Source organism: Mauremys mutica, chromosome 9 (genome assembly GCF_020497125.1).
Source record: "Mauremys mutica isolate MM-2020 ecotype Southern chromosome 9, ASM2049712v1, whole genome shotgun sequence".
NCBI lineage: Eukaryota > Metazoa > Chordata > Testudines > Geoemydidae > Mauremys > Mauremys mutica.
Genome location: NC_059080.1, coordinates 71,402,085 through 71,546,263, shown reverse-complemented (window position 1 = coordinate 71,546,263; position 144,179 = coordinate 71,402,085). Strand labels below are relative to the sequence as shown.

Here is a 144,179-nt window from a genome sequence, read left to right as displayed (position 1 = left end):
TCTCGCACGTGCTGTAGCCTTAGCTGCAATGTTGAGCCCAGGTCCTCAGGCTCCACCACACAGCCCAGCTATAGAGATTACAGCTCTGCTGGTGTAGGGTAAGAGTGCCTTGCTGTGGCCACTATGTTGCCTCATCCCAAGATACTAGATCTAGATCAGGCACCTACCCAGCTCTCATGATCACAGCTCTAGTAGCTCTGGGTTGGTGCCAAACCCAGGTCTCTATCAGAGTGCACTCAACTCTATCGTTATGTTGTAGGGTAGGTTCAATGGCATATGAGAACCGTCAAACAGAGTCTTTGATACCAGGGATTCACCCACCCCTTTCAGCTAGGGTTCCTTTCCTTCTCCTTCTGTGACTTATTTCCCTGTGGTGTCACACAGAGGTGTTGTGGTAAGGGGAACTCCTCACTCGGAGCATATTAAGTACAGCTCTGCTGCCATTTGTTTATACTATAAGGATACTAACATTTCATTACCCCTCCACCTAAAATTTAATTGAGTTTTAATCAAAACACTGGGAAGGCAGGTAAATATGCAGATAAGGTCTGCTCATTCAATCTTTTCCTCTGGTTCACCAGTTCATGGCAGTAGAGAACTCCTCCCTGTAGCTGTCATAGGCACTCATATTCATAAATCACAAAGACTTGACTGTACCTACAACCAAAATCATTTATCCATTATGAAATTTCCACTCACTTTGTCCTTACAAACTAGTATACCTGGTTTTCTTTTAATGTGATCTAAACCTTCCCTTATAATTTACTGGCTCATATGGTTACTAAATATTAAACCACATGGTCTGACCAATACATTGACTTTGTTGTGACAGATAAATATATTCATAGGCCAAACTGAAGGGAGCACAAAGCATCATATGAAAAAACAAAACCAAACCCTGATTCTTCACATTTTACTAACACTGTATAGTTTGGAATATTTCTTGCATGCTGTACAATAAAATATAATCATTAAGGATCTTGCATTTCTGTTCCAGCTCACACACTAAAGGATTGAAAACCCTTGACAAATTGATACACACTAGACACCAGGATCATGCCATCCAGCCCTGAAATGAAATGCAACAACTCTTTACAGTGCACAGAATCCACAGCACCTGAAAACAGGAAGTGAGGAATATCATACTACATTAAATTACTGGGGAAATCATGGATAAGATATTATGATCCAGACTGTAAGTATCCAGAAAATAACAGTACTATGAGATTTTAATGATCATGCGTGGCAAGGACTAAAGTTTTAATCACCACCAGTTACACTGAGTCTAGACAATGTCATTGCATTCTCTGAAGAGGCACAAAGGGAAGAGTGCGACCTACTGATTAGGGCCCTACCAAATTCATGGCCATGAAAAACACATCACGGACTGTGAAATCTGGTCTCCTCTCATGAGATCTGGTCTTTTGTATGCTTTTACTCTATACTATACAGATTTCACAGGGGAGACCAGCGTTTCTCAAATTTGGGAGAGTCGCAGGGGGGGTCGCAAGGTTATTTTAGGAGGGTCGTGGTATTGCCACCCTTACTCCTATGCTGCTTTCAGAGCTGGGTGGCCAGAGAGTGGCAGCTGTTGTCCAGGTGCCCAACTCTGAAGGCAGCGCCCTGCCAGCAGCAGCGCAGAAGTCAGGGTGGCTAAACCATACCATGCCACACCAAGCCTGACTTCTGCACTGTTGTCTTCAGAGCTGGGCATCCAGAGAGTGGTGGCTGCTGCATGGGGGCCCAGTTCTGCAGGCAGCACTGCAGAAGTAAGGGTGGCAATACCGTACTATACCATCCTTACTTCTGCGCTGCTGCTGGCAGTGGCTCTGCCTTCAGAGCTGGGCTCCCAGCCACCAGCCACCACTTGCCAGCTGCCCAGCTCTGAATCCAGTGCCGCTGTCAACTGCAGTGCAGAAGTCAGGGTAGCAATATTGCGACCCTCCACACACACAACTCCTTTTTGGGTCAGGACCCCTACAATTATAACACCATGAAATTTCAGATTTAAATAGCTGAAATAATGAAATTTACTATTTTTAAAATCCTATGACTGTGAAATTGACCAGAATGAACAGTGAATTTGGTAGGGCCCTACTAAAACAACAAAATTCCTGTAGCTGCCAGGGTACTTCTTAAAGGTCTGCCATCCAAGCACTAAATGAGCCCAACACTTTGTTCTTTGAGACCCAAAATGATCACATGACTCTGTATGGCGACAGGAGCAGCAATATGAGATATAAAACAACTCCAGACTGAGTTGAGTCCAACCTAAACAAATAGTAGAGTAAGAACCAGAAATCAGAACTAGCCAGGTGTTTAACAGAAAAGAATATTATGGGAGAAGGGAACAGGGGAAGGACTGTAGCTACTAATAAGGTAACTATCAGGTTTGACAGACTCTTTAAATTTTTGTCCCAGGGATTTTTCAGACTCCTCAGCTTTGGAGGGACTTTACAATATTATTTGCATTACTACACTGATTCAAACTAATACTGAGTGAAGCATTTAAGACGTTTTGCTGGTAGGCAAACATCTTGTTAGAACATGAAGCATCTTTTGGGAGTACATTTTTTATGTCCTGGTATAATATGATCAAAACACTGTTAGAGATGTGTCAGCTGAAAAATGTTAAAAAATGTCTACGCTTAAGACATATTCTTGCTATTATATCTACTACACATCTAAAACTGTCAGGTTACAGGGAAATCCAAAACCTATATTTTACACTAGAATTAAATGCGAAAGTGAAAATTGACCACTGGTAACATTAAGTTTGACAATCCTGGTACATATAAATCATAGCAGAGTGGTTTCATTCACCTATGCCATGAAGCACATCCTGATATAATCTATTGAGAAATGGAGTGTCATACTGTATCTTAAAAGCCATTTCAACTTACTAAAATTGGTTTATTTGTTTTGTGTAACAGATGAGCTAGCTGATTGTGAATCTGGGTTTTTTCTACTTCAAGTTACATATACAAAAAATCTGGTTATAATTGGTATCCATATGTTCTTTGGAATAAAATATATGACCAAAGACACAAAACCAAATACTTTACAAATGTAAGCTACCAGGCCTCCTGGACTGTGGTGAAATTTAGCTACTAACCTCAAAAGACAGCCATATGGGACTAAAAGCTGTGTATAAAACATTGAAATCCAGTCTCATCCATTTCCTTTGCTTTCTTTTATTAGTTGATTACTGTGACAGAGTAGTTTGTCACCTTACTCAGTGGGGTTTAGGGGTCAGTCCATCCCCCCAGAAATGGGAATGTTACAAACTCCTAAGGAAAAACAAACAAATCTAGAAGAAATTTTCTACTTTATGTAGATGTTATCTGACACCTACTGAAACCGATGGAGAGACTCCCGTTGATGTCACTGAGCATTTAATTGAACCTGTAACATTTATTTTATGCAACAATAAGATTTGCAAGATCAGATGCAAAAGTATTGTACTTCCACGCTGCTTTCTCCGGTCTTTTGACCTTCTTTTTGTACTGCATGTTGAAAAAACCTTTGCACTGTATACATGTATATTGCCCAAGAAACCCGAGATGACTGGAACTTGAAACTAGCTCCAGGCCTCATGGAATTCCTGATAGTTCACTGGGTTAAAAAACTTAAAAAATCAGTTGTTGGCACTGCATGAAAGTAGTTTAAATCTGCTTGGGTTTCACCAGTCATTCATTTGGAGACTGTTAGGTAGGATCCTTTTTTTGTTGGTTGTATATAATTCAACATTTCAGTGAATTAATTGAGGGTTACATGCCAAAAAAATGTAAGCCACACACTGCACTTTTGCTATCTTTATTCTGAAGGAAAATGATTGCAGCAATTATCTATTTCTCTTAGATTCTCTATTCTGTGACATGTGGACAGTTTTAAACCCATCTCCTTAAGTAGGCAAAACTCCCATTGGCTTCAGTGAAAACACTGCCTCCATCAGGAATACTATGATAGAACCCTTAGAGGATTTCTTCAATTGTTTGTTAATGATATTATCTGATTCAGGACAATGGATAACTTCACCTCCCTTCCTTAACTGATTCTTCCTAAAATATTCTGTATCCTCCCCATGTGTATCATTCTGTACCAGTCAAACTCTGGTGAAATTTTTATCTGTAATGAATGTTGATATCAGTATGCTCCTTGGAGCAATCCTTAATTGATATGAGCTCATTATGAGTGGTTTTCTTTTCTTCTTCCTCAAGTTCCTCTCAATACTGACATTAACTTTTCTGAGATCTGCTGCGGTCCCCTTTCCTTTAGGGTCTTAAACATCCCTTTGTGGTTAATCATCTCTTTTGCACTGAAATCTCTCTTTATCCAGTTCTTCTAATGGTTCCACCATCTCTTTTAATTTATTCACTTTCTAAAAGCCTTACCTGCTAACATGCTGACAGCTGCCACCATTATATGCATCACAGCTATGTACCTGTTATTTCATTCACAGTCCAGTGAGGGATTTTTCTGTAAGAGTTCAGAATTGAATTCTGCCTGATTCTCTATGAGTTGACCATTTGCTGTGACCCATCTGTTTTATTTTCTCCTTGTTAATGCTTATTATAACATTTTTTCTATGACCATACTTTCTGTTTTGAAATCATTAGACACTGCATTTAGTTAGAAAACATGAAGTGTACCAGCTGGAATGAAATGAAAACTTTTGTTCTATTTCAATGCCATTCAGGGAGGTGCATTGCCATAACTTACATTAATGAGAGATGCATGCATAAATAGGTTGGTGCAAGGCGGCTTACATCAACCTAACTTTGTAGACCAGTCCTGAGTTTGCTCTCCTATTGTTTTTGGGAGCTACTGTCAGGGTGCCACACCCTTCTCAACCCCCTCACATTCAGAAACATAAAGCCAGATTCTGCTTCCCTTCCTCCCACTGAATTTTACATTACTCCCATCAAAATCAATGGGACTGCCTGAGGAGTAAGTTACTACTCAGAGTACTTGAGTACAAAATATACTGTAAGGATCTGCTCTGTACAATGCATCTTTTCTTCAAGTATTGAATATTCCTTTTGGAGCAGATGACATAGGTAATATGCCCTATTCAGAACATTTAGCTACAAACACAGTTATTCCTGAAATTTGCCTCAAGCAATGGCACCTTGCCAGTCAAGTTAAAGCTCTAAGGTCATCTCTCTTCCTTCTGTCTGAGAACCCACTCAAAAGTGCCTCTAAAACAAAGATATGGCAGATTCTGAGTGAAATCATGGTGAGCTCCAAGGGGATTTGTAACTTCTAGAATGCTTATGACTTCATTCTTTACAAAAAGAGCTAATGAAAAATCTTTCAGTGTAAGGTTAGTAGGTAAACTGAACCGAATCTTGGGCTCTTAGTCACTTACTTAATTTGGAAAGGTCTCTCATTTCATATTTGTTTGGGATGCAATTCTGGACATTGCGGCAAATTAATTACTTTACCAGGATGTGAGAAAATTCATTGTTATCTTAAAATTGCATTAGCATTACATTTGTGACTCATGGCCCATGATGAGTATGGCACTGAATTCTGAATGATGCCTCCAGGAATAGCAAGTTTAGCTGCGGTCGTAAGGTCAGGGATGAAATAGACTTGGCTAAAAGTGATGTATTCTTGCAATAAATCTCTGTCTACATGAACAAAAAAAGCCATGTTTTCAAAACAGTTTACAGAAATGGCTCCCTCTGACCTCCCCACCAATCCAGAAATTAATGCCAGTGATGTGCTGCCAAAATATCAACACGAAGCTACCTCGGAAAATTTCCATGGCAGACAGGGATCAACACAACATCTAGTGAGTGAAATACTCTTCATTCCACTTCCTTCCTATTCCCTGCTCCTACTCTTCTCCCCACTCCACCTGGGATCAGGCAGGGACCAGCTGAGAGAAAGGTGGTGCATTGGTTACAGGTCCCCCCAATGCAATACAGCAGCATCTTGGACCATCTTCTCTCCTCCTGAGCTGCATGGCTGAGGAGGCTGCCAAAAGGTAGTTTCATATCCACTTTGCATAAGTAGTAATGGCTACAGAAAGAGGAAGGCAATGGAGACCAAGACCTGGTTTACACCTAAAACTTAGGTGGATCTGCCTACATCACTCAGGGCTGTGCACATTTTCACACCCCATGTGACATAATTAGGTTGACCTAAACCCTACTGTAGACACAGCTAGGGCACTGAAAGAATTCTTCCATTGAGCTAGCTACTGCCTGTTGAAGGGGTGGATTTACAACAGTGATGGAAAAACCCCTCCTGTCTACACTCACTCTGCATCAACCATAGTACATCCACCCTGACTCAACGCCGTTCAGGGAGGTGGTGTTATTTCATCGCCATATCTGGGCACTTATATTAGTAGGAGACAAATTTTGAGTGTAGATACATTCATAAATAGGTCGGTGCAAGGTAGCTTACATCAACCTAACTTTGTAGTGCAGACCAATCCTGAGTTTGCTCTCCTATTGCTTCTGGGAGCTACTACCAGTGTGCCACTGCCTTCTAAACCCCCCTCATATTCAGACAAGCTTAAAACCCACCATCTAGTCTTTTGTTTCTTCTCATGCCGCTGTTACAGTCTGTATATCTCTATACCTTCTCTCTGCTCATTAAAATGTCATAATAAAAAACTCTCAAAAGAGCAAAGAATAGCAGCAGCATGAGTCTTATTCCCACAGCTTTGTTAACTATCTTCCCAAGCTGCCTCCACTGAGCTCCCAGGAACATGATGCATCTTTTGCTGTTGCTCTATTGACCTCTGACACTGAGCTGCTGCCCAGTAAACTTTCTCCTAAAGAACAGCATGGTGCCACAGCTGGTTTAGAACCTAAGGAAGCCAGTTCTTTGAGTAAACAGGTTCCATCTTTCCCTTGTCCTTTATAGAAATAATAAATCCAATAGTTTTTCTACTTTATTGTCCACTAGCCAGTGTACTCAAAGATTTATATTTAGTGCAAAATGCAATATGGATAGGCATTAACACCTACAGAAGCATTCAGTGCAGTGGAATATATTCTGTTAATGCACCTACCATACATACTGTTGCTCCCAGCTGAGCAGGTTAGGAGAAGTACAATAATTTCAGAAGAAGAAAACCTTTTCTTTTTTGCTGCTTTTCCCACGTCCTCTCCCTATTATCCAAGTACTCCCTCCTACAGCAGTGGGAAAGATACTGTAATACTAACATTTTCAAAGGAGATTAAGGGAATCCGGTGTCCAGCTCCCACTGAAATTCAATGAGAGCTCAGGCTCTCAGGGCTGGCTTTAGGAACTACGGGGCCCGATTCGGCAGTGGTCCGGGTCTTCGGTGGCACTTTGGCAGCTGGTCCTTCACTCGCTCTGGGTCTTCCGCAGCACTGAAGGACCCGCCGCCAAAATGCCACGAGACTTTATGGAGTTCATGAATATAGTCTTTTTAGTTTCCCTTTTGCTCATCAGTCATTAAACCCCTAAGCTACGAACACAGCAGCCATTTCATCTAAAAATTCTCACTCTTTGCCTTGAAGCGTTAATTTATTCACAGTCTCTTGACTTTTACTTATGGCCACTTTTCAGGTTTTTGACACATGTTGATTAGCCCAGGTAGTTCTAACATCCAGCATGTCAGAGTTTCCTTTTGAAGTTCACTAAGCTATCCATAGGCTACGAAGAAATCAATTTTTAATTTTTTTTTATAATTTAGATAGATAATATCAATGTTTATTTTTAGCACTTTCCCTACTTTTATTTATTTAAATTTTCACAGTTGTAGGAAATAATGGATGGGTGTGTCAGACAATGGGGAGGTCAGACAATAATTATGGAATGGCAGTAGATGTTAAAGCTAAAACACTAAAACACACATTGCCAACCTCAAATGTCAAAATATATAGAGCAAATATCCTTAAATCAAACTCTAATACGTTCTCAAGTGGCATTTTTCTTACTTTGCCTATACAGATACCTTTTGATTATTATTGATGGAAACATTTTTTTCATTCGTTTGTGTATGGCAAAATGGTGTATAGTTATGGACATTTACCAGTAAAAATCTCATCTTTCCAGGCCTATAAAGTTTGTACTTGTGGTCAATCACATTTTTATTTTAGAGAGAGGTGGATGAGGTAATATCTTTTATTGGACCAACCTCTGTTGGTGAGAGAGACAAGTTATTGAACTCCATAGAGCTGTTCTTCAAGTACATTACAAACAAAATTTTTATTTTAGTCATTTATATCAATTTACTTCTTCCCCTTTCCATGGCATGAGAAGCTTTTATTGATTAAATAATTCAGGTGACCTGACCTGAATTTTTGCAGGCAATTAGCAATTCTTATGACTAACCAGAAGGGAGTTTTTAATTATATTACTTCAGTAATGAGAATTCTACAGCCGCAAGCCTCTGCTTTACTAGTGATTATCTTCTATACTACACTGGCATCTAGTGGCAGGTTCATCATAATGCATATTTTTAAAGGAAAGAAACTACTGAATCCAGACTATCCTATGAAACAACTGTCTGTAGCCTATGGGGAAAATGTTTGCATTTTCTGTACCTGCTCTAGAAAGAAAACTAGATCTGCAGCTTGAAGAGATGAACGTGAGCTGCACAGAAGACTTGATCCTGATCCAGAACCACACTGCGAATGCTATTTTGAAGTTTGTGGGTCTAACCTATTTCAGATTCGAGCTGAGACCCTGCTAAAAGATGCAATACTCTAGTCTTGCTATCAGAAGAAGCAGAGAAGAGTCAGGGTTTGTTGTTGCAGTGAGTGGAGGGAGGAACAAATTCCAAAACATTTTGTGTGGAATAAAACTAAAGAAGGTCAAATGCAATGAGGAAGCTAAATGCAATGCAGTCAGCATTACTGCCTACCTAATGAGGCGGAAACTGCATGAAGCAGGCAGCCTGTTTATAACAGGCAGATGGATTGTGACATAAATCCAAGACAGCTCATCTGCTCACAATGTAATCATTTTGTCTGAAGCCATTCTTAAAGAAACATCCTGAACACGAATGAACATAAACAACATGAACTGGCAAAGAAGAGAACAGCTGTAACGCCAGTGTCATGGATTCATAGATTCTAAGGCCAGAAGGGACCATTGTGTCCATGTAGTCTGACCTGGATAACACAGAACATAGAATTTCCCCCAAATAATTCAGTTTTCCCCCCTTTTATAAAATGGTCAGATAAACAGTCAATCCAAAGTAACAAGTATTGAATTACTGGGCAAGATGTAACACATTTCCCATGGAGGTTATCTTTCCTGCCATCTTCAGCCCTTGCACGCAGAAGCTCCGTTAATGGTAGTCAATCTAGCGATCCTTACCCAAAGCTCATTGAAATCAATGATAGTCTTTTCATTGACTTTGTTGGGCTTTGGATCAGGCCCTTGCAGAGATGGGGAGCCACTGAATCAACAAATGACATCACAGGAAGCTATATAGTTGCAGAATTACAGTTCACGATGGTATCTGAGTTATGGCACTGTGTTCTCCTGAGATGAGGTCAGTATGAGTTGGGGCAATACTGTGGTGCAAACATTCCAATGAAACATCAACACATTGCTTGACAAGTATATTGTAGGTCTTTTCAGTTTGGGGGGAGGGATAGCTCAGTGGTTTGAGCATTGGCCTGCTAAACCCAGGGTTAAGAGTTCAATCCTTGAGGAGGCCACTTAGGGATCTGGGGCAAAAATTGGTCCTGCTAGTGAAGGCAGGGGGCTGGACTCGATGACCTTTCAAGGTCCCTTCCAGTTCTAGGAGATTGGTATATCTCCAATTATTACCTATTATCAGACACTATCTCCTCTCTCCTGGCTGCTGAGAGGGAGGGAGTCAGGTCTCCTTTCCCCCCCACTTGGAATAATGGCAAGAGATGCTGGAGGCTCTGATCCATTTGCTCAGCATTCCCTGTGTTGCTTTGTGTGTCAGGTCTTGAGATCTGATCCACATCTGAGGCATGGGGCAACATTGTCCTAATAGTTGCCTACATAGTGGGGACTCATTCTACATGTTCAGAAGGAGGAGGACGTGTTGTGCCTCCACAGCACCATCCTTGGTCTTGGACAGACTCTCCACAGACCCAGAGACCCCTGAGTGGGAAGGGCCAGGCTGAGAATAAAGAATGGGGAGGACTGGGAGTGGGTTTGGGTGGATTGTAGCCATAGCCATTCCCAGCACCACCCCAAGCCTCATGGAAAATACTTTGAAAAATTAATACAGCTCAAGGTGTATTCACTTTTCTGTGGCAATGCCTCCACCCTATGGAATGTCCCCTGAAGGGGGGTGCAAGGGAGGCTCACAGTGTGGGAGTCCTTGGCGGTACACCTCCGGTGGAACTGGGGTGGGGATGGGTAACAAGGTGGCGGTACAGGGCCCTCATGTTAGTTACTCTGTGCGTGGCACTTCTAAGATTGGCTCAATGGTGAGGGAATGTGCCTAATTGGAAGAATTCCAGGCAGTTAACCTCAAGGTAAATGACAGCACTAAAATTAACAATTTTTGCTAGTTCAAAATTTTGAGGAAATATACTAAGATCCTTTGAAATGGCAAAGAACTCTAAAATAGAATAACCCCTGATAGTCTCTTTATTGCCATGTAAAGAGAGTATAATTAAAGAACTTCCTCTCAGAAGTAACTCATCATGTACTTTTGGGCTTAAAGTGATTTTTAAGATACGACTTCTAAACCAGTAGCTGCTACTTCAAATATGCTGTTGTAATCATCTCTTTACACACACTCATAATATTGCAATATTGAGCATGCCTTTTTATTGCAATGAGTTACAGTCCTGTGGTCAATAAATTACTTCTCACTCACAGAATAAATCTGAATTAGCTCTCACAGTTGACAAATTAATAACGTCAAATTTTTTACTCTATATCACACATACAACTATAAATTTCATTCCACACTATATTTTATTGTTTAGAAAATATAAAGCCCTCATAATCTATACTGTATATGGAACAGTCTATTTCATCCTGACAGCATAAACAAAAGAGTGACTATGTTAGTAGAACTTTTTTGAGGAGAACTCTAAGCTTTGTACCAGCTCACTATTACATTTCTAAGAGATGTTTCAGATCTTGTAAGGCTTCAAATTAGCTCTGAACTTTGCTATAGCAAAGGTTTAAATAATATCTAATGTGTATGTTTCCAGACCCTTTTAAATGCATTTTAGCTCATGCTCAGAGCCAATTAACAGAAACGGCCTGTTAAAAATAAAGATGTGAAGAACTACAAATAATTATCTTTATCTTTATGTAACCATAGAATTGACACAGGTGAGACATTTTAGGATAATTAGCCAGAGGTTGCTGAAAGAGAAATATGTAGCCATGAATCCACAAAGCTTTTTCATTTAGCCAAGATCAGTGACACCAATTCTGTAAATGTTGTTGTCTAGTGCCTGATCTAATTATCCTGATGTCCACAGTGCTGGGGGGAAATGAACTCACTTATCCAGGCTCTTAGTAAGTCAGCCTGTCAGGTACCTTTGCTTTCCATATGGCATTTTAACTCCTTGTAGGAAACAACACCTTCCAGCATGTATGACAGCAGACAGACAGACATAAACACATGTTTTTACTGACTTCCATGAAGTTACCTAGAACCATACTTTGTGTTGGTGTAAAAGGGGCAAAATCCGGCCCATCATTTATGTTATTTTTTAGCTTTCTGGGGGTCTCCGACTGAATTTCCCATGTTATTTTTGTAGGTAAAATCCCCTGCCCCAATTAACACAGGTTCTTACTAGAGTTGGTTTTGAATTTTTTTGACAAAATATTTAATTGAAACCATACATTTTTATGGCAAAATATCAGATTTGATGACATCTCCCCCATCCCATGTGAGTGCTTGAACCACCAGCCCTAAAGCCTGCCTGACTGTCTCTGTCTTTCTCTCTGTCTTAAGGAATATTTAATTATTTATACAAAATAGTATAGCTCCAACAGGAGATTCTGAGAAAGCTGCATCCTAGAGTAGTCAAATAGCCTGGTGGTTCAAGCACTCACATGTGATGGGGGAGAAGTTCATCAAAACTGAAGTTCATCAAAACCTAAGCTATTCTGAGGTGTGTCTGTTTTTTTCACAATTCTTTTGGAAGGGCCTCAGTTTCATCCCAATGTGAAATGGAACCAAATGGTGAAATCTTGATGTTTTTCATTAAATGAAATTTTCTTTCTCTAGCCAGCCCTAGTTATCACGTCATCACCAGAGGTTGGGGCCTGCCATAGAAGAAGAATCTACTTGAAGAGGCTGGTCCTTCAGGAAAGGACCAGAATGAGGTAAATTGGGTGTGGAGAACCCCACACTCCTTAATCCAAATATGGACAAAGTAGTTGGGAAGAGAGGAAGTGACAAGTGCTTTCTGCTAAGAGATGGGTGAGGAGTGGGGTCTGGATGGAAGAGGAGAGATGCGGGGGGATGGGGTGATCATGAAGAGTTCATCTGTTGAGTATAGTGATGGTAGCTTTAAACTCCTTTCCTCCCACTCCAGATTGGACCTGGGGGAGCTGGGAAGGGATGATAGCTTGTCCAGGCAACATAATTCCTTTTGGATTTTCCACTGCAGTGGGGTGGATCTATACAGTCTGTATCAAACTGTCATGGAACAGTCCATATGTATGAAATATTTATGGATTATAGCCCATTTTGCAATAAAGGGAAACCTCCTCTCCAATATCTATCTTCAGTATTTATATGGCCCTCTTTGCCGTAGTATGCAAGTGCTCAGACTCTTTAATGCCTTTATCCTCACAACACCCCAATGAAATAGGTAAGTGTTGTTATCCCTATTTAGACATGGAGGACTGAGGCACAGAGAGACTAAGTCACCTGCCCAAGGTCACACAGGCAGTCTGTGAGAGAGCAGGAAATTTAACCCAGGTCTCCCAAGTCCAGTGGTGCTGGAACAATTCTTATACTGGGGGCGCTGAAGGCAGAAACCATGTGCAGTAAAAGCTGTTTTTATCTGGCACTTCACCAGCCGGAAAGCTCTATAACCAGCATTTCTGATCTTCATTGAAATTCCGGTTCATAGTCCGGTTGACGTGGGGCAGACAGGGAGTTGGGGCATGGGAGGGGGTGTGGAGTGCAGGCTCTGGGAGGGATTGTGAGTGAGGGAGGGGACTCGGGGCAGCGGGTTGGGTGCAGGGTGTCAGATCCGGGGGTTGCTCACCTCGGGTGGCTACCCGCAAGTGGCGCCCTGTTCCGGCTGCTCCTATTCACTGCACCATCCTTCTTTTCAACAGCATCACATTAGCCACTCCCTGATACTCTCCAGTAGGACCCTCTGATCTCTCCTCTGTCTCCCCACATAATCCCCTAGTGATTCCCTCCCACGTCCTTGTCCCCCGAGTCCTCCCTTACCTAGGGTATGGCTACACTTACGGTTTGCAGCGCTGGTAGTTTGCAGCGCTGGTCATCCAGCTGTGCAGGAGCAGCGCTGGTGTGTGGCCACACTCACAGCTACCAGCGCTGGTGTGTGGCCACATTTGCAGCATTAGCAGCGCTGTTGGGAGTGATGCATTATTGGCAGCTATCCCAGCGTTCAAGTGGCCGCAACGTGCTTTTCAAAAGAGGTGGGTGGAGTGGGGCGTAGTGTGACAGGGAGTGGGGGGAGAGAGAGAGAGTGGATTTTTGGAGCCAACACTGTGTGTTTAGCTTCCTGCCTTGAAAAATCAGACCATGTTTCCAACCCCTTAGTCTTAACTCTTAATTGCAAACAGCCTGCAGCCAACACGACTCCCCGCTGTTTCATTCACTCCCTGCCTGCCTCTCATTTGATTGTTTACAGCCAGGTACAGATGATCACAGCAAACAGGAGCTCTGTTTGTTTTTTAGATAAGCAGCAGCAGCAACGGCAATGGAGCTCTGCACGGAGCTCGTTCACAACAAAACAAAGAGAGGCTGCATAACAAAACAAAGAGAGTAATTTATAAAAGCATTCTGGGATACATCCTTATATCCTGGAGGCCAATCACAGCGCTGGTGTGTGGCCACACTTGATGACCAGTGCTGCAGCACCAGCGCTGGAATCCTTATTCCCCATGCTGAGTGAGGTGTACGGCCAGCGCTGCAGCCAGGGAGTTGCAGCGCTGGAAGTGCTCTGCAGGTGTGGCCACTTACTAATTGCAGCGCTGGTGCAGGCTTTCCAGCGCTGCAACTCGCCAGTGTAGCCATACCCCTAGTCTACACAGAATTACAGGATTCACACATCTAACAACGTCTCTTCTGGGCCCAACTGCCATCAAACTGAATCTCTCCTGATCTGAGACTTGCACAGTGCTGCACGAACAGCCCTTCTGACTCATGACATAACTGACTTAAAAAAAATAAAGCTTCACCACCTGTTACTATAGTAGTGGATTTAATTACTGGCAGACAGCTCGAATTATACTGATGCCTGCTATAAAGGGAAGGGTTTTGTTCCTCACTGGGAGATTCTGCTGAGAGATCACTGAGATCCCAAACTGAAAATAACTACAAGAGCCAACCTTTTGTAAAGACAATTATCTCGGTTCTTATAGAATCCCCCTGTTGGGACTTCCACTTGCACCAGTCTCTGATGTAGTAAGTTTGTAGCTAGAGCTGGTTGAATTATTCATAGTGAATAATCTGTCCAATGAATTTAGCTCTATTTTATATTTCTGCAGTTGCCTTCGCTCTGGAGTCCAATACCCTTAGTCATACAGAACAGTACCAGTCACTGAAGTCAAAGAACCTACTCGTGGAGCAAGGTGCTTCCCAAAATGGGTAAGAGTATCAGAATCTGCTCCATAGCTCTTGGAAGCTGTTCGCCAAGTAAATTCCAGCTTGTGGAGGGTGACATAATTTGTGGAATGTGTCTATGTACATATTATGAATTATGTTTGAGACTATGAACTCTCTGTATGTTTGAGCTCTTACAATTATCTATACGGTATTATTGCCTCATACTGTTTGTGCTAAGGAGACAGGGATGGTCACCTGTCTGTCTCTGAATAGGATGGCTGCGAGAGACCATCAACACCTGAAAAGAGCTTGCTTAAACACAATAATAGGATGGCTGCAGCCTAGCTGAAACCAGTTTTCTCCAGCTTGTCTGCAGAGAGCTACGGTGTTGAGTAGAAAAATCTCTAGAAGGGGACAAAGAGGTGTCAGAGCAGGGGTTTAAAAACACAAACAGAGGAAATAAAAATGGGTAAATAGGGGACCTGTTGAGTGCAGGACCAGCCCAAGCTAAGGGAAAATGGCTACAGGGGCAGAAAAGAAACTCCAGAATTTAGAAGAGGAGCCTGACCTGGAGGAGTGAAATCCTGAAGAGAGGACCTGGAACCTTGAAAAAAGCTAACCTAAAACAAAAGAACACTCCAGAGTGGTGAGGTGAATGAGGTGGGGAATGGCATGTTGTACGTGCTTATTGTTTTACCTAGCTCTGTATATGCCTTATACTGGCTAAAGTACAGAGCAATTGTTTTAGAAATCCTTTTGCAAAGTTTGTGCCTATTTGTTTCAACTATCATGTGTCCCTGAAGGGGTAAACTAGAAACCAGGGTGCCCACAAGAGTGGAACTCTGGAAAAGAGTGTGCTTAAACTACTGGTAGTCTAACCTTCTCATTGTTAAGGTAAATAGATTGAACTCCTTGAGTCAATCACTACAAGGTAGGTTTTCTAATCTGTTAATCATTCTCGTGGCTCTTCTCTAAACCCTCGCCAATTTATCAACATCCTTCTTGAAACGGACACAGTAGTCCAGCAGCAGTTGCACCAGTGCAAAATACATAGGTGAAATAACCTCTCCACTCCTACTTGAGATTCTCCTGCTTATTCATTGAAGGATCACATTACCCCTTTTTGCCACAGAATCACCCTGGGGCTCATGGTCAGCTCATTATTTACCAGGACCCCCAACTCTTTTTCAGAATCACTCCTTTCCAGGGTAGAGCCTCCAATCCTATAGTACAGCCTACATTGTTTGTTCCTAGATCTATACATTTACATTTTGCAATACTAAAACACTTATTGTTTGCTTGAGCCCAGTTTACCAAATAATCCAGATAATTCTGAATCAGCGACCCGTCCTCCTGATTATTTACCACTCCCCCAATTTTTGTGTCATCTGCAAACTTTATCAGTGACAATTTTATGTTTTTTTCCTGTTGTATTATCATTAATTCAAATGTTAAATGGTGTAGGGCCAAGAGCCAATCCCTGGGGGCCCCACTAGAAACTCACCTGTTCAGTGATGCTTCCCCATTTACAGCTACATTTTGAGACCTATCAGTTAGTCAGCTTTTAATCCATGTAATGTGTACCATGTTAATTTTATACCGTTCTAATTTTTTAATCAAAATGTCATGCAGTAACCCAGTCCAATAGATCACAGAAGTCTACGTATGCTACATCAACACTATTACCTTTATCAATCAAACTTGTAATCTCATCAAAGAAGATATCACTACAATCCTTTGCACATTCATATCACTCCTAGAAATCTCTTTTGTAGCTTATTAGTAATTTTTCAAAAACTTGCATTTACAATTAAGAAATAAAACTGACACGGCTGGAGGGCAGATGGGGACACTTTTACATGAGACAAAACCTCCTCTAATTGGGACTAACAAGATGGGTGCCAGTCATCATCCTGACACCATTCCCTATATCAGAGGGGTAGCCATGTTAGTCTGGATCTGTAAAAGCAGCAAAGAGTCCTGTGGCACCTTATAGACTAACCGACGTATTGGAGCATGAGCTTTCGTGGGTGAATATCCACTTCATCGGATGCATGGGATGAAGTGGGTATTCACCCACGAAAGCTCATGCTCCAATACGTCTGTTAGTCTATAAGTGCCACAGGACTCTTTGCTGCCTTCCCTATATGTAAGTCTCCTGCCATCCACACTTAGTCTGCTTTTTCCTTTGGTCACTTGACTCTGAACCTGCAACTGAAAGCATGTGGCTGGACTAATGCATTGGTGCAAAGCCCCTTAAAATCAGGGGGGGGCACCACATGGGTGCAGCAATCTGCTCATGCAATATCAATTTCAGGATTGGTGCCTGGAAATGCAAACACCCTTTGGTTTGGACTAGATCTTCCTATACGCCTGCCTGTTTTTCATTTGGGGGCAGAGAAGCTATAACGAGAAAATTATAGTAATGCCAGAGAAATTCTCACAGTCTTTCATTATGTATGCAAGCTGAGAAAAACATATTAATGTATATTATAACCGATCTTGGGTTATTTGTGATTAATTTACAGTTAGTCACAAAAGTGAGTTTTTGAAATAAATTGCTGAGTTTAAAGTATCTGGGGGAGTGTTTCAGATTGCCTAAATGGACTAAATTTAGTGGGCCAAATGTATTCCCTGGATAACTCTACTAAGGTCAATGAAGTTACACTGTGGCTGCATTTGCCCCACAATAGCTACTTGGTCGCACTTAAAAAATAATCATGAGGACAAACATCAAAAATCCATCATCTTTCACAGCCCAGGAAAGGCACCCAAGTGTGAAACCCTCTCAGTCAGGAAATCAAATTCCTGCAAGGAGGTAGAACTCCAGAGTCTGAAATGTCTCCTTTTTGTCAATACACTGCAGAGTACTAGCTTTGTTAGCTCTCAGCATCACATCTAGTAGCTAATGTGCTTATTCAAACAAAGATCTTCAATACTCTAGCATCAAATGGAGAAATTTCTGTTAAAGAACTAGCTTTACTTAGCTCTGCTCGTGTGTCACACATAAAAGCTAAGAAGATCAATTAAAATGTCCGTGGCTCCTCTTGAACAGATAATTACACCATGCTAATGAAATATATGCCCTGGTCTGGATGGAGTTGATATGTTTGGTGTGACATTAGTAACTGAACTATGGGTCTAGCTGGAATGGAACTGTGAGCAGAACGCTTTATGCTATGCTACTACCCTACTCTAAGACTAAGACATGTATTTATACATCAGCCCACATAGTGGCACAGTAGATTAAGAAATCGCTCTGCAGTTAAATGGCAACGGCTTCTTTCATGGATTTGAGATGGGTGGGTGTGATGTTCCCCTTTGGTGTTGTCTGGACTGGTGATCTGCTAGGTCACTCCAATCCTTGACTCTGGGAGCCAGCCTTACCCTGCTCTGCTGTGAGAACCCCCACTCCTGGGCTGTTCACACACAGTGTCTGGCATGCAAGCCACTCCCAGTTACTTGCAAGTGAATGACACTAGCCAATATCTCCAGTCCCAGACACAACCCTAGGAACCTTTGTCTTGTAGTGTCCAGTTATGCCCACTGGATACTGCAAGCTTATATGAGTTTGTCAATTTAACAAAGAAATTGATATGTACCAGGCTTGTTATCCCAAAGGGAGTCTCTGACATGCTTCAAACCAAATGCACTGCTTCAGGTAGAATAAACAAACACATTTATTAACTACAAAGATAGATTTTAAGTGATATTAAGTGACAAGCAAAAAGTCAGGGTGGTTACCAAAATAAAATAAAAGATAACCCCCCGCAGTCTAAACTCTCACCCTATTAGACTGGACAACATCTAGATTAAGCAGTTTTTCTCACCCCAGTGGATATTGCAGTCCTTAATATACAGGCTTGTTCCTTAAACCTGGGCCAATCTCCTCTGTTGGAGTCTTGTCTTCTTCTCAGTGTCTTAGTTGCTTGCAGCAAAGGTGGGTGTGGGCGAAGGGCCCCGTATGTGTCCACTTTGTCTGTTTTATACCCTCAGTCCATGTGCTTGAGGAGCACAAGTCCAGGCATATCTGAGGGGCATTGCTAAGTCTCTCCAAGCAAGGTTGAGCAATTCCCCTGTGTGGCCTCATGCAGGTGAGTCATTGCATTGTAGCTCCCTTGCTGGACAATGATTGTTGATGGGTTGTTTGACACTCCGCCTGGGTGCTGATTACTTTCCTTGCTGTTGCCTCTGGGGAACTAATATCTGACTGATTCCCCAATTTACCACCATACAACATAATTCTCACAACTTCATATGCATTAATAATACACATATAAGGACAGAGAAATGACTTTCAGAAAATCATAACGTTTCCCCTGATAGCCTACAAGGCATACTTTATATTTAAGATCACAATGATATGAAAATGAGGAATATGGGGGTTACAGTACGCTCCCCCAGGGTATAGAATGTCACAGTGGGAGCCTAATCAAAGCCCATTGTATGTCGCAGAGTGCGTTGTTGTGGTTTTATAGGCAGACGGCTTCTCTTGCACCCCCTCTACTAAACATGCCACAAAACACCCAGTACTTACCTTAGATGTCTTCAAGTCATGCTCCTTATTGGGTGACCCCTACTGAGACTGGGTGATCCTCTTTGTTCCCCTCCAGGTCCACAGAGGGCACCAGTGAAGAGATCTGTTCCCTAGATGTACTTTAGAGGGAGGGCCACAGCCCTGCCCAGACTTTTAAAGATCCTGGAATTCAGGATATACTCAGCTCAGGGACAGTGAAGCTCCATTCGCCTTAGAATGGTAGGAATAGAGCCAACAGCGTATTCCTCTCAATTGCATACTAGGAAGGAGACTCCATAATCCACACTGTATGTTGGATCTGTTGGGATGGTTTTCCATTTCTTTCCATAGCTGCTGTACTAAGTTTTATCTCACTTCCACAGCTGGTTCACTGAAGCCTAAATTTGATGACCTTCTGCTGTGAAACCCACCAGTTTTCATAGGCTTGCCCTGGATGGAGAGGGATGATTGGGAGATGACCAGGAGACTGGCTGAGCTGCTGGGGTACTCTGAGGTAGGAGGAGGAATATGAAGCATAAGATCTCTTTTCTGTACTTACAGCAGGTTGTGGGAGTAGTTTGTCTGTGTGGGGTCGGGTGTGCCAGTGTTGTTCATTTAGAGACTTCTGACCTATTGATTATAATTAGGGCCCTTCATTTTCGGTCTTTATTTAATTTTTCCTGGGAATTTATCAGTGTTTATTACTACAACAAAAAACAGATGAAAATCGGTAGAAAAAACTATTAATAATTTTACTGGGTAAATATTGGGCCTTATTTTTGTGGACGGAAGGACGGGGAAAAAAGTATTCAGTAGATTAATGCTTTCATGGATGGAATTCAATGTGGTTTGCTGCAGAACTAAAAGAGAACTGAAAAAACGTCACCTCTGAGTTTAAGAAAACAATCTCTCTCTAATTCCCAAACTAAACTTTTCATTTGAATAAACAGTTTACTGTTGTAGACTAAGAACTATTAGCTTATAAATATTTACATTTAATACTTGGGCCACACCCTTTGCAGCACATACACTCAACTTCTCTACTAACATCTTGAAATGTGTACGTGGTGGGCATGAGATTGATAAGTACATTCAGATGCGCACGCACTTCAGAGCTTGAACGTATGCCTGTTTATTTATTGTGTATATCTTCTAAATTAACACATAGCCTTACTTCAACAGACAGCTTTGCATATATACACAGACTAATGTATTATCGTAATGCATATCACATGCAATATATTGTATTTTCTTAATAAAACAAGCTATTTTTATATATTTTAATGATACAAAAGTAGAGTGAAAATCAGAAAAAAACAAATACTTTTTGTAAAACCCAGGATTTTTTTTTGTAAAAATTTATAATGTATTTATCCAGCTCAAACTAGATAAACATAATGGTTCAGCTGGGTTTTATCTGGAGTCATTTTCTGAAGCCCTCACTCATATTGAGTGGAGCTGGTCCAATTTTCTATGCAATTTTTATTTTGGAAAAAACAAACAAAACAAAACCCACAAAAAAACCGACCAGAAAAATGTTGAAAAAAATGAATCCCCTCTCCCAACGCTAATGTAGCATCCTGCTCAGTTCCACTAAAGATAGAGACATCACAGGTGGTGTAAAGCATTACTCAACAGACTCCAGTCCTTTGAATTTTGTTGTTTATTCTGACCCAAAAGCCAAAGCAAGATTCCGGGTGTACAAAACCCACTCACATTGTAATCTGTTCAAAGGTTCTGTAAAGATGAACCAAAATTATCCCATTTCTGATGCATCCAGCATCAAAACACCCTTTTTGCCTGCAAGCCATTCTCACAGATCTCTATTTTCTGCACCTGAAATAATTTTTAAATAATAAACATTACAAGTGACTCCTCTAGGTGGAGCTAAATCCATATTATCCACTACTCTATCTTTGAAGAAGCACAATGAAAAAGGATACTTTTAGCTTTCAATTAGTGTATTTGTGAATTAAAGCTCCAAATCTAGAGGCTGTGTGTCCTTTCAGCATTTATATATTCATAGGTACACCTATAGTCCTCCTCACTGTATTAATGAAAAGTAAAGGGCTAAGTTCTGCTCTTAGTTGCATAGACATAATTCCCATTGAAACTTAATGCAGAATTTGTTCCACTATGTGAAATGAGTGTGGTTGTTTCAGTCGAGTTTCTAAGGGACTGATTCATTCATGGGAATGAAATGTTATGTTGAATGGTGCTCATAGCTGCAATCAGGTGAGTCTTTAATCCAGAAACAATGACAGATCTTGTTAAAGTCAGTGCATGTGCCAATCATTCTTTCAGATTCAAGTGCAAAGAGCAATTAAACCCCTTGTATAGCAGAGACAGTATAAACAATGGAGGGACTGCCCAAGGCTCATGTCAGGTCAGAGCTATGTTGAGTGGATTGACGGGGATCCCTGATTGCAAGCATGGGTGCTAGGATATTGGTTTTGCAGCCTGTGTGTGTTTAAAGGCAGAAAGCTTTGCAGGAGTTATGAGCTGTGGATCCCCGAGAAGAAGCAGAGAGATTGAGCTTTTGGGCGCAGAGCTTGCTGGAGTGGCAGATGTTCAGATTTTTGAGCAAGGAAACTAATTGCCTGCTGTTATTTGTTTCTACTGTGCTCAGGGAAACATTTTTTGTATTACTTTTGTAAATAAAAAAGATTACATCAAAGAACATACCTTACTTGTAAGATTAATTTCTCATCCTAACAGAAACAACTCTGCAAGTCCCTGAATACTGGTGAAGCATTTGGGCCAAGAGGCAACAGAAAGATGTAGGCAGTAAAATTATGTGGACTTCTAGTCTAGATGTATCTAGTATTCAGAGCAAGGAATTGGGTTCTGTGTTCTAGTCCCAACTATGCTAACAACTCCACCAATTTAGGTAAATCACTTTGTTCCTTGGTTATCCATTTGTAGCATAAGTATATGGATACTTCTCATCAGGTACTGTTAGTCTGACCTATTTCATGTTTGTAAAAGTTCTCTGAGATCCTTGAGTGAAAAAAGTGTGACATAAATTAACATTATTTGAGACAATCACCTAAAAGGCTTCACTTCTGGGTTTACATTGCATACAGTTGTGTGGTTTCTTCAGATCCCCACATCAGCAGACCTCATTGGACAGGAGGTGAAGTGGGGCATGAGAGACCAGGGCCTTAGCAATAATATGACTTGTATAATAAACCCCTTCTGTTTTCACTGGTTCGATTTTTTTCTCTCTCGAGTGGCTTGGCATATACAGTATATAGTGTCAAGCTTAACTCCAGCCATGATGGTGTCATACAGTGAAATGTATGTGTGAGGGAGCATCCTGTATTCTTTGGTTTCTAACTGAACACAGTCAAAGACTCAGTATGGGAGATTTCCAACACTCTGAAGTTTAATAGTACAAGAACGCGTGCTTTACTGAAAAGACCAGGAGCTTTGATTTTCTGCCTGACTTGCAGGCATTTTCTTATTAACAATACATCTGCCTCAGTCACATAAAAGCCTGGTGGGGAAGTGAATGCTGCTCACATTTTATAAAAAGGAATGATCTCCATTTTATTAAGGCGCTGCTTTTAAGTGTTAAGATGGTACTGTAGATATGATGCCTGGATTTTTTTGCCAAAATTAATCGGATAAAACACATTTCCAGCAAGGGATCAATATCTTAGGTAAGTATGGAAAAGGACAACTAAGGCATTATTTTATTCAATAAAGGCCAGATTCTGATACACTTGTGTTGACAAGTAACTCACTCCTGGCATAGTTCCACTGAAACCATCTGCTTTGAAAGGAATATGTAGTACTTAAAGACACATTTTACAGAGATATTACTGGCAAAATTCTGCTGCTCTTAGTCACTCCGAGTAAGACTATTCAAGCAGTTCTATTCATTTCAATGGGAGTAAGATACTACTCAATGTGAATATGGCTGGCAGAATCTAACCCAAAAGCTATTTACTTTTAAAGTTCTTTACTACTTGCTTCATTATTCAGAACAAATAATATAGAGGTGTGGGTGTTACTTTACACGTCAGTCACCTCAGTGAAGTCAATGGGATCACTCACACGAATGCAATTATTTGTGTGCTTAAATCTTTGCAGGACTGGGGCCTTAGTAGTTGGCACTCCTCTCTCTGAATGAGGAAGTAGTCTGGTAAGTAAGAGGTGACGTTGTGGTTGGGTAGCTAAAATAAAACTCCATTATCTGATGTGAGAGAAGGGGATTTGTGGGGATTCTAAGTGACAAGGCCTTCCAAGTAAAATCAAAAAATACATAGCATATTTAGCTGACCACTGAACGCCAAGAGAATGAGTGTATGGGGGATACACAACAGCGCCACCTTGAGTGACAGGTGGATACCCTACAGCTTTTCACTCTTTGAACTTGACCATCGGTCTTAAAAAAAAAATACACATCATTGGCATGTAAATTATGGGGCCAGATTTTTAAAAATCTGTGCACATAAACCCGGATTTATAGGTCCATAAAGATGTGTGGCTTGGAAGTCAGATGTGCACAAAAGTGCATGTTCTTTTGAAAACATGGCCCTATTCTTTGATAGAGACGATCAGGAAAATGAAGAAAGGCAGAAAAGTGGGGAGGAGGAGGAGGAAGACTAGACCTAATAAGGGCTGGAAATGCACTTAGATTAAAAATTATTTGAACACAATACCTAAACTATCAGTACAATAGATTAGGTGGTATATAGCCCTTATTCCAAGTAAATCTAGTTATTTTGCTATATACGTGTGCACAGACAAACAAAGCAGTGGACAAGTGGGAGATATATGGAGAAAAGAAGGAGCTCAAGAATAGGGGGAAAGGACTCAAGAGAACTGGGAAAAGAAGGAAATCCAAGGAGGAGGCATGGACAAAATTCCACAGTATTCCATATATCTCACAGTTTGAAGCTGTATGCAAAATAACCTTCAAATTAAATCACATAAATAAATTGCTGCTCTTCTTATCACCTGCACAGATGTTGGTAAAAAAAATGAATATATAGTACCAACAACTCACAAATGAATAGCTGAGAAGAGGGCTAAAAGGAACCTTCCCTCTGGTTTAATTTGTAACCCGAACCTTTGTATTAAGTAAAATGAAAATATGAAAATTTAGAACAAAGTTCTCATACATCTGAGGTTTTCAGTAACATAAATCACTTCATTTCCATGATTTATTATATCACATAACCCACTAATAACCTCATAATTCACCATTGCCCATTAATTTTTGTGTATAAATCCAATGACAAAAACAATGGACGAAAAAAATTACCAATCATCAGAGTATGTGGGTTTGATTTAGAGCCACTCATAATATTAAACCTAGAAATGTCATTCTTGGTCATAATGTGTGAATTATACATTAACTCATTTCTTTTCCTCTCTGTGATACACTTGAGATTGAAAAAGCACTGATTTATTTTACATATGCAAGCTGAAATCATGCCGTTCAATATCCACAGATATTAGGTCAACTGTATAATTTATGAATATCAATGTAAAAACCACACACCACCAAAAGTGTCCAGTAATGTATTGTCGCTGGTTGATTAGAAGTGTTCCTGAGCAATACCCAGAGACCTGCATACATTCAATATTCAAAAATACAAGTGCAAAACCTAATGCACTATCAGTGACAATCAGCTTGAGGGCACATGAAAGTGAATGTTATTAGCTATGCCACTTCAGCACATGCCAATTTTACCCCAAAACTAATATTTTTTATCAATCTTTCATTTTTGTAAGCTGAATCACATGAAATGTATATTGCATGGTTATCAGATACAGATTACCGGTAATTTCAATAATATCTATTCCCCTTTAGTTTGAGCAGCATCCATTATGCTGTCACATTAAAAAGAGTGAACAACATTCATTATGGATTAATAACTATACTTAAAATTACATTAATTTGAGCAGCAGCAACCACAAGTTATCACGTGATGGCTGTTTGGTGATCAATGTGAAATGTATTTGGTGCTCTCAGTGAAGTGGCCACATCACAAGAACCACCATCACCACAACCGGCACTAATTGCTAACCTAGTTGGCCATCTCATGAATGGGTGTATATATACTAGGGAAGCACAGGGGACCTTTGCACTGCTATGGACTGTGCTGGGCATTTTCCAGAGGCATGGAGGTGAATGTGTAGGAGTCTGCCTTGAAACTGTAGTGAGCCTCTCTGGGCTGGTGTTGTGGAGTTTGCTGGAGTCCAGCAGAGCAGGATGAGCCAGGAAACCATGAATAATTCCATCACAACCACAGTTTGGTGCACACGGCTGGCCTGAAGATTTTGAAGAGGGTTAAGAAAGATTATTCTTTTTTACAACTCCCCCCCCCAAATATTTTGGTCCCACCAGCCTTCTGCTGCAGAGGTAGAGCCCAAATATTTGCTTCTTTTTGCACCATCAATCAGTTTGCATTTCAAGGTTACCTTCACCACCAGAAAAATGGTTAGGGGTTTACTGTTTTGTCTAGAGAAAGCTAAGATTCTCCTTTATGGGGTCCACTACCAGCTCTGTTAACAAGGCATTGAGGATCCACAAACCCCTTCAGTTCATAAAAGCAGTGCTGAATTTTCACAACCTGTTTTCATGAGATGTTGGCTCCCACTAGTGGAAATCTTGCAAACATCAGCCTGTGACATTTCAACCATCTTTGACTGCCTCTGAATCAGATACTAAAGGCAGCCCCTTCCAGATTTACAGATGGCTTAGAAGTGGGTTTGGATGTTAGGCTTTGTGCCATCTCTAGTTTTTACTGGTTATTGCTGGTGATGAATTGCTAGTTTGTAAATGAAGCTTCAGCATTTTCTTCTAACTTAACTTGGGGTGCAAATTAATTTACATTTGGAAGGAACACTACTTTTTGTGTGACTGTACCATCTCCTCAGGAATACGAAGGAAAAAACAAAACAGGAGCTCATCAACTGGAAGAGAGAGATTGTGCAATCAATGGTAAAATGGCCACTTTAGGCTGCAGCTTCTGGTCTCTGACAATCTTAAAGGGCCAATTCCCTGAAAGGCATGCTGGCAACTAATGTTCCTGTAAGAGGATAAGCTGCACTTGGATAGGGTTGCCAACTTTCTAATTGCACAAAACCGAACACCCCTGCCCTGCCCCTTCCTCTCAGAGGCCCCACTCACTCCATCCCTCCTCCCATCTTTGTTCATTCTCCCCCAACCCTCACACACTTTCACTGGCCTGGGGCAGGGAGTTGGGGTTGGGGAGAGGGTGATGGTGAGGGTTCTAACTGGGGCTGCGGGCTCTGGGGTTGGGCTGGGAATGAGGGGTTTGGGGTGCAGGAGGGGGCTCCAGGCAGGGGCATGGGGCCGAGGGATTAGGAGTACGGGAGGGGGCTGCAGGTTGAGACAAGGGATTGGGGTGCAGAAGGAGGTGAGGGCGCTGGGGTGGGACCAGGGATGAGGGGTGCAGGGTGTGGGGAAGGGCTTTGGGGTGGGGCCAAAGATGAGGGGTTTGGGGTTCAAGAGGGTGCTCCGGATTTTGTGGGAGAGTTCATGGCTGGGGCAGGGGGTTGGGGCATGGGCTTACCTCGGGGGGACTTCCAGTCAGCAACGCAACAGGGAGCTAAGGCAGGCTGTCTGCCTGTCCTGGCACCATGCTGCGTGCACCCCAGAAGTAGCCACCAGGTCTGGGTTCTAGGTGTGGGGGGAGGGTCAGGAGGCTCTACGTGCTGCTCTCGCCTGCAGGCACCACCACCCCCAGCTCCCATTGTCTGGGAGCCAGTGTTTGGGGTAGGGGCAGCGCTCGGAGCCCCGTGGCCCCACCACCTAGGAGCCGGACATGCTGGCTGCTTCTGGGGCACAGCACAGTGCCAGCCAGGACATGTAGGGACTAGCCTGCCTTAGCACTGCAGCACCGCCGACTGGCCTTTTAACGGCCCGGTCGGCAGTGCTGACCGGAGCTGCCAGGGTCCCTTTTCGTCCGGGTATTCCGGTCAAAAACTGGACACCTGGCAGGGGTGGCTCCAGGCCCCAGCACACCAAGCGCATGCTTGGGCGGCATGCCGTGGGGGGCGCTCTGCTGGTCGCTGGGAGGGTGGCAGGCAGGCAGCCTTCGGCAGCACGCCTGCGGAGGGTCCGCTGGTCCCGCAGCTCCGGTGGACCTCCTGCAGGAGTGCCTGCGGAGGGTCCGCTGGTCCTGTGGCTTCGGTGGAGCCGCGGGACCTGCCGGAGGTCCACCGGAGCCGCGGGACCGGCGAACGGCAGAGCGCCCCCTGCGGCATGCCGCCGTGCTTGGGGCAGCAAAATGTCTAGAACCGCCCCTGACACCTGGTCACCATAAATCACCAAAGAAAAGGTCCTGAGAAAAAGGCTTCTCCTGTGTGTTGAATACTGCCACTGCACACCCTTCCAATGTCAGATATGGAGAGTGAATGAACATGATATGCCACAGTAATATTTTACACTTATTTTTCAGAATTTTCCACACTTTAAATGTCCTGTCTAGCTTTAAATTGCTTATGTGACGGATCAGCCACCAAGTCTTTTGAGAAGCTATTGCAAACCCTCTTGTGATTAGAAAGTGTTTCCTGATGTCACAGAGTGAAATGGGCACTAGCGGACTAATGTACGATCATAAGCACTAATCCAAAGGCCACTGAAGTCAATGTGAGTCTTTCCATTGACTTCAATAAGCTCAGGATGAGGCTCATGAACAAGAAAAGTGGAGATGTTCAGATAACATTTGAATAAACATCTGAATTTTTTTATTCTTGTCTATACCTCTGGCCCCAATGGGTATGTGTACATGGCAATTAAACACCTGCGGCTGGCCCATGGCAGCTGACTCAGGCTCACGGGGCTTGGGCTGCAGGGCTGTAAAATTGTGGTGTAAACATTCGGGCTCAGGCTGGAGCCAAAGCTCTGAAACCTTGCAAGGGTGGGAGGGTCCCAGAACCCAGGCTCCAACCTGAGCCCAGATAACTACATCATAATTTTACAGCCCCCATATCCCAAGCCCTGTGAGCCTAAATCAGCTGACACGGGCCAGCCGCAGGTGTTTAATTGCTGTGTAGACATACCCAGTGAGGTTCATCTATCTCTAGTCACACCTCAGACTAACTGATTACTTTCTATCGCTGTAACTGTCACTTTTATCCAACAGGTAGAGATACTTTATGTTACCTTCATAAATGTTAATCAGTGCAGTTGCTGTTAGTGACAAAGGCTGAGGCCCCATTGCACAAGGTCCTGTACAAATATAAGAGACAGTTCCCAACTTGAAGAGCGCACAATCTAAATAATCAGTTGAAAGGAATAAGGATGGGAATGTTATGGCCATTTTACAGAAGAGAGAACTGAAGCACAGTAGATGAAATAACTCTCCCTAGATCAGTGGTTCTCAAAGCCGGTCCACTGCTTGTTCAGGGAAATCCCCTGGCGGGCTGGGCCAGGCCAGGCCAGGCCGGTTTGTTTACCTGCTGCGTCCGCATGTTCGGCCAATCACGGCTGCCACTGGCCAAGGTTCGCTGCTCCAGGCCAATGGGGGCTGTGGGAAGCGGCATGAGCAGAGGGATGTGCTGGCCACCCTTCCCACAGCCCCCATTGGCCTGGAGTGGCAAACTGCGGCCAGTGGGAGCCACGATTGGCTGAATCTGCAGACACGGCAGATAAACAAACCGGCCCGGCCCGCCAGGGGCTTTCCCTGAACAAGCGGCAGACCAGCTTTGAGAACCACTGCCCTAGATCACACTGGAACTCTGTGGCAAAGTTAACAACTGAGCCCAGGTCTTCTAATCCCAATCCATTGCCTCTACCACAAGACCAACATTCCTCTCTTAGAAGGGTTTAACTTAGTTTTGGATATTGTTTTAACGAGGCCTAATCTGAACCATGGTGGTTTATCTACCATTTGAAATATCAAGAACTCAAGATTTTGTTCTTTTACTACAATAAATATTGAGTGGGTCAACACTGTACACTCATTTATACTGCTGTATCTCCCCTGAGTTTGAGAGTATGGCAGGCAGAATTTGGTTCATGGTATTTAGCACTTAACTATCTTTGCATATTTTAAAAACCATTTAAATGTACAGTACATTGTGCCTATTACAATGAGTTTAGTAGTTCAAAAATTAAATGTGGTGCTATGAGGCATGCTAGAACATTAGCAGATTATCATATTAAGAATAACAATAATCCTACTCTTCTGATGGATGTGTGTTCAGCAGGATATTGCTGAGAAAACACCACTGTACGCAGTCCTAAAGCACCCAGTGGTCTTCCAGTAATCTTCTGTTACTCCCATTGAGCTCAAAATTTGTTGGCTGAATAATGCAGGACAGACATCTGATCTTTCCAATGCCACTCTCTGAAACTCTTAGGAGATGGTCTGTCTCCATTTGCACCCAACTGCCATATGCACCATGTGTTGAAACTTGCACTGGACACAAGAAGAATTTAGATCAAAACACAGCACACATTTTTCACAACATAGCACACTTCATAGAAGCACTAACTGTATAAAGGCAATTAAAAGAGATTTTGAAGGAATTTGACAGATTACAGGCTGGTGACACTACTGTGGCAATCTGAGTGGAAATCTGGCTTGATTTTACAAACAAAGAACTGGAGATCCAAATGGACAAAATAATAAAAAAAAATAATTCAGAGAAGCTGCAGAACCTTTCCATTACTTAGTCAACATGACGGATCTCAAATACAAGGTGAAAGTCTGAGCCCAGAAAAGGAACAAGAGGCTAAAATGTGGCTGGTTGAATATAATCCTTCTTTCTCTTCTAGCATTTAACACCGAAGTTTGAGAGAATCTTTGTACAGAAAATTGTGTCACAGTTCTTTGCACGAGAATGGTGGAAAATTATGGAAGTAAAATAATGAAAAGTAGGACAAGAGAAATCAGAATGTTGTCATCTTTTAAAAGCCACACACACCTGTCAGTTAGGTTCACAAACTGAATCAGGGAAAAATGTTGAAACCCTTACTCATTATCGAGTTAGGGTATCAGAATCTGGCTGATAGCATCATCTTATATTTAATTTCACCAGGGCTTTTTCAGGTTCAACAATTCTGCTTGGAAATACCTACAGGCTTCTATAAGCTTCTTCTCCTATATTTAACCTAGATGAGAGTGAACAAATTTCAAACCAGGATGAAAGGTTCACTTTGCACTACCTCATTTTAAGTATCTTCTTTGTTTTTGTTTTAATAATGTCATATTTATTAATGATGAAGAATGTTTTCAATATAATATGTAATAGCAGCATCTAATAAATGCAACTAATTATATGTACAACAGCCATGGCATTGCCAGCCTCTCCCTGGAATCTCATCATGGTATTATGTGGTGTCTGCTGTATATGAACAAAATAGGAAAGAACCTTTGATGTAACATAAGCTTCTTCTGGATATAAAGAAAATGGAACATTGAAAATAAAGTCTGAAGTCTTTCACCACTTTAATTGGTTTAATTATAGGAGATAACAAAAGGTCACTGACTCCCTTTCTACCTGTTACCTGTTTGAGATATACGTGGCTTTGCTTTTTGGCCAGGATATGGCCCAATATGGCCTGTACACAAATTACGGCATTGATTCACATGTGGAAGAATGGCTTGAAATCTAAGCTCAGAAAACTAGTGCCCAAAGAACAGAGCAGTTCCACTGCCTTGGGAACAGAGTGTCATAGGTTTCACCCCTACTCTGAACCTTAGCGTATAGAAGTGGGGACCTGCATGTGAACCTCCTAAGCTTAATTACCAGCTTAGATCAATGGGCTGCCACCATCCAAATGTTTGAGTCATTTGGAAAACTCTGTCTTCCCCCCCAAAACCTTCCCCTCCCTCGGTAGCCTTGAGAGACTCCTCCACCAATTCCCTGGTGAACACTGATCCAAACCCCTTGGATCTTAAAACAAGGAAGAATTACTCATTCCCCCTCCCTTTTTCCCCCCACCAATCCCTGGTGAATCCAGGTCCAATCCCCTTGGATCTAAAAAAACAGGGAAAAAATCAATTAGGTTCTTAAAAAGGCTTTTAATTAAAGAAAAGAACAGTTAAAAAAAAACCTCTGGGAGATAGCATACAAGCTGATCTCACAGACAACAGATTCAAAACACAGAGGATGTTCCCCTGGGCAAAATTTAGTACACAAAAAAATTCCCAATTTGATTATTCCTCTAATTGCACAAAGACAAAGTCACAAAAAGAAAATAAACGTAAACCTATTTATTCTTTTCTAAAACTTACTACTCTGATAAGAAGCTTGAATCTTTTCCTTGATCTTTTCCTTGAAACTGAAACTGACTCTAAACAAAGGAAACTTCCCTCCTTCCTTTTGAAATATCTTGTTCCCCCATTGGTTCCTCTGGTCAGGTGTCAGCTAGGCTAGGTGAACTTCTTAACCCTTTACAGGTAAAAGAGGCATTAACCCTTAACTATCTGTTTATGACAGTAGGCATAATGAACAGAGGGTCAAAGTCCCACTTTTGCTGCTCAGCTGATGCACTTCCATATACTACTTGAAAATGATGATATCAGATTCCATGCTGAATGCCTAAGTGCACTGATGAATTAATGAAGCCCTAGAAATTATTCTGCATTATGGATATATTACCTGCTAAACACAGATGAGGGCTAATGAATGGAAAGCCAACAATTCCACCACAACTTGCCCATAAGCACGTTACAACTGCTGGGTCAAAACCATCCAAAAATGTCAATATCCTCCTGCACTGTTCTACTTTTCACTAGCTGTAAGTGTCTAAAGTGATTTGCTCTTAAGGCAAGGGTGGACAAACTACAGGCCACGAGCCAAATCCGGCCCCCCAGCCATTTTAATCCAGCCCTTGAGCTCCCTGTAGGGAGCAGAGTCTGGGGCTTGCCCCACTCCGGCACTCCAGCCGGGGAGCAGGGTTGGGGGCTGCTCCATGTGGCTCCTGGAAGCAGCAGCATGGCCCCCTCCGGCTCCTACGTGTAGGGGCAGCCAGGGAGCTCCGCTCTGCACACTGCCCCCACCTGAAGTGCCACCCCCGCAGCTCCCATAGGCCGGAAACTGCAGCCAATGGGAGCTGCAGGGGTGATGCCTGCGAACGGGGCAGTGTGCAGAGCCACCTGGCCGTGCCTCCATATAGGAGCTGGAGAAAGGACATGCAGCTGCTTCCGGGAGCCGCTTGTGGTAAGCGCTGTCCAGAGCCTGCACCCCAGAGCCTCTCCCTGCACTCCAAGCCCCTGCCCCCATCCTGAATCTCCTCCCACCCTCCGAACCCCTTGATCCCAGCCCGAAGCACCCTCATACACCCCAAACTCCTCATCCCCAGCACCCGCACCCCAGCCAGAGCCCTCACCCACCCTGCACCCCAGTCCCCCACCGCAACCCAGAGCCCTCTCCCACATCCTGAACTCATTTCTGGCCCCACCCTATAGCCCACAGCCCAACCAGAGCTCTCACCCCCTCCCACACCCCAACCCCAATTTTGTGAGCATTCATGACCCACCATACAATTTCTTTTCCCAAATGTGGCCCTCAGGCCAGAACATTTGCCCAGAACATTTGTCTTAAGGGATACTGTAAAGCACAACTGTTTTTTAAAAACCATTGGTTTTTGGTTTCTTTTGTCCCCTTTCTTTTTTAACTAAACTTTTATTATTTCAGAAAGTATATACACATACACACATCAACTCTCTCTCTCTCTCTCCCCCCCCCCCCCGCCCACTTTGGCTGCATCTCCTTTGGGCTATATTTATGAAAACTGAGATAACTTTGTCAGTATCCTAGTATTGTTTATTTTGGTCCATGCATATTACAAGGAGAGTTTCCAACAGCAGCATGCTTATGCACTACTCTGCAAAATTATGGTATGTGCAATCCTTTTCTCTCCCCTTCTCCTATCTTAAAGCCAAATCCAAGTCTTGGACAAGCAGGGAGAGAGTATTACAAAACATTTCTTAGTGTCATTGCTTAGTGATTCACTGGAAGTCTGGGAAACCCTAAGATAAGGCCCAGCTCTACTGGGGACTGAAATCCTCTATTTGTGCAAAGAACAAATGTGAAGTGATAGCAACGCAAGCCTCCCCCGATACCATCCGACTCATGAGGCAGGAATTTGGCCCTATCAGTTCTACATCCCAAAAGTGCAAATGACATTCATAATACACCTCTACCCTGATATAACGCTGTCCTTGGGAGCAAAAAAATCTTACTGCGTTATAGGTGAAACCGTGTTATATTGAACTTGCTTTGATCCACCAGGATGCGCAGCCCCACCTTTACCGCGTTATATCCAAATTCGTGTTATATCAGGTGGCGTTATATCGAGGTAGTGGTGTATAATACAAAGATGTGATGCTACATATAGAAGAATCACTCAGCACTACTTTGCTTTCCTTAACAAAACACCTACCATGCTGTGACTGTTGCTTATTACATGAATGAGAATTGTGTCACACTTACTTTGTGCTACCCCTGTCTGTTTGTTGTAGCCTGTCTCTCATCATATACTGCAGCTGTAAGCTCTTTGGGCCAGGAACCATCTTTTCATTAATATATGTGCACAGCACCCAGTGGAATGAGGTCCATTTAGGCACAATACAAACAAACAACATAAACGACAACCCAAAGCGTTAGAGCAAAATACAGCAGCCTGGACAGCTTCTTTATGGGCTCAAACTCTGCTGTCGTTTGCACTCGTTTCACTTCATGGACTTCCTTTGTATTGCCTGGGTGTGACTGAGAGCTGAATTGGGGCCACTCTTTAGCAAAATCTCAGCATGCTACTGCTTTCACCTGTAATTATCCATAGATGCAAGCTAGAAAAATTGTTGCAACAATGCATAGCCTTTTCTCTGCTACGAAAAGGAGCACAGCAGCAGGTGACTGGTATTTAATTAACCACATGCAGATAATTATCTTTTTAGTTCCTGGATTAAAATAGTGCACAATGAGCACACAGGAGGTGTAGAAATTAGGTAAAAACTAATGGATTTAAATAACTGTGAGTGCAGCAGAAAAACAATTGGCTGGTTATTTGGAATGAAGGGTCTATGTCCCCAGTGAGTCCTGCAACATGATCCATGTGAATAGATTTCTGGGCACGGAGTCTTACTGACGTCACTGGGATTCCAACTGGGCATAAGAATTTGCCTGAATGGATTCCATTACAGGATTAGAGCCTCAGCTGGTAACTTGAAATAGGGTATTCAGAAATGCAGCAAGAAGGTGACAGGTAGGAAAGCAGTACAGAGCATGTAGTATTTTCAATACGCTTGTCCACAGTATCAGTAAGGGAGCCAACTGGGCTCTCTTGGCATTATTTACAAGAGGAAAGGTGTGGGAGAAGTAAACTGTTCCCAGATGACAAGAGAACAAAGCATGACTCTCTTTCTCCATGACTAGCAGAAAGGAATAAGAACACTGAGATGATAATTAAAAAGTGCCCCGAACCAATATGTAAGAGAAGGTTAAAAAGTCTTTGCTCGGGTGCAGACATCAATCCCTGGGGCTCTAAGTTATTGCAATTTTTTGGTTATTTCTAGCAATATGTTACTAGAAACATAAAACATCCAAAATGACAATGGTAAAATATGGGATAGATTGTAGATCCAGAGGCCATTGCAGTCTCCAGGATGTATGTTGCATATTTGAAAACACCAGAACTGTTAAAAATCTGATATTTTTGCTCACAATTCTACACTTCTCTCTTCATCTATTTTAAAATATACTGGATTTCCTCTGCTTAATTCTCCTTCTTTTCCTGTCCTCAGGTCTTATTTATTGAGGGCCTCTGTGCCAATCAGATTTGATACTCAGCTGCCTAGCTGTTCTTCACCCATTCATGCCCTTGAAGTGCCCTCCACTTGGAAAGAAAGCATCTTCACACTCACAGGTCACAATTCCATTGCTCTTCTTTCTTTGCTCATCACAGCTGGGAGTCTCTTCCCTAGGTTTAAAATGTCAAATCTCCATGAGCAGATGTTAATGGATTTGGTGACAGGCTGCTCATCACCAGGAGATTGAGAGCTCTCAAAACACAGCTTGATGCCGTTTTGTGGCTTTTCTCTACAGTGCCTGGGAAGGCTAAAAGCATATAGATAGGAAGGATTATGTACAGTATTTGCTGTATGCATGGAACAATGCCATTCTGAATAGAGAAAGTAAAAACCTTTTAATTATCTTACTCTTGCCATAAATGCAAGCACCTTTAACCTGACTTCAGTAGTCCTGGTATCTTACATAGAGAAAAATTGTAAATGATAGGAAATGATCTGAATATCGGTCACTGTAACAACTTTTTGAAAACCAAAAGAGGCAAATAATGCTATAAACTGCTGTGCTGAGGAAAATTTCTCCTGCTGATAAGGAACCTGATCCTGCAAGCCTTATTCATATGTACATTTCTGACTCATGAGTAATCCTATTGAGTAAGTGAATAGGGTTGCAAGGTTAGGGCCAGAACAGTACCTTTGTATCAGTGAAGGCTTCTCTGAGGATATTCAAAGTACCATAAGAATTAATCTTACAAAGTGACAATCATCCAAGTGAGGTTTTATCAATTACCTTCTTTTTGATTAAGGATGTCCTGACCCCCCGTCTGAGAAAGCTGTCCGAGTACTATTTAAGGACTAAATTGAAGATTACTGGGACTATTTGTCAGGGACTATAGGCACACAGCCATATTAAACAAAATTAAAAAGCACAAAATCAGCAAAGACACGGTTGCAGGGTCGGCTCCAGACCCCAGCGCGCCAAGCGCGCGTGTGGGGCAGCATTTTAACTGGAGGGCGGCAGGCGGGTCTGGCGGACCTTCCGCAGTCATGCCTGCGGGAGGTCCAATGGAGCCGCGGGATGACCGGACCTCCCGCAGGCATGACTGCAGCTGGTGTGCTGGTCCCGTGGCTCATGTGGACCTCCCGCAGGCATGCCTGCGGAAGCTCCACCGTAGGTGTGGGACCAGCGGCACATCTGCGGGAGGTCCCGCGGAGGCGCGGGACCAGCGCCCGGCAACGCGAGCAGCGCGGCACGCCGCCCTGCTTGGGGCGGCAGAATTCGTAGAGCTGCCCCTGCATGGTTGACTAATGTATCAGAGGGGTAGCCATGTTAGTCTGGATCTGTAAAAAGCGACAAAGAGTCCAGTGGCACCTTAGCATCTTGAACTTCTAGATCTTGAAGCAAGTATATTATATCCCACTGGAAAGCTAAGGATTTCCCACTGTTTGGAGGTAAAAAGCCCTCATGGAAACCTCTATTTTTTATTCCTGATGGGATGTGAGATATCAGACATAAAAGCAATCACTGCCCTAGGACTTAATATTGCCTGTCCTGCATCTGACACCAGTGCAATATTTGGGGAAAAGAGGGAAAGATTTCAGTAACTGTTTGTTTTTTGAACTGGTGTCTGCCTGAAATTGCTCAGAAGTTTGGAATAGGATCCCCTCCGGCTGCAATTTTCAGCACCAGGTGAGCTGGAGTAACACACGTTAGCTCGTCTCCTCTTTGCACAATGAAGAAGATCTTAGGTGGCTTAGGTTGCATTGTCTTTGGAATGGCTAACATATATAAGTATTTGAGAATGTAAACTGTTTTCTGGCTATTAAGCATTTTATGTAGATTAATATTTTATTTAATATCATTTGCCATGTAGACCCCTGACAGACAGTCTGTAATATGCAGCTTTATTGTAATCCTCTGATTCAACCCTCAGGAGTTCTTGAGGTTAGCATAAATGCATTTTGCATTAAAGTCTTACAGAAATATTGTACCTATCACCTGTTGTTTTTGTGCACATTATATTTATGGATTATTGTTGGAGTTCATGGGACATATGCAGCAAAATTAGAACTCAAGCTGTCAGTGCTGAGACATCAGAAAGAAACAACCCACAAATCAGCTTAAATTAAAAAAATTACGGAATTCACTGGAAAGAGAAGTATGCTGTTGTTAAAATTTATTACATTAAAAAGTCTCAATTATCTGATGGCAGTGGAGTTAAAATAGGGATGAATTTGGCCTGTTAGCCTGAGAATATTATAAGAAAAGAATAACATAATATTGCTATAGCGAACATAATGTACCACATAAAGAAATACATGGATTCATCAGACACTCTGACTAAACTAAATGCACACAATTACTTGGACTGGAAGGTGCATTGTGTATGAGCAAATCAATAGTCTGAGAAAAACAAACATACACGGAACCAGATTGCTCCCTCTAGTGTTAAAAATAAAATGGAAGGGGGATCATGGTAGGGAAACCCTCTCAAGGATCTCCTTGCAGACAAATTCTCCCACGTTTCCAGCAGTGAGGCTGGGTCTGACCACTCCATAGAACACTGACCTACCCCTAACACTCCAAAGAGACTCAACAAGCTCATCTGCACAGTGGCCCCATGCCTCCACAACACCTTTGTGCACCAGTGGCCCATCCTGTTCTCTGATAGCGCCATATCTCCAGGGTGCCCTGTGTCCAGGGACCACTCTCAAAGGGGAATTCCTACCACAGGATGGCTGGGGGCGGGAATGCACACAAAAAGATAACACAGAGTAAGGTTGTATTCAGGGCCGGCACAACCCATTAGGCGACCTCGGCGGTCGCCTAGGACACTAACATTTGGGGGGAGGCGACCAAGGCGGCCAGACCTTCCGCCACCTCTGTCGGGGGCGGGACCTTCTGCCGCCTAGGGTGGCAAAAAAGCTGGTGGCGCTTCTGGTTGTATTATCTTCTATTAGTAAGCTCTGTGGGGATGGTGGTGGGGAATAATGCTGCCCGTCTAGCCTTGCCTGCCCACTCTGCAACCAAAAAGTCACTGTGTTGTTCACGTCACTTGACATACGTCTCATGCCACAAAGTGCAGCCACCCTCTTACATTTCACATTCGCAATTTCTATTCAGTTGTGTTCTCCTACAAGTCATGTTTGGAAATACTTAAAAGAAAAATATATTCAATTTTTGCAGTCAGAAATATAAGCATCACTTCTCAGCATGAATGAAATGTGAACCCTACCATGTCCAAAAGCAAGTTTGGTAATGCAAACGGTCTTCAGAAATTCTGGACCAAATTCATACCTGGTGTTAGCCGCCCTGGACTTCCACAGAGTTACACCAGGGATAAATGTAACCCATCATTTTCATGCTTGCAGGGCCTGATCCTCATCTGGTAAATGGGCATAGATACACTGAAACTCAATGGAGCTATACTGAGTTACACTAGCTGAGGATCTGACCCTGCAATATCAGGTATCAAGCTGCAAAGTTCTAAGCAACAGGCAGTGGAGTAAAGATGGATGTTGCATTTTACTTTCCATTCCTTTTTGTTTTCATAAACTCCCATGGTGATTGTCATGAATCAAAAAATCTCAGATTCACATGCTACATTCTGAAACGCTGAGGGTGTTTAAATTCTAAACACAGACCTCGATCTAAAAGTTGTGGCTAAAGCCCACCTCTGCTTATGTGTGATTTGCAGATCACAATTTTATGCCTCATTTAGTCAATCACACAATCCCAAAAAAAGGCAGGATTTGACCCATTGTATTTAATTCTTACCCCATGGTAACAAAAACTCCACAGATAAAATAAAAGCTTTGAGCCCAGTTGGGTAAGCCATTGTGTTCTGTTAGTTGCACAGCACCTGCCAAATTGTGATGTGGAGGAAACCAGGACATTCTTCAACTGTTCCTAGTATCTACCATACCCCTCATTGGCACACTGAGGCCGGATCCTCAGCTGGTGTAAATCTGCACATCTCCCCTGACTTCAGTAAATATATGCTGACTTCCACCAATAATCTGGCCCTTTAACAACTTTATTTTTAAAATAAATGTCTCATCTTATTCACATGATGGATTCAGAAAGGAAAAATATAATCTGTAGAAAGTTATAAATAAGCATTATTCTTGGGAAATTGTCACTTCATTGTAATAGATACTGTATTTTTTTCCCATAAGTCTTTATAATAAGTACAAAGTTCCAATGTGATGACTGAGGCATATATATTTTTTTAAGTTAGCTGCTCCCTATCTGGAATATACTGAGGTGTAAGCATCTTACAAAATGGCTGTTGCTATGGTGACTTCAACTATTTTGTTGAAAAAGAAGTAGTTGAATAAAGCCTTCATTTTCAAGCACATAAAAGCTGCTTTGACAGCTCTAGCTTAGGAAATGCATTCTCCTTGTTTGCCTCCATTTTAAATTATTGTTATATATGACAATGCATTCTTTTTCCTTCTGTTTTTTTTGCTTGATTACACCTGAACTTGAAAAGGAAAGGGAAATCCAAAAGGAAGATTTTTACTTGGCATAAAATGGTGGCCATTACACATCAACATTTGCCATAACATACCATGCAGCTGCTAGAGTTATTGTGTCCTATTATCAGTGATGAAAACTATCATGTCCAAAAGCAGTCTTAGCATCTTTGAATGGGCCTCTAAAACATTTTTTTGCCTTCCGCCGATAGAATCAGCTCTATCCACTTTGATTAAACCATAACGAACAGGACTGCAGCTGTTGGGGAGGGTTAATGAGATGATCCTTTGAGGTATGTCCAATTTTAACTAACTCATTACATATAGATATGCACTGGGAGAGAGTGAATATATGGCGACAAGGGTGGATCTCTAGCCATTCCCCACTCCCCACCGCAGCCTCTTCCTGGACAAGTAGAGCATAACTGCTTGTGCAGGGGTCCATGCACAGTTCTGTTTGCCAAGGGGCAATTGTTGAAATAAGCTGGAAATCTGGGTTGTATGCACATTTTTTTGAATTTGAACTTGTTACTTTTAAGTAGAAAAGCCAGAACATTTCTGAGAAAAGTTTGAGAAAACAATTTTTTCTTTCAAAAATGTCACAGAAAATGCTTACCATTTTTTGACCAGCTCAACCCTGTGCAGAAGCCTGGTGATGGTAGCCAACTGCAGAAATTAGTAGAGATTATGATCTTCCTGAACAAAAATTATAAAAAATTAAACCTGAACTCTTGTTAGTATTCAAAAACTGAGGAAGTCACTGGCCCATCTGCTTGAATCTGGAATCCAGTGTTCTTTTTATTTTGAGTTTGGTATATGCAAAAAAGACTCTCTCAAGGATTGTGGCTAACCATACAGAATAAAATGTACACAGACAGAGACCACTGAATTACACTGTACTTGTGGACACTCAGAGATAACTGAAAGGAATTCACAAATGTCACTGAACAACACAGTATTTCCAGAATTATGGATGGGTACCTCCAATCCTTTTAATGTTTACTCCATATCTCTGAGGTCTTTTTATTTCTGTTTGACCTACACATTTAATCAAACAGTATTTAATTCAGAAAATGTATTTCTCTAAGTACCAATACTGTGTATTGCATGGTATTTAATGTATTGGAGGCTGCATCTTAATTGTCTTTAAGATGTGATTTTATGGCCGAGAAACAAATAACCATCTTGACAGAATAAGTAACAATTTTGAAATCAGTGCCTTAAGTTATATCAAGCTACAGCAGGTAGTGAGATGTATAGATAGAGGAGTAACTATAGTAGTAACTGCAAAGATGGAGAAGTTCTTTAAAAAATTGCATGTTGATGCATGAGTTCCATGGGTTTATACTGGTGGAAACATGGGTTAGAGCCATCAGAAGCTAAACTTTATCCCTGAAGGGGTGAAAATATTCCATTAAATCCTTTTCAGTTTAATCACTTATATTATTGCCTTTTATTTCATTTACCCTCAATCTCACAAGTGCCTGTGGGTGCATGTGTGAACACACACACAAAAAGCGCCTAGCAGAGTAGGCCGTAATCCTTGACTGGGGCCTTTAGGCATTACTGCAGTACAAATTAGAATAACAGGGTGAACAGACTAGACACCTGAGGATGAATGGATGCAACTCCCTTTGGAGTTCATCATTACCACTTGTAAATTCTGGGGAAGGGTTAAAGAGAACAAGTGATATACTACATTTGCTAACCAATGTTCCCTGTCCCTTTTAGTACAGGAACGATTATGCTTGTGTATCAAGCTTGGAACACCTGCAAAGCACTGGGATTCAGTAATGTTAGGATGCTGACATGGCCATTTTTAGAATTGTTAGTACCGAATTTCACCAGACTCACTTTTTGAAAGTCAGACAAGTAGATCTAAGTTAAGATTTCTACATGATATGCTGAAATATGATGTGCTAGGGATTTTTCATTAAACTTTCATGTTGTCATTTTAGAGAAGTTTGCCCTTAGCGATATGCATGCAACTGCCTTCAATGGGAGCTGAACAGATGTATCCAAAGTAGCAGTACGCAAAAGTGAAAACTTTCAGATTAATTTTTTCTAATTTGCAGTGTGTTTCAGGCAATTTGTGCATGCAAATTTTTGCTTCCCTTCCCTCCAAAAATGTGCTAATTTTTTTTTGCAGCAAAAATCTGAAACTAATCATCTCCTGCACCAATTGCAACTCTGCCTTTGCAAATGCACCCATTTTTGCATGTACAAGCATCAACCTTTAGGGCTTGAGAATGGGTCTATTTTAACTGTATATCTGGCCCAGTTTTGAATGAAAAATTCAAAAATTGATTGGGATAATTTTTGCCTTTAACAAAGGACAAGTCTCAAATTTGCAGCAAAAGTCCAAAACACAGAGTACTCTTTGAGGTAGAATCCATCCCTGCATCCACCTCTGGCTCTGTACTGCCCCTCATTCTGGGCTGTTTGCAACTAGCACAATCTAGCTTTTACTTATTTATTGATGTGGAACTGATGCCTGCAATGTCTTTTGCGTTATTTCTCTCTCTCTCTCTTTTTTTTTGAACTTCTAGAGAAGGAAGATGATTTATATTTTAAATTGTACATAGCAAAGACCATTATTCTAATCACCACAAGAAAGCTACTGGAGAACTCTATGCAGCAACAAACAACTTTAGGTTCCAATTAGGGTGACCAGATGTCCCGATTTTATAGGGACAGTCCCGATTTTTGGGTCTTTTTCTTATATAGGCTCTTATTACCCCCCTACTTCCTGTCCCGAATTTTCACATTTGCTGTCTGGTCACCCTAGTTCCAATCCTGCAAAAGGACTTAAATAGTCATACCATAAGGGACCACACCCACAGATCCCTTTCCTTGTTTAGGCCTGGATTCAGTGAGTTACTTAAGCACGTGCCTAACTTTAAGCACCTGAGAAGTCCCATTGGCTTCAGTAAGACTATTTTCATGCTTAAAAATAGGCACATGCTTAAGGCCCTGCTGAATCGAGGCCGTAATCTTTGTATATTAAACAAATTGCATTATGCATTAGAGAACTATGAAGGCTTGTACTTTTATCTCTTGTGGCAATATTTGATCTAAATGACTGTCAATGAGAGTTTTATTCTAATAAATGTGTAAAACATGATGCTTTATGACTCAGAGCTACATACAAATGTGTTTCTGTAGCAACAGAAATTAAATTAAGCAGCAGATATGATAATATCTTGGAAGACGCATTCCCCTGAAGACCATTAATCAGTATGTATGATGCATATTTTATCTGATTTTCTGTAAACTTTTCACTGAGGCTGGCGTTAAAGATTTCAGAGTCCTACATCATTGGATAAAATGAATTCTGATGAAGTGTCACTAAGAATATTTTAATTATATTTGATTGATTGTTTTAAAATGTTGTCTTGTTGCAATGTCCTAACATACCAACAGTAATTATTTTGTTTACATCTATGTTAGAATTTGAGGTTGATCTTGAGTTCCCCTGTGGGTTTGGGTTTTTCATTAATGGAAAAGCTGTACATTTCATTTGGATATGTCTACAGTACAAAAACCCCTTTAGACAGACAGTCCAGATCTTTAGCTGGTGTAAATCAGTATAGTTTGGTTGACTTCAATGGAACTCTGCCAGTTTAACATTTAAGTCTGTGCCTAGTTTTAAGCATATGAATGAGTCCAATCGATAACAGTCTTGGATCCGGACCTTAGGACCCAGTCCACTGATTTTAAGACAAGAAAAAAAGAAAAGAAAAATGAGTTTGGGTGAAGAGCTCTTTGCAAATCTTCAAGAAAGCCATTCCTCCAAACCGAAGCAGTCTAACACAATTCACTCCAGAACTTGTCAGTGCCAGGCCTGTTGCTGTTGCATGGGACATTCCCAAAAGGCCTTTTCCAAAGCCTATTGAGTTCATCTTCCCACTGACTTCCATGGACTTTGGCTCACGCCCTAAAGAAGGAAGGTCTGAATTTAAGTCCAGAGTTCAGTCCTAGGCAGGCAGGTCTGTAAGTGATGAGAAAGGACCATGCTTGGGTCTTGTGGGTGGATATTTCTGGGATTGGGACTGGGTGGGGAGAACCAGCAGAAGAGATGGCTGGTGCAAAGAAAATATCTGTATTTGTCTCTTACTGTATGTTCATGTGCTTCACTGTAATTATTACTTCTCCACACTCATTTTCTAAAGGGATCATGCTGTGGATGATGACTTATGTAATGGCATTTTCTGCAAAACTAATATGGAAACTGACCTCAGGGGTGAGATATCTCCAGATAATTATTTTTCAAAAATTACATATTTGATTTAATTTTTTAACAGATACCTGATATAATTTTTAAAATGAGAAAAATTCACTCTATTATTCAATTAGTGTGTGGTACAGACTAGTTCAAATGGTAGCTGGAGTGTTAGGGCCAGATCTTGTGCAGTGTTGAGATCAGCTGAAAAATTCTGAGCACTCCCAATTCCCATGGACTACAGTGAGAATTGGGGACACTCATCATCAGCATCAATGATAAAATTACCACTTATTTCAAAGGGAACAGGATTGGGCCATTTATTATAAGAAGCTACTAAATGGGTGTAGGCTCCTCTCAGTGCCTGATTTACTGCATATCATGGCAAATATCCAGGACTCCCTTAACAGGGAGGAAGACACATCATCTATTGCTTAGGAAAAAAAGAAACTTTTTTTAAGGCATCAAAGCAGTGGTGGGCAACCTGAGGCCCGTCAGGGTAATCCACTGGCGGGCCGCAAGACAGTTTGTTTACATTGACCGTCCATAGGCACGGCCGCCCGCAGCTCCCAGTGGCCGCGGTTCGCCGTTCCCCATCATTATCAAAATGTCCAGATCTTAAGTAGAGACTAAGATTGATTTAAAAGGGAGAGGGAAATATAATTAACCATCGTTTTAAGGAAATTCAGTGAACTTCAGCACAGTTACTTGCAAAGATAGAAATTTTTGGGAAATGAGTTAAATTATTATAATAGTCTGGCTCTAGAGAATCTATTGCACACTTACAACCCAATTCTGCAAGGTGTTGCACAAATGCTGCAGTAGTTCCGAGTACCTTTAATTCCCACTGAAGAGTCTGGTTCTGCAATTTTTCCTCACAGGATTAGTCTCTATTCATATTAGCAGCCCAATTGATGTCAGTGAGGTTATATATATCACAGGCTGACCAAGTGCCCTCTGGAAGGACACCAGTCTGTTGTGAGTGGACCCAACTGCTGGTTCCATGTGCTCATAAGCCAACCAGATTTGAGACGAGCCAGGTAACTGTTCCTAGTTCTGGATCGCTAAGGCATGCTCCCAAGCAAGAGTCTGCCTCCTGTCTTTGGGACATAGTACTCTGCAGTCTGCCTATTTTAGACCCCAATACTAGTGCCTCAGCCCTCCTGAACCACCCAGTTGGTTATTCATGTTCCCTTAGTTCATGACTACACAGCCTGCAGTAGCGAGCCTCCCAGTCTGGGTCAACGCACTTGGGCTTGCACATCTCACGCTACTGTGCTAAAAATAGCAGTGTAGACAACACTTTGAACTTGTGGCTTGTGCTCTGAAGCCTAAGGAGGGGCATGGGTTTCAGAGCTTGAGTTGCAACATTTACACAGCTACTTTTAGCACTGTAGCGTGAGCACCATAAACCTGTCAGGAATCTGGGCTGGGAAGCTCACTGCTGCAGACTGTGTAGACATACCCTTAGAGTTCCATCTTGCTGTGGGCACTCTGAGCCTCTCAATTAACCCCTTCAAGGTCAGTGTGTTGGGTAAACAAGGAATACAGGCTTAGCAAAGGAATTTTTTAACCACATTCACTTTTACTCTTAGGAAAGTACTGCAGAGTTACTGTTCTTTATAGAATAACAAACAGTCTTGAGATGCCCTTTAGTCTGATCTCACCCCTTTTGTGAGCCTGAGGTCTGGTCAGTATATCAGGCAAGGCAGAACCCCTCCTGCCTTCTCTCTCCTTTCAGCCCAGTCTTCTGGTTTGCAGCTGTGGATGACCCCCTTACTCAGAGAAGCCCTCCTTAAATACAGTCTCTGACCCTGTTTTACCAATGGCCTAGACTGGGAAATTTTAGCCCCTTTCCCCACTCCATTGTGCATGAAAGTCCACTATCCCATGGGGATGGGCCAGTAGTTGAGAGACAATCAATGCTGATGCCCCTAGATTGCTCTGTGATGGCTTCTCAGCCATAGTCATTCAATTATGTGCCAGGGCTTTACTACAAAATAGATGTTCTAATGCAAAAGAGAGGTTACACTGTGAAATGAAGGTCAAAGTGGAGGTTACAATCTAAGGTGGAGGCTGCAATACAAAGTGGAGTTCACAGTTTGATACAGACATATCTCAATTGGTCACAAGTTACATATGAAATGTTTTGCAGGTTTGGTTATATCATCAATAGGAGTGGAAGATATCTAGTCCTTAGTTACATAAAGTACATAATTCTTTGTTTTGGTCCTGATTCACCAAAGTATATGACTAAATTGGAGCCAATGGGCCTATTAACATGCTTAAATTAGGCACATGCTCTAGTATCTTTAAATAAATAAAATTAAATACTTCTCTGATTAAGTAGTTTGTGCTTAGAGTTCTTCAGTGAAAAATCATAAAAACGGTTCATAAATTGGAAATTAAGAGCCCAATTCTAATCTCACTTATTCCAGTGTAAATCAGATGCAGTTTCATTGAAGTCAATGGAGAAATACCGATGTAAAATCTTTGCAAATGTGTTCAAAATCAAACCCATAAAATTGGAATCGGAGGCCAACCTGTGGTTGGTGTTAAGAAGTTTGTTTGAACTGAGAGATTCAGATTCTTGTCAGAGAACTGATAAAACTTAGTTATCTGATGTGTCAAATAATGGTTAGTAGTGAGCCATACCTACATGTCACTTTATCAGAAAGATAAAATTGGCAAATTAATCTGACCACCTGAGCTATTACAATTAGATGCTCATCTGAGTTAAATGGAAATTCTGAACCTTTCAAGGTTTGACCATCACCAGCAAGTCCTTGGGTTAACATTACACACTGTCAGAAAACCTTGGGGGGTTCTCCTCCAACCTAGGATTGAATTTTCAATACACTCTTGGGCTTGCCTACACTATACAGCATCGTTTCCTATATAAAATGTGTGGACACAGGCAACTTCTGTGGAAAGACTGTACAGTAAGAGGGTCTCATTTTTCCATGTTATTATTACATACATCTGCTGAAAAATAGAAAGTGGGCCTTTTATAATCCCTCACTTTTTTGACTTGCCCATGATTCCTTCCACTGATTTGTTTTAAGGAGCATCGAGACAAGAATTGTTTTCATTCATGCCAATAAATATGAATCCTCTTTACCTTTCATCATCCCCCGCTCTTCTACAGGAAGTTTTCAGTTCCACTATTGTTCAATAATAGTCTATCCATCACTTTTTGTTCCAAGTCTTAAATTAATAGAATTGTATTTTATTCCCAACAGAAATGAGCGGATGATGGTAACTGCATCTCTCTACTAATTCAATTATTTGCTAAGATTTACTTTTTTATTATTAAAAAGAGAAGTTAAATGAAACCCAAATCCTTGAGGACTGGGCAACAATTTTTTATTTTCTCTCCCCAGGATAGGTCTGATTTTGACTATGCTATTGTTAGGCACTATGAACTGATCTAATGCCTTTTCACTGGCATTGATTGGCTTTCAAGGCCAATGTCATTCACAACATAGAATCATAGGATTGTCAGCCTGGAAGGGACCTCAAGAGGGCTTCTAGTCCAGACCCTTGCACTCAAGGCAGGGCTATTCATTTTCATGCAAAGGTATTTTTAGGTGGGTCTTTGGTGAAAGATTCAGTTTTGGGACACTCAGAAAACCTTGGATGAAAATTACTCTACATTTGTACAGTACTTTGAGCATGGAGAGCCAGATATATTCATGCTTGGAGATCCACTTAGATTGGACAGTGGTGTGTCAGTGAGTGACTTTCAGCTCCCTGATTCTCTGGGCCAATTAGCTGGCCCTGGCATGAGTCAGAACAGCCTACAGGCTGCTGTAATTTATGTCAGCTTGATATGGCCTGCTGTGTGAGTGAGAGAGAATGGGACAGTTGGTGCAGCAGCTGGTAACCCTGGCTTTACACCAGCTGCTGCACCAACATGGGCCAGGTTCTAGCTCCCATGAATGACCTGAATGGAGCAAAGGAGCTAGAGTGGGCCAGGAAACCTGTTTGGGAGAGCACAATGTAAGTGAGATCTATATTAAAAAAAAGCTACAGTCATGTTAATCTAATATTCTTTACATGGTTTTTGTACATCTATACAGGAGTCATACTGTAGCTAGATCATAAATAAGAATGGATAAATTCAACCCTGGTGTAACTACATTAAAGAAAAACAATGGAAAAGAGAGCTTGTTTTTCTAGAGAAATATTCCGTGGTTCTGTCTCACAGCCTGTTCTCTTTACAGCCACTCACTGGGCCACTATGCCTCAGCCAGTCTTGCAGATTTTAGTAATTATGACTGGTAAGCACCACCAGCTGTTTGTTTATGAAGCTGACTGCGTCAAATTGATAAGAGATAATTACTTTCTGACTGTGCAAGGTGACGTGTGCTCTTCTCAGTGAGAGAATAACACTGATGAAGATTGGTGTGGAAGAAAGGCCTGGCACATATAGACAGCTCAATTGTGTTTGTGTTACCTAATGTTTAAAGGCCTTTAACACTTGAACTATTCATGTCACTGACAGCCATTCACATGGCTAAAACTGAAAGACAGGCACAGAGAGGCTTTTGCGGGGAAGCTGGTCATAAAACAGTGTAATACACAGGGCCGGCTCCAGGCACCAGCCGACCAAGCACGTGCCTGGGGCGGCACCTTGGGGCGGGGTGGTGCTCGGGTGTTTTTTTTTTTTTTTGGTTCGGCGGGGCAGTGCTGGAGGGGTTTTTTGTTTGTTTGTTTTTGTTTCGGCAGCGCGGCACTTGTGGGGGGTGGGGCCTGGGCGGCGCAGCGCTCGGGGGAGGGGTGGGGGTGCCGCTCGGGGGGGAGGGGCAGGGTGTGTTATGGCGGGGCCGTGCTCTATTTGTTTGCTTAGGGTGGCCAAAAAGTTAGAGCCGGCCCTGGTAATACAGCAGTAGAATATGTATTGCTTTTCTGGTTTCATCACCAGTTTAACAAAAGCAGACTGTGAATAAATTGAACCCTTATGAAGGAGCAGGAACTTGAACTGAAATAAAGCTTAAGGTACTTTATCAACAAAAATTGTTGCAAGGTCTTGTCTGCACACAAAGTTTGCACCATTTTAACTAGTCTGGTATAAACGCTGTACAGTACCCCGTGTGGACACAGGGTTTTACTGATGTAGATGTGCCTATTCCAGCATAGCTTATTTCCATAGAGGAAAAGGAATGGACTATACGGATATAAAACTCCTTTCTATGCAGTGCTTGAGTCCTAAAAATAGAAGTGCCAGAGCTCACTTCTCCCTGGAGCTCTGTGGTCACCAGTCTAGTCCACTCACCCAGGAGCAGCAAATGGGGTCAAGAGAGTTCATTATACTCCTGCCAGCAACCTTCAGCCTGTGCATTGGTAAAGGGCTTCTCCTACACCCTCGCCCTCAGCTTAAGGGGAACAAGGGTGCCAGAGGCACTGACTATAGGGGAGATCAGCAGCTGACACCTCCCCTCCTGGACATACCTGAGACAGCAGAATGGACAACAGCCCCACAGCCAGGGACCCACCACCTGCACCAGGGGTAATAGGCAGGGGTGCCTGCATCCCTGCCAATTGGGGGAGCCCCGGCCAGACTTCTGGTGCTGCAGTTTGGGAGATGATGCCCCACCACTTCCCCGAGTCCCCTGACCCAGGCAGCACCCTGGGAACAGGGGCACTGGGGATCCTGGTGCAGACATGATGAGCTTTAGGAACCTGCAGGGGTAGCACTGCTAGAAGCACTAGCTACCTGAAAATATGGTGAGGAGGTTTCACAGCCCTCTCTCATGCACAGGTGGCTGTCTGAATAAGGGAATGCTTAGTGCTCATCCTCTTTTCTTGTCCGTAGGGATCACACTATGGAAAACAGTGGCTAAAATTTCCCCTCAGCATCAGGCTATGACTATAAGTACTAGATTCTGGAATAGCCATTGTATCACGATCAGTGGAACTGGAGTTGGAGAGCCCAGAGTGACTGTTACTGATGGGACATCAGGAAAGCCGGGAGTGAGAGGAGTTTGCCTGGCAACAACTCAGCCCCATGGACACAGCAGTGCACAGGGTTTAATAAAGTTCCATTTGGTCAGCACAACCTGCATACAGCGTCACTCTTTGCAAATGAAACAGCCATGTGGCCAGATCCCATATCTATATCCAGCATTTGTTTTCCCATTTGCCTATTAGAATAATTTAGCTGCAGATCCATTTTTTCCCTATTTCCAGAATAATGGTTGTGGTGTTTCTTTCCTAGAAAATAAACTCTCATGATTTTCCACTTATTTATCTAGAAGGCATCACAGAAGAACTTGGTGCTCACTCTTACCATTAGATCAGTGCATTTCCCCCTTGGTTTTGAAAAAAGCAAAAGACAAACCCAATCAACCCCCAAATACCGAAACAATCTCAGGGTATGTCTACACTACAAGAGTAGTTCGATTTAACTTAGGTCGAATTTGTGGATTCGACCTTATGAAGTCGAATTTGTGTATCCACACTAAGGACACTAATTTGACTTTGTGAGTCCACACTAACGGGGCAAGTGTCGACATTGGAAGCGGTGCATTCTGGGCAGCTATCCCACAGTTCCCGCAGTCCCCGCTTCCCATTGGATTGCTGGGTAGAGCCCCCCAATGCCTGCTGGGGGAAAAATGTGTCGAGGGTGGTTTTGGGTAAGTGTCGTCATTCAACCGTCACTCCCGCCCTCCCTCCCTGAAAGCGTCGGCGGGAAATCTGTTTGCGCACTTTTCTGGTCAGTGACAGCGCGGACGCCACAGCACTGCGAGCATGGAGCCCGCTGCGATCATCGCTGCACTTATGGCCGTTGTCAACTCCTCGCACCTTGTCGTCCACCTCTTCCACAGTCAGCTGCTGAGAAATCGGGCGAGGAGGCTCCGGCAGCGCAGTGAGGACATGAAGTGTCAGAGTGGCACAGACCTCTCACAAAGCATGGGACCCCACGCCGCGGAGATCATGGTGGCAATGGGTCACGTTCATGCTATGGGACGGCGATTCTGGGCCCGGGAAACAAGCACGGACTGGTGGGACCGCATAGTGCTGCAGGTCTGGGATGAATCACAGTGGCTGTGAAACTTCAGGATGTGTAAGGGCACTTTCCTTGAACTCTGTGACTTGCTGTCCCCTGCCCTGAAGCGCCAGGACACCCGGATGCGAGCAGCCCTAAGTGTGCAGAAGCGAGTGGCCATAGCCCTCTGGAAACTTGCAACGCCAGACAGCTACCGGTCAGTAGCGAACCACTTTGGCGTGGGCAAATCTACCGTGGGGGTTGCTGTGATGCAAGTAGCCCACGCAATCGTTGACCTACTGCTCTCAAAGGTAGTGACCCTGGGAAACGTCCAGGTCGTCAGAGATGGCTTCGCCGCGATGGGATTCCCAAACTGCGGTGGGGCTATAGATGAGACTCACATCCCTATCCTGGGACCGGCCCACCAGGCCAGCCAGTATATTAACCGAAAGGGCTACTTTTCAATGGTGCTGCAAGCACTGGTGGACCATAGGGGACGTTTTACCAACATCTACGTCGGGTGGCCGGGCAAGGTTCATGACGCGCATGTTTTCAGGAACTCTTGTCTGTTTAGACGCCTGCAGTAAGGTAGTTTCTTCCCGGACCACAAAATAACTGTTGGGGATGTGGAGATGCCTACAGTGATCCTCGGGGACCCAGCCTACCCGCTAATGCCCTGGCTCATGAAGCCCTATACAGGCGCCCTGGACAGTGACAAGGAGCTCTTCAACTACCGGCTGAGCAAGTGCAGAATGGTGGTGGAGTGTGCTTTCGGACGTCTCAAGGGGAGATGGAGGAGCTTACTCACTCGCTCGGATCTCAGCGAAACCAATATCCCCATTGTTATTGCAGCTTGCTGTGTGCTCCACCATCTCTGTGAGAGCAAGGGGGAGACCTTTATGGCGGGATGGGAGGTTGAGGCAAATCGCCTGGCTGCTGATTACGCTCAGCCAGATACCCGTGCGATTAGAAGAGCCCAGCGGGAAGCGCTGTGCATCCGGGAGGCTTTGAAAGCTAGGTTCCTCAGAGAGCAGGGTAACCTATGACTGTCTAGTCTCTTTACAGAGAAGCTGAACCTGCCCCTGTTTCAGTTACTATTGACTTTTTTCAGCGGTTACATACCCCATTCACCAGGTTTCCCCCCTTCCAACAGACGTTTAAAAATAAAGTTATTGGAACATTTTTAATTAACAAAGTTTTCTTTACTAACGAATTCACGTTAAAGGGTTCAAACGGGGACGCAGACTGTGGTGGGTACGGTGTGCAGTGATGTACAGACCGCTTCTATACTCGAGGAATGACAGGCTCCTGCTCCTACAACGGTCTCTGGGGGGAGGACGGTTACCGGAGGGTGTGCAGGAAGGGGTCGGTTTGCAGGAAGGGGTGAGGGGTGTGTGGGAAAGGTGAGTAGGTGTAGGGGGATGATGGCTCTGGCTGGGGCTCAGGGCATCGGAGAGGCTCATGGCTAGGGTGGAAGGGTATGGTAAGGGCAGCCTGCCTTGCCATTTGTGGATGCCAGGCGCTCGGACCCTGGGGCAGCATACACCTCCCAGACTGACCTGGGGCAGCAGACACCTCCCAGAGTGACCCGGGTGCCTAGTGACTGCAATCTGTGTGTGACCTGCTGTTGATCCTGCCCCCATGTCTGTACCCTGGTAATGGTGGCTGTCCTATGCAATTAACAAACCTCTATCTCCCCTTCACACAAAGTCTTCTTCAAAGAAACATGACGGAAACAGTAATGAACAGCAAACTATTTTTAATACTCAACTACACAGTTGGAGGATGAAACTGGGATTTTGGATTGGGTGAGCCAGGAAGGGAAGCAATTCTCATACTTTAGGGAATGAGAGCTGTTTGGTACATGAGCGCTCTGCTGGGGTGGAGTGACAGTTTTCACGGCCCCTAGCGCCCCTCCTTCTTGTGATTTTGGGTGAGGGGGGGACAGGACTTTGTGGCGGGGGAGGGCGGTTGCAGATACAGTTCAGGGGGGCTCTCTGCTCCTGCCTGCGGTCCTGCAGAACATCCACAAGGTGCCGGAGCGTGTCCGTTTGCTCCCTCATTAGTCCAAGCAGCGTTTGAGTCGCCTGCTGGTCTTCCTGCCGCCACCTGTCCTCCCGTTCGCTATGTGAGCGCTGCTGCTGAGAGAGGGTCTCCCTCCAGTGGCTCTGCTGGGCCGCCTCGGCTCTGGAGCAGGCCATCAGTTCAGCGAACATCTCGTCCCGAGTCTTTTTCTTTTGCCGCCTAATCTGCACCAGCCTCTGTGAGGGGGATGCCGGGGCAGGTCGGGAAACAGCCGCAGCTGTGTGAGGGGAAAAGGGAAGTGATTTCCTTGCAAAGATACATGTTTGCGAACACTGAACACAGTCTAGTCTGTTTCTGTGAACAAGACCATACACGGCACCTATCTCATGCGCTCTCAGGACAAGTTCGACTTTTCGGCATTCGCTTTCATTGCCTGGGGTCTTGCACTGGAGATCAGACAAGCGGGGCAGGACAGCAGAATCCGTGTAGCAGCCAGGCCTGGTAAGCCGTAAACTTTAGGCTGCTTAACAGTTAATGGATAGCAGTGCCCTCCTGCTGCAGGCAATCTGGAAAGCATAAAGTCTGACCCTGTTCCACCCCCTCGCGGCTGTCCCCGGGAAAGATCCCTGTATGCTTTCCCTCTGCAGCCTCCACCACGTGGCTGTTAAACGACGGTCATTATTATGCAAAGGAAAAGTGAAGCATTCCCAATAGTAACATTACACTAATTCCCCTAATTAGATGCAGCAGTCGCCGAGCGAGATCACCCTGAGGCAAGTCACTAAGAGAGACAGAGAGCGCATGCTGCATGAAACCCTGCACAGACCAGGGCCCTATGCTGCCATGCTCGTCGAGGCAATGCTCCCACTGTACCTCAGGATAGCCTGGCGCGGAAGAGTGTGCTTCCATGGAGCACCCAATAAGGCACCTCTCCCCAGGAACCTCCTGCGGAGGCTTTTCGAGTACCTCTACGAGAGCTTTGTGGAACTCTCCCAAGAGGATTTCTGTTCTATCCCCAAATGCATTAACCTTCTTTTCATATAGTTTTTATTCCTGTTTTTTAAAAAATAAATGTTTACATGTTTATAGCACTTACCGACTGATCCTTCCCCTGATTCAGAGTCCGGGTTAACGGCCGGGGAGGGTTGGTAGGGGAGGCTGATGAAGAGATCCTGGCTGTCGGGGAAAGCAGTATTGTAAGCGCTGTCGCCTGCCTCGTCCTCCACAAACCCTTCCTCATCTTCCCCATCCGCGAACATCGCCGAGAAACTGCCCGTTGACACTATCCCATCCTCAGAGTCCACGGTCACTGGTGGGGCACTGGTGGCAGACCCACCGAGAATGGCATGCAGTGCCTCGTAGAAGCGGCATGTCTGGGGCTGGGCTCCGGAGCGTCCGTTTGCCGCTTTGATTTTTTGGTAGCCTTGTCTCAGGTCCTTGATTTTCACGCGGCACTGCATTGCATCCCGGCTGTATCCTCTGAGTGCCATGGCTTTGGAGACCTTCTCGTAGGTCTTTGCATTCCGTTTTTTGGAGCGCAGCTCCGAAAGCACAGACTCATCGCCCCACACAGCGATCAGATCCAAGACTTCCCGGTCAGTCCATGCTGGGGCCCTCTTTCTACTCTGAAATTGCATGGACCCCTCTGCTGGAGAGCTCTGCATCATTGCCAGTGCTGCTGAGCTCGCCCCGATGTCCAACCAGGAATTGAGATTGAAACTGGCCAGACCGGAAAAGGAATTCAAATTTTCCCGGGGCTTTTCCTGTATGTCTGATCAGAACATCTGAGCTCGGGCTGCTGTCCAGAGCGTCAACACAGTGGTGCACTGTGGGATAGCTCCCGGAGCTACTAAGGTCGATTTCCATCCACACATAGGCTAACTCAACATAGCCATGTCGAATTTAGCGCTACTCCCCTCATCGGGGTGGAGTACCGAATTCGAACTAAAGAGCCCTCTAGGTCGAACTAATTAGCTTCCTGGTGTGGACGGTTGCACGGTTAAATCGAATTAACGCTGCTAAATTCGACATAAACTCCTAGTGTAGACCAGGCCTCAGGGAGTACCTGGTGGAGAGGCAGCTATGGTGGTATTTCTGGCCAAGAGAAAGCACTCTAGCGGTGAGTCCAGTGCACCCACAGCCGTATGCACATTAGATGTGGAATGCACCCCTGGCAGTGGTGAGAAGGAGCAGTGCTGACCACCCCACTGTTCACTCAGATTTGACCCTGCTGGTCCTCTGTCATGAAGCAGGGTCAGGGGGTGGGGTGGGGAGGGCAAGGGCTCAAAACTGAGTGAGTGACATTTCAACCTGGTGCACAGGGGTAACGGTACCATGATGGAGGGGCTACGGTGCCAATTCTGAGTGGACAATGAGGTGGCCAGTACTATTTCTCCTTACCACTGCTGTGGGGCTTGCTCCAGTACCAGCACACCCCATCCCCCCGGGGCCTGCCTGGCCTCACCTTACTTCTGGCAGCACATGTCCCCTTCTCAGGGATGGGGAATGACACTGCACCTGGCTGGGCCGGGCTGGAGGGCAAGGGCTGAGTGGTGCAGACTTGGCGGGCGAGGCGCTGGGGCAAGAAGCCGTGGGCAGAGGGGAGGAGATGGCTCCACAGGGACTGATGGTGCATATCATGTTAAACATTTCTGGGGGTGCCCCTGAATGAGCCCACTGCTTTACAGAGGCTTTCCATTGACTTCAGTGCGTATCATACTTTATGTGAGTGAGCAACACTCACCACTCACATGTTTCTGCAGGACTGGGCCCTTAGCCTGCTCCAGAGACAGGTAAGGCAAGAGGGACAACTCAGGTAGAAGTAGGTGACAAAACAGAAAATGTTTCAACTTTTGCCAATGTCATTCTTCAGACATATTTTGGTCTCCAGCTACATGGTTATGCAGCTATAATAAGAACAGCCTTAGCTTTGTTATTCTGTACCATCTGCCTACATAAGCAGAAAAACCCATTTTCATCTATTAACATTTATCTCTGCTTATTTAGCTATGAAATTTATTGCTACTGTGGTTGAATAAAGGCCTCTTCAGTTGACCTCTGCATAACATGTCATGACCATATAATTTCCACAGCTCGAAGGCGTCTCATGTTTTAGTTTGCAGTCTGGTAAACTATTGGACAGTCGGTGAGCTGTGACCAAAAGAGAAAATTTGATCTCCATTTTGCAATAAAATAAGTTGTGTTGCAGAAAGACCTTCTGGGTTATTTGTTGGAATTGTTCTCTTGTTTCCACACCATTGTTATTTACATTTATATACAAGTTTCTTTTATAACTTGCAAAAATTCACCTGGGAATTCTTGAACTGCATTGTCTCAGAATATAGGTTCTGAAAGCACAAACTTTATGGACTACAGGGTCCATCGGGTTTACAGTCATTTTCTTGTGTCAGGTTGTTTAAATTTAAAGCTAGACCTCCTGCGTATCTCCTTTGTTTAAACGACATCCCAGGTTATTTCCAACAAGGATGGTAATGATAGAAATTGACTCTAAGGAGACACTGTAAAAAAACAGGTATAAGCTTCATCAATATACCTACCTCATTACATGAGCTTAGTTACTGTAGGTGAGCTGAGGATGTCTAATCCACACAAACCATTATGATAACAAAGGATGTGTTTCAAATGCTTTATTCAATGGGCCAGATTTACACTAGGGTCTGCAATGGTGGAAGCCAACAAAAAACTGGCAGAGTGCTCCTAACAGTGGAGAGTCTGCATGGCGGGGAGTAGCAGCTGCTCACTACATCCCCAGTGCAGGATCCACTGGCAGGATTATGAGAGTGCTCCTGGCAGAGACTAAAGCAGCTTTCTTGTGGAGGAACACTGTCTTCCCTCTCTGGGGAGCAAAGTCTCCCTGGGATGCAGCAGCCCTGGCTGGGACAGAGAGATACAAGTTCACCTCCTTGCACCAGTGGAGGTGATCAACAGAAGGTGATCCAATAAAAGATATTACCTCACCCACTTTGTCCTCCTAGAGGTATAGGCACACCCCAAAACCTCTTCATATATGCACTGCAATAAGTTAAAAATAAATGCAATTATATAATCAAAAATTAATTCATAAGGTCATAGCTAAATTGTGCACCCTCTAAAGCAGAGGTGGGCAAACTATGGCCCACAGGCCACCTCCAGCCTGCGGGAGGGCTCCTGGCCCAGGAGGCTAGTCCCTGGCCCCTCCCCTGCTGTTCCCCCTCCTCCCGCAGCCTCAGCTCACTGAGCCGCCGGCACAATGCTCTGGGCAGTGGGGCTATAGCGCTGCCAGCCACTGGTGCTCCAGGCAGCGCAGTAAGGGGGCAGGGAGTGGGGGGGGGTTGGCTAGAGGGCAGGGGAGTTTGGGGTGGTGGTTGGGGGCTGGGGTGTGGATAGGGGGTCAGGGCAGTGAGAGGGTGGGGAACAGGGGGGTTTAATGGAGGCAAGGGTCCTGGGGGGCAGTCAGGAAGGAGAGGGGGAGTTGGATGGGGTGGCAGGAGGGCAGTCAGGGGCAGGAGTTCCGAGGGCGGTCAGGGGACAGGGAGGGGTGGATGGGGCAGGAGTCCTGGGGGGGCAGTCAGGGGCAAGAAGCAGAGGGGATTGGATAGGGGGCAGGGGCCGGGCCATGCCTGGCTGTTTGGGGAGGCACAGCCTCCCCGAACCAGCCCTCCATACAATTTCAGAAACCCAATGTGGCCCTCAGGCCAAAACGTTTGCCCGCTCCTGCTCTAAAGCTTAAGTGCTGGCAAAGCTCTCACCCTTAATTTGAATTGCATGGCAAATCCTTTGACTAGTGTCATTTAATTTTATTTTGCAACTTGTTAATCAGAATCCTTATCTGTTACCTCCACTTTGTTTCTTACTGTGTGCGCACAAACACACAGCATGAGTGGAGGCGTTTGGGCACAGATGCTGTAGACTCAGTTCAGGAAAGTTGATTTTTCTCTTTTAACAGTGAAAGCAAAAAATAAAAGCAGTCAGCCCTCAACAACAAAAATATCAGGACCTAGGAGGCAGGTTATTAATTAAGGTTAATTCCAACCTGATTTTAAATTGGAGGAAACTGGGGATGTGGTGTTTTATTTTTTGCTTTTAGGCCTGGCAAATTTTTCCTCATTTGCATATTTTCAGTTTCCTTTGGGTCCTCTGGTGGTTTATTAACACAGTGCTTTGGTTGGGGGTGGGTATTTCTGTGCATTGTATCCTTTGCTCCACATGAACTTTAATTTTATAAACATAACTATTTTTCTTAAGTATTTTTATTATGCATGTCACCATAGTATCTAGCTGCCTAGTTCAATAACTAAAGAGAATCATACATTGCTTGTCAGTCAACCGGATAACAGTTGGGAGAGTATCTCATGGAAGTAAGGAGAGGGAACAGATTGTGTGCATGTTTGGGTGAAACCTCTATTAATAGAGACAGGCTTGGGTAAAGAAGCACAACTTACATTTTCCTCTAAAAGGAGGAAGGGGAGGACTCATCCATCTTTCTGGCATGAGGTGTTCCATAGCAGAGGCCCTCTGCACGTGTCTTTACCCTGCAACATGAAGATTCACTCTGAGCTCCTTCAAAGTATTCCTGTATTTAGAGGCTTTTTAATGTATGAGCTTTGCTACGGTGCTTGTCATCTAAGGGAGCAGAGAGGGAGAGGGCCCTATGCTCCACTGAGCACAGAAACTGCAGGTCTTACCAGATCTTATACAGGCCAGGCAGTGTGGTGTTACTGAGGAAGCCTTGTGTTTGAATAATTCTGCCATATAAACATCTACTAAGTTGTCTGCTTCTTTGTTATATGGTTCTGAATCCAGTGGAGTTGTAAGATTGTGAGTTTGGGGATCCTTAGAAAATTGCTTGCATTACAATTCCTAGTCTGTGACCATGAAAATGTTTTTGCTTCACTTGTGTTCTATATGTAGCACAGCACTTGTGTCCTTTGTTATCAGAAAATTTGAGTCCTTGTTAATTATGGTAAGAGTGTCATTGGTGTAGGAGCACATTCAGCATCAAACCATGCCTAGACATTTTCAGTACAATGGACAGAAACCTTTGCAAAATTGAATAAGACCACTACAGAGTTAGAGATATCTAGTAAATAAGATTTTGGTTAAAGGAAATAACTGTATCTATGTTGCAACTGATATACAATAGTTTACATGGTAAACAGCCATCCAGGGAACAGATGCTATATTGTTGCAGGAGTGGAGAACAGAATTCAGGAGAGCATTGCCTGAGTTGGGAGTGCAGGACTGAGCCCTATGCAAGAGCTAAGAAGTTATGGATCTTCCTTTGTTCATTTTCATTCAGGGTATGTCTACAACCTGTCAGAGCAAGCCTCCCAGCCCAGGTCCACAGGCTTGGTGTGGTGGGGCTCATGCTAGCACACTAACAATAGCTATGGAGATGCTCTCAATATCATCTCCCCTCTACCCCCTTGTTTGAGAGCCCAAGCTCTAGCCAGAGCCTCAGTATCTACATAGCTATTTTTAGCATGCTAGGGTGAGCTTCATCACCACAAGTGAGAGGGAAGGCTTGCTCCCAGATGCAGTGTAGACATACCCCCTGAACCTCAGAGCTACCCATTAATAAGGCCCTATAGCGCTGGTACTCATATGCTTTATGGACCACTACTAGTCAGTAAATCCCTTCTTCAGGATCCAGAGGATGAAATATTTTTAGAATCAAGTAGTAGGGAGTCTGGGAAAAGGGGAGAAAGGGTGGGATGGGGGGTGTTAAGTCTCCCTCTCTCTCATGTATGAAAAAAAATGGAAAAAACTTCCCAATACCAGCAGTATTTTAATACCTCTATTTTCTAAAACAGATAAGCAAGTTTTCCACATGGCAGTGGATTGTGCATAGTAGTTACACTACCTTTCATTCCACTTTGTAACCTGTAACTATCTCTGAGCAAGATATCTTAGACTTTAAAACTTAAGACATCTGCATCAACAAAGGGAAGGAGGCACTTTCCAATTTAGAATCCTCTATGGAACACATTTGCTATGAAATCAATTGCATTCTGGCTGACAGCAGGAATAACTGATGTGCACCTAACAGACCTGATTGTATCATAGTTTAAATCTGATTCTTTTGCTCTACATTTTCCAATGCCTGCATTTCTGCAAACCTAAGTTTAACAGTATGAGTCAAGCCCTGGTGTTTGCAAAAAAAATTTATGGTATCAAAACAATCAGAAGGTTCACATGCCATATGAAAAAGCAAGCATTCTAAGCATGATTTACATTTTTTTTAAATGAGATATTTTTCACCTAGGTAACTTATTTTGAAACACTCCTGGGAGTAGTTAAATTGATGCAAATAAGGGTCACAGCAGTTCCCACAAGTAGGAGGAGATAGTAAGATGCTGTGCACCATTGCATTGCTTATACTCCTAATTTTATTGCAATGTGCACCAAATTCCTCAGCTATGCGGGAGGACTGTCTCTATTTAAAATAAATAAATACATAAATAAACCCCCCCCACACACACACATACATACACAGAGGAAAACTGTCTGGGGGAAAAAAGACAGCATAGTTTATTTTTTAAAGGATAACAACTGACAAGGGCTAATTCATTGTCCAAAGCTATACACAATTATTAGTTGTAAACACGCTTTTAAAGCTTATCAAATGCTTCTTAGTACCTCCTTGCTGAACATGAGTCATTGGCTATTAGCTCCAAGTATGGCTGTGTCTGAAAATAGAGCATGGGTAGTCATCCTATCCTATGCCTTTCTCAGTGCATTCGCATGCTCTCCATGTCTGGCATCAGAAAATATGAAGGAACAGAAATAAAACCAACTTCTCCCTATTCGCTCATCTTTTATTTAAAACATTTCAGCTGTCCAATAAAGAAGCAGAAGAAATACAAAGGGTGAGATACACAAAAGGATTTAGGTGCTTAAAGGAGCAGTTAAGTGTATCATTTAAGTGCCACTGAGATCATCAAATCCCCCACTGCCACCTAACTATAGGTACCAGAAATCCTTAGGCCCTAATTTTCCACAGTTAAAGTCCCCTAAGTGCCTACATTTCTGCCAGTGACTGTGCATACATCCGCCTTAGGCTAGGCACCTATTTCATGCCTAAGCTCCAATGTGATCCTCAAAACTAGGCATTCCCCACTAATCTCACCTATGGGTCCAATCCAATAGGCATTCTCAGAGTATGACTAATCCCACCCAAAATGGCCAGAAGAGCAGGAGGTTATGTTAGTGTCTTCCCTTAAGTTTTAACCCATGGTGAGTAGCTGGGATGTGGGAGATCCTGGTTCCATTTCCCCTTTGCCTGATGTGGAGAAGAGATTTAAAATTGGGTCTCCCACACCTTAGGTGAGTGCCATAATCACTGGGCTATAGACTAACTCTCTCTCTGGCTCAATGACTATTCTAATATTTATGTTTAGTGGAACAACTTCAAAACAGAAGAGATTGAAAGATCCACCTCAGCCTAGGCTGGAAAAACTGGTACCAGCCTTCCATTTGGGGTAACATATGCGGGGGCCCCTGTTTAGCAGCATCGGCTGTTTGGCAGTTTCTTTAAAATAGCAAATAACCTAGTCAGTGCATACATGACTTACTCCTATGCTCTTACCAATTCATGACAGTTGCTGGTTTCCTGCAATAAATTAAGGAAATAGCTGTGGAGAGGGCCTAATCTAGGTGTAAACATAGGACTTTTGCCCTAGAAACAAGGAACTGCGTTTACATTTCCCTCAGAATAAAAGCCCCAACTCAAATATGGCTCTATCTTCCTCACAACATTGACCAAGTCAACTCTTGAAGACTTCACAGAACAATGAAAATACACTTCCATGACCCAGAAACTTAGAACTGCAAAGACAGGTAGAGGGCTGAAATATATCCATGGGCCTCCTGTGGGCATGTGGTAAATGAATAAAAGGCTCAATTTAATCTCAAGAGAACTGTTCAAAAGGTTCCTTTTAATATTCATGCAAGTTACTCAAATGTATTGAAGAGACTAGGCTGCCGTGGAACTCAAGGACACACAAAGCTGAAAGCATTGTTAGTAATGTGAGACATGTAAGCAGATTTTCAAATGATATTGGTTGCTATTAAAATTAAACCCAGAGGCTGCACTGCCAGCCAGCCAGTCATCATAAAATGCACAGCCAAATGTGTCTATGGAGGACCTGGGTCAGGCACCAGTAGCCAATGACTTTTTGTATTTACAGGATTAGAAAACAAATTAAAGCTAAAATGTACGTGAGCAAAATCTATGTAAGGAAATAATGTCAAACCACTGAAGATAAAACTGAATATTTTGTGTATATTATATATCAGGCATCAGCCTGGCTCCAGCGAGGGTTCACAGCTGTGAGGGGGTGGGGCTTAGCACACACCTCTCTCCGTGGCATCTCTCTATGGCTAGCTTAGACGGCTCCCCATCCAGCATGCTGGCTTTTGTGGATTGCAGTCTAAGGTGCCTATTTCTCCCCATCCAGGCCTATATGCTTGTCTACACTGCAAGGGTAACTTAAGTTATATCTCTAGTGTTGCCCCTATCTTGAGTCCCATTCACATGTAAAACATGTTAACTGGAGGGCAACTGTGTCATTAACTTGAGTTGGCTGCCCTATCCAGGGTATAGGCTGAAGCTCAAGTTAATACAACTTGGCAGCTGCTAACACGACCACTCTGTAGTGTGGATGCAGACTACTGCCACTCCACTGCCTTCCCATCATTCCCCCACTCCTCCCATGCAGAAGAACAACATATTCTCCTACAATTCACTGGGAACAAATTCCTAGAATTCATCTTACTGCAGCATAATGTATCCTGGGATATGCCCCTGGAAGTCCTAGCAACACACAGCAGTGAGTGTAGTACCCATGCAGATGCAGCAGTTCAAATGTTACTTTTCAGACTGGTCACTCTTACTTGAGCTACACTGACTTGAGATGAGTAACTTGGGTGTACATACCCTAAGTTAACTCTGCAACACAGATGCAAACAATGATACTAACTAGTTCCTATGCACTACATGTTGAGAAAGTGTTGTGGGAGGCAGGTTAAGTATTTTGCTGGCAAAAGCTATGCACTCAGACCTTATGTAATCAAATTATTGATCTTCTAAAAACATTTTTTCCTAGAATTTTAAATGCCAAATAGAAACAAAATCTGAAAAAATAGGAAGATTCTTTTGGACCATATTAAAACTTGGGAATGCAAGCACCTGATCCTTGATGTGCAGGTATAGAAGAGAATTCTCTTGCTGAATTCAGCCATTGCAACATAATTCAAAAGTGATTTACAGAAAGAAGTCAGTTATATTAAAATAAAATAATAATGAAAGCCCTTATCCTCTAAAATGTAGGCATGTGCGTAACTTGACCCATGTGGAGTGCATAGGAGTTTGCAGAATCAGGACCAAATATTGTAATATTTTTTTAAACAAGCTCCCCGCACTGAAATGAGGGCACCCAGGCTTATCCCATCTTTAATCTTAACTTTTTTGCCTCTACATTTAAAAGGAGAAACACTCGGTTAATTTTATTTCCCCATATAAAAACACCTTTTGGTTGTTATCTTCAAGGCTGAGTAAGGGAGTTAAGCCCATGACTCCCATGGAAATTAATGAGTTGGATGGCTAATTCCCTTAGTCAGCTTTGAAAACATCAACCACAGGCTACACACACAGGACCCGATCCTGCAGTCTTCTCCACAGAGATGGGACCCGGTGCAGAGCCCCATTGGCTGCACAGCAGTCAATATACACTAGAATATGCACTTCATACACTCAGTGTACTGGTACTACTCACTGGTTCAGTCAGATGATCCTGGCTCCAGCTCAGATAAAAAAAGGGAAACAGGAGTTATCCGAACATGTACATAAAATAGATCAAGACCAACTGTGGCAGGAACTAAACCCTGAATTGCTCTTCAGTGCAGTATGCACATGCAGTCTTTCCCTCCTGGATTTGCAGCTCACTATCTGGCTGTAAAACAGTCTGTGGAAAAGGGGAAGACTTCTTGTCACAGACAAACAAGGAAGGAGAAATTTGCTGCAAAAGCAGAACTACTCCATTTTGTGGGCATGGCCCTGTATGGTTCTCTTAAATACAGGAATGTATGGTTCCCTAAAAACCCCATTTCTTTCTGACATTAGTTCACAAAGTAACATTAATATTCTAACAATGATGCTACTAAGGAAACAAACACCTGGAGTTACATAAGATGTAAAGACCATGGCTAAAGGTTGTTGAACACTAGTTTACATATTTAATATGCTATCTAGATTGCAGCAATGATGTTGAAATAATGCACCAGGAAACATTAGAGCTATGAGGAATTTCCAAATGCCAACCGTGTCAGAGCTGTAGTCATACATGTGTTGATCCAGGACAATGAACAGTTCCTTTTAAAGCTGTCCATAGGGAAATGTGCTGTATCAGCTCCTATGATCTTTCTGAGTACAAATAAGGGCTGGTCTACAAGGTGGAGTGATGCACAGTACAGAGTGTGATAACTAAAGAGCACTAATATGTTGTGCATTAATTGGTCTACACAGATCCTGCTGTGCACACTAAAAGTGTTGTAGCGAATGGTGCTTGACAGGAGGTATTCAGTATCTCACTGCAGTCTTGACCACAGAGGTGGAACTCTTGCCCTGGATCCTACCTGTGTATTCTGGGACTGAGAATTAGACTAGATGACCCATCAGGTCTTCCTTTTCTAATTGTTTGCCCCTGGAGACTTCAGAACTGCCCTTAAATTCACTCTTATCATTTGCCTAGAACTATGGAGATTTTTCTTCTTAAAATAAAAGTATCTTGTTCACCAGTGCCCTGATCCAAAACCCATCAAAGGCAGGGAAAAGATGCTGGACTAAGTCCCCCCACCCCCACGATTTCACTCTGCATTCCTTGCACGTTGCAAATGTGTGCTGATTTCACAAGAAGTTTTGATGCAGGATTGGGCTAAAGGCAGATCACAAGCTCACTGAGCTTTCTCTGAATCTCCCAGTGGAAACATGCTGTAGGGCTGCTGGATTTATTTCATGTACATTTATTTTAAAAGTAATGTATTTGAAATAACCCTAATTGCTTTGTCTCAGTGTTTAATTTTGATAAATGTCTTTGTGAATGCTTCTCCATTTGTTTTTTTGGCTAGATCTCATTATCTGGAAGCAAAATACAATTCCATTAATATTATCACTTAATTAAGAGTACAAACAGAACTCTTACCCATGATAGGCATCTAAAAATATGATAGGAAAAGCCACTTAATGCAATTAAGTTTCTTCTGCATCAGGAAGAAAAAAACACTGATTGTAACTCATTAATTAGCTACTTTACAAAAGCAGCTATTCTCGAAAAGCTGTCATGCACTGAATCGTCCATTTCAGTTGTATTTGGAACATAGTTTATAAAACATTTCAAACATAATATGTCATTTGAATATTGATCACCACAAGTATTTAGCTAGTTATGCCTGATGATCTGTCAAATGAGTTCATCATAGATCACCAAAAGAAGGAGATTTTTAGCTCATTAACTATTAGGGATTGGGGTAAGAATAAGGGAATTTTAATACTTGTAAGAAGTGCCAGAGTCATAGTCCCAGAGATTGCAAGCCCTCCCTTTAGCCACAAAACTGGGACAGCAATTTCCAAGAGCTGTCTTTATCCAAGAACCTGCAATGTGCATTTATCCAAGAACCAAATGAGTCACAGATATTTAATTGGTCTCACCACTAGAAACTATCTCTAGGGTGTGACACTAATTTAATCTGACCCATTTGGTCCTCAGATGATCTGCTGAATCTGGAAACAGAGGGGCTAGTTAGTGCTATAATGATGGTTTAGTGTCTTTATGATATGGACATTTGTCCACTGGCAAAAGACCACCAACTCAAGTCACAGACTGGATGCTGAAAGTGTTTGGTCACTAATAACTTAGGTTGAATATAAATCAGCAACCAGCAATAAGACAGATCTGAGTGAAATTGATCAGAAGAATAGTTTATTCACCAGGAAATGCAGTTTCAGTCAACCCAAAACTATTCACAAATCTGATAAAAGTACACCAAATAGTTTCAGTCACATTTTTTCGAGCTATATTCACAATATGGAGGGAAGAAATAAGGAAGAAGAGAAGGTGCCATTGCCCATGTTCTATCTTTTTGCTCAATGGTTTGCACACTCAGTTGGGAGGGGGAAGACCTGGATTCTAATCCATGCTCTAGAGCAGGGATTGGAACCTGGGTCTCTGTCATCCCAGGTGAAATGTCCTAGTCACCAAGCTATATGCCAGGGATCGGCAACCTTTGGCACATCCCCGCCAGGGTAAGCCCCCTGGTGGGCCAGGTTGGTTTGTTTACCTGCTGTGTCCGCAGGTTTGGCCGATTGCAGCTCCCACTGGCCTTGGTTCACCGCTCCAGACCAATGGTGGCTGCGGGAAGTGGCGCAGGCCAAAGGATGTGCTGGCTGCTGCTTCCTGCAGCCCCCATTAGCCTGGAGCGGCAAATCACAGCCAGTGGGAGCTGCGATCAGCCGAGCCTCCGGACACGGCAGGTAAACAAACCGGCCTGGCCCGCCAGGGGGGGTTACCCTGGCAGGCCGCGTGCCAAAGTTTGCTGATCCCTGCTATATGCTACTGTGGGGTGGGAGTTGGGGGGGTCTCAGTGTCTCCTGTTAAAGCTGTTCCACTTTGAATAAATAATTAAATATAAATTGGAATAGAGACTTAACATCAGGCTTCCCATCCTTCAGGTGAGTTCCCTAACCATAAGGCTATAGAGTCATTCTCAGTCTCTCTCCCTGGCTCAATGACCATTCAAGTATTTCACATAATGTTCAATCTGAATTTTCTTTTCAATTTTTCACAACTACCAGCGAAGTGAAAGATCAGCTATTTACCTACCTGTAGGTAGGCACCACCTTGTCTTTCCAATCCACTGAAAGACTCAATCCCAAAGTACCATCTCTCTACTAGATTACAGGTCTGACTATTAAGAAGTGTGTAAATTTCTTTAGGAAGATCAGTACAGGGAATATAGATAATTATTTTGCCATACCTATCCTCGATAGATATGAGCTCTGTTGGACACCTTGATTAACCTAACTCTGGCAATTTAGCCTGTGAAATGAATAATTTATTAATATGAAAGAAAGAAAAAAAGGAGAGAAAAGTTATATTCATTCCTTATGATTTTAGTAATAGAAATACTAATTGTTAGGACCTTCAGTAATGTGCAGGACACTGGACTTAAATAGTGTGGCAAAACACTTTTGGTGGTGCTAAATTCTGCAGCATAGTGGATTTCTGTAGCAGCTTAAAGTAATTAAAAAACAAAAATAGCCAGATATTGTTATTGGATTAGATACGGAAGTAAATAATACATCCAATATTGTGCTCTAATTCATTGTAATTATACTATTTTCAATATAAATCTCAATTTTTGAAGGTTTTGTAATTTTATTCTGATCCTGAACAGTTAATTTTCAATATTCCACAGTTTAAAAAAATCTTAAATAGCTAAAAGGTCTTTATTGATTTTAAAACAATGGATACAAAAATATACTCAAGAACTATGGACAGACAAATTCTTTACAGGTACAAACCCTTGATTGTTTCCCCAGTTATCTCTCACTGCACCTCTATTGCAATCACATGTACCTCATCTTTACACATCTGTATTCTTCCCATAGTGCTAGTCTTCTTTAGTCATTAATCTTATTTATAAACTGATCATATGGAGCTACTTCTGCCAGTACAACATACCCACAGTGTAAAAGTGGGCTTTTCCATCATCTAAGAATTAATCTCTTTGTACAATGAAGGGCAATTTTTGTCCTTGGGCTAGTTTCTGACACAAGTCTCTATAAGCCTGCAATAACGTTGCATGGAAGAACTCTGAACGCCTAATCTTACACCACTGAAGTCAATGGGAGTTTTGCCACTGAATTAGACCACACGATCAAGCTCTAGGACTCCAACAATCTTCCTCTGAAGAACATTTTGGTTGGGCGGAGGGGGGGGTGAGGACAGTAGCCTTATCTTTCCCCTGAAGACACCTGAGGGGAGAGCAGGCTTGCCATCAGGTAAGATGTTGGATGGAGAGCAAGCCTCTAGCCCTCTCTGCTGCCTCTCCCAAAGCCAACTTGCTTAAATAGGAAAGCAAATAAAATAATCTTCTGCTATTTACTGCTATTCTTATTTGCAAACTTGGTGAGCTTGTGGATAAAAGTTTACAGACCTGCAAAACCAGTGGTTGGAGTGTTGCATATGTAGAAACGTCTGGTGGGTAAGCTTTCAGAAAGGAAATTTTGACAGATAAAAAGAGGATCTGTAATGATAGTGACAGCAGAAAATCCCTCACCTTCTGTATCACCCACCCACCCACCCTCTCTCTCTCTCTCTCTGCAGAATGGAGAAATTTCAGAGACAACCATTATACTATTCCTATCACTTGTGTTTGAAAATGTGCCTGCATAAAGAGGCCATTTTGCACATTTTAGCATCTTTCAAAGTGGAAAAATATACACTGGTCTGAAGCTAGAGAGAAAAGCAACGTTTTAGGGGTACTGAAAGCTTTCAAACAAAATGGTGATGTTAATTTTTGAAAAAAGTTCTCACCACTTTCTTGCCATTCCATTTTATGGGAAACATTAATAAAAGGTCAGGCGCAGCATGTGAGAGGACTGTCACTAGCATACAATGCAAAGTCCATTGCGGTAAGTGAAAAGACTCCCCTTGATTTCAGTGGGATCAGACCCTGAAAGTACAAGTGACTAGCACACTAGTCACTATTACATGGATAAGCATCAATGCTTTTGAGGAACAAATTTCTCCTCTAATAGCTTCATTGGCTTTACCTGGATCTGTGAGGGATTGTGAATTAGATAAGCTCTTTGGGGCATGAACAGTCTGTGATGGGTTCCCCCGGGGTGCCACTTGGAATTGGGGTACCACTGAGCCTGCCTGACCCACCAGCCTGGGCTCCCTTTCACGCTGTGGTGCTGTGATAAGTTGCCAAGCTCGCACTCCCCTCTGGAGCACACCCTCCTCTGGAGCATAAACCCAAAATTATACCATCTTGCACAGCACAGGGAACTGTACAGCGTACACTCATAAAATTCACCCCCTCCCTCAATGTGGAGAGAGAGAGATATGCAACAGCTTTCTGCCCCAAGTTATAATTTCCACACCGTGGTTTAGACAAAACAAAAACAAGTTTATTAACTACAAAATATAGATTTTAAGTGATTATAAGTGATAGCAAACAGATCAAAGCAGATTTTAGTAAATAAACAAAACTGCAAACTGAGTTTAACACACTAGATAGGTACGATATGAATTAGCAAATTCTCATCCTAAGTGATAAACAGGCTGGCGGATTCTTAAGGCACAAGTTGCCTTGGCTTTCCCAAGTTTTCACACACAGGCTAAAAATCTCTCTAGCCTGGGATCATGACTTCCCACAGTTCAGTCCTTGCCCCTCAGGTGTTTCCAGGTGGGTTGTTGTAGGGAGAGTGAGGGTTCCCCACCCATGATGTTATTCTCCCCTTTTTATATCTTCTTCCTATTTGCTGGAAAGCCCTTTTGCTGTGACCTGGGCCAAACAGTTCCCATTATGTAGTGCTATCTCTGAGGGGTTTCTATTGTACCTAGGGGAAATCCCTGTGCTTGTGTGCATTTTCTCAATAAGCCATTAACATTGTTTGGCCGTTTGATTGTTGTACCTGAAAGGCTGCTTGTGGGCATTTTCAACCTCACATGGTTCAGTAACACATACATAGCCAAACTTCATAACTTCACATATGATGATAGCACATACAATCCAATGAGATATTACTATCTAGCAGATCAAGACTTTTTGAATGATACCTCACAAGGCGTACTTTGTATAAAACATATGTAACCCTTCTGCTGAGCCGAAACGATAGCAGCAAGGGCCAGGTTCAATACATAGGGGTCCCTTCCCCACAACATAATGCAAAACCAGCTCGAGCCCCCACCCAGTGACCTGGGAAAATCTTACACACACCCCTGGGCGCCTCGAGGAGGCAATACTTCCCCTCTCACAAGCACAGAGTCTTGGTGTAACAGAAAAGATTTAATTACATAAGATAAACAACAAGCAGCATGAAATTTGGAAAATACCTCAACTGGAGTTCATAGGTCAAACCGTGAGCAAAGACCCACCCCAGCAACTTGGGCCGTGTCCTTCTCTCTGGGCCCTTGAGTCCAGCAACCCCCCTAAATCACCCACAGTCCCAAAAGTCCCACAATTCAAAAGTCTCTGTCCCGGGTCAGGCAGCCCAGAGTTCAAGAGTCTCTTTGCAGAGGTCCCCCTCCCCAGCCTAGGTAGAAAGGGGCACCTTACGTGGTTCGGGGCCAGCTGCCCTGCCTCTTCGTGGGGTTCTGCTTCCACTAGTCGTCCCCGCAAACAGCTCAGCTCCGCTTACTCTGTGGCCTGCTCCACTCTGCCAGCTGCTCTGGTCCACCAGCTGTCCTGTGATCCGCTCCAGCCGTCCTCACGAGCTGCTCAGCTCCACTCACCCAGTGGCTGCACAAACTGCTCCACTCTGCTCTGCCAGTATTGCTTCAGGCTCCCCCACTCATCAGCACAGTGCTCTCAGCTCAGCAAGTCCAGCTCTTCAGTGATTTCAGCTCCACTCATTAGCACAGTGCTCTCAGCTCAGCAAGTCCAGCTCAGCAAGTCCAGCTCTTCAGTGATTTCAGCTCATAGTAGGGGAGCCCCAGTGAATTCAGCTCAGTAACCTGCATCTAGATTCTTAAGGGAATCAAAAGTTAACTCTGACATTCCACAGTGGAGAGAGGCACAGGTGGAACTGGTGCTTCTGGCTCACACAAGGAGCCTGCACCACCAAGTACAGATACTGGCCCCCAGCCTCTCTCCTCTCAATGGGTTTTGGAACCCATGTGCCCCATCTAGCAAGCGCTATCCAGCTGACAATGAAACCCCCCATCACAAGACAATTTTGTAGTTCCCCATTTACCCAATCAGGGTGACAACATTTCATTCCTCCTGCCCCAATAACAACGAAATTGGGGGCTCCCACAGCTGTGAAAGTAACCATCCCATGCTGCTTTGCGGTATGCTAAGTGGGGTGGGAGTGCCCATGCAAATAACCGAAATACCAATGCAACACTTTCCGCACTCCCCATAATTTACCACCAGATGTCAGGGTAGAGCTCATCCTGACTCTGCTTACATCCTCCCCCCAGCCGAGAATTTGTCCTCCCGACAAATCACAACTTACTGGTTCCCTCCAAAGGGCCTCAGATAGCCCACTTTAGCTTTCACAAACCTGTGTGCTAAATGTATTGGCTCCTCACTAATCACCCCAGGTGCATCGTAAGTTAACCGTTTCACTGGTCTTATTACCCTGTCTCGCCTATTGAGAATCTCTATTGCCGTGGTAAGGGGGACATCCTGTTGAGTGACAGATGGGGAAGTTTCCTGTGAGTTCCCCTCGGATACTGGCATAGGCCCCTGCATTTCTAGTTCTAACAGTGGGGGGTCGAAGGTGCTTGGGACATCTTCCATCTCTATGTCGCCACTGTCCAATAATCTGTGTAAGTCATCACACGGGGGTTCCACCAGTGGCTCAGGAGTGTCAGGAATGGGCCTAAATACTTCTGCCATAGGGTTTAGGGCAGAAGAGGAGGTACTCTCTTTGGATTCAGCTGATTGAGACTTAAATCTCGTCTTCATCCTAGGATACACCCTGGTTGTGTCTTCCTCCTCAGACTCACTCTCAGATGTGCTGAGTAGGGGTAGGTTAGCTGCAGGGGGCCGGCTGTCCACGTTGGAAGGTGGCTTTGGTACAGCACCTTCGTTCAGCCCAGTTGCCCTGTTGTGGCCCATCTCATAAGGGCTGCCCACCAATTCCCCCACCGGGAGCAAAAGGTTTCTATGCACAGTCTTTGTCTGCCCTGGACCCTCTTCAGGTTTGATTTTGTAGACCGGCAGGTCTCCTAGCTTTTCCATCACCAAGTACGGTATTGCCTTCCATCTGTCAGCTATCTTGTGTTTGCCAGCAATACCCAAATTTCGCAGTAGGACTCTGTCCCCTGGCTGGAGCTCTTGCAGACGTACCCTAGCATCATATCGATGTTTGTTGCGGTCTGCGTTCTTCCGAGCTGCAGATGCAGCTAAGTGATAAGCATCCCGCAGCTTTTCTCATAGTAGGGGAGCCCCAGTGAATTCAGCTCAGTAACCTGCATCTAGATTCTTAAGGGAATCAAAAGTTAACTCTGACATTCCACAGTGGAGAGAGGCACAGGTGGAACTGGTGCTTCTGGCTCACACAAGGAGCCTGCACCACCAAGTACAGATACTGGCCCCCAGCCTCTCTCCTCTCAATGGGTTTTGGAACCCATGTGCCCCATCTAGCAAGCGCTATCCAGCTGACAATGAAACCCCCCATCACAAGACAATTTTGTAGTTCCCCATTTACCCAATCAGGGTGACAACATTTCATTCCTCCTGCCCCAATAACAACGAAATTGGGGGCTCCCACAGCTGTGAAAGTAACCATCCCATGCTGCTTTGCGGTATGCTAAGTGGGGTGGGAGTGCCCATGCAAATAACCGAAATACCAATGCAACACTTTCCGCACTCCCCATAATTTACCACCAGATGTCAGGGTAGAGCTCATCCTGACTCTGCTTACACATATCCTAATTACATGACCATGATGAATATTGGGGTGCCAACGTGTCACACAGTCTTTTTGTCTTGTGCTTGTACAACACCTAGCACAATTTGCTCCTGGTCCACGACTGGGGCTTAAAGTCTCTACAAATAACAACACATCCAGGTATTATGGTGTTGTTTTGATTACTGTGGAAAAGTGCAGTGGATGGGGTACTGTCTTCACGAATACAAGGATTCTAGGCGAAATATATTATCCTGTCATTTTTTGTTTGCTGAATTCATCATGAAACTAAGGGGCAATGTCTGTTAAATTTTGGTTTGATGTTACAGATATAAATATTTATGTCTGTCCATGAAGCACAGATAGAACCTGCTTGATATGTCACAGGATGCTGTAGTCTATTGCATCAATAGAACCTGATATCTTGTTTCCTAATATGACACAGTAATTTAGTGAGCAAGACAGTCAGTAATATTTGGAAATGACAAAGTATCCTGTAAATGCCTTGATCTGAATAACATTGTCTTTTTATTGACAGAATAAAATGTAAAGTATAACTGATATTTTGTTTTGGTCCTAACATATAACACATGTTCTTTATTGGAGCTAAACATTTTAGTGCCAAAATTCCTAATGTGAATATTTATCATTTATCATTGCAAACTGATAAAAGTGGGACAGATAAATAACTACTGATCTATTTTTTGCAAAGTACAGAATAAAAGAAGGCTTTGTTATCACTGAGACACTTTCTAAATTCAACTGAAAAAACTTCCCAAACTGTAAACTATATCATGCCATTAATTTTTAAGCAGAATTTCTCACCGGAAAAAAAATGGAGAGTTCAGCTTAAAAAGTGATGGCATGGTCCTTTCAATATCACACTCCTTCCCTCAGTAATGAATTATAGCATTTAGTAACACAAAATGTCTTTTTATTGCCTGTTGTACTATCTGCTCTAATTTAAGAAGGTGGCTTTACTGTTTAGTTCTACCATGTTTGTTACCCCATCTTTCTTGGTGGACAGGATATAAGTAATAATTACTGATATTTTTACAAGGATATTAAACCTAATGCTTCAGCCTATGTCTAAACTGTAATTAAAAACCTGTGGCTGGCCTGTGCCAGCTGACTCAAGATTGTGGGGGTCAGGCTGTGGGGCTGTTTAATTGCAGTGTAGACCTCCAGGCTTGGGCTGGAACCTGGGCTCTAGGACCATGGGAGAGTCTCAGAACTGGCTGCAGCCCAACCCCGGAAGCCTGATCTCCGTGAGCCAGAGTCAGCTGGCATGGACCAGCCACGGGTGTCTAATTGCAGCGTAGACGTATCTAGAGATACCAGGATGACACTTAATATGGGGTACAGATTTCCACAGGGCCCTTTCACCTTCATCTGGTACTGGCCACTTCAGAGACCGGATATTAAATAGGACAAAACAGACCTTGGGTTTGATGCAGTAAAGCAATTCTTGTGTTTCTATGATGCCCACAAATTTGTATATAGATAAATTTATGCCAAAAGAATACCTAAAAAAGAAAGACATGAAGCATCTTCACAGGGTACAGAAACACCCTGTACAAATGAGGAAATGGAGGCATAATATATGTGAATTGATCAAGACCTCAAAGCAAGACAATGACAAAGCTGATAGAGAAATCAGGAGTTCCAGGCCCAATCTCAGACAGATTTATAGCCTCATCTCCATACCAAACAGGTTCTATCAAGTTTAGATAAGCATCTGAGCCAAACCTCTGAACATTCTGAAACTCTTCCATCATAACCATCAAAAATATTGCACTTATAAGCCAAATTTAATGTTTATTATCAATAAATCTTAGAACACTGAGGAAATTCCAGAAGACTGGAAGAAAACTACCATTGTTTCAATATTTAAAAAGCATAAACAGGAAGATCTGGATAATTGCAAGCCTGTCAGCCTGATCCCAGGCAAAAGAACCACAAGAAAACTGAAGCTAATACAGGACTCGATTAATAAAGAATTAAGGAGGATAATCAACATGGATTAATGGAAAATAGATTCTGTCAAACTAACAATTTCCCCCCCCCCCATGAAACTACAAGTTTAATTGATAAAGGTAATACTGTTGATGTAGTATACTTAGACTTCTGTAAAACATTTTACTTGGTATCGCATGACATTTTGATTAAAAACAAGAATAATATGTCAACACATTGAATGGATTGAAAAATGACTGACAGGTCTCAAAATATAACTGTAAATGGGGACTCTTAATTGAGTGGGTGAATAAAGCCAAATTTAAAGTTATACATCTAGAAACAGAGAACATAGGCCATACTTACAGGATGGGAAACTATTCTGGGACGCAGTGATGCCAAAAAAGACTTGTGCTGAGCTGATTATCCACCATAACCTCCAAGCTTCCAATGTGAGACTGTGTCTGAAAAGGCGAATGTGATTCTTGGATGCATAAATAGGGAAGCCTCAAGTAGGAATAGGGAAGTTATATTACATCTGTATTTGGCACTGACACGACCACTGCTGGAATACTATGTCCAGTTCTGGCATGCACAATACAAGGATGTAGATAAATTGGAGAGGATTCAGAGAAGAGTCAGAGAATAATTAAATGATTGGAAAATATGCCTTGCAGTGATAGACTCAGGGAGCTGAATCTATTTAGCTTAACAAAAAACACAGTTAAGGGTGACTTGATAACAATTTATAAGTACCTACACAGTAAACAGAATTTGATAATGGATTCTCCAGTGCAGCAGACAAATATAGCAAGATACAATGGCTGAAGTTGAAGCTAGACAAATTCAGACTGAAAATAAGGCCTAATTTTTTCGATAATTAGCTATTGGAACAAATTACCAAGGATTGTGGTGGATTCTCCACCACAAGCAATTTAAAATCAAGATTAGATTTAAAAAAAAGATATGATCTATTTTATACAGGAATTCAGCAGACTCCTTCGCAGTGTGATATACAAGAAGTCAGACTAGATGATAGCCTTTTAAGCTACGAATTTTTTCTTACTTGGAAGAGGTTTAGGCTGAGACTGTTGTGACAATTTTCAGGTAAGAAGTGTTTGTAGAAATTTAAATGGCTGAAAATGAGGATTTTCAAAGAGCCTGCCTTCTCAGCAGCTATAGCAGTGTGTGTTCGCATGTTAGCTGAAGCTATGCGTGTCCTCATGTTGTTGGTGGGGAACGAGTATTTTTCTTCTTTTCAAGAGGATAAGGTGAGGAAGAGATTTGTCAATATACTTCAAGTGCAGATTTAGAGCCCCATTCCAGCAGCTTTATCAAGCTCAGCAGCACCTTTTTCTACAAGTAGCTCCAATTCAATCCATTGGTCAATTTCAATGGGGATACTCATGATTATACGCAACATGAAAAAAAGTGACAAACAGAAAATAGTTGTCCAGTCTATTTTAGCACATATTTGTTGTAGTACCAAAAAAAAAAGTGACAATTCAGAGTAGTGTATGAAAAAAAATCTCATTCAAAATAAATGTTTTCAATTTTTGTTAATTCTGTCTTATCCACTTTCTGTGTTGTAAAGAAGTTTCCCTAGGAGTGAAAAAGATAGCTTGGGAAGATTTAAAGATTTTTAATAGACGAGTGTATTTTCACAGAAAAACATGGTAGTGCAATTATCCCAAAAATACTATTAAAAGCCAGCATTAAATTCTTTTATGAGGCCAATGAAGACTTCAGTTATGAGCTTTTAGAACTGCTGGGACAAAAGAGCACCATTATCATTGGCAGTTACTGGAGGCAATCATTTAATCTCCTTAACAAACTTCTACGTTTTCTGAACTGTCCTTTCAATGGAGCTATCTTCAGTTTTATCCACTGTAAAACATTGTCCAGTCTTATTCACTAGTATAAATTAGATGGTAAAGGGCATAAAAATACATTAAATAAGGAACTCATTTCAAAGAAATTAACTAAGATGGTTAAATATATAGGTATCCAAAATCATCAACTTGGAAGGAAGTCACATTATAGAAATTTTTGTGTAAAAAAAAAAAGACAACAGTTTGCTTTGGATGAACAAAATGATGAACTCTTTGGGCCAGGACCATCTTTGTTCTGTGTTTGTGCAGTGTGTAACAATAGGATCCTGGTCCATACTTGGAGGTCTTAGGCACTGTGGTAACACAAATAATTAATTATTCAGAAACAAACAGGTTAAATGAATAATTGTCAGACCATGGGCTGTTAATGAAACATTCACTGTGACAATTCATTAGTATTGTTGGTCACATGAGATTTTCAGATTTTTCCATTGACTAAAACCTTAAAAGGAAACATAAAATTAATATGATGAACTTCCAAAAAGTTTCAAAAATTGTAATAGCTTTGTGAATATTTGAAAGACTAGGAGCAGACCTAACAAATGTTAATAGTACCCCTACAAAATCAGTGAATATATTACACATACACTCACATCTCTCTACATGTGAATATTGTGAAATACTTACTAGACTAGCAATTTCTTATTCAGAAGAAGCTTTATACTAGACATCGTGGGAAACCTTAAAAAGTTGAAAGTTTTAATATGATTCATTCAAGAACCCTAAGTCTCAGAAACTTATCCAGATCTCTTGTGCTTAGAAAACTGGGTGGCAAATCTTTATAATAATAAGATCTCTAGAATATCTTATGTCTGGCTGTGCCAGACCTGCCACAAAATCAGCTTTCCATGTGGTATTTCAGCACTTCTAATTCCAGTGTTCTCTGACACTTCAACAGAGATATGCAAAAAAGAAAACTAAACTGTTACAAAAATGTTCAAACCTCAAACTAGATTGGCTTCGTGTTTTAGATGAAGGGAAGTTGCTTATCTTATTCAAACCATCTTCTTATTTTGAGATGTTTACTGTTAGAGGTTTATATATATATACAATTCCATTACCTCTCTCCATGCAGATCATTTAAAAATAGTTTATGGCTGGACAAAATATAATGCAAACAAGGCAACTATAATAGAGATATCTAAATTGGTTAACTTCCATGAATAGTATCCCCAATAGGGCCTCCCTCTATAACATAAATGCACCTCATAATTTCATTATCATTTCTAATTTTGCTTTGAATCCATCCATCATTAAAAAAGAAGTCTGTGGAATTCCCTTCTTTCTCCCTTCCTTTTCATAACACAAAAACTAGAGGTCCCCCAATTAAATTAATAGGCAGCAGATTTAATACAAACAAAAGGAAGTATTTTTTCACACTAAGCACAGGCAACCTGTGGAACTCCTTGCCAGAGGATGTTGTGAAGACCAAGACTATAATAGGGTTCAAAAAAGAACTAGATAAATTCATGGAGGATAGGTCCATCAATGGTTAGCTAGGATGGGCAGGGCTGGTGTCCCTAGCCTCTGTTTGCCATAAACTGAGAATGGGCAACAAGGAATAGATCACTTGATGATTACCTGTTCTGTTAATTCTCTCTAGGGCACCTGGCATTGGCCACCGTCAGAAGACAGGATACTGGGCTAGATGGACCTATGGTCTGACCCAGTATGGACGTTTTTATGATCATTCAGAGTTTTTGGCTATATTTATAACTTAAGAAAATGTCAGGACAGATAACCTCAGTCACTTTCCCACAGGGACTATCCTACGGGGCAGGTGGAGGAGGGAAGAGATCATACCACATGAAATGTCAAATACCACAGATTCTCAGGATCCATGAGGAAAGAAGTCACAACCTCTCTGGACATAGGAGCTGTATGTAGTTCTTTTTGAACCCTGTTATAGTCTTGGCCTTTGCAACATCCTCCGGCAAAGAGTTCCACAGGTTGACTGTGCGTTGTATGAAGAAATAATTCCTTTTAACTGAGCCAACATGAACTGGAATCACTGAGACAATAACTGCAGAAACATATCAAGTTGCAGAGTGTTGCTTTTCAGATTTAAAATACAATTTACAAGTTATTTAAAGATGCTATTTATCCTAAGTATACATTCAGCATGTTCTCAACAGCGTGCTAATTGGCATTAGAAGAGTTTCTAAGTTTGATCAGCAGAAGAAACAAAACAAATGATTTTGAGGTTATAAATTCTCTTAAGAGAATTCTGTGAATTGATACCAGGGTGTAGAGGAGCAGACTCACCTTGCAACACCTCCTGCTGGTGACTTCTGGGAATTAGCTTGGTTCCAGCTCTGAAGCGCCTTCTGCAGGCCAATGATCCGCCTGTCCTCTGGGCCCCATGTCCCTCCCTGGACCCAGTGCCCTTTTACATGGGGTGCTGCTCCCTGGCAGTAACCCCTTTCTCTCTGGGTCTCCCCTCCCCAGGAAACCCTCACCCACTATTCTCACCTTGCCTCAGTATAAGGCTACTGCCAGTCATCATCTAGCCCCATGCCCTGGGGCAGACTGCAGTCTCAGCCTACTCATCACTGGCAAGGAGGATTTGGACCTGCTGCCTTGGCCTACCCCTGGGCTGCCCTCTGCAACCCACAGTACCTATTAGCCCACTGCTAGGCCGCAGCCTGAGGCTTTCCAGGCTGGAGCTCCCCAGCTCCTCTGCCTTTCCCCAGCTCTGCTCCACTCAGGTACTTTGCCTCTAGCTCCTTGCAGCCAGGCCCATCTCCCTCTACAAACAGAGAGACTGTTGTTTCTGGCTTCCCTGCCTTGGGCGTGGCCACAGCTGCAGCCACTTCCCCCAATCAGCCCAGCCTAAAAGCTGCTTTCTCCAGTCACAGCCCCCTCCCAGGGCTGTTTTTACCCCTTCAGGGCAGGAACAGGGGGGTCTACCCTGCTACACAGGGATTTAATCTCTACTAAGGAGCGTGAGTTTCAGTCTGCTGTTGATTTACTTTGAAGGCAGGTTGGCATCAAAGTCTGCAGAAATTCTAAAGCAATATATTAAGTCTCATTTCTCATGCTGGCTGACACATTTGAGGTTTATCATAAACTTGAGACAATTTCTTTTCCTTCTAATCCAGAGAACAGAAGTTATAACTCACTCAGTCTCAAACTTTGAGAGTATCCAATGAGTTCAAAATAAATAAAAAGTTATGAAGAGCTAATTAAAACACTACAAATGTACAGGATTAAGGCGGGGGGGGGGGGAGGTGAATGGCCAACAGTGGATGTTCACTTTGGCTTTACTTCCAATTTTTCCTTCAATAACTTTATTTTCAGAAAAAAAATGTCTATTTTGACTTTTAAAGGCAAGAAAAAAAAAACTTTCCAAATACTGAAGTTGTGTTTTCTCGACAAGCAAAATTGGCAGTAGAGTGGGATAGTTAAGTATGTATTTTGCCCAATCTACAGTGAGGAATGGCATTACTGTGAGATTTCCATTTACAATTGAATCAGCAACTCCTGATGCTGCAACATTAATACTCAGCTGGTATGAAGTTAACTCTTCCTCCACACTCTAATTTATCTATTTCTGTTTGTAATGTAGTAGGAACAAGTGACAGAAAGCTTTATTTCTCTGCTATTGAGAATGTTCTGAAGTATGTGGCATATGTAAGTCAGCACAACTCAATGTAAACACATTAGAAAAACTACAATCGAGAAAATTATATTTGACAGACTTTCTACATGACTACTAAAACTAGTACATTAGAAACAATGCTGTTTCCTGCTTGAACAGGAAAGAAGATACGAAATCATAGTGGAGCTCTGTTTTGGAAGTAAAATGTGACAGAAGTTTTTCAAAGTATTAGATTTCAACAGGTCTTGTATCAAGGAAAGCAGGCACAGCACCACATGCTATGAAGGATTAGTCTGGAGGGATACTGTTTCCCTAAAATAATCTACTCCTCTAATGCTACACTTACATGGTACTTGTTCTCCTATTTATTCCCCCACCCCCACTCAAGATGTGGGATTCAACCTTTATTGTTCAACTACTTCGAACAACCCCTGAGGAAGCCTTCAGTCATCATTCTACTTCTTTAGGGGCACTCATGACAATGGTTGTACACTCTGATGGACATGTTTATAGACAAGCCGGTCCCAGTGCAGAAGCTTGTCAGAATTGGAATGGCAGCAACTGGACAAGTGGAGCAATTCAGCATTGACATATTCAAACCAAGCTGGTTTTCTGCCTTTCAAACAATCTGATATGTTTCACATTGTCTGTACTTAAACAAATAAGATGCCTAAATAATTATACTTAAGAATAAGCAATATTAGAAAAAATGGACCTACTCAAATATAAAAGAATTCATCCCAGAGTATTTATATCTTGGACCTCCACTTAGATATATCACGCTAAATCCTCAACTACACCAGATTACACCTTTGTCTTAGGCCTGGTCTACACTACGGGGGAGGGGTCGAACTAAGGTACGCGACTTCAGCTACGCGAATAGCGTAGCTGAAGTCGAACTACCTTAGTTCGAATTTCCTACCTGTCCAGACACCGCGGGATCGAACTCTGCGGCTCCCCCGTCGACTCCGCCACCGCCATTCGCGGTGGTGGAGTTCTGGAGTCGACGGGAGCGCGTTCGGAGTTCGAACTATCGCATCTAGATTAGACGCGATAGTTCGAACTCTGAGAAGTCGAACACTCTGCGTCGACCCGGCGGGTAAGTATGGACCTACCCTTATTCTGAAGCTGACTAGGACCACAGCAGCCAAAGGCACAAAACTTCTCTGACTTGCAACAGACTAATGCTCTCTTAGTGCCAATCACACTGACAAGGATCACCACAATGCAGTGTGCTCCGTCCCCTCCCCTTCTGCATTCACCCCACACTGTAGGATTTAGGGGCCTGCTGTAGAGCTGCCCACAACAATTTCATACCAGCAGAGGATTTTCCCATACTCCCATCCTTAGCTGCCCACAGGCTTTTAGTATGGACAGGGCTCTTAGCAAAACGAAATCTCTGAAAGTCGCAGCCTTTCCTTCTGCTGGGTCATTAACATATATATTTTGTGGGCTCCATCTTCATAAAAGCCAGATATAAAACAGCCTCGGGAGGTGGATACAGTTTTAAGCTATTAATCTGCTCTTCTTTTCCAGGATGGGAGTAAAACCGTTTTCTAATTAAGCCACAAGTTAGCTAAATTAATTGTCCTCATGAAAGCCTCAAAAATTGCTTAGGTTAACATGATAAGGAGTGATGAATGAAACGTCACTGCTTTTTCATTCATTCTGAGAGAAAATTATAGCAGGGCTGAATCACAATTTTACAACTGAACACTTATTCTCATGAGAAAGAATTATGGGAATTCTGTGCGTCATCTTGTCTAAGTTATTGTGGCCATAATTTAGGAAAGCACTTAAGTATGTGGGTAAGTCATGCTCTGAATAAGAATGGTCATAGGCACGTGCTTAAGTCCTAGGAAGTTTCAAAGTGGACTAAGCTTAACAGGAACAAGACACTCTTGTTCCACAATAAGTGTGTGCACACACTGAGTTATCCAGGAATAGCTGTTCCTGGATACTTCCATGTGTAGACAAGCCCTTACCCTTGACTAGTAGAGTTCCTGGTACTTCATGCAACTTCATACTTTCCTCTGAACTGACCTCAAAGTTTACACCTTCCAAAGGGCCAGACTTGTAGGCCAAGTCTGCTCCCACTGAATTCAATGAGAGCTTGCCACTGGCTGAGAGAGGAGCAAGACTAGATCTCTCTCCCAGGGCCACCCAGAGGATTCAGGGGGCCTGGGGCAAAGCAATTTTGGGGGCCCCTTCCGTAAAAAAAAGTTGCAATACTATAGAATACTATATTCTCGTGGGGGCCCCTGTGGGGCCCAGGGTCTGGGGCAAATTGCCCCACTTCTCTCCCCCGCCCCCCCAGTCAGCCCTGCTCTCTCCTGGGAGAGATTTCCAGGTGGGGGCCCGATTTTCAATAGCACTCAGTTCCCATTTAAGAATCAAAATTAGGGCAAGAGTTTTAAAAGTGGTCTGAGTCATTAATCAAGCTGAGGTTCATGGATTTAACTCTACATTTTTCCCAGTTCTAGGAATGACTCAGCAAGATATAACCAATGCATCAATGCTAAGTTATTAAACCAGACAATACTTAACGAGATTTGTCAGCAAAAAAGTTCTTTTTACACAGAAATAATATTTTCTTTGTTTTTTAAAACAATTACTAAATATTGCAATAAGAGTACTTGGAGCAATTTTCTATCCTAACAAAATAAACTTGCAATACAGTAGTGCAGTTCATGATGGGTTCATGAATGAAGATGACACAGTGCAAGTATATTAATGAGGCTATTAGCCTTTGTTGGCAAATTGCTTTGCATATCCAAGACATTTTAACTGTGCCAATATTAAGTCTGGGTCACTATTTACATCCTGCGCAAATTGCTATGAGACTAGAATAAGTCTTATCACTGGCATACACTCAAACTTCCTATAAACACAGCTGTCATATGGGAGTGTAGTATTGCTAGGAGCTGTTCATTATTTCATATTAAATTTGAGGTGACAGTTTGATCCAGAATTTTCATAACTGGATCATCCTTATTTATCATCACAGCCTTGTCAAATCTCTTTACCTTGTGGTCAAGAATAACCTCAGGTTGGTTATAGATCCTCTTTATGTGAGGTAGGTTGACACAGTTGGCAAAACACTGCCATAAACAACCACGCTGTTCAAATATGAAAATAACATTGAACAGGGGCAGAGCAGAGGCTGCAAATGAACAAAGGGGGGGTGTTCTTTTTAAATGCAAGTTGGAAATAGAAACTAAAGTTAGGTAGGATGCTTTGAATGGGGCTTTTCTCAGGAATGATATGGGGTTTACATCTGACCTGTGAAAGAAAATTAAAAGCTGCATACCTGCATGGTCATAGAATCATAGAATATCAGGGTTGGAAGGGACCTCAGGAGGTCATCTAGTCCAACCCCCTGCTCAAAGCAGGACCAATACCAACTAAATCATCCCAGCCAGGGCTTTGTGAAGCCTGACCTTAAAAGGAAGGGGATTCCACCACTTCCCTAGATAACCCATTCCAGTGCTTCACCACCCTCCTAATGAAAAAGTTTTTCCTAATATCCAACCTAAACCTCCCCCACTGCAACTTGAGACCATTACTCCTTGTTCTGTCATCTACCACCACTGAGAACAGTCTAGATCCATCCTCTTTGGAACCCCCTTTCAGGTAGTTGAAAGCAGCTATCAAATCCCCCCTCATTCTTCTCTTCTGCAGACTAAACAATCCCAGTTCCCTCAGTCTCTCCTCATAAGTCATGTGCTCCAGCCTCCTAATCATTTTTGTTGCCCTCCGCTGGACTCTTTCCAATTTTTCCACATCCTTCTTGTAGTGTGGGGCCCAAAACTGGACACATTACTCTAGATGAGTCCTCACCAATCTCGAATAGAGGGGAATGATCACGTCCCTCGATCTGCTGGCAATGCCCCTACTTATACAGCCCGAAATGCCGTTAGCCTTCTTGGCAACAAGGGTACACTGTTGACTCATATCTAGCTTCTGGTCCACTGTAACCTCTAGGTCCTTTTCTGCAGAACTGCTGCCTAGCCATTTGGTCTCTAGTCTGTAGCAGTGCATGGGATTCTTCCATCTTAAGTGCAGGACTCTGCACTTGTCCTTGTTGAACCTCATCAGATTTCTTTTGGCCCAATCCTCTAATTTGTCTAGGTCCCTCTGTATCCTATCCTTACCCTCCAGTGTATCTATCACTCCTCCCAGTTTAGTGTCATCCGCAAACTTGCCGAGGTTGCAATCCACACATCCTCCAGATCATTAATGAAGTTATTAAACAAAACCGGCCCCAGGACTGACCTTTGAGGCACTCCACTTCATACTGGCTGCCAACTAGACATGGAGCCATTGATCATTACTCGTTGAGCCTGACGATCTAGCCAGATTTCTATCCAACTTATAGTTCATTCATCCAGCCCATACTTCTTTAACTTGCTGGCAAGAATACTCTGGGAGACGTATCAAAAGCTTTGCTAAAGTCAAGGAATAACACGTCCACTGCTTTTCCAGTGATGAGCCAGTTATCTCATCATAGAAGGCAATTAGGTTAGTCAGGGATGACTTGCTCTTGGTGAATCCATGCTGACTGTTCCTGATCACTTTCCTCTCCTCTAAGTGCTTCAGAATTGATTCCTTGAGGATCTGCTCCATGATTTTTCCAGGGACTGAGGCAAGGTCATTACAATATTTTCAGAATGCCAATACCCTCACCCCTTCCCTAACTATTTACTTCTCTTACTTGTCTTCTGGATTTGGTGTTCTCATTTTATTTGGTATTCACTGAGAATGGTACAGGGCAAGTGATAGTTTAGATCAGAAAACTTCTCCCTAGTGGGGAGTGAAAGAATAGCTAGTAATTGGGTGCAGACAGACATCTCAGTTGTTCTCAAGAGTTTTTTTCCCCTATGAAAACAGAAAGAAGTCTCCAGCTGTTATGGTTGTGAAGAAAATTTAAAAAAAACATGACCTGAATGTAAGAAGTGTCATATCTTCCTGATTTTGCAGAGAGGCTGACACAATACCCAGGAGATGTTAACTAGTCCATTCATTTCTATAGGTGCTAACTCAAATGCCATAGTTAACTATTTCACTGCTTCTCAAAGCATATAAGAGAGTAGAAGAAGGATCTACACAAGTTACTGTAGGTGACTGCTCATTTTGGATAGGCTTTTAAGAAAAGCAAAACCAACCAATCAACCCACCGAAAACAACCCATGGCAGAGTTGAAAGGGGGTGCTTATTGATTTCATGGGCAGGGGTTTCACTTGAATTTTGGGAAATGCTGAATTAGAGTTTTCAGTCAATGTAGATTTGTAACATAGTTCAGGCCATATACTCAACAGTAGTTCATTTTAATTTGTGGACTTGCTTTATGTTTATTGAGCACGAACATCGGGATGATCACACAGAGCTGATTCTATTTCTAGGGCCACATCTCTGCTATAACTTTGAATGTATGACTCTCAGTAAGCCTAGCAAGGGAAAGTATATGTTTTGTTACAGCAGGCAATATAACAACATTTTACCAATTTAAGACCTAAGATGTCTAATTGTTTTATTGAATAAATCCAGTCAAAATGCAGTATAAATGTAACAGACAGGAATGGATAAATGGAACTGTAAGAGCTCTGTGAAACTTGAAAGTGATTTACAAACTTTACCCTAACGCTGTCCAGTAGTGCAGTGGTTCCCAAGCTCGTTCCACCGCTTGTGCAGGGAAAGCCCCTGGAGGGCCAGGCCGGTTTGTTTACCTGTCGCGTCCGCAGGTAAACAAACCAGCCTGGCCCTCTAGGGGCTTTCCCTGCACAAGCGGCAGAACAAGTTCGGGAACCACTGCAATAGTGAAGTGTGAAGGAAGTGTGAAGGAGAAAAGGGATCCACAGACAATTCATTATTCATCCAATCCTTTTACAAGCTGCAATCTTTTATGACTAAAATCTGTTTTCAATTCACTGGTTCTGAAAGAGTAGACCAATTTACATGTAAAATGCTTATTTTACTGGGCCTTTTATGGAGTGCTTATCAAGGTCAAACACTATAATGTGAAGAGTGAAATATTTTATTTGCTTATAATAAACTTTATTTTTCACTATTTAGAAGCATTATTTAGGTGATTACCTTAAAGTTGTGTTATTTGCATTGAATTTTCAATTACGTGATATGTCTTTCCCCTAGTAAATTATAATTCCCAACACACACACACACACACACACACACACACACACTTGCCACAAATAAATCATTACCACTTCTGTATAGGAGGATCTCAAAATCACTTAAACACCAGTTAATCCTCATAAAATATCTGTATAGTATTGTCATCTCCATGTTACAGATATGTCTCCAGTCACAGAGAAAATGATGCTAATAGGAGAACTAAGAAGAGAACCCACTGCTGCCTAGTTATGTGCTTCAATTATGAGATCATGTTTCTTTTACTTGCATACCTTCCTGATTATCTCAGTAATTCTTCCATGCCACGCTTCTGCCTGGAGCACTCTCCTGAAACCTTTGTATCAAGCCACCAACATCCCCTCTTTCAAATCTCTCCTAACAATTAATTTCTGCTACAAAACATACAGGAGGTGGACTAATTAAAGTTTAAATTTTAAAAACCTCTGGACAAAGTGATTCACTTTGTTAAAAAAAATACAGACTAGAGCAACACAAATTGAAAATTTTAGATTACTGTAGTGCACTCTAAATAAGGCCATAAATTAAATCTAATCTGAAGATTTAGACTGTGACTATGCACAAAAATAAAGTCAACTACCTGCGTGTTTGCAGGGTTGAGGCCCCTAATGATCTTATTTCAGCAATGCTACATGCTCTGCACTTACTAGTTTCCAAGCAGAAATTAAAGTGTTGGATTTGGCCTACAGAGTACCAAATAGCTTGTGACCTGCCTACTTGAGAAATCTTCTCTCTCCCTGTGAAATACTTGCCACAGCTTCAGTGAGCCTACAGGACTCACGCTGGATCATTCTTGGTTTAAAAGGAGAAAGTTCTGTTTTTTTCTGTGAGGGCCCTGAACTTTGGACTTCACTGCACACCTTCAGCCTGAAATAGGCCAAGTTTTCCGACTTCTGGGTATTCAGTAAGGACTGGAGTTCTAGAAAAAATGAGGTTGAGAGACTGGATGGGGGTATTTGTTTATTTGGCTCAGGTGATGTATTTGTGTTTGGGTTTTTTGTTTCTGTTTTCTGAGGCTGATATTCTATGTTTATTGTTGTGCAGATGCCTAGCAATATAGGCTGGGCATTTATACAAGAAATTGAACTAAAGAGGCTCCTTTGCCAACTATGTTAAATACAGATGATGTGCTTTAAATTTAGGGTCACCTTTAACCTCCCCCTTCCCACATAAGACTACTATTTTTTATTGTTTATTCATAGCATATTGAGTCAGCCTAGAAATTCTTTCAGGGCTCATAACACATTCCTTGCACTGAAGAGTTTGCAGTTTACTGGTAGACACAATACACAAGTGAGAGTACCAAATTGTGCCCTCAGTTACTCATCTCTATTGACATCATTGGAGTCACACACTAATTATATTTTGTAGTTATTATGGGGCTTGTGTAATGGTCTTTGGGGATAGACAATTTTTATTTGCCTGTTATAATTGAGCTTAGAATTTAGACACTAAATCCCTTAAAACAGTGCATCAAATGACTTTAAAAAAAAAAGCCTTTTTAAAAAGCCATAGTTTTTCCAGCCAGGACATGATCTAGTGCTTAAAATGATTCCGTTACTGCACAATTCACAGAACTGGCCTTTCTGCTTTTTGACACAAGACTAGTCCATACTGCTAAAATGCAGTACGTCTAGTGTTTTACTTGCCAGGGGACTGAGCAGCTTCAGATAACTGGCCTGAAATATAAAGTTTTTTCATATTTAAAGAGATTCTGATAGTTGCGCTTTCTTGAGCCGAACATGGGTGGTGGGTATCATAGGCAGGTGGAATCTGTGCCTCCACAAACAGCCTAGCATGGCCCCACCCATGCTCCATCCCCAAGCCAGGCCCCCTCCTGCACTTCCCAGTGCTCTGCCCTGGCTGGCCTGCCTCCCACTGGGACTCAGGGTGGCTAGTGCTGCAGCTGCGCTGGCCGGCGCATGGGAGCTGGGGGTGCTGTGGCTACAGTGCCAGGCTGCCCAGAACACCAGCGCACAGGATGGCCGGGCTTCCTGGAGCACCAGGATTGGCCAGGCTGATGCCTGACACTAGGGGCCATAGGTGGCCGGTGACCTGGCCGTTGTGGGAGGCTAGCTCCCGGCCCCTCCCCTTCATCCCCCTTCCCTGCAGGAGCCCAGAGCACCCCCACCACAGCCTCTAGCCCCAGGGGGGGCAAAGGCCAAGTCCTGGTGCTCCGGGCAGTGCAGCCACCAGGCCCCCAACCCTGGAGCACTGGGTGGCAGTGTCCCAAAGCAGAAATGGTTTTAATGCAGGGTACACACTTGAGTCTCTACTATATTCAGCAGGACAAGCAGTGTCCAGTGTAGATTCCACCAGAGAGATGATAAATTACATTACTCTCCAGCTGAACAGCTGATTGATTGTACCACATTTCAGCCTAGTTCATAGCCTTCCTCTCAGTGGTCTTGATGCAGTGAAAATGAGATTTTAACTAGTCACCAAGTGATACGTGCACAAACCCTGTCGCCCAGCATTACACTTAAACATCCCCTACTTCATCTGGGAAGCCACATTATGCTTCTAGAAGATATATAATGTATATCGAAAGAATCAACAAGAAACACATTTCCATGTAACCAAATAGTAGCTTTAAAAATACTTGTACCATTAAAAGGTTGGAAGTGACAAGTGAGCTTTAACTCTAAGCTTTTTTCCAGAAGGGCTGAAGAAAGCAAATGTGCCCAAAGTTTAAAATGGTAAATGGGATGACCGAGGTAATTATAGGCCTGTTAGTCTGACATCCATCTCAGGCAAGATAATAGATCATCTGATACAGGACTCTATATATAGAATTAAAGGAAGTTAATATAATTAATGCCAATCAACATGGGTTTATGGAAAATAGAGTCTGTCAAATTAAACATATCTTTTTGAAATTACAAGTTTGGTTGATAAAGGTAATAGTGTTGATGTGATATACTTAGACACCTGTAAGGTATTTGACTTGGTACTGCATGACAATTTGATTAAAAAACTAGAACAATATAAAATTAACATGTCACACGTTAAATGGATTAAAATATGGCTAACGGATAGGTCTCAAAATGTAATTGTAAATGGGGATTCATCATCAAGCAGGTGTGTTTCTCAGGGGTCCCACAGGTATTGGTTCCTAGTCCTACACAATTTAACATTTTCATCAATAATCTCAAAGAAAACAAAATCATCACTGATAAAAATTACAGATGACATAAAAATAGGGGAGTGGTTAATAATGAAGAGGCCAGATTACAGATTTAGAGTGATCTGGATCACTTAGTAAGATGGTTAATAAGCAAACAATAAGCATTTTAATAAGGCTAAATGTAAACATATCCATCTAGGAACAAAGAATGTAGAGGATACTTACAGGATGGGGGACTCTATCCTGGGGTGCAATAACTCTGAAAAAGACTCGGGGTCATGGTGGATAATCAGCTGAACAAGATTTTCCAGTGCAACACTGTGGCCAAAGGAGCTAATGTGATCCTTAGATGCTTAAACAAGGGAATCTTGAGTAGTACTAGAGAAGTTATTTTAAAACTGTATTTGGTACTGTTGCGACCACTGCTGGAATATGTTTCCAGTTCCAGCACCCACAATTCAGGAAGGATGTAGGCAAATTGGAGAGGGTTTGGAGAAGAGATGAGTATGATTAAAGGATTAGAAAACCTGCCTTACAGTGATAGACTCCAGGAGCTAAAGCTATTCAGCTTAGCCAAGAGTAGGTTAAGTGGGGACTTGATTGCAGTCTACGAGTACCTACATGGGGAACAAATATTTAATAATGGGCTCTTCAATCTAGCAAAGAAAGGTATAACACAATCCTGTGGCTGGAAGTTGAAGCTAGACAAATTCATATTGGGAATAAGTCATAATTTTTAATAGAGAGAGCAAATAACATTGGAACAATTAACTAGTGCCCCTGAGGGATTCTCCATTACTGACAATTTTTAAATCAAGACTGGATGTTTTTCTGAAAGATCTGCTCTAGGAATTATTATGGGGCAGTTCTATGGCCTGTTATACAGGAGGTCAGACTTAGATTATCACAGTGGTTCCTTGTGGTCTTGTAATCTATGAATCTGTGACCAATTCTCTGAACTAAAGTAAGGAAAAGTAGGTATCCAGGGTGTATTCAAGATGCCCGATCAAGATAGCATATCAGTTTCAGATATATAGATAAAATATAATATATGCAGTATTAAGACTTCAATAGGATACTGCATTTGCTATTTCAGTGTTGTCATCAAAACAATTTAGCGTTACGCCAAACATCCACTTTATAAACGTGCTCTATCATCCTGACAACTAGTTACAACTATTTTTAATCACTATGTGACTGAGCCTTTTTAGCCAGGATAATTGTGGATAACAATTTTGAAGAGACCACAAAGTTCTTTCATCAGTGTCCATTTAAATTGGGCCAGGTCAGGAAGCCACCATTCCATTTCTTGAATCCAGTGTTGTATTTACCAGCTGTTTTGTGGTACCTGAACTATCCTCTGTAGTTTTAGTTAGTCTAATCTAACACTAGAAGGGACCTGCTTTAGAGTTTGAATTTGGATGGGGCTGATGTCTCACAAGACCTGTTCCCATGAAATACGTCAACTTTCAAGATGGTGTAAACATTGAGATTGACTGAGCATATGAGAGCTCTGCTGTGCACTGAAAACTCACAAGAACATCTGGTGAGACTTTGGTATCTCCGTCTGTTCCTTAGCAATCATTCACTCTTGAATCTGAAACCCCAAGATGTAGCCTACTCCCAAACAGATACAAATCCTCAGCCCATATCAGATTAAGACTGAAGTATGAATGACTGAGACCTGCAGCTTGGAAAGAATAGAGGTCTGGAGCCATATGCAGCTGCCAGTTATATTAAAGAGAAGTCTAATACAACCTCAGTAAATGTGCTAACTATATTACAAGACACACTAACCTCTAAAGGGAAACTTAGAAGCCACCAGCACCACTAATTTATTTGTGTTATCTCCTGTTGTGTACAAGCACTGCTAGTCTTACATGCTTTGCTGTTTTGTCCTCACTTTTCAGAGGTTCCATAGCCTCTTGCTGCTGCAGTGCTTACTTCACAGCATACTGAAGGGTTTTTTTGTTCAACAACCTGGAAGATTCCCCCTTTCTCTTCACATTTATTACATAGTTCAGACACTTGACTGGAACTGAAAATTGTGGCTGTTGAAGCAGTCATGTAGACAATTGCAGCAAACCAACTTTTGTCATTTCATGTAACTGTAACCTTCCTCATTAAGGGTTGGTTGTCAGGAGGGAATGACTCAGGTTATGTCTATACGTAAATGTAAACCTAGGGTTCAAACTCAGGCTCAAGCCTAACTCCCCTTCAGTCTATATACAAATTGTGCTAACCCAGGTCTTGGACCCAGGTTCTTAGAACCCCACAGGGGTGGAGGATCTGAGCCTGAGTCAACCCAGGGTTCAATCCATATTCCTTTGCAGTGTAGATGCAGCCTCTCAGGGGTTGTGCTCTGGGAGTTTGAGAGAAATATCCAGCAATCTCACAGGCCAACTTTTTCGTCCTCTGGACAGTCAAGTTTGGTGGGCAGAGAGATCATTCCACACTGAATCGCAAACTAAGGGCTAAAACAGCCATGTTTTGGGAGGGTGCTATGTAGGCTTGGATATGGGTAGTTGGACTTTGGCCCACACAATGCAGCATAGATGCTGGAGCCCCAGTCTGGGACCCAGGGTTCAACAATCCCTAACCTAGAGTCACAAATGAGTGTAGATGCTCAAGCCTTAGGTTAACAAACCCAGAGTCTGCTAACAAGGTCTACTGACTCTGGGCTGCCATTGCAGTGTAGCCATACCCATAGAGACCTGGGACCACAGACCTTCTGCACAGGCCTGTGTCATATTACTATAATGAGAACTGTTCAGCTTCTTGAGTGAGTGTTTCTGTGTCTGTATACTCCTCCATTACTCCCTTATATTGAGAATACAACATAATCACTAGATCCTTAGCTTTAACAACAGAATGTTTTTCTATCTGGATTGCTTGGAAGAACCATGTTTTACATTTCCTCTCATTCTTTTAATAACCTAACAAGGTCTCAATCTGGAGGTGGAGGTGGTAGAGGTAATACTGCTGGTTGCTGTTGATAACATGCATTTTGCACAGCTGTGAGTATTTGCATATAATACTTGATGTGCTACTAATTGTGATAAACTGATGCCATAACAACTTCTCAAAAGGCAGTCAAGAAAGAGGGCGTACTGTACAATACACTTCCCACCTTGCAGCCTGGATGTTTATAATACTATTTAGCTTTTGAAAGATTGGATCTTTTAACCAGTAAAGTCTCACCAGGATTTTCAAATGTTAGTGAGACAAACGTTAAGCTGATGTAATTCAGTGTAACTCTGTTGATGCCAGAGCTATGTTGATTTACAGCAGCTGAAAATCTGGTCCCATGTTTGTCGTTGGTGTTTTCTTTCCTTACTTGAAAACAAAACAAAGGCAGATTTCTCCAGAACCTTTCTGAAGCAATCATGATTTTAGCTTGTGTCTGACTGCAGTAATTAAGGGCTGGATCCTTTTTTGCGTTCCCCACCCTTTTATGTGGGCCTAGGTCTTGTTTAGATCTGGCCATGTCTGCTGTGCAAATAGCTGTGTATAAGTATTTCAGTTTCTAACAAGGATGGAGTTTTTCATCTAAGAAAATAGGATCCTGCAACTATGATACTATTTATAATTTAAAACATTTATTGAGAAATGTAGCTGATACATCATAAAGTACATCAGGCAGCTAGTTCAGATTCTACTCCCACCTATATTGCTTTTACATCATTGTAACCCAATTGATGTCTGTGGATTTATGCCAGATTTATACCAGGTTATGATCAGAAGCAGACCCATTGCCTAACATACCTGTTTCACACTATCTTGAAATCAAAATTTCAAATATTTTCCATGAGTTTAATTGGGAAAAAAAGGTTGAAATTGAACTAGAAATGAGAAATACACCGGGGAAATATATAATTTTAGATATTAAAGTTTTTTGTGCCGGTACTGAAATGTAAAATCACAGAATTGTGCCTTTAGCCCTGTTTTTCCTCCCCTCAACCTCTTTTTCCTTTGTATCCATTATGCCATCTAGACATTCTATCTCCTTACCCACAATACAGAATATTTTGAGAAAAGGGAAAATCTTTATTGCATTCATCTCCAGCATCATGATTAATGTCATGTTGGATGATGGGAGCACAGAAATAGAAAATATTTCACAGTCTAAAGATTCTCTTGTAGTAAGTTTATGAAGTGAGTTGTCTGCCTGTTTAATAAATCTATCAAGTCAACTCAATGCAATGACTAATAGTTGTGCAATAAGTTTAATGTGAATGCATCAATGTACAGTAATCCAAAAGTAGATTAATACTTTATATTTTATTAATAGAAATGGGAGAACAAGGAGATCTTGTTTTGGTAAAACATCAACAATCATATTTTGACTTTGCAGTCCTAATAGGACCTTTGGTTTGGATCCATTTATTTTACATTTTTCTGTTTGTCACTTGTTATGGACTCAAATTAAATAATCACTTTTCTTGCTCTGCTTCTAGGAATGAAAGCTGAATAAAATTAAAAGACTTATTAACCCCAGCTTGTAGCACAGGCAACTTTTGCATGAAGGAGAACACCAAGTAAATGAAACATCATTGGAAAACCAAAGTACCGGTATGTGATAAACCAGCCTCAACAAAGCAAATATATAGGAAAATAGTGTCCAATCTATTACCATTACTATAGGGAAAAAAGTTATTTTAAAAATATATGTAATGCAGATGCATTGCATTGCAGCATGTAGCAAACTCATTTCAACACTGGAAAATTGAATAGATATTGCAATTATTGTTAAGAAAATACCTATACAAGCACAAAATAAATTACACCCAAAATCTCTAATTGATAACACTACATTGAAATTGACTAGAAAAGATAAATGAAGCAGAGAAATAATTCAGGAAAAGCTTTTTTGTTCCATTACTGAAATGTAAAATCAGATGTATTTATTGAAATATTCTACCAGAGAACCTTTGTGCTATAAACTGGGGTTTGTATGGTTTTATATTGTATTAATCATTAAATCATATTTTAAATACACTCACCACCACAAACAAACTAGTGCTGAGGAAGCCTCAAAAGTATCAGAGTTCAGATTGGAAAAGAGTCCAAATATGCAAATACTTATCCAAAATTTATGGAGAGCTATCATAGACCACATGTGTTTTAGTTGAGTCACAGAGAGATTAAGAGATTTTCCCAAGGACACACAGCAAGTCAGAGGAAGAACTAAGACTAGTACCCAGAGGACCAACTTCCAATCCCTTTGTGTGTATGTGTTCAAAAGTGTTCTCTATTTTTGGGTGCCCAGTTGGACAATGATGGCCTGATTTTAGAGGTACTGGGCACCCCACAGCTCTCACTGTCTTCAACTGCTCTAGTGGGTGCTCAGCGCCTCTGAATACAAGACCTCTAGGTGTCCACAACAGCACATACAAAAATGGAGGTACCTGAAATGAGTGGACACAAACATTTAAGATTAAAAAGAGTAAGTACAAGCAAAAGTTGTTCTTTTACATACTGGTTTTTGCAAATAAGATCAAAGTGTGTCCACATAATCATTTCCTGCACACACTGTAGTTTTGGAAGTGATGAGAGATTTTACACTATGGACGCTTTTCATTTGTCAAGTGTCTTGCAAAGGTAAAATGTTCTGCTCACTTTAAGATTACATAATATAAGGTTTTCAGAGTGACTGGGATGGCAGGGTCTGAATCAGAAACAATAATGCACGGGGAAAAAAAAATCTTAATAGGTGCCACCATTAAACAGAGCTGTGTAGAAAAAATCATTTGCATTATTTTATCATCCTTATGCTGTTCTTAGATTAGGTTTCAGGTACTGCTTGCCAGCACACTTGACTCTGATTGTTCAAAGAAATAAAATAGGCCTGAATAAAAATAAAGGGCCAGATCCTCAGCTGGTGTGAGTCAGCATACGTCTATTGGAGCACATGGACCTACCTATGCTAGTTTACAGCAGCTGGCCCCTTTGTGAAAGAATCTAAAGAAACAAAATACCATGGGATAACCTCATTCTTAAACCCAACCCGCTGCTTACAGCAGTGTTATATCTACAACATATTTAGCTGAGGTCTTCATTTTTAATGTAGATTTTCAGTTGTGTTTTAGAGTGATAACATTAAGGGCCTGATTATGAATCCTGTATTCACATTGGTGGGCACCAGGCACATTTTCTCTTTTAGATCCAGACTGAAGTTAAACAAAATTGATTCCACAATACCTTTTGTACCATTCAGGGATGGATCTGATAATCCTTACTTAGGCTACACTTCCACTGAAGCCAACAGGATTGTGATCTGTCAAAGAACTATAACATGGAGACCTTAGTTTTGATGAGATTATTTTTTAAAAATCCACATTTTTATAAGTATCAAAGCTTATCTCTCCTAGCTGAACGTTTTGAGTTGGAAAAGCTGGTCTGGAAGCGTCCCAAGAAGAAAGTTTCTCGTGAGATGTCAGATATTTCTCACTTCCAGCCAGATGAGTACAGCTTTTTTATGTCTGTTTCAGTACTTCTGCTTTTGGTTGCTGCTAGAACCCATAAATGAATGTGTGGAAACAATGGAGGGAGAAGAGGTAGGAGAATGAAGGTGTTAAATCAAAGGTTTAAAACCAGCTTAAGTCTTTGTTCACTTCAACCTTAATCATGTAGTTAGACCAGCACTTCTCTAATCCTTAAACTCATAGCAGGAAAAGCATCATATAACAGGTCTACCCTCTACCAAATCATTGTTAAAACATAAAAATACAAATGTATATATGGCTCTCTGAGAGATGCTAAGAGCATATCTGGAAAACTATATTCCTGGTATGCACATGCTAATTCTAAGCAATCTACCACTTGCATCGCAGTCTCAGGACTAGATAGGATTCATACTGGGATGATTACAAGGGAACTGCAGACAGTCCAGTTGGGACAGCCATTTCAGAAAGGGATGATTTTGTAGTAGATTAACAGCCCTGAATCATGGACAGAGGAAGGCTTGATTCATTGTTCAGTCTGTTTCATTTAATTTTATTCCCACTGGGCTCCATACAAGCATCTGGAACACGTGTTAAAGATAGATGTCCTTTCTATATAGTCTTCTCTTAAGAGATTAAAGCAAAGTTCTCCAGGGGGGGAAAATTAGAATTGGCAAATAATGAGTACCAATGTGGGAAAGAAAGCTTTGTATTCTTAGTAAGTAAAATCAGTCTCAGGACTTGAAGGTCTTGTGTGTCCCTGCAGCACTGTAAAACCTTATAGATTTTTGGCTTCAACCTCAATCTGCTGAAAATAGCTTAATAATTCCCAAAGGTAAAATACAGTCACTTCAAGAGACATGTTCTAATTTGTGCTTTTCATTTTTCAAAAAAATTAATGACATTTTTGTTGTTTCTAATTTGTACTGCAGTAGCACCCAAAGGCCCTAATCAGGAGTGGGGTTCAATTGTCCTAGGTGCTCTAGCAAACACAATGGAAGAGAGTTCCATTTACAGTCCAATTTAAATATAAAAGTAGTTACTGAAAATATAAGATGAAATCCTGGTCTTATTTAAGTCAATGCTTCACTGGGAACTTTGATATTGACTTCAGTGGTGTCAGGATTTCATACATAGGGTCATGTCCTGGATTCACACACACGATTCTACTGAAGCCAATAGAACTGAGCTTGTGTATGAAACGAGGCTCTATTCCATAGCTCCTAAAATATTGTTTGTGAGTAGTATGTGGTGATGTTGCATGCACAACCATATTATACAAGTTACATAAAAACATAGGGGTTGTTAGTTTACCCACAAGCAGATCCAATCATATAAAAGCAAGGTTGCCATGACACATTCAGAGAAGCCCGCAAGAATACATATTGCAAAAATTAAATGTGGTAGATGTGGTATAGCTTGATTTTAGTAAGGCTTTTGATACTGTCTCGCATGACCTTCTCATAAACAAACTAGGGAAATACAACCTAGATGGAGCTACTATAAAGTGGGTGCATAACTGGTTGGAAAATCGTTCCCAAAGAGTAGTTATCAGTGGTTCACACTCATGCTGGAAGGGCATAATGAGTGGGGTCCCGCAGGGATCGGTTCTGGGTCTGGGTTCTGTTCAATAGCTTCATCAATGATTTAGATAATGGCATAGAGCAGGGCCATGAGACAAGGGCCATATTAGATTTTTGAAGGGGCTTTGCGGACCAAAATGACTGTGAAAGAAATTAAATATATGCAATATATGCAAAATCATTAAAAAAACAACACTACTCTACTGTGTCAGTGTTGCATTAAAGTCTAAATCAGGTATAAAAGTTAATTGATGCAGGTACTGTGAAATCACACAAAATATTTGTTAATACATTAAAAATCATTTCACATTATTTTTTATTTTATTTCTAAAAACTCACACATTTGTATCATACAAATACTGTTTGGTTCTATTAGTGCTGTAGTTAAAATTTAACCATTATGAAATTGTTAATTTCCATCTTCTTTACTCCATTTATTGGAGATGTAATTAAGCCTCTGGCTTGTATTTTTACTCTAAGGCAGGGGTCTGTGCCTGCTCGGCTGCAGCAGCAACTCTCCCCTAAGTTGCCTCCCCTTTTGTGGGGACACTGGCTCCCGGGGACACTCACCCCTCTGCACAACTCAGTTGAGCTACCCCATCCTGACCCACACGAGCTGCTGCCGGCAGCCCCTCTCCCGCCTGCTTGGCGTGCCTACTCAGTTACAGCCTGCCTGTTTGCTTCTCTCTGTACCTGCTCGGCTGCAGCAACAACTCTCCCCTAAGTTGGCTCCCCTTTTGGGGGGTGTAGCAGGGTGGACCCCTGCTCCTTCCCTGAAGGGGTAAAAACAGCCCTGGGAGGGGGCTGTGACTGGAGAAAGCAGCTTTTAAGCTGGGCTGATTGGGGGAAGTGGCTGCATCTGGGGCCATGCCCCAAACAGACTCAGCTGGCCCTATAAAGGGAGAGAAGCCAGGGGCAGACAGAGTCTCCCTCTATCTGTAGAAGGAGATGGGCCTGGCTGCAGGAAGCTAGACACAAGATACCTAAAGTGGAGCAGGGCTGGGGAAAGGCAAAGGAGCTGGGGAGCTCCAGCCTGGAAAGCCCCAGGCTGCGGACTAGCATTGGGATAAAAGGTACTGGGGGTTGCAGAGGGCAGCCCAGGGGTAGGCCAAGGCAGCAGGTCCAAACCCTCCTTGCCAGTGATGAGTAGGCTGATAATGCAGTCTGCCCCAGGGCATGGGGGCTAGACGATGACTGGCAGTAGCCATACACTGAGGCAAGGTGGGGATAGTGGGTGGGGGTTCCCCTGGGAGGGGGAGACCCAGAGAGAAAGGGGTTACTGCGGGGGGGCAGCACCTCAGGTAAAAAGGCACCAGGTCCAGGGAGGGACATGGGGGCCAGAGGACAGGTGGATCACCGGCCTGCAGAGGGTGCTCCAGAGCTGAATCAAGCTAATTCCAACAGGAAGACATCAGCAGGAGGCACCGCAGGGGTGAGTCCGCACATCTACAGGGGGACACTGGCTCTCAGAGGCACTCGCCCCTCTGCACAGCTCAGCTATGCTGCCGCCCCGTGTGAGCTGCTGCTGCCAGCGGCCCCTCCCCTTGCCTGCTCCGTGTGCCTACTCAGCCGTTTGCTTCTCCTCTATTGGTTGGAGGGCCGGACAAATGGAAGCCCCGGGCCGTAGTTTGGAGACCCCTGGCATAGAGAGTACACTTATAAAGTTTGCAGATGATACCAAGCTGGGAGGGGTTGCAAGTGCTTCGGAAGATAGGATTAAAATTCAAAATGATCTGGGCAAACTGGAGAAATGGCCAGAAGTAAATAGGATAAAATTCAATAAGGACAAATGCAAAGTACTCCCCTTAAGAAGGAACAATCAGCTGAACACATACAAAATGGGAAATGACTGCCTAAGAAGGAGTACTGCAGAAGGGGATCTGGTGGTCATAGTGGATCACAAGCTAAATATGAGTCAACAGTGTAACGCTGTTGCAAAAAAATGTAAACATCATTCTGGGATGTATTAGCAGGAGTATTGTAAGCAAGACACAAGAAGTAATTCTTCCACTCTACTCCACGCTGATTAGGCCTCAACTGGAGTATTGTGTCCAGTTCTGGGCACCACATTTCAGGAAAGATGTGGACAAATTGGAGAAAGTCCAGAGAAGAGCAACAAAAATAATTAAAGGTCTAGAAAACATGACCTATGAGGGAAGATTGAAAAAAAATTGGTAATAGGCAATAATTGGAGATATACCAATCTCCTAGAACTGGAAGGGACCTTGAAAGGTCATTAAGTCCAGTCCCCTGCCTTCACTAGCAGGACCAATTTTTGCCCCAGATCCCTAAGTGGCCTCCTCAAGGATTGAACTCACAACCCTGGGTTTAGCAGGCCAATGCTCAAACCACTGAGCTATCCCTCCTCCCAAACAAATTGGATTTGTTTAGTCTGGAGAAGAAAAGACTGAGAGGGGACATGATAAAAGTTTTCAAGTACATAAAAGGTTGTTACAAAGAGGAGGGAGAAAAATTGTTCTTCTTAACCTCTGAGGATAGAACAAGAAGCAGTGGGCTTAAATTGTAGTAAGAGCGGTTCAGTTTGGACATTAGGAAAAACTTCCTAACTGTCAGAGTGGTTAAGCACTGGCATAAATTGCCTCGGGAGGTGGTAGAATCTCCACATTGGGGATTTTTAAGAGCAGGTTGGACAAACACCTGTCAGGGATTGTCTAGGGTTGCCTTGAGTGCAGGAGACTGGACTAAATGATCTCTCAAGGTCCCTTCCAGTTCTGATTCTGTAGTTCCCAAAACTATTATCATGTGTGCTTCAATTGTTAGTGTAACAGGTTCTTGCTTTTCCATCAGGGCATGACCATGCCTCAGTTTTCCCCTTTGGGAAATTTGATGTGATATAGCCTTCCCAACAAATCATTTATTCCCCTTCCAGAGTGAACAAAAGTCCAAAAGCAAAAACATATTCCTGTCCCTCCTCCAGCTACAGCTTTCAACCATGTTCATGAAGGGCTGATCGATGCCAACAGTAGTTTTCCCTCCCCAAGTTAAAAAGTTTACAATTCTTTTCCCACAGCATCTTCCCTGATTTCCTTTGTTGATGCAACAGGTGAAGGGATGTTCCTTCCTACCCTCTCAGGAAGCTCCAGCTGAAAGAAGCCACCACCACTGGATTCTATCCCAGTCCTTCTATTCTCCTTTTGTCCAAAGCCTCTTCCTTCACTCCCTTTCCCCCACTCTGGGTCCTTCTCGCCTCTTCCCAGGACTCTTGGTAAGTCCCTTCCCAGACAGCTTCCTAGCTGTCCTGATGGAGACTCCCATCTCTTTCTTATCCCTGGTTCCCCTGCATTCTGAAGGAAGGCAGCTCATGATATTCCCTGACACTTCTTCCCAGGATGCATTGCTGTCACAGACCATAGTCAAATGGTTCATTCCCTCTGGACTATATCCCCAAGAATGCTCTTGTTCAGGTCTGATTCAGGACCAGAGTTGGGTCCAGCCCACCATCCCCGTTACACTCAGACACTTATGGGTGCTACTGGAGAATACACTCTTGGCACTAGGCCTGCAGACGCCTGACCCGGTTTTGGATTGCTCCACAGGGGCCCAAATAGAAACAGCTATTGCTTTACTTTGAGTTGTTTAAGCCACTGCACTGCAAAGGGTATTTGCAACCTTTCTCTTTCTTGCTAAACCCCCTACTTCAGCCACCTTCAGAGTGGTTATTGGGGATCCCATGGATAGTACTTAGCATCTGAACTACCATCAACACTTGCTTCTGGAGTCATGATACACTGAGAGGTTTGGTTTATGAGAGTACTAAGAAGGTATAAAATTGCCCTCCTTTTGCCCCCCTTGTGAAAACTGCCCAAATTATACCCCCCGTCATAAACAGTTAGTTAAGGGTTAAGGTTTTTTTTCTACCTGTAAAGGGTTAGCAAGCAGTACCTGTGAACACCTGACCAGAGGACCAATCAGGGACAAGATATTTTCAAATCCCTGTGGAGGGAAGTTTTTTTTTCTGTTCTTTGTTTTTAGAGAGTCTCTCTTGGGAGTTAAGGGAGTCCAGACATCTTAATCAAGTCCTCCCAGGTTTCTGCAATAAATTCTTCTATTCAAGCTAGTGAGTATTAGCAAGGAACTAGTATTCTTATACTTTTATTTCTGTATTTGCAATTCTGTGTTTTGCTATAGAATTTCTTTAATTCTGTACTATTATTGCTTTTACTGAGAAAGAAAGGAGGGGGAATTCTCTCCAGAGATTGATAAGTTTAGACCCTGTGTATTGTTCCATCTTGGTATTACAGAGACAGTTACTTTCTTTTTATTCTTTAATAAATCTTTTCTGTTAAGGACTTGGTTGATCTTTCCTTGGGTGAATTCTCAGGGAAAGGGGAGGAGGGAGGAGGACGGCATCCCTCTGTAGTTGGATCCCGGTATCTCTCCTAGGAAAAGTGGGGGGGGAGGAAGCAGGGGGGAATGGTTTATTTCTCCTAGGTGTAAGAACTCCATGGATTTGGGGCTCTTGGGATCCCCAAGGATTTTGGGGAAGGACTGTGTCCCAATACACGTACATTATTGGGTGGTGGCAGCTTTTACCAGATCTAAACTAGGATTTTAGTTTAGGGGAGTCCATGCAGGTCCCCATATTGGAACCCAACAGCTCTAAGTGGGGGTGAGACCTATGACATGGTTGGCAGCGGTGACGAACCTGAGAGCCATACAGAGGCAAGGCTTTTCTACCAAAGGGGGTTTAAAGCAGTTTTTCAGGGTTAGAAGGAATTTTCAGCTACGTTGGCTGGAGGGAATGAGGGTTTTCTGGCAAGGCTTTGTTATAGGAGACCCCATACTGAGAGCTACTTAGCAAATGGAACAATACACAGGGTCTAAACTTATCAATCTCTGCAGAGAATTCCCCCTCCTTTCTTTCTCAGTAAAAGCAATAATAGTACAGAATTAAAGAAATTCTATAGCAAAACACAGAATTGCAAATACAGAAATAAAAGTATAAGAATACTAGTTCCTTGCTAATACTCACTAGCTTGAATAGAAGAATTTATTGCAGAAACCTGGGAGGACTTGATTAAGATGTCTGGACTCCCTTAACTCCCAAGAGAGACTCTCTAAAAACAAAGAACAGAAAAAAAAACTTCCCTCCACAGGGATTTGAAAATATCTTGTCCCTGATTGGTCCTCTGGTCAGGTGTTCACAGGTACTGCTTGTTAACCCTTTACAGGTAGAAAAAAAAACCTTAACCCTTAACTAACTGTTTATGACACCCCCGAAAAAAAAATCAGTTTGAACACACTTAGTAGAGACTTAATAAATTACTTGGATGCTAAAATCGCAGAAGATTCCATCCACACTGGGCATTCTCCAGCTTGGTGCTGAGCAGAACTTTCTCTGCAATTGCAGCTCTAGGCTGCTACGGGCAGTGCCAGCACTGGGCCCCTGAACTCAGAACATCATTAATGTGTTAATTTCAATGGAATAAGTTGGCGCATAGAGTCAAGTGTTAACGTGACCATGTCACTGTACAATGTTAGCAGTTTTAAATGAGGTTCACAGTTCCAAGTACAGAGTCCTTAACCTACTTAGTACCATGACAAACACACCAGGAAATTCATGCTAAAGGTTAGAAATTTACTGATTGAAACAGACAAAAGAAGAAGAATCAAACCAAGGCAAAAGACATTGAAACTGTTTTACATACATAATCACTCAATTTTAAACTTAATCAAAACCTATCAACGTCTCTTTTTAAAGAGAGGGAATATTGGTTAAAGTCTATTATTCTGTCAAGCAGTCCTCCTTGGTGGGTAGGAAGGAAGGCATTAGTTCTATTGCTCAATTTTGAGTCGAGAATGATAGTCACTTTCCTGCTTTTGACAGACAGAGAGACACAAAGGAGAAAAGAGACAGGGTAGTAAAGAGCAGGGAACTGTGGCTTTTGTTGAGGATCCAGGGTGGCTAGTCAGTCACAGGCAGATGCTTTGGGCTGCTAGGTCAGCCACAATAGTGGTTGGTCTGGACTGCAGCTTGCCTCCCCCTTCAGGAACATCATTTGGTTGGTTTGGTCCAGTCCATCTCCTTCACTAGTCCTTCTCAGGCTGAGTAGATCTGGGCCGTCTCATTTCATCTCTGCTGTGCAGTGTAGCTGATTTCAGGATTAGGTGAAAAGGGGAGAGAGATTGGACAGGAGGAAGATAGTGGGGGCCAGAAAGCAGGGCTGGCTCCAGGCACCAGCTCAGCAAGCAGGTGCTTGGGGTGGCCAACGGGAAGGGGTGGCACGTCAGGCTCTTCAGTGGCAATTCAGCGGCTGGTCCCTCAGTCCCTCTTGGAGGGAAGGACCTGCCACCGAATTGCCGCTGAAGAAGAAAGTGGCGCGGTGGAGCTGCCGCCAGTCACAATCGTGGCCTTTTTTTTTCCTGCCGCTTGGGGCAGCAAAAACCCTGGAGCTGGCCCTGCCAGAAAGGGACACATCAGGGAGAGGAAAATAAAGCAGGATCTCACAGGTATTAGACTGGGGTCCTTGCTGGCGCAGTGGTGATAGTCAAGCATCCCCACTGGTGTGTCAAAGTCTGGGTGTCATGATAAAAATCCTTTCATCATGGCTGCAATGGGGTAGAAATGCTTGTTCTCCCCCAAGCCTCTTTTTATAGGCCCCCAAAAAGGGTGATGGGTGGAATAGTCCATCCTCTCATTATTTTGTCCACTAAGTAGGCCTAATTTCCAAAGCACCAGTCTTGGTCCATTGATTTTTGATCCCCTACTCCTCTTGTTTAAAAGTCATAATCTTAACACAGTCCTTAGGTGGTATCAGTAGACCCTCTCTATTTAAATTGATCCAGTTTGTCTCCTTCTTACACCGTTTCTTCAATAATTGTATATAACAAGTCGTTGTGACAATTCATGAACCTTTACCCACTTTCTACTGGTGAGGCTTACGATTAAAGTAAGCCTGCAAGGCCCCAGTTATCACAACAGAGCCTGTCTCTCTTGTGCTCCCAGTGAGCCACCAGCTGAGACCAGGCAGCTTGGAGGAAGAAGCTGCCTGATTCACATACACCAGCTGAATGAACTCTTTCTCTAGGAGGCTTCTACCAATCTTCACAACATATCCCCTAATCTCATCTACACAGGTATATCTAGATCACCTCTTTATCCAGACATCTACATGTCCACTTATCTACTTTCTTCAGTTTTATCACCTCTACTCCTTCTCTTTTTCCTCCTTCTACTCTCTCTGTCACCTAATATACTTTTAAATGATTTGCAGAACAGCAGTACTAGGCACACAGGGTCAGTGGCTCTGCTCGTGACCACCTTGTCTATTGTGTTATTGACAACTGGGTTAGGTTTTCTTTGTCTGTGTGTGTGGTGACATTCTACATCCTTCCATTATGTGAGGAGTGAGTTCTGTTTAGGACAGTGGAAAAGGTCAACTGCAAACAGATTCATTATCATTTTCATAAATGAAAGTTTTTAAAACCATGGAAATAAGCTTTCTTACCCTTTACCATAACCAGGAAAGTTTCTGTTTATAAGGCTTGTGTGTGCTGGGTACATTATGAACTATAATTCAGTATCCTTTTTCTCCCTCGGATAAATATCAGGCATGTCAAAATCCACAAATCAGAGCAGACCTGACTCAAAAAGGCCAAATAATAGTCTGGAATATTCACTTGTTGAGCCACCCTATTAACTCAGCAAACATTTTTAAAGGACAATTTTATTAAAATATGATATACTAAATTAACTGGCAGACATGGTGGAAAGGATAAGAAGCATTTCCTGAATTTTATGTACTGAAGCAAAGAAAATGCTGATTGATTCAATATTCCCTTGTGAGGCTGCTCTCTCTACAACTCAGCATGTGTTACAAAAGCATGAAACTTTAGTTTGAATCTTGTAGTTTGACAAAGACACTGATTCAGCTTCTCATAAAAGAGTTTAAAAAAAAAGGGCCCTGGTTACTCTTCGGGGATCAGAGGAAAAGACCTTAACCTGGAGAAGGTGGGTGAGGGAACAAGGAGGAGGAAAAAAACACACTTTCTGGAGGCATAAGAATACTGTTTGTAAGTGCAGTGGAAAGGACTGCTGAGGAATTGTGCCTCCATGAAGTCATGCTTGGTAGAGAGGGGATGGGACACAGCTGGAAAATCACCTCCCAGAGAAGAAGGCCATTGGACCAGGCATTCCATCCTAGTAAGAGGCAGGGGGAGTGAAGAGTGAAGTGTAGCAGTAGCCTGACCTATTTCATGTTACTGGGTCCAGAAAATAAAAATCATGCGCTTACCAGCGCTCTTATCAGTAAGCACTGTGTCACATGCTTACTACATGGTGCCACGTGTAAACTAAATCTTTGGTAAAAGCGAAGCAGATGAAGCCTCATGAACCTTTTATCCTGGCTAAAAACCTGGCATGAAACTGGAAAAGGTAGGTTCAGCACTTCTGAAAATTTTCCTAGAGTTATGTGATATTGAAGAAAAAATTGGAGAGAGTGAAATTCTCCACCGTGTTGCTGTAGGCAGGCACAGAGGCACACTGGAGGTCATGCACCATATGTGCCAGTGGAAGCATGGGGGAGACTGAATACTGCTAGATAAAGTTATTCCCAAATGTCAAGGATACTTTGATCCATGCAAGAATGTCACTTGGGAAAGGCAAGCTATACAAGAAACAGCTACCAGCTGAGACCACCTACTGATGTTGTAGACCTGTGTAATAAAGCTAAGTCATGTGATTCTGAACAGTTATCTGATGGGACTAATAAGAGAATGAATTATTGGTGGTATAATAACTCAGTCAAATCAACATTATTATAGGAAATGGACTCAATGTTGAAAAGATCAGTGGGTATTGACAAGGCTAATTAAAAACTACACTTCCCAAACGAAAATGTTAGCAAGCAGTTAAACAACTGAAGTGTGTCTAGTTAATGGTAAAATAGATGTTAAGTGAATTCAGAAATGAACTGTTTGGGTCAGCATGTGTTACTTCAGCCAGAACATAAACACTCTTGTGAGCATTCTAGATGTCCAAGACACAGAGAGCCAATGGCTTCCTTGACTTTGTTTCCATGTATTCAGTTCTTTTAATAGGGCTTACCCTCAGAAGGGGCTCTCACTCAGATGACTGTGCTGCAGTGTGTCTAGTTAATGGTAAAATAGATGTTAAGTGAATTCAGAAATGAACTGTTTGGGCATAGCTGTTAGGAAGCATCTGGTAATTTGACAAATTATTTAAAAGGTTAAGTTTCTCCCACTTACAACAGGGATTCCTCATGTAATATTTCTTCTGTTCTAGTTTCCTGGCGGATGGTTGTTTTATAACTACTTCAGCATTAATTGTCCTTGGCTCAAAGAAACTTGTTTGATGTTGGTGCTAAGTTTGTTTTCTTTCTGTTCATAGTTTCTTTGAATTTCATATTAATTGTGAAGTGTTTCATTATAGTCTAATAGTCTTATATTAGCAGAGTGATTTTTTAAATCAAGTTCTTCATTATTTGCAGACTTTTCTGCTAGCTCATTTGATTTTGCCTAGTAAGGGCTTGATGATGGATGTGTGAACTGACATATCCTAAATGAGTCACTGCTAAGGACATTATACCATAAAACATACACATTGTATGAGTTCAGAAATGCTAAGAAAAATCCAGATACCAAGAAACTCTGATCCAGCCAGCCATGAAGATCTAAGCGTGAAATCTGAAATAAATACACAAAACTGAATATAAAAGAATGCTGGGAACCACATGGGAGTCCTGATTGCCCTGGCTCCAGGCTCTGGACAGATCTGTTTATAAAAAGGTAAAGATGACTTCTTATTGTTGCTCTTCTGCTCAATTTTAAAAAGAAAATGAGTTGCCACACACTACACTATCAATGTAAGAGAAGATTGTAAGTCAAGGTTTGTTCACCTGGAATTCCAGATGAGTTAATAACAGATAAATAGTCCTCAATTTATGAGTTACTCATCTCAACAATTCTCTTTGATATTTCAGTTCAGCAAGACCTATTGGGAAATGCAGTATTTTGTCACACTAAATTAGAGAGTCTCTCTTGCTGCAGGAAATCAGAGATTGCCATAATTTGATAGAGCGTTAGTTCCTATATTATTACACGTCCTCTGCATTCCTTAACTTCTACTGTACCAAGTAGAATCAAAACTAATAAAGCCAATTTCATTTAGATATAAAATGTCATCTTATAAATTTTCTATGGCTTGCAAATGAAAAGTTGACAAATTAACTACCATGGAAAAGGAACCTTGTGTCAATGGTCTTATATTGTACTTTAATAAACTAAAAATATGAATCCATTACAGAATCATAGAAATGTACAGCTAGAGGGGACCTTGAGAAGTCATAAAATCCAGCCCTTTGTTCTGCAGCAGAACCAAGTAAACAGACTATCCCTGACAGGTATTTGTCTAAACTGTCCTTAAAAAACTATCAATGACTGGGATTCCACAATCTCCCTTAAGAGCCTAATCCAGTTGTTAACTATCCTAATAGTTTAAACGTTTTTCCTAATATCTAACCTAAATCTCCCTTGCTACAGATTAAGCCCATTACTTTTTGTCCTACCTTCAGTGAACATGAGAACAACTGGTCTTCTTTATAACAGCCCTTATCATATTTGAAGACTTATCAGATCTCCACTCAGTCTTTTTTTAAGACTAAACATTACCAGTTTCTTTCAACCTTTCTTCATGGTCATGTTTTCTAGACCTTTTATCATTTATGGTGGTGTCCTCTGGACTCTAGTTTGTCCATGTTTTTATTAAAGTCTGGCATCTACAACTGAGCACAAGTACTCCAACTGAGGTCTCACCAGTGTCGAGCAGATCGGGACAACTACTTCCCACGTCTTACTTACAGCATTCCTCTAAATACATCTCAGAATGATATTAGCCTTTTAGCAATGAAGCCTAGGAGCCTAATCTCCCTTCTTCCACCAAGGCAGTGAACTCCAACTGAGAATCCAAAGGGATGAGCTCTGTGAACTTCGCCATTGCTGCACAGGTATTATAAGAGTACCTGCTCACAACGGCCTATTGGTTAGCAATACAGAGTTGAAAACCATCAGTCAAGTAGACCTTCCTACCCACAAGGTCTAGTCATTTAGCATCCTTATTCTTTGGGGAAGGACCTTGGAAACCCTGTCTCTCCTGCTGGTTAGCCGTATCGACCACCAGCAAGTCTGGAGGTGGGTGGGAGTAAAGATGCTCAAAGCCTCTGGAAGGCACAAAATACCACCGCTCATTACGTTTGGCAGTGGGTGGCAGGGATGCCAGCATCTGCCATAGGGTCTTAGTGGTGTCCACAACCATCTTTATGAAGGCAGTGCTACCTGTGAAAGTCCTGAGGGTGCTAGAATGTCCACCATGGGATCCGCCTCCTCTACCTTGATGCCCAGACCCTGGGAAGCCCTGCGGAGCAACTGCTGTAGGACTCTGTTGTCCTCTAATGCTGGAGCTATGGCCGTGCCTGCTAATGCTTCATCCAGCGATGAGGAGGAGGAGGAGGAGGAAGCGTGTGCAGGTAGTGGAAGCTCCCTACCGTCTGCCCCAGAGGGGTCACATGACTCCCGGGTCAATGTTGGAGGAAGTGGTGCTGATGACGGTGTGGGGGCCATAGACGTCATAACAGGCATCGGCGTCGGCATCAGTCTCACCAGAAGGAGCTGCATCAGCACGCTCACAGGAGCCGCTGAGGTCGGGGGCCCCGGTGCCCACATTGGTGCCAGGGCCGTAGATGCCTGCATCAAAGTCGACTCCGACAACAGTGCAGGTGTGGGAGATGGGTGCATCGATTCCGTGAAGGCTGGTGCTGAAGTCGGAAACGAGCACAGTGCCAGAGTCGATGGGGCCGGAGGCAAAGGTGTCGGGACCATAGGCGCCGGGGGCAGATGCACAGTGGAAGGCAGTACAAAGGTGGCAGAGGCTACTGAAGATGAGCATGAGTCCTGGGTTCCTCCCTGGCCCTGGTGATAAGCCCAGGGGGTCTAGAAGGGCCACTGAGGCGGATTCTGCCATGCAGAGGCCACGCCTGATGCTCCCTTCTGTCTCTACCCGACCTCGCTCTATGACTTCTGCTCCTACCCAAGCGATAGGAGTCGGACTCAGACTCTGAAGTCTCAGACACTGAAGGCCACAGAGGAGACAATCCTTGATGCTTCGAATATCGGGAGCTCAGGGAGCAGGTAGGCTCTCTGTCAGAGTGGGTAGGTACTGATGGACAAGGCAAAGGGGAGTGCCCTGACATCATAGCCGGCTTCCCTTTAGAGTGCACTGGAGGACGCGGCTCCGTTGGCACTGAGGGTTCCTCCCTGGCAGGCGAGAACGGTGCAGTCAGGTGGAGGAGGTCTCGAGGAGCCTGGTATGCATCCGACGTGGACGGGAGTTGCAGCCGCTGCGTAGGCACCGGTGATCGAGGTGGGGCCGGACTCAACTGCTGCACCTGGGCAGGAGTCGATACGGCCCCAGAAGGAGATGCCGAGGAGTGGCCTGCCTGGGGTTGCACATCTCGTGGCTTAGCCGGAGGAGAACGATTGTCCGGCTTTTTCTTCTTTTGAGGCACCGGCGAATGGGAGTGGTGCCTAATGTCAGATGGGCCCCGTGAGGCGTTGTGGTGGTGCTGAGCGTCCCTGGAAGACTCCTTCCTCAGCACCAAACTTGCTGACAGCGCCGGGACGCTCCACATCAAGGATGATGCCATAGTCTCTCGAGCCCGGGTCGGAGTGGGGGCGTAGGGCGGCCTCCAGGAGGATCACCTTGAGCCACTGTTCCCTTTCTTTAAGTGTTCTCGAGCGGAACTCGCAACAGATCTTACAACAATCTTTCTGATGTGCCTCCCCCAGGCACTGTAAACACGATGAGTGCGGGTCACTTTTCGGCATGTGCTTGGCGCAGGCCACGCAGTTCTTGAAACCTGGGGACCATGGCATGCCACGGCACCGGGGCCGGAGGGGGGAAACCCCAACAAATACTATACTATACTAACCTATTAACTCGAACTAACTATATACAATGGAATAGAGATGAAACTTGTTGAGCAAGAGCCAAGGGAAGTTCCAGCCACCGCCACTGGCAGTAAGAAGAAACTGAAAGGGTGGCGGGTTGGCAGGGCAATATATTAGGTGCCATGAGGGCACAACTCCAGGGGGCACCCAGGCCGAGCTGATGGATGCTGCTAAGGGAAAAATCTTCCAGTCAACATGCACACGCACACACCTGACTGGAATCGACATGAACAAGCACTCGAAAAAGAATTTTATCGTCTTCTCCAGGGTTTCAAGGTTTCTGCAGGAAGAGACTCTAATTTTCCCTCAGGTTCACTGACCATGAGGATCAGGTAACCTCTCTCTCTCTCTTCTTAAATGGCCTGATGTTCCACAGCCAGCTGCTTTTTTTTCTTGCTTAATCATCTGTAGCTTGTGTTCTCTCTTGAGGTTGTTCTGGCAGTTCCCCAGTCCTCATAATGGAACCCAGAGAACAGATGCCCTCTGTCCCTCCTCTTGCCAAGGTCCACTGTTTATCAGCCTTTATCACAGCATGCTGGGGCTGAGAGGAGGTACTATCTGGGTCCTCACTGTACCCTCATCTGTCTCTGCCACCAGATTCTGTTTCCTAGCCCCCTTCTCTACCCAAAGACATTCCCACTCTCTGCCTCTACCCTAACACATGCTAATTCTTGTTCCAGTCCCATAAACTGATTGATGATATTCTGACAGGTGTTTACATCCTCTAAGTCTTTTCAACACCTTTGTAGCTGATCTTATAAGCTCTGAAGATAGTCAAGGACTTTCTCTTGGCCACACTCTGCCATCGCTACTCAAGCTCCCTCCACTCCTTTCCCTATCAGCTATGAGTCTTCGCTACCACTCTCAATGGCATCAGGGCTGGGAAACTCAGCCAATCTCTCCCCAAGATCACAGGCCCTGGCAGATACATAGCCAAACTCTCTAGCCTTGGACCCCCAGTTCAACTGTGGGATAGACATGTGCCTCACCATATAGACAAGACATGCACAGACAGATGCTTGTCCATCTTCTTTTACCATCACACCATCTTCTTGGACAAGGATATGCCCTCAACCTGAGTCCACAAGCCCTTCTACCACCATTCCTCCCAGTCTGACTGCTACCACCTATGGCCGAGCCCCAGTGTCATTTGGAATGGACCCCAGGCCACAGGTCTGGCTGTGATAGCTTAGGGTAATCACATTCCATTATTGGGCACTCTCATCTAATATGCCCAGGCTTGCTGCAATTAAAGCACACCACTAGACCCGCCCGCCCCTCCCCCCGCCTGAAGTTCTTCTGCTGGACTAGGGGACTGCGCAGGGCCCTATTTTGGGCTATTTGGGATCCTCACTCACTGAGAGCTTCTCTGCAACAACCCCACTGTTGGGCCACTCTGACTTTGCCATGCTGTTCAGGCTGCTCATCTCTTTTGACCTTGAAGGAGGCTTTTGCCTGTTCAACTGCCTCCCCCAGTAAGACAGGCTGAAATTGCCTTGTCCAGCTCTGGGCTGCCAAGGGAAGGGCCTTTAATAACTGTGAGGATGACTTAGTCCATGATTCTCTATTGCACTGGTCTGGAGGCGTAGCCACCAGGCTGTGAGGTCCTGTAGTCTTTGAGTCACTGCTCATGGTATTGCCCTCTGTGGAAGTGGTTCAACCCAAAACAAGTACCCACACACTTCCAGTCTAACGTGGGCAGCCTTCACCACAGGATAGAAGCCCATCTGCTCATTACTTACCACTTGGTAAGGCTGCCTGTGCCTCACCCAGCAGGAACAGTGCTATGAGGGCTGCCCGAGTCAACGCCTCCGAGCCTGCTGCACTTGCTACTCTCTTGAAGGTATGAAGGGAGGCCTCTGAGTCATCCTGTAGCACCATTGTCACTAGGCCAAGGATCAGCTGGCCTGAGCTTTCCCTCTCCATCACCAACCGCATCCCTACCCTCCATGTCCCCAGTCCCTAAGACCAACCAATTCTGATTGTTGCTAGAAGTGGGCCTCTTGCCATTACTAACAGGCCAATCCCCCCACTCCTATCCCCCAAATCACCTAAACTATCTGGGCTCAGTCAATATCTGAAGCTTCAATTCCCTCTTCTTCTTGGCACCAATGATTCTCCTCTCCCCCTTGTATCAAGGACCGTTGCAGCGCCTGCATTCTCCACCACATGTTACAAGAGAGGGCTTCTTCCAGCTTGCTAAGGACTCATTGCCATGTCCACAGTCTGTTTTAAAAGCTTTGTTGTCCAGACCTACACAAATAAACCAGTTTCTCAACTCACCCTTTACATTTTAGGCTCTCAGAACATTCTGGCAGTCATGTTCCCCACAGCTTCCCAGCCCCCTCTCAGCCAGGTCTGACTCACTGGGTCTCCTCTGGCCCTTTTTAGCCCCAGGTGCAGTCCCTGTCCCTTTAATTGGGCCAGCTGGGAGCACCTGATCTGGCACAGCAGTGCTGGAGCTGCTTCATGTACAGGGGCCAGCCACCCTCCTTTCCCTACTCCTGCTGGTTTCTACCTGCCTGCCACCTTTCATGGCCTTGGACAATTTCCTCATGTCTTCCCTGGCTTGGGAGCTTCCTTAGCTTCTTGTAACACCTCCTATCTTTTAAGCTGGCCATTGGGGAACTGCTACCTCTGCACAGGTCATTGATGTGTTAGTTTTCAGTTCCTGGGTGATATGGCCCACAGTGACATCTGACGTTCTGGGATGCAAAGTGAGTCTTCAAAATGCCTCCTACTAAGGTGAGTCCCAGATTCAAAGGATTAGTCAGACAGCTGAAGGCCTAAGTGAGAATGAAGGGAAAGGGATCTGATAAGGGAAGGGGCCATGAAGTGGAGATATAGGCTCCTGGGAGTATCTCAAGGAAGTGGGAGATGACTCCCTATCTTAACCAGAACTATCCTATTTTTAAAAATAGTTCAAACTCAGTTGATTTGGAGAGAGGAGAGGGTCACGACCACTAGTTACGTGCATTATACTGAGTCAAACAGAAAGCAGTATAGCCTGGGGGTGATCCGGTCACTGGCATTAACACAGAGACACAAAAGATGCCTACCCTCCACCTTCATTGCTACATATCCAACACATTCTCAGTTCCAATCTAGTGCTAACTGTAGTATATAATAATCCTTCAATACATAGTCCTGCACTATGCCAAAATGCCATATAGAGTAAAATGTCATAAGTAATGGAACAGATGCCCTGCACATATGCTGACCAACTGGCATTAAATTTTCCTACTTTCCTGGCCACCTGTTCCCTATATACACCTTGCCTTTGTGATACTGTTCATCTGCTCATTGCCCAGCTGCCTCCTGCCTGCTCATTGCTAAATTTTGCTCTGTGTTAACAATGTACAGACTGCCCAGAGTGGCTCTCTATTGGACCTTACTCCCCAAATATGTTCCTATTGTTCAAAATTCTCCTAAGAAAAGCTTTACTCCAGTTCCACATTGAATCACCTTGATGTCAATAAAGAGGCTAACAAATTTCAATGCATGTCCCTTGGAAAGGAGCAGGGTTTGTAACAAACAGGGAATTACACTAGTAAGAAAAATGACAGCCTGTGTCTCTGACATAAAAGGTGGCTTGGGATAATCTAGGGGAAATAATCCTGCTGTAGTGCGGTGCTTTCTGTAGTGCGAAAGAACGCAAGTCGTTACCTTCTGAAGAGGATGCTGTTGAATATGACAACGTACACGCTTCCCCAAAGATAACCCCCCCTCCTATTCCAAAGCTTAAGATTTTGTTAAATGGTGTATATGCAATTTCATGGCTTGTACTCCTACAGCATCCTTAGCTACATTACAGAATCATAGCCATAGAAACAATATGCTTAAGGCAACAGTTGTGAGTATGTAAATCACAGCAAACTATATAGATAATAATACATAGTCCTTTATAAATATCTGTCCTCTCAGTCATTACTATTGGCCAGGTTCTTGTTTATGTATGCATTTTACAGTACTTCATACGATACTATATACATATGGAATAAAGTCTGTATGACAGGTCTTAATATCAGAGAAAACATAACTAGGAAAATCAAGTCATAATCTAATCTTTATTTGTTTTTGTTTGTTTGTTTTTTTTGCTTACTTTTCTACCTCTGGGAACACATTTTTATAGTCTGGTGTATAACACACACTTAAAATTCTGAATGAAATTCACTGAAGAGTTTCTAATGAATGATTAATAGCAAAAATGTTGCCTAGACAAGACATTTTCTGTTTATTTCATGAGGAATTCAAAAGCCAAATATCAAGGAACCAGAAGACAGAAACATCAAGCTTGTTGTGACTGTTTTTTCCCTTTACTTTATCTCACTTCAAAAGCTGTTACTATGAATACTTGGAGGCAGGAAAGGAATGCAGGAAGCTGATAAAAGGTACATCACCTGTCACTTATAACATATTACCCAGAGACCTTCATAAGTCCTAAAAATAGTACAAGACTTAAGAAAAACAGTTATTTTACTTGATTCTGCACCATCAAAGAGCATTTTTTTCCATTGAGATCAGGGTGCAGCCTATTAATAAAACTCAGGACTGTTAAACTTGAATTTAAAAAAAAAGGGAGTAAATTTGGAGCTAGGCAAAGGTACCAGATGAACAAGTATGAATCCCTCTATTTTATCCACAGAATGATTAGAGTATGAGCTATTAGGGTGACCAGACAGCAAGTGTGAAAAATCGATATTAGGGTGGGGTGTAACAGTCATCTATATAAGACAAAGCCCCAAATATCGGGACTGTCCCTATAAAATTGGGACTTTGGTCACCCTATGAGCTATGCAGATTTCCTCCATTCCCACCACTATGTTGCAAGCCTGACCTAAAGGATATCACCCATTCAATTATTGGCCTTTCTGGTGAGCCAATCAAGAAGGGTAACAATTAGTTCCAGTTGCAGCTCCATGCTTCAGTGATGTAGACAACTCTTCACTAGGAATTAGAATGCCACCATTCTCTTTACAAATGGACCAAACAGAAGTCAGATATCAACAACGTTTGATTAATAACTAACATTTTCACGACAAAAGCATATGTATGGGGAAAAAAGAAAAAAGTATTATAGTACCTTCGAAGTCCCAACTGAGATTGAGCACCATTGTGTTAGGCACTGTATACGTAACTAGTAAGAGAGCATCCTTGGCCTGAAGATCTTACAGTCTAAATAGACAGGACAGACAAAGGAAATATTTTCCCATTTTACCTGTGTAGAAAGGAGGCACAGAAACCACGGATGAGATTTTGAAAAGCAGCCTAATAGAAGTAGGCATGCAAATCCCCATCAAATTTTAATGGGAGCTGGCCACCTTTTGAAAATCCCACATTAAGCAAATTTCCTAAGGTCACAAAGGAAGTCTGTAGCAGAGCCAGAAATTGTCTCTAGATCTCCTGAGTCCCGGTCTAGTCTTACATACATACACACACAAGACCATCCTACCTCTCTTTAGCATGTCAAATAGCATTTCCCACATCTCCAAGACAAGAGAATAACCTTTCAATGGACACTTTAAAATGTGCAGTTAAAATGCCTGTCGTACATTGAATGTGTCAAGGTGTGGCCTATTGACGACAGCAACATGGAAGTTTGCGGAGTGGGCATGTGCTAAACATTTGCTACGAATATTCAAAGTTATCCATTTCAGCCACTAAGTTTGCTGATTGCTCCATCAGGAGGATGGTATTTGCCTTCCTGTCTCTCTAAGATCCAGGGCCATTTGCATTTTCTCCTCTCAGCCCATCCCTTAGTCGGCACCCTTCCCAACTCTGGATCCCAACTAAATGGAAGGTTCTCTACCAGGTATGGGGCAATGGAGAATGGACTGTGCCTTCTGTGCCTCTGCATGGGAAGAGAAGATATACATCAAGAGCCAGTCTCTGCTGGGAATTATGGGGTGAGATCGGGCCCTGAGCTATTTCTGTTTGGTGCTTCTTTAACCCCCTATTCTCCCTCTTGAAGTGTTTCCTTCTTCTGTTTATACTTTGGAAATGGCACCTAGAACGAGCACCAAAACTGAATGTGTAGCTACTTCTCTCTTTACCTTACTCTGTTTTTAAATGAAGAAGAATTGCCATAAAGCTTAACCTGTTAGTCACTTGGGATGATGATTAGGTCTCTGGCTGTTTTCTCACCAGCTGCCAAGAGAACTTGTCCTTAGCCTTGCTTTAAGCCAGATGTAAAAGTTTTCCTGCCCATTATCTATTACTTGAACCACTCCGTCCTCCCAGAAGTTAAGATACCTTTACAGATACTTTGATTTGTATGGACTGTCCCATTACTTGGAGGGGAAGTAGTAGACTCTTGTCAACTCACTTTTGGCGTACAATAAAGGGACTTGGTATCTTGAGATATTTGGGTTTAAAAATGGTTTCCAGCCAACAGAGTCAACCACCACCAGACATAGAATCTGCAGTTATATTTATAGACAAATTACAATGAAAAGAGAAGACAAGGAAAATTACTCATTATTTTCTCAGTGAGCAATACATCTGTCACTGGAGTGCAAGACTACACTCTGTTAAATAGCACTATGTGCATTTCACTGTACCGATTTAAAAACAAAAACAAAAAAACCCTATAGAGTACCTTTTCTACTCCATGTGCAGTTTGCAAACTGGAAAGGAGCTTACTTATTATGCTGTTACATTCAGAAGGTGGGAGAGCTGTCAAAGCTAACATTGGTCACATCAGTCTGAAAGCTATAAATACTCCACTTCAGCAATAGGTGAAAATCTCTATCACCACAAAACCAGGAGGAAAACAAAGACTACAGATTCAGAGCTAAATTTGTCTGTGTCACACTTACAGCCAGGCCTGTGAACGTAAATAATATTGCTCTGACCAAAGATTTGCAATCAGATGAGATCAGTGTTGCAGGCTTTGTTCACATGGCAGTCTTGAATCTCTACATTGTCTCATTTTTAGAGCTGAGAATGAATTATAGAAATCGGCTTATAGAGTACATCTCTTCTTCAGAGTGCTTTCAGACATTAAGTAATCCTGAACAACCCTGTGAGGTACCTTTGTTATCTAGATAAGACGACTGAGGTACACAAGTTAAAGGATTAGCTATGGCATCAGAATGTCAGTATCAGAGATGGAAGGAAAACTTTTTCTTCTAGTTTCTAGAACTAGACACTGACATGAGATCACACGACACTCTGGCAAATGAAAGCGTTAATGAGGCATGTTACAGAAATCAGTGTTGCTATGTATATGTGCTACTTCCTCATTTAGAATACATGTGTGCGTGGAGGGGTTTCCAGTGCAGATAAATATTTAATTCTAACATAAGGGAAATTCTGAATCATCCTCAGAGCAAAAGGAAGAGTTCAGCATAAATAAGAAATAGCTTATCATAAACAACCACTACTGTGCACAAACAAAGCCACCCATCTTTAATTTGGGCCAAATCCGTGAGCTGCAGGACATGCCAGCACAGCGAGTAAGGAGATACAGGAATCATACTCAGGTAACCTTTGTTCATACATTTTGTTGTGCTGACTTGTTTCATGTGCATTGCTTCTTTAAAAGGAGAGAGATCCATCCTCCCTACTCTGAGACAAGTGCCATTCATGGCCTGTCAGAGGAGAAACTGTGGTTGCATGGAGACTGCTTTTACTCTTGCTTTGTTCTTAACAAAAGGCAAATGTTATATCCTTGGGGCAGCCGGTGTAGGAAGCAATCACTTGAGGCCAGAGAGCAGGCAGCTAACCAAAACCTCCATTTTATTTACAGATATACAGAGAGCTCACTCAGCCGGTTGAAACCGGCTGAGCTATCCCTTAATAGTCTAACTCAGTTGCCATAGTAACAAAACCCATGACAACCAAATACACAACAGCAAAGCTTGTTCAAACTGAAAGCATCTGTTTGCTCCATGTGTATGGAAAAACAACTAGGTGATAAGAGATACAAACATAGTACTTTAGAAGAAATTTTCACATATTGACGCTGCCGCAGTATAATGTTCTCTCTCCAGGTTATTCCACATAGGGATTAGCTATTATAATTTGGAATGTAAAGAAAGCTGATGTTCTGCTCTGCTTTCCATCATGTGTAACATCAATGTCAGCCACAGAGATTTTTGAATTTTTGCAGTAAAATCAGGTCAGCTATTTCCTAGCTTTTGGTAGTTTGTTTTTTAGTCCCAGATCTATAGTACAGTATGTGCCCCAGAGCTTAAGCAGTAGGATGAAATATGTTAGATAAATCACACTGCCAACATTTCTTAATTAAAGCCTAAAAAATTTGTAGGCACTCCTTGATTTGACATTCCTGTAGCGTGTTTTCATTGGTCATGCTTAGCTCAGAAGGCTGCATATTGGAGGTTATTTCTAGAACCTACATAATCCATTTTAATGTAAAAATTGGAGGAAAGAAGCTTCTGGAAGTACAATGCCTCACCCTTTCTGACTAGTCTTTTAAGGCACGTTATTCAAATTTGGATGCCTATGCACTTTAATATAGGATGTGATTTTGAAAGCTGCAGAGCAGCCTTGCACTACTGCATTTAACAGGAGTTGTGGGTTCTCAGCACTACCAAGAATCAGGCTACCTGTTTTAGGTACCCATGTTTGAATATTTTGGACTTAGGACTCAATTCTGGTTTCACACCCCAGTAAGAATCAGCAGTAACTCCATGGAAGATACTGGAGCTATGCAAGTATAAACAGAGTCAGGTCATATGGAGTGTGACTAACCCAACAGCTAAAATGGTGGCTTAATCCCGATCTCTGTAATAAAGGGGGAATAAAAGAAATGTAACAAGATCCAAAAAACAAGCCAACCTGAATCCATAGGTTTGTGCTGTAAATGTGAATGGCTACTTTGGAGCAGTTTTGAAAAGAAAATAAGAAGACTGGAGAGATGGCTGATCCCAGTCCTAGAGAGTAGCCACTGGGGGAGAAAATCCAGCAACAGAATCCAGTGCTATCAGAATGTTAAAAAGGAATCTGCAAGCTCAGATGTTGAACTGGATCCTCATTATCCCATAATGACGTAACACAGCAGGGTGGGTCAGTGCAACAGGGTAAAAAAATGCAATTGTAACTATTGTGACTAGGAGAGGAAGTGTGGCAGCTGCCATTTTGAGAACGGCACAATGAGCAAAGAGGAAAGAAGAGAAAGATTTATATGTCTGAGAAATAAAGGAAAAAATCCTCGATACAAAAATCTGTTGCACTCCCTCCCTCCTCAAAACAAAGACTCTCTCTCATGGCCGTGTAACTCCCCTGTCCTGTAAACAAATTATGAGTGGAGAACCACCAATCACTAAGGCTGACCTGAAGGAGCTGGTGTTAGAAATCACAAATATGAATATGAATATGGAGATAAGGAAGAGTTCCAGAGTTTCAATTCAATTTTTTAAAATATCTTTTGATGTAGAAGATTGATGGGAAAAGATCAGATGTGGAAACAGGATTAAATGAGCAATTAGCATTACTAATCTAGATAAAAAAATCCAAAATAGATGGGAAAAAAAGTAAAAATTAAACTGCAGGATAAATAGAGAATGTAGAATTAACATAAGTATTATAGATATTCTGCAGGAGACTGAGAAGAGAAATCTGCTGGACATATTGTGTGATATTTACCATGACATTAAAACTTGGCAATAAAGTTTGAGAGGGATCACAGGTCCTTTTCCCAAGGCCCCAATTCCAAGTGATTGGATTGTCTGTCTACACTAGACAAGGTAGGGATAAGATAAGATAAGGATAAAATACTGAGAGTAATGAGAGAGTGAGAGAGAGCTGAACCACTGTTGATTCTCAGTCAGTCCATACAAATTTTCCCAGATCTAGTAACCTCAACCGTTAGAAAGCAAAAGTAAGGCTGAGCAAACAAATACCTAGATGTATTAAAACAAACAAAAATGTTATAAAGACAAAAACAAAACTAAGGCTTTTAGCCAGAAAGTAAAAAAAGAAACAGGATAAATCAGCCATCTCTCTGATAAATAAAAAGTAAGATTTTGTTACTAGTATCAAACAGATCTCTGAAATATTTACAGAACATCCAAATCCTAAAGTTATGGATATTTAGAAGTGTGAAAGTACCCGCGCTGTCAGAGGATGACACAGGAGTTCTTGATAGAGAAATTGCTACAGAGGAAGTTCAAGTTGTAATTAAGAATTTAAAATTCAATAAAGCTCCAGGACTCAATGGGTTTTTCGGGGAGTTTTACAGAGTTCTAAAACAAGTTTTGGTCCCTATTGAATGGAATTATTTAATGATACACTGTAGAGAAATGAGATTCCAGATTCAGGGAAAGAGGCAATAACTGTGGTTGTTCCTAAAGAAGGAAAAGATCTTACCAATTGTGAATCATATAGACCTATTTAATCAATGTGGATGCAAAAATGAATGCCAGTGTGCTAGCAAACAGATTGAATATCTGTCTTGCCCAATATGTTCACCCTCACCAATCTGATAAACTCTGAATTCTTCCTGCAGGCTGCTTTCTTTGAATACTGAAAAAGCCTTTGACTGGCTGGAATGGGAAACCCCAGTGCTCAATTTGTGCCAGGACTTGCCTGAGCCCCAGGACTTGTAGGCTTGGCAGTTCATAGCCCTGGCATCTCTGGGCTTGCTGCATCAGTTATGAAAGTAAAAATATTGTTTATGCCCCGGCACCTAATTGTTTGAGCCCCGGCATCTCTTTCATTACAAATTAAGCACTGGGAATACCTCTGACAGATTTTGGTGAAGTTTGATTTGGGAAATCAATTTTAGATGGGCATAATGGCTTGATATACTCATGCTCAAGTATCTGCTTTAGTTAACGGTCATCAATCCACTCCTTTTAAATTTGTCTGGAGGTATATGAGACTGTTTGTTTGCCAATGGAGCCATTTGCAATGTATGTAAGAAACTGTCACCTGGTTAAAGGCATCAAAATGCCTTCTGAATTAGAACACACAATAGTTTTGTGTATCTGAAGGATCCAGAAGACTCATTAGAAATTATGCACCAGACATTGGCATCAGGCTTCAAAACAAGTTATGATAAATCTGAAATTTCAGGAATTATATTCCCAAAGGGGTCAAAACAAATTTATCAGACATACATTTAAATGGGTAAAGGAATGTTTAAAATATTTAGGAATAAGTATGCAAAGAAACAGAAAAAAATCTTAAAGTCAATTCCCTACAGTGTGGAATAAAATAAGGGTATGTCTACACTACGAAATTAGGTCGATATAATAGAAGTCAGTTTTTTAGAAATTAACTTGATACAGTCGATTATGTGTGTCCCCACTAAGCGCATTAAGTCAGCAGTGTGCGTCCACAGTACCGAGGCTAGCATCGACTTTCGGAGCATTGCACTGTGGTAGCTATCATAGAATCATAGAATATCAGGGTTGGAAGGGACCTCTGGAGGTCATCCAGTCCAACCCCCTGCTCAAAGCTATCCCACAGTTCCCGCAGTCTCTGCCGCCAATTGTAATTCTGGGTTGAGCTCCCAGTGCCTGATGGGACAAAAACATTGTCATAGGTGGTTCTGGGTACATGTCGTCAGCAGGGCTGGCTCCAGGCACCAGCTTAGCAAGCAGGTGCTTGGGGCAGCCACTCCGGAGAGGGACGGCACGTCCAGCTATTTGGCGGCAATTTGGCAGAGGGTCCCTCTTTCCCGCTTGGAGCGAAGAACCTCCCACTGAATTGCCTCAGATCGCGATCGTGGCTCTTTTTTTTTTGGCTGCTTGGGGCAGCAAAACCCCTGGAGCTGGCCCAGGTCATCAGAGCAGAGTTGCAGTGGAAGCGGTGGAGGATGACGGTTAACAGAGCACACATTTCCCGAGGACCTGGAAGCCCATGACAGACAACATGGAGAAATTTGCTGTCGAGGCAATATCAGCAGAGCAGAGTTGCAGCGGAAGCGGTGTATGACGATGGTTTGCAGTCCTACTGCACCGTCTGCTGCCAGCAGCACCCAACAAGCACCCAGGACACAACAGTGGTGGTGGCAGTGAGCTGAGCTGAGCAGGCTGCACACTTGCTGTGGTATGGTGTCTGCATGGAAGAAAGCCATGAAATGATTGTCTGCTGTTGCTCTTACGGAGGGCGGGGCGACTGATGACATGTACCCAAAACCACTCGCGACAATGTTTTTGCTTCATCAGGCACTGGGAGCTTAACCCAGAATTCCAATGGGTGGCGAAGACTGCGGGAACTGTGGGATAGCTACCCACAGTGCACCGCTCCGTAAGTCGATGCTAGCCACGGTAGTGAGGACGCACTCCGCTGACTAAATGCACTTAGTGTGGACATAAGCAGTCAACTGTATAAAATCGATTTCTAAAAATTGACTTTTATAAAATCGACCTAATTTTGTAGTGTAGACATACCCATAGTAAAGCTGAATGTCCTCCCAAAGTTATTATTTTTGTTTCAGTGTATCCCTGTTGATATCCCCAACCATGGTAGGATGTGCTATTAAAATTCATATGAAACAAAAGAAAAAAGAGTGAGTTCTAACATTCTATATAAACCTACAAAGTGGGGTGGATTAGTTCTGCCTAATTTGTTTTATTATGCAGCACAATTAAAAGATGTGATCACTTGGGTTCACAGATCTTCCAAACACTGGGGTAAAACTTGAATAAGACTGTAGCACAAATATAGCTATTCTTAGTAATTGATGGGTTAAAAAAAAGTAAGGCACCCATTCATCTAGGTCACTTCAGCAGCTTTGGACAATTTTTTTTAAAGTTCCTGTCACCAATGCCATCTCCCTTAGGTACTTTCATCAATAAGGCATTTATTCCTAGGAATAAATAAATTCCAAGTGACTACTGTTGTGAGAAACAACTGAGATTACTGAATTCAGACAGCTGTTCTTGGGTCCTGGTTTGAAATCATACCAAGAGATATGTAATATAAAAAGATCCCATCTTTTTAGGATTTACAGGATAAACAAACATTTTATATGTGAACTTTGGATACAAGGCAGCTCTGTCTAGACCTTTAACTGCATTTGAGAAGTTGACCCAGGAGTAAGCTGTAATAAATGATTTAATTTCTAAGATATATACAACTGAGTGCAAGAGAGGTTGATAAAACAACCCAGATGAAAAGAATGGAGAGGAATTTGGACAAAAATTAATCTGGTTGATTGGGTCTCTATATGGGAAGAGGGGCACTACATTTTCCATTTGTGCAGCACAAAGAAAATTTTTATAACAGTTACTGTATAGATGGCATTTGACTCCTTTTAAAATCCAGCATATATTTGCTACTAGGGTGGTGCTCTGTTAGAGGGGTTGTGGAGAACGTACTTGCACATGTGGTGGTTGTATTCAGGAATTAGATGGTCTGGGGAAGAAATTAGAGATCCATCTCATCACAAAATACCAGCTTTCAAGAGATCCTCTGACATGCTTACTTAATGCTTCAGTAAAGGATCTGCATTTTGAACAGAATGACAAATTAATTTCTTTATAGTTATCAGCTAGACTTTTATTGCACATTATTGGAAAAATGCGGTGACTCCTGTGGAATTGTGGCATAGTATAGTAAAATATGGACTTTCCTTGTAATGGAAAAGCTTTCACATAAAGTACATAGACAAGAGAAGTGCCAAAAAGGGGCTAGGTATTTGGAAATTGGTCACCCTTTTTAGCAGAACCAACCAGAATCTTTAGCCAGGTTTTTTGAATATTCACCTGATCCTGAACAAGTGATAAGTAACGTAAGATTTAGTTTAACGTTTTATTGTAACTTTGCCGTAATAAAAAATTTCTAATCAGACCATATATTCTTCAAACAGACTGAGATGATGTACTTGGAACAGGCACTCAAGAGAACATATATTAATCATGTCACCTGTTGGTATTACAATGCACAAAAAGGGCTTAAGCAACACTGGGGTAAAAACAGACTAACTGCACTGAAGTTTAACTTAATCTGGATTTACACTGGTGAAACTGGGAACAGGATTTAGTACTGCATCTGTGACTGGAGCAAGTATTTGGTTTACAGCATTGTGGACAATTGTTATTTTTAGATGTGGGAAAAATTGCTGGATGAGCAACGTCATTTATTTTTCTGAACTATCCCCTTAGGCTGCCTCGGTATGATTAGTTAAAATTATTAAGGAAAAAGTAGGTTCACTGCTACCCTTAATAGAGGGGAAGAGATTAAAGATTTTGCTTCATATAAACTTTAATGACAGAAGCCAACATTTTTGCCATGTTTCTGACATATGTAGCAGGGATCAGAATTCAGTGGCAGAGCCAAACCCAAGAGCTTTATAATCAATGTGAGGGACAGAAAAACATCTGAGAAAGCTTGGGTCTCCTCCTTGATAATATTATGTGAATTCATAGTGCCATAAGTGTTAAGACATGCTTGTTAGCCTAAGTGCAAGTCACACAATGACACTGGTACACATTTTGCAAAGTCCTTTAAAAAGACAAATTTCACTGGTTTTATAATCTTGCACAAAATTACATACTCTTACTATAACAGACTAATTATAGTATCATTGGCATTACTAGAACCAAAATAATGAACAACCTTTGCTCTTACCATAGTGCCTCAGCCAAAGTGTTTCAAGCAAAAAAGTGCCACTGTTTAGAAGGCATAGGAGAGCTCTTCTAATAGACTTCACGATGAACATCACAAACACTAGGCTGGGACTCTTGCCAGGAGCAAAACAAAACAAAAAAAGCGCAGTCCATTTCATTTACCCCAAACACTGGATAAATGGCACACCCAATCTGGTCAAGTAACAAGTCTGGTGTTGTCTGAGAGACTAGTCAGTTGTTTATAGGTGTGAACTGGTGTTTGTTAGTGTAACCCTTCCACTTCATTATCTTTATGCTGGTCACCAGAGCTAGTATGACTGCATAAATTCTGATCTGACCATACTAATATCTTATTACAAACCTTCATGGTTTTTTTTTTAAAAGGCACATCAGTAAAGGATCATTTCACAGCAAATATCTCTATGGGCTTTTTGTAACTAGGTTGATCTATGGATTGGGATGCATTTATTTTAACTGCAATATGGTAAATTAGTTGAATTCTACTGTACCTCTAGTGTATGTTATCTGTACCTGTCATATTATTATTCAGCATAACAAGAATGACAACCAACTTCTTTTAGAATAGTTAAAGGACATTTAACAAAGAAGTTTGGCAAGGGAGGGGGGGAAGAAATCAAAGGTAGAAAACCAGGGGAAAAAATTTGAATGCATTACTCAGAAATGTGAACAATAGTTATCTAAATTGCAGGAACACATTATGGTGAAGGAGAAGAGGGGGTTCGATTTAAATTACACTTAAATGCAACTGTATCTCCTGCAAAGAAGAACAAAGACAGACTGGAAAGAAAAAAAAAAGGAAAATACAGAGAAGTTAAAGCTTTCAAGAGCAGTGACAAAATGCACAAACAATATTTCTCCATCAGAGACACCATGACGTTGTTGATTTGGGCTTGAGTTTGAAGCGACAGTTGTCCAGGACTTGGACATGAAGTTTAAAAAAAAACAACAAACAACAACAACAACAAAAAGACAGTTACTTGTAAAACAAAAATGAACACTACAAATCAAATTCTAGCTGCGGATGCATTTGTGCTGCACTCACTGAAGTTCCTAGGAACTAGGTTCAGAGATCGGAGGCCTAAATTCAACTCTCATTTTTAACTACTTCCCATGAAAGTGGTTATATTTACCCTGATGACAGAAATATTTAGTCTTTACAAAAGTGTTTACAAAACTCCAGGGAGATTTATCTCCCATAGGAAAGGCCCCATATGGGGAATAAAATAATTGAGTTACTAGTGTAGTACAAGAAAATAGAGAGTGAATAAAAATATAGTCTGCCCTCCATCCATCCCTGGAAAAATTATTGACTTCAAATGGATGCTTTGCCATTATCCACTGATTTAGTTGCTTCAGACCCCTTGTAATCTTAGCACACTCATGAGCTTTAATTGCACACCTAAAAGTTTCACTGGAATTAAGTTTTGGATGCTCCATGCCCATTGGCCAGGTGTGTAGGATTAGACTCTGTCTCCATTTAAAGTAACACAAAAATAGCCTTAATGTTACTGGTTGACAAATCTCAGGCATTTGGTTCAGATGAGCACTCATAGCGCAGCTGCTTATGCAAAACTTGTTGTTGTACTATTGTTTGTTTGGTGGTAGCACTTAGAGGCATCAACTGAGATCGGGACCCCATTGGTCGTTCTTAGATTGTAAACTCTCTGTGGCAGGGATCATCATCTTGTTGTGTTTCTACAATGCCTAGCCCTATGTGGTCTTTGTCCATGACCGGGCCAGTTGGTGCAATACAAATAATATATAATAACTGTTCTACATACTGTACAAATACACAGTAAGAACATTTAAATGGATAAAAAGTGGGAGGAAAAAATGTAGTTCTCATTTTACAAGAGGAACTGAGACACAAAATTAAGTGACTTGCCCAAGGTAACAGAAAATCTGTGGTGGTTTTGGGAATTATATTAAATTGCCTGAGTGCAAGGTCTTAACCACAACACCGTCTTCCTCCTGAATTTAAATCTTCCCTGCACTGAAACAGTGTTGGAACTGTCTTTTGTGAGATATCTGATACTGCCCACTTCCTGTTTCTGGTTGGGCAGGAAATGCCATGGAACACATCCTTTCTTATGGTATTTCAGCACATTGGCTTTCATTCCCATCTGGCACGCAGATTAAGGCTTCAAGCAAAAAGGCATTAAACTGTGTAGCAAAATAAAAACTGGAAAGACAGAGGGAGAAGTTCTAACCACAGTTACCCCAGATTTTGAATGGTAAGAAGGATCAAACACACTGATCTCAGTGGGTTCATGCCATGTTACTGGAGCAAAATTTATCATCAACTAGTGTAAATTATAAGCCGGATTGTATGATGTTCTGCAACCCAGTTAAGTCAGTGCAGAATTTGGCCCAAAGTCATCTTGTTGTTCTTGCATGCATTTTTTTCATCTTGTGAAAATTAATCATGATTAATCAATTTTCCATGGAGTCATTTCTAAGCCTAAAATAAACAAGTACACAAATCAAAGGATGTAAACAGAATGGGAGTACAGAATACTTCTTCGTTATAAGGCTTTCCTGTCATACAGCTATTACAGAGAGAGAGAGAGAGCGCTCAAATTCAGTCACTGCAGATCCACTGTAACTGTAATATGGAAATCTTTTGACTCGCATAACAGTTTAACAGCTATATTCTGTTTAGCCTCAACAAACTCCAGCTCTTCTGCAACCTAAATATTATTATTTACCTACAGCAAACAGCCAGCGCTTTGATCTATTAAATCTTTAAATGCAAACATAATCAAATCCAAAGCTTAGTTAAATTCAGCAAATAGTCTGATACTTTTCAGATATTCTCTCTCTGATTAGTACCCAGAAATTAACACGCTACTCTCAAGGGCTTTCTATCAATCTGTTTACAAAGATTGTCAGTTGTAGTTTTAAAAAGAAATTAGTTATGAAATTATCTTCTGACTTTCGCACTGCAGTTATTTAATACCTCAGGTTGACAAATAAGACCAACTTGACATACATATTTTCCCCCCTTCTTTGGAAAAAAAAGTGGCTTTTGAAAATAAGATACTGTTAATATTTCTCTCAATAAGATTTCACAGGACTTTTTCAAGTTCATATATGCTACAGTAAACATGACACTCAAATGCAAATACATTACACTCATAATTATAGGGAACCATTATTATGAAGATAATGTTTGATTAAAGAAGTTATTCTACTTTTTTCTCACCCCTTTGTAAATCATGATACACTTTTCGTGGAAGGGGCTGTGTCTTTAACTGTTTGAGACATAGCATATTTGTGTATACTCAAATTATTTATTTTGGCTGAATCTAGACTGTCTAAGATAGGTTGGTAGCTCATAGAATCATAGACTTTAAGGTCAGAAGGAACCATTATGATCATCTAGTCTGACCTCCTGCACAATGCAGGCTACAGAATCTCACCCACCCACTCCTGTATCAAACCTGTGTCTGAGCTACTGAAGTCCTCAAATCATGGTTTAAAGACTTCAAGGTGCAGAGAATCTTCCAGCAAGTGACCCATGCCCCACACTGCAGAGGAAGGTGAGAAAACCTGAGGGCCTCTGCTAATCTGCCCTGGAGGAAAATTCCTTTCCGACCCCAAATATGGCGATCAGCTAAACCCTGAGCATGTGGGCAAGACTCACCAGCCAGATACCCAGGAAAGAATTCTCTGTAGTAATTCAGATCTCACCCCATTTAATATCCCATCACAAGCCACAGGGCATTTTTACCGCTAATAGTCAAAGACCAATTAATTGACAAAATTAGGCTATCCCATTATACCATCCCCTCCTTAAACTTATCAAGCTTAGTCTTGAAGCCAGATATGTCTTTTGCCCCCACTACTCCCCTTGGAAGGCTGTTCCAGAACTTCACTCCTCTAACGGTTAGAAACCTTTGTCTAATTTGAAGTCTAAACCTCCTGATGGCCAGTTTATATCCATTTGTTCTTGTGTCCACATTGGTACTGAGTTTAAATAATTCCTTTCCCTCCCTGGTATTTATTCCTCTGATATATTTATAGAGGACAATCATATTTCCCCTCAGCCTTCTTTTGGTTAGGCTAAACAAGCCAAGCTCTTTGAGTCTCCTTTCATAAGACAGGTTTTCCATTCCTCAGATCATCCTAGTAGACCTTCTCTGTACCTGCTCCAGTTTGAATTCATCCTTCTTAAATATGGGAGACCAGAACTGCACACAATATTCCAGAGGAGATCTCACCAGTGCCTTGTATAACGGTACTAACACCTACTTATCTCTACTGGAAATACCTCGCCTGATGCATCGCAACACTGCATTAGCTTTTTTCACGGCCATATCACATTGGCGGCTCATAGTCATCCTGTGATCAATCAATACTCCGAGGTCCTTCTCTTCCTCTGTTACTTCCAACTGACGTGCCTCCAGTTTATAACAAAAATTCTTGTTATTAATCCCTAAATGCATGACCTTGCATTTTTCACTATTAAATTTCATCCTATTACTATTACTCCAGTTTACAAGGTCATCCAGATCTTCCTGTATGATATCATGGTCCCTCTCTGTATTGGCAATACCTCCCAGCTTTGAGTCATCCGCAAACTTTATTAGCCCATTCCCACTTTTTGTGCCAAGGTCAGTAATAAAAAGATTAAATAAGATTGGTCCCAAAACCGATCCCTGAGGAACTCCACTAGTAACCTCCTTCCAGCCTCACAGTTCACCTTTCAGTATGACTCATTGTAGTCTCCCCTTTAACCAGTTCCTTATCCACCTTACAATTTTCATATTGATCCCCATCTTTTCCAATTTAGCTAATAATTCCCCATGTGGAACCATATCAAATGCTTTACTGAAATCGAGATAAATTAGATCCACTGTTTTTCCTTTGTCTAAAAAAATCTGTTACCTTCTCAAAGAAGGAGATCAGGTTGGTTTGGCATGATCTACCTTTTGTAAAACCATGTTGTAATTTGTCTCAATTACCATTGACCTCAATGTCCTTACCTACTTTTGCCTTTGTCATAAACAGATAGTTAAGGGTAATGCCTCTTTTACCTGCAAAGGGTTAAGAAATTCACCTAGCCTAGCTGACACCTGACCAGAGGAACCAATGGGGGAACAAGATGTTTCAAAAGGAAGGAGAGAAGTTTCCTTTGTTTAGAGTCAGTTTCAGCGGGAGTGGAAAAGATCAAGGAACCAGCCTCTTATCAGAGTAATAAGTTTGGAAAAGAATAAATAGGTTTATGTTTATTTTCTTTTGTAACTTGTCTTTGTGCAATTAGGGGAGTAATCAAATTTGGGTATTCTTGTGTGTACTAAGGTTTTTGCCCAGGGGAACATCCTGTGTTTTAAATCGGTTGTCTGTGAGATCAGCTTGTATACTGTCTCCCAGAGGGTTTTTTTTCCCTCTCACCAGGGATTGGTGGGGGGGAAAAGGGAGGGGGAAGGAGTAATTCTTCCTTGTTTTTTAGATCCAAGGGAATTGGATCTGGACTCACCAGGGATTGAGGGGGGGAAGAGCGGGGGAAGGAGTAATTCTTCCTTGTTTTAAGATCCAAGGAATTTGGATCAGTGTTCACCAGGGACTTGGTGGAGGAGTCTCTCATGGCTACCCAGAGAGGGGAAGGTTTTTGGGGGGGAAGACAGAGTTTTCCAGATAACTCAGAAATCTGAATGGTGGCAGCGAGACCAGATCTAAGCTGGTAGTTAAGCTTATATGTGCTCATACAGGTCCCCACATCTGTACCCTAAAGTTCAGAGTGGGGGTGAGACCTATGACAGCCTTCAAAAAATTTTCCAAGACCTTGCATACTACAGATGTCAAACTAACAGGCCTGTAGTTGCCTGGATCACTTTTTTCCCCTTTCTTAAAGATGAGAACTATGTTAGCAATTCTCCAGTCATACGGTACAACCCCTGAGTTTACAGATTCGTTAAAAATTCTTGCTAATGGGCTTGCAATTTCATGTGCCAGTTCCTTTAATATTCTTGGATGAAGATTATCTGGGCCCCCCAATTTAGTCCCATTAAACTGTTTGAGTTTGGCTTCTACCTTGGATGTGGCAATATCTACCTCCATATCCTCATTCCCATTGGTCATCCTACCATTATCCCTAAGCTCCTCATTAAAGACTGAGGCAAAGTATTTGTTTAGATATTGGGCCATGCCTAGATTATCCTTAACCTCCACCCCATCATCAGTGTTTAGCGGTCCCACTTCTTCTTTCTTTGTTTTCTTCTTATTTATATGGCTACAGAACCTTTTACTATTGGTTTTAATTCCCGTTGCAAGGTCCAACTCTACATGGCTTTTGGCCTCTCTCACTTTATCCCTACATGTTCTGACCTCAATAAGGTAGCTTTCCTTGCTGATCACTCCCATCTTCCACTTCTTGTAGGTGTTCTGCTTTGTCTTAATCACCTCTCTGAGCTCCTTGCTCATCCAGCTTGGTCTACAACTCCTGCCTATGATTTTTTTCCCCTTTCTTGGGATGCAGACTTCTGATAGTTTCTGCAACTTTGACTTGCAGTAATTCCAGGCCTCCTCCACCTTTAGATCCCCACGTTCTTTAGTCCAATCCACTTCCCTAATTAATTTCCTTAATTTTTTTAAAGTTAGCCCTTTTGTAATCAAAAACCCTAGTCACAGATCTATTTTTGTTTATCTTTCCATTTAGTTTAAACTGAATTAGCTCATGATCGCTCAAACCAAGGTTGTCCCCTACAACCATTTCTTCTATGAGGTCCTCACTACTCACCAAAACCAAATCTAAAATGGCTCTCGGAGAGAGACAATTGTTCATGCCTATCTATAGAGAGCATGGGGTTAGGAATAGATATGCAAAAATTGTCACTTGAGGTAAAGCCATGCAAAAAAAAAAAATGAGGAGTCCTGTGGCACCTTAGAGACTAAACAGATTTATTTGGGCATAAGCTTTCGTGGGTAAAAAACCCACTTCTTCAGATGCATGGAGTGAAAATTACAGATGCAGGCATTGTTATACTGACACATGAAGAGAAGAGAGTTACCTATCAAAGAAGAAGTGGGACCGCTTAAAACTGTAAACGGAGTGGAGATTAAGGATAAGCTAGGCATGGCACAATATCTAAATGAATATTTTGCCTCGGTCTTTAATGAGGCTAATGAAGGGCTTAGGAATAGTGGCAGAGTGACTGATGGGAATGAAGGTGCGGGGTTGGAAATTACAGTATCCGAGGTAGAAGCCAAACTTGAACAGATTAACGGTAGTAAATCCGGCGGCCCGGATAATCTTCATCCTAGAATATTAAAGGAATTGGCGAGTGAAATTGCAAGCCCGTTAGCGATAATTTTTAACGAATCTCTAAACTCGGGGGTTGTACCGTTTGACTGGAGATTAGCTAATATAGTTCCTATTTTCAAGAAGGGGAAAAAAAGTGACCCGGGTAACTACAGGCCTGTTAGTTTAACATCTGTAGTATGTAAAGTCATGGAAAAAATATTAAAGGAGAGAGTAGTTACGGACCTTGAGGTCAATGGCAATTGGGACAAATTACAACATGGTTTTACGAAAGGTAGATCGTGCCAAACCAACCTGATCTCCTTCTTTGAGAAAGTAACAGATTTTTTAGACAAGGGAAATGCGGTGGATCTAATATATCTTGATTTCAGTAAGGCGTTTGATACGGTACCGCATGAAGAATTACTGGTTAAAATGGAAAAGATGGGGATCGAAATGAAAATCCAGAGGTGGATAAGGAACTGGTTAAAGGGGAGACTGCAGCAGGTCGTATTGAAAGGTGATCTGTCGGGTTGGAGGGAGGTTACCAGTGGAGTTCCTCAAGGTTCGGTTTTGGGTCCGATCTTATTCAATCTATTTATCACTGACCTCGGAACCAAAAGTAGGAGTGGGCTGATAAAGTTTGCGGATGACACGAAGTTGGGAGGTATTGCCAATTCGGAGAAGGATCAGGATATCCTCCAGGGAGATTTGGATGACCTTGTAAACTGGAGTATTAGTAATAGGATGAAATTCAATAGTGAGAAGTGTAAGGTTATGCATTTAGGGATGACTAACAGGAATTTTAGTTATAAGCTGGGGACGCACCAGTTGGAAGTAACGGAAGAGGAGAAGGACCTCGGAGTCCTGGTTGATCGCAGGATGACTATGAGTCGGCAATGTGATGTGGCCGTTAAAAAAGCTAATGCAGTCTTGGGATGCATTAGGCGAGGTATTTCTAGTAGAGATAAGGAGGTGCTAGTCCCGTTATACAAGGCGTTGGTGAGATCTCATTTGGAGTACTGTGTGCAGTTTTGGTCTCCCATGTTTAAGAAGGATGAATTCAAACTGGAACGGGTACAAAGAAGGGCCACTAGAATGATCCGAGGAATGGAAAGCCTGTCATATGAAAGGAGACTTGAGGAGCTCGGTTTGTTTTCCTTAACCAAAAGAAGGTTGAGAGGAGATATGATTGCTCTCTTTAAATATATCAGAGGGATAAATACCAGGGAGGGAGAGGAATTATTTCAGCTCAGTACTAATGTGGACACGAGAACAAATGGATATAAATTGGCAGTTGGGAAGTTTAGGCTTGAAATTAGACCAAGGTTTCTAACCATCAGGGGAGTGAAATTCTGGAACAGCCTACCGAGGGAAACAGTGGGGGCGAAGGACCTCTCTGGCTTTAAGATTAAGCTTGATAAGTTTATGGAGGGAATGGTTTGATAGGATAACGTGATTTAGTCAATAGGTCAATAACGTGCGACCACTGGTAATTAGTACCGAGGGTCAATGTTGGGATATTGAAAGTCTTTTTCCTGAGTGTCTGGCTGGAGAGTCTTGCCCGCATGCTCGGGGTTCAGCTGATTGCCATATTTGGGGTCGGGAAGGAATTTTCCTCCAGGGTAGATTGGCAGTGGCCCTGGAGGTTTTTCGCCTTCCTCCGCAGCATGGGGCAGGGGTCGCTTGCTGGAGGATTATCTGCTACTTGAAGTCTTTAAATCAGGATTTGGGGACTTCAACAGCTGAGTCAAGGGAGAGAATTATTTCAGGAGTGGGTGGGTCAGCTTTTGTGGCCTGCATCTTGCAGGAGGTCAGACTAGATGATCATAATGGTCCCTTCTGATCTTAAGTTCTATGATTCTATGAAGTGGAGAACCAGTGTTGACAGGACCAATTCAATCAGGGTAATACCAATAATTGATGAGGAGGTGTGAATGCCAGGAGAGGGAAAGTTGCTTTTGTAGTGAGCCAGCCACTCCCAGTCCCTATTCAAGCCCAAATTAATGGTGTTAAATTTGCAAATTAATTTTAGTTCTGCAGTTTCTCCTTGAAGTCTGTTTTTGAAGTTTTTTTTTTGTTGAAGTATGGCTACTTTTAAATCTATTATATAATGTCCAGAGAGATTGAAGTGTTCTCCTACTGGTTTTTGTATGTTACCATTCCCGATGTCTGATTTGTGTCCATTTATTCTTTTACATAGAGACTGTCTGGTTTGGCCAATGTACATGGCAGAGGGGCATTGCTGGCACATATTACATTAGTAGATGTGCAGGTGAATGAGCCCTTGATGATGTGGCTGATGTGGTTGGGTCCTCTGATGGTGTCGCTAGAATAGATATGGGGACAGAGTAGGCAACGAGGTTTGTTACAGGGATTGGTTCCTGGGTTAGTGTTTCTGTGGTGTGGTATGTAGTTGCTGGCGAGTATTTGCTTCAGGTTGGGGGGCTGTCTGTAAGCAAGGACTGGCCTGCCTCCCAAGGTCTGTGAGAGTGAGGGATCATTTTCCAGAATAGGTTGTAGATTGTTGATGATGTGCTGGAGAGGTTTTAGCTGAGGCCTGTATGTGATGGCCAGTGGTGTTCTGTTATTTTCCTTTGTTGGGCCTTTCTTGTAGTAGGTGACTTCTGGGTACCCATCTCGCTCTGTCAATCTGTTTCCTCACTACCCCCAGGTGGGTAGTGTAGTTTTAAGAATGCTTGATAAAGATCTTGTAGGGGGTTGTCTCTGTCTGAGGGACTGGAGCAAATTCGGTTGTATCTTAGGGCTTGGCTGTAGACAATGGATCGTGTGACCTTGGAGGCAGACCAGACCTCACTTACAGACAGCCCCCCAACCTGAAGCAGATACTCACCAGCAACTATACACCACACCACAGAAACACTGACCCAGGAACCAGACAGACCTTGGGAGGCAGACCAGTTCTCATGTGTGTAACACGTCCGTGAAATTTGCTATTTGTGCCATGACCAACTTGTGAAAATTGTGTGATTTCTCCATGATTTAAGTAGACCCCTACTCATTGTACATTTTAAAAGAAGGACAAGGATAACAGTAACATAATCGGGGATAGTTAAGTAACACATTTTGTTGGATACATTAACTTCACCCAATTATATTTTCTATAGGCAAAAGTTATTTTTTTTAAGAAAGGATTTGAATGTGATGAGGAAAATAGGTTGGTCAATAAATTTGAGCATAGTTTACATGCTGCCCCTATGCATGAAATGCACGGTCAGAGATGTGAGTGAGAGAAGAGAAAAAAGGGGGCATCAAAGATGGCAGAGAATGGAGAGGAGAAAGAGGAACACAGAAAGAGACAATATTACAGTAACAGGTTGTGGCTGAGTGGTGTAAAGAAGGCAAGGATGATGATCTTGATATCTAGAGCAGTGAGGAACCAATGAAGTTGGATGGGTGGGCTGAAAGAGTGGGCAAGAGATGATTTTTATCTACAGCATCTTGGGTGGACTGGAGACTTACGCAACTTCAACACCAAGCACAGGGCCCTAGCTACTGGAAAGGCCACCAAGAGAAGGCTTGAAGTGGCCATAACTTTCCTTCTGCGAGGCCCTGTAGGGAGTCAAAGTGGCCCAAATCCTGAAGAAATGGCCAGGGAGCAGTGTGGGCACGGTAGCAGAAGAATATGCTGAAATAGTGAATTTATGAGCAACATCTACCAGCAGGGAACGAATGACATTGCAGTGGAAATTCAAGCTATTCCTGTAGTAGGTGATGGCACTGCCTATCCTCCCCATAAATTCTCCGAAGCATAAACAGAATATCAGCAAGAACTAATCTAGTTATCTGCAGAACCTGAACTTTCTAGCTTGCAGATATTAGTTCTTTGCTAACACCAGCAAACAGACCCTGCATGAACCAGACTCTGCAGGATTCACCCAGCTGTAGTCCAAACATTCAGTTCCCAAACCTATATTTAGCTGTATTTTTACCCTCCGTTCTCTGTACTTTCTGCTCTCAAATCTATCATCTCTAAATTTAAATATGTTATTTTTAACTACAATTTGTGAAGTCTCTTGACATGTTTCTGCAGTAGCTTCATCTTTTCACTGGTCATGGAGAGAAAGCATCCAATTAGTGATTTTGACACTTGATTGCATTTAATAAAGTCTTTTAGGTATTTTCCAGTGGGATGGAGTTCCCAGCAAGGCATATACAAAGTGAAGGGGAATAGTGAGTGACAGCCAATGAACTATCCCTACTTGGAAAGCTTTGGAGGAGTACAGCTGTGGAGTAAACTTTCCCAGAAACAAATGACACATACACAGACATGGTATAAGACAGACCCAGAGGAAGAAGCAGCACAATGGAAGCCCCAGTCTCCACCACCCATGAAAACAAAAATTTCCTAACATGTAACACCTACCAGGGAGGGAGTCCATATAAAGTGTGTGCAAGATTATAAATGGTGTTTTAAATACAAATTTAGAAATGCAGCTTCCTCGCACACAAAAAAGGAACTGACCATGAGCCTTCTATGATATAACAAAATATTTCTTAAAAAAAAAAAAACAACCACCAACCAAGAGAACAAGGGAATTGTCATTCCTGATCAGTCCAGCGGTCTATCTAGCATCCTGATTCCCACAGTGGCCAGTACCGGTAGCTTTGGAGAAAGGTGCCCGAAACCCCAAAATGGACAATTATGAAGTAATTGTCAATTTGGGAAGTTTCTTCTTAGGCATATCAGTCACAGGTTGGTTTATGCCCTTAGTCCAGTGGAGCTGAATCAGTGCATTGGGAGCATATGCCATGCCGTGTGTTCAGTGCTATGGGGTCTGCCCTCAAGCAAGGTGTCTCTAGAATTAAGTCATTGTATCTATTGCAGGTTGCAGCTTAAAAGTTTGCCTATAAAGGGCTCCAGTCTAACAGACACACCCACCCTTTGGTGTTCTCCAGAGCTTAGTTTAGACAATTTGATGGTATAATAAAACTTTCCACCACTGAGTCTTCCAAGTTCTATTTCTTGTCACAAAAAAGAATGAGTCACCAAGACAGATCTGGATATAGTTTGCTGAAAACGATGCGGAGAGAGTATGAGCCCCGATTCTGATCTGACTCTCACATAGTGGTACTTGAATTCTTACAGACTTCAGTGAATATTTAGTGAAATAGGAAAGATTTATTTGGTAACCACAGGAACACTAGGAATCATGTATCTGCTGTAGGTATTTAATAGATTTAATCTGCTGTAGGTAATGCTTCAGGGCAGGGGCCATCTTTTGTTATGCGAGGCTACAGTTCTTATCACAATGGGGCACTGATCCCTGATTAGGGACCCTAGGCAATCCTGCACTACCATAATCATTACATTCTTCCTGTGCCAGTGTACAGGGCAGAAAGTCTTTTCCATTCCTCTGTCATTTGCTACTGCTTCCATCTGCTCTGTGGTGTTGAGATCAACTATCCTGCCCTCCATACTAAGGGTTTTCTTAAAGTTTCTCTTGGGTGCCCTTGTTTCCTCACACCAGTTGTTTCCCACTTAATTACTTCATGTGGGAGCCTGTGTGTTGTCATCCAGAATACCTGCCCCAAATATATCCAATGCTGCCTTCTGATTCTAGAAAAGGTGAGCTGGGTGGTTGGTGACTTCCTGATCTCCTCATTGGTAACCCAATGCCCAGGGTCTTTCATAGGCACTTATTTTTCCAGTGCATTTTGTTTTCTGTCTAATTTGTTTTGGTAGATCTCCAGTCTCACAACTGTATGCTTTAGCAGATTACATTTGAGTTGGAAAAAAAAAGTATTTGTTTTGTTCTGGTGCTGTGTGATTTCCATATGTTAAGTTTAGTGAATCATAAAACAGCCACCACAATGAATGTGGGGGAGGAGAGAAAGAAGGATAGAACACAATTGTAAGGTTACTGCACCCAGATGAAGTCAGGCATTTAACCCTTTCCCTTAAAATAAAGGAACTGACATTGAGCAGAGGTTTAGCTTCCATAAAGATTATTTGAAAGACTGTCTCTCTAATGCCCCCTTGGGGAGAGGGTGGGCACTGCTCTGGCCTCAGAATCTGGGGCACAGTGCTCTGGCTGCATTGTTCAGGGCATATGTCCCCTTGTTGGGGGAGGGGTGTGTGTGTGGAGAGTTAAAACAGTGCAGAATGCTTCCACAGCCCTCTAAAAGCAGAATCCAAGGCCTTAAGGAAGCCAAAAGAGGAAAAAAGAAAAGTGACAGTCCTTCCCCTTTGAGAGGGCTCTCAAGAGGTTTATCTGGTCACCAACCCGTTTCCAGGGGCCAGTGAGCTGAGTTGCAGTCCTGCTCCTTCAGAGTGTCACCCTGCACTAGGGTGACCAGACAGCAAGTGTGAAAAATCAGGAGGGGGGGGGGGGGTAATAGGAGCCCCTATAAGAAAAAGACCCAAAAAATAGGTCAGTGGTTTGAGCATTGGCCTGCTAAACTCAGGGTTGTGAGTTCAATCATTGACAGGGCCACTTAGGGATCTGGGGCAAAATCAGTACTTGGTCCTGCTAGTGAAGGCAGGGGGCTGGACTTGATGACCTTTCAGGGTCCCTTCCAGTTCTATGAGATAGGTATCTGATGAGCCCTGGAGAGAAGCCTATGTATTCAGAAAACCAGTTTTAAAAAAAAACACCAAAACAAACAAAAACAAAACACCTTAGTTTTTTTGTAACTACAGCCAAGTTTGGAGGACTTGAAAATGTGGCTTTAAACTATGAAGAAAAAAAGTTTTTTTTTGTTTTTAAATGCTGTTCTTTTTTCTTGAGGTGTTCAAATATTTTAAGCTTCTTTGGTTTCAAATCCTTTGCCAGCACAGTCTGCATTGCTCAAGTCAAGGAGACTTGACTGAAAGAAGCAGAAGAATCAGAGAAAAGTTGAAGCAATGCCTATCATTTTATACTCACTCAGCCTGCAAGTCACGTCAATGCACTGAAATCAGCAGGGCTCCATGTAGGTTCAGGATGCACCTGCATAAATCCATTTGCAGGACTGAGCCCTAAATATGCTCTGTTGGGGCTAATTTTCATAGTGGCAAGGCATCAGCTTAAACAAAAAACCCCACAAAGTTCTTCTCTACAGGGACATAAAGTCTATTTGATTTCTAATAGCATTCTCCAATTTTAAATATAAGGGATGACTGGAATTGGTAACATCTCATAATCAATGTTCATTACAGTTTTAAAGTGTGGCCAAGGTAAATCAGATATACAGACACATCTTATCCTTAGATTGCTCACCCATCTATCAGCCAGACCCAGTCCAGCTTAGTTCATGAGATCTGACAGTGCTCAAAGGTGTTATGAGTGCAGCCATCTCATTATTTCCACTAGACATAAGGCCTCTCTCATAGTACCCCTGAGTAATGCTACTTTTAAATTCCGTCTTGTTTCATTCCAATCATTATTGTACATAAGCCACGCTAAGGGAAACTGGAAAATATCCAGGGTTAAATATTCTGGCCCCTATTTTGCCCTCAGAAATTCATGTGACAGTTCAGGCAGAGCTCTTTCTGTGAAGATGTTACATAGTAAGATTATAGGTGCTAATCATATATTCATTCTCATGGGTTCCAGTTGTTGACCTGAATTTGATGGGTTAGTTTTTATGGCTTGCCAATGGTTCCATTCAACCAGAAGATATAAGTTTTTATTCAATTTAGACTACAGAGTTTAAGAACTCAGAGAGTTCTATACTGGGAGAGGATTTTGGGGGTGCTTGGCAAGAACGCGTACACTGAGGACAATACCAAATTGATAAATTTTTTATTAACATAAAAATAAGAAATGCAATGAAACTTTTAACTGCAAAACGGTAAAAGAATTTTAAAACTTCTGATGGTAACATTTCTATTATAAGAACCTTAACCTAACATACTTACGCCCTTTCTTGAGGACCCGGTAATTGGAGGTGAAGTACCAGCCTCACTTCTGGCATGCCTGATTACACAATGGTGCTGGCTTTCCGAATGGTTAGGAATGTTGAGTAGTTATACTATACTGCACAAGCAGAGCTGCAGGGCCGGTGCAAGGATATTTTGCGCCCTAGGCAAAACTTCCACCTTGCGTCCCCCTTCTCCCTCCGGACCATTGCTTATTATAAACTTTCAAAATACACCCTTTTTAGTCACGTATATTTCCTTCCTTCATATCAAAATCTACTACATTTTAATCTACCTTTAGAATATCCAACTGTTATTAATAAAATTTATAAAATTAGAATGGTAGATACTCCTTCATACAACTACTGACAATTAAATATGACAAATTTCAACAACCTACACACGCATATTCGCACAATAGTGAGTTTGGATCCCGTGCCACTCCTGGGAGTCAGCGGTGGATCCCTGGGGAGACTAGTGGATCTAATCGTCTCTGGGGTGACAAGGTGGCCTGAACTAGGTTCTTTGTCTGATGTCCCTTGACCCTTTTTGCTTGGTGCCAGGGAATCCCACTTTTTTCGACTGCTTCTTGGGCACTGGCGAGGGGTAGCAGTGCCAGACTGAGCCCGGTGCCAGGGGTACACTACAAACCGAGGCTGAGGTGCTGGGCCTAGAGTCCTGCGCCGGGCGGAGCACAGCTTCTATGAGGAGAGCCCTCAAACAAATATCACGCTCCTTCTGCATTCTTGGATGAAAGGTTTTACAAATCCAACACTTGTCTTTCATGTGTGATTCCCTCCCCCCCACCCCAAGCACTTTAGGCAGCTGCTATGTGGGTCACTCACAGGCTTAGGCCTGTTGCAGGCATAACAGGGCTTAAAACCCAGATACTGGCAGGGATGGCAGGTTTGTAGAAATTTTGGTGATGCCTAGAACCTGCTCCCCCAAACTCTGCCCCCCACCTGCCTAAGCTCTGGGAGGGAGTTTGGGTGGGGGAGAAGGTCAGGGGTGCAGGCCCGGGGTTGGGGCAGGAGACTGGGGTGCAGGCTCTGGGAGGAAGTTTGGGGGCAGAGAGGGTGTGTGGGAAGGAGGCAGGGGTGGAGTGGTGAGGAGGCTCAGGGCTGGGCAGAGGGTTGGGGTGCAGGGGGTGAGGGCTTTGGCTGGGGGTGCGGGCTCTCGGGTGGGACCGGGCGCCCCAGGGATGGGGCCAGAGAGGACTCCCCCCCCCTCAGCCCTCTCACTGCTGCCAACAGCAGTGAGTTCTGGGGGAGGGAGGAAGTGGGGGGCCCCTTCCCCAGTAGCACACTCACCCCACACCACTGTCACTGCACGTGCTCCTAGCGCCCCTCTCAGGTCAAGGAAGCCCCCTCGCCTCCCCAGTGGTGGGTTCTGGGTTGCGGGGGGGCTGCCATCATATGTGTGCCTCCTCCTCTGCTGCTGCCTCTCACTGTAGCCTCACTGGGGATCACTCCTATCCCACACTGGACAAGGGTTGTGACTGCGGGCAGGGGTGAGGGTGGGGGCTGTGCTGGTGGAGGGTCCTGCCGGGAAAGGGCAGGGTCTGAGGGGGAAGGGCAGGGTAAGAGCAGCCTGCCCTGCCATTAGTGGTTATGGGGCACTAGGACCCTGCGGCAGCAGCTGATGCTAGGAGCAGAGCAGAGCTGAGGCAGGGAGGAGCTGCAGGAAAGAGGCAGGGACGCTTCTGGGGGCCAGGGGACACTCGAGGGGGGAGTTCACCTAGTGGTTGCACAGGCAGGGGTGACTCCAGGCCCCAGCACGCCAAGCGCGTGCTTGGGGCGGCATGCTGTAGGGGGCGCTCTGCCGGTCGCCGGGAGGGCGGCAGGCAGCTCCGGTGGACCTCCCACAGGTGTGCATGCGGAGGGTCCACTGGACCCACGGCTTTGCTGCAGCATCCGCAGGCACGCTTGCGGGATGCCCACTGGAGCCGCGGGACCAGTGGACCCTCCGCAGGCACGTCTGCGGGAGGTCCACCGGAGCCGCAGACCGGCAACCGGCAGAGCGCCTCCTGCGGTGTGCCGCCGTGCTTGGGGCGGCGAAATGGCTAGAGCCGCCCCTATGCACAGGCCCTGCTGAGCTGTTAGAAGAAAAGAACTATCTATTCTATCATGCTATCTTCTAACTCCGAAGCAGCTACAAGAAGGTGGTTTAAGAAAAGAACGTACTAACTTAACTATTTTTACAAGGGATTTTATAGGATTTTGACCTATGTAATTTAGGCCCAACCTACTATACCCAGATCTTGTTTTCATACCCTAAGAAATGTATGGATACGCTTCTCCTATAGGTTAGTGGATTATGACACTTACTTCTAAAATATATTAATAAGGATTATGTTACTTCAAAACTGCCAATTTAGGATTTTTTTATGACCTTGAGTTGTGGTGTACCCTGCGGTTACCAACTGGTTATAGATGTGGATAGTTTCTTCCTTTGGTTTTCCAAAGTTTAGGGACCATTTTATTTGTGTTAAAGGTTGCCAGCTTTTATGCGGACATATTTATAACTAATTCTACTTTTTGCTATATAGCAGATTTTACTGGATTTTACAGGCCGGTAGGCTTCTTGCATTTCAGCAAAAATTATTAGGAAACATGTGCCTCAACACATCCTAAATTTAAAGGAATTAATACTGAAAAAAAATAAAATGGATTAATTTTAGAAAAAGAAACATTAATTAATACTGCTGGCTGGATTAGTAGGATAGAATAACTAGCAAAATAATCCTATGGGCTACACAGTGGGGTTTGTAGGGAAAAGACTATATCTGGAGCCTTTCATTTGCTCCCTGTATCAATGTAAAATCATCACATATATATTGCAAGGGACTTAACCTCATGTGCATTGTACAACACACAAAACCGCATGTACATGTATTTGCAATTGAAAAGGTCAATCATGTGTTAAACTGTACGAGGTGTTTCTGCCTGCAAAGTGCAATTACACCTGTAGGGGTGTGTATATAAGAACTTGATCCAAAGCCAATTGAAGATGATGGGAATCTTGGATTATGGATCTGTGGATTAGCCCAGGGGTCGGCAACCGGTGGCTCGCGGCTCACCAGGGTAAGCACCCTGGCGGGCCGGCCCGGGTTGTTTATCTGCCGCGTCGGCAAGTTCGGCCGATCGCGGCTCCCACTGGCCGCGGTTCGCGGTCCCAGGCCACTGCGGGAGGCAGGAAGCCGTGGCCAGAACATCCCTCGGCTCGCGCCGCTTCCTGCCTCCCGCATTGGCCTGGGACCGCGAACCGCGGCCAGTGGGAGCCGCGATCGGCCGAACTTGCCGACGCGGCAGATAAACAAACCGGGCCGGCCCGCCAGGGTGCTTACCCTGGCGAGCCACGAGCCACCGGTTGCCGACCCCTGGATTAGCCCCATATTGCCTTTCAATTACAGAACTATCTTTTCAAAGAACATGTTACTAATCAGTAACATTCTAAAAACCACTGGGGCTATGGTTTTAACCTGCTGTTGACTTCACCCATGAAAGATTAATTGTGTCTTTTGAAAATATTATACAAGACCAATGCAAAAAGTATTTAACGAAAAAATGAGATGCAGATAATAGGCCCATAAATTTAGCACCTGTGGAAGCGCACAATATGGAACTGCAATCAAGGTTTGGAGTGTAGATGGCAAAAAATAATTTAAATTAAGAGATTAAGCCCCTCTTTAAATGCATTCATATAATCAGTAAGAGTATAATATTTGTAATGTTTTAAATAATATTTTCCCCAAGTATTCTCCTATCTGAGGTTAAAGAACATACATTATGAGACTCCAAACCTAAGTCAAAGTTGACTTCAGTGAATCTACCTGGGGGTACAAAGGTCCCTTCATGTTGATCTGATTGCAATTGGGCTCTAAAATGGCAAACATATGCCTCTTAGCAGGTTAACAGGTCACAGAGTATGTTTGGGGGAGGCATGAGGAGAACAAAATTAACTAAGCTATTGTTCTGTGACCTTGCAATCTCCTTACTAGTGGGATGGCACAAGCAGGCATAATCCCCTTTATAATGATAGCAGTCGTGCTAGTCAGAAAACTTTTGCTGAAACACTTCAGTAGGAAAAAGGTCATCCAACAGCCCTCCCTCCCCCCCCCCTTCAAAGTTATGCACATTCATACTGATTTAGAGAAAATTTTCCTCCAAAGAAAGTTTTGAAACAAAGTTTGATAATGTGCATTTTGAAGAGATTTATTTTCATTCCAATTTGGATCAAAAGTTAACTATATGAATGAATGAGAAATAGGCTACGAATGCACAGCTGAGTATGGACATGCAGAGGAATAGGAAGTACAAAATGGCAAGGTGCACAGAGTCACAGCCAAATGCTACCAATCAAAGGCATACTTGTGCCCAGCTGAAGGTATGGGTTTTGCATACTAATAGGATAAGTAAGTTGG

General features: G+C 42.7%; 1 long non-coding RNA gene across 1 annotated transcript; it reads right to left on the bottom strand.

The window, feature by feature from the left end:
- Positions 1-56,365: 56,365 nt before the first annotated feature.
- On the bottom strand, positions 56,366-124,920 carry LOC123377668. Its single transcript, XR_006582266.1, has 5 exons — positions 124,791-124,920; positions 123,378-123,504; positions 58,128-58,217; positions 56,660-56,718; positions 56,366-56,580 (listed from the first exon to the last, which is right to left on the bottom strand). It is a non-coding gene; the product is annotated as an uncharacterized LOC123377668 (long non-coding RNA).
- Between the last annotated feature and the right edge of the window lie 19,259 nt (positions 124,921-144,179).